This window comes from Muscardinus avellanarius, assembly GCF_963383645.1.
Source record: "Muscardinus avellanarius genome assembly, chromosome: 10".
Lineage (NCBI taxonomy): Eukaryota > Metazoa > Chordata > Mammalia > Rodentia > Gliridae > Muscardinus > Muscardinus avellanarius.
The window spans coordinates 6,730,343-6,874,521 of NC_137796.1; the positions used below are offsets into that span (position 1 = coordinate 6,730,343).

General features: G+C 46.8%; 1 protein-coding gene across 1 annotated transcript; it reads left to right on the forward strand.

The window, feature by feature from the left end:
• Positions 1 to 57,138: 57,138 nt before the first annotated feature.
• CDYL2 (chromodomain Y like 2) lies at positions 57,139 to 117,568 on the forward strand (the record flags this gene model as incomplete). Its single annotated transcript, XM_080703465.1, has 9 exons — positions 57,139 to 57,249; positions 59,371 to 59,509; positions 62,138 to 62,193; positions 64,515 to 65,109; positions 94,938 to 95,155; positions 102,950 to 103,122; positions 110,818 to 111,028; positions 114,737 to 114,880; positions 117,410 to 117,568. 9 exons carry the CDS (start codon positions 57,139 to 57,141, stop codon positions 117,566 to 117,568), a joined length of 1,806 nt encoding a protein of 601 aa, XP_080559591.1.
• Positions 117,569 to 144,179: the final 26,611 nt, after the last annotated feature.

A 144,179-nucleotide genomic window follows, 5' to 3' on the forward strand; every position in this document is an offset into this window, starting at 1 on the left:
CTCTTACATCTTCTATGACCCATTCTTCATTCAGAAGTGTGGTGTTCAGTCTCCACATGTTTATGTTGTTTCTCTGGGTCTTCTTATAGTTGATTTCTAGTTTCATTCCATTATGGTCTGAAATGACACAGGGAAGTATGTAACATTTTTTAAATTTGCTAGTGCTCATTTTGTGTCCCAGGATGTCATCTATTTTGGAGAAGGTTCCATGAGCAGCTGAGAAAAATGTAAACTCTGCTGTAGTTGGGTGAAATATTCTATATGTGTCCAACAGGTCCATTTGGTTAATGGTATTCTTTAGTTCTGAGACATCTTTACTGACCCTTTGTCTGGAAGATCGGTCTAGTATTGTGAGAGGTGTGTTGAAGTCTCCCAGTATTATTGTGTTGGGATTTATGTGTGGCTTCATGTCACAAAGAGTTTGATTTATGAAAGTAGCTGCCCCTATGTTTGGGGCATAGATGTTGATTATTGTTATTTCCTCTTGCTGGACTATTCCTTTTACCAGTAAAATGTGACCTTCTTTGTCTCTTCTAATAAGTTTGGGTTTGAAGTCTAACTTGTCTGATATCATAGTTGCTACTCCTGCTTGTCTTCGAGTAACATTAGCATGATTACCTTGCTCCAGCCCTTTACCTTGAGTTTGTTCCTATCTTTACTTGTGAGGTGTGTTTCTTGTAAGCAGCAGATGGATGGATTCTGGCTTTTAATCCATTTTGCCACTTTATGTCTTTTTATTGGGGAGTTGAGGCCGTTTATATTCAGTGTGATTATAGAGAGATAATTTTTAATTCCCAACATGTTAAGATCTTATTTCTGTTTGAGATACTGTTTATTCTTCTTTGCTTAGTTGTCTGCTGGATGGGAATTCTTGTTTCTTTGGTTCTGGCGTGAATTACCCATTTCCTCTTTGCAGTTAATCTCCTTGAGTATTTTCTCTAGCGCTGGTTTTGAAGACATAAATTCCTTCAGTTGCTGTTTGTCATGGAAGCTTCTTATTTCCCCATCTAATTTGATGGATAGTTTTGCTGGGTAGGAAATTTTTGGCTGGAAGTTGTTTTCTTTCAGAGTTTGGAATATGTTACTCCAAGCCCTTCTGGCTCTCATAACTTGGTTTGGGAAGTCTGGAGTGATTCTAATTGGTTTGCCTCTGAATGTCACTTGGCCCTTTGCTTTTGTTGCCTTTAAGATTCTCTGCTTGGCTTCCATATTAGTCATTTTGACAATTATGTGGCGTGGGGATCCTCTTCCCTGATCCTGTCTAAAGGGAGTTCTATAAGTTTCCTGGACCTGTGTATCGACCTCTTGCTCTATGTTTGGAAAATTTTCTGCTATTACTTCCTTGAAGAGATTGTTGATCCCTTTGGTTTCAGTTTCTTTTCCCTCCTCTATTCCAATTATTCTTAGGTTAGCTCTCTTGAAATGGGCCCATATTTCTTCAATGTCAGATTCCTGCTGTCGGGTTTTTTTTTCTAAATTAGAAACTATGCGTTCATTTTTAGAATGATCATCTTCAAGGAGCGAGATTCTATTCTCCATGTGGTCTAATCTGTTGTTTATACTTTGAATTGAGGCCTTTACTTCATTAATTGCATCCTTTATCTCTTTTTGACTCTCTCTAAATTCTTTTCGAAAGTCCTCTATTATTTCTAAAGTTATTTTCCTAATTTGATCTTCTAGAGATCTTTGGGTTTCTGTGTTATCAGATTCTGATGTTGTGGTGTTGTTGGCATTCACTGCTCCATTGTTATTTCTCTTTCCCATGATTTTGGAAGTTTGTGCCTTCTCTGGGTTCTTCCCTGAGTCACTACGAGTTCACTTAAGATGCTCTGGATCTCTAGTCTATGGTATCTCAGTCACCACTACTCCTTTACTGTGTTGTATCACAAAGTCTCAGACCCAGGGAGTCAATCAAGGCTGCTTAGACCGTGGGGGGTGCCAAGTTGGGCGTTCTCCAGTGGGGAGTTGTGACTATGGTATGATGTCTCTGCCACTGCCACTCCCCCACTGGGCTGCACTGCTAAACTCTCCGACCCAGGGAGACTATCTGCGCAAGTCCCTGGGAGTGCAGTACTGGGATTTCTCCTCTAGGGGCCGCAATTTGACTCACGGTTGTTGAGTGCGCTGATGGAGCTGTAGTGAACTCGGTGGATTCGCTGCTGCCGCCACTGGCAATATGGCACCACTGCCACGCCCTCGGCCGTGATGCGGCGTATTTCTTCTCTGGTTTTGATCTCTGCTCTGAGTCCTTGCCAGTTGTGCTGTGCCCGGCCCTTGGGAGCTTTAGATGTTCCCTGCACCAACAAAACTGCTGACTGCCGCCCGGCTGTTCAGCACCTGCTCACCTCGGCTTGCTGTCCACCCCTCCTCTCAGGCGCCTGGTGGCTGGTTGAGTGGGTTGGTCTAGGGCCGTCCGGTGAACTCGCCGCTGCCGCCAGCAGTAAGATGCTGCTTCTGCATCCTAGGCCGCGAGGCCAGAGTACCTCCTCTCTGGATTTGAGCTCTGTTTTGAGTCTCCCTCCTCTCTGGAGCCTGGTGTTGCTAGGGGAGATGTAGGCCGCGCCGCTCCGGCCGCTCTGCGCCGCGGCTCTGGCTGCTCGGCACCACGGTTCTGGCCGCTCTGGCTGCTCCGGCCGCTCTGCACCGCGGCTCTGGCTGCTCTGCACCGTGGGTCTGGCCACTCCGGCCGCTCCAGCCGTTCCGCGACGCGGCTCTGGCTGCTCCGGCTGTTCTGGCCGCTCCGCTCCGGCTGCTCTGGCCGCTCCGCTCAGCTGTTCTGGCCACTCTGCTCCGGCTGCTCCGGCTGCTCCACTCCGCGGCTCCGGCCACTCCGCGCTGCCCCTCCAGCCAATCCGCGCTGCAGCTCTGACTGCTCCGGCTGTTCTGGCCGCTCCGCTCGGCTGCTCTGGCCGCTCTGCTCAGCTGCTCGGAACCGCGACTCCAGCTGCTCTGTACCGCGGGTCTGGCCACTCTGGCCGTTCCGGCCGTTCCGCGCCGCGGCCCTGGCCGCTCCGGCTGCTCCGGCCGCTCCGCCCCGTGCGGGCGCGGCACTTCGGGCTGGTTTTTTTCCGGTGACTTGTTTTTCCAGCCCTTTTTCTCTGTCCCTTGTATTTACCGTTTTTATTTCTTTGCTGTGGTGTTTTCTGGCTCTGAAAGGCGCTGGTTTTGAGGTAGTAGAGTTGGATTGTTAGCGGGACTTGTAAGTGCCGCTTTCCTCCGTCGCCATCTTCCCGGAAGTCGAGACCCAGATTTTAAGTAAGGATTTTTATAGTGTCTTTTCCTTCCTTTCTGCCTTCTTTCCTTCTCCCTTCCTTTTTTCTTTCTTCGTTTCTTCCTCTATTTTTCCTTTATTCCTCCCCTTCTTTTTTCCTTTCTTCCTTTTTCTTCCCTTCCCTTTTCCCTTTCTTCCTCCCTCACTTCTTTTTGTCTTCCTTCTTTTCTCTCCTCCCCATTCTCCTTCCCCTTCCTATGACTCTCCTCCTCCTCCACCCCCTCCTCCTTTTCTTCCCCCTCCTCCTCCTCCTCCTTCCCCTCCTCCTCCTCCTCCCCTTCCTCCTCCTCTTCCTCCTCCTCCTTCTCTTCCTTGTCATCATCATTGTCTGGTACTGAAGATTAAACTAAAGGGTGTTATACCTCTTAGCTACTCCCCCAATCCTATTTTATTTTTTATTTTGAAACAGGGTCTTGTCAAGTTGCTGAGAGCCTCACTAAATTGTTGAAGCTGGTCTTGAACCCTTCTGTCCTTCTGTCTCAGCCTCCCAGTACTGGAATTATAGGTGTGTGCCACCACGCCTACCTACTTTGTGACTTCTTTTGGATTATCTCTATTTTATGAAACAGAAAGGGCTGTAGAATCTCATTCTGGTCTGAGGTGACCTCACAATGTCTGTGCATTCTACCTAAGGCTCCACTTCTGGGACCAGAGAGCTGGGCATTGCTGTTTATTTGCTTGTTTTACTGAGGGCATATATGGTATCTGGAAGTTTGGCTACTATGAAGTTACTATTCAGTACATGTGAGTGGAAACAGAAATGAGAACATACCCCCGAATCATTGTGATTCCATCTATCCATTTATCCATCCACCCACCCACCCATCATTCATCCATCCATCTGTCATCCACCCATCATCCATCCATCCATCCACCCATCCATCCATCCATCCATCCATTATTCATCCATCCACCTCTCCATCTGTCCATTCATTATCCATCTATCCATTCATCCACATATCTACCTATCCATCCATCATCCATCCATCCATCCATCCATTCATCCATCCACCTACCCATCCATGTATCCAACCTTTCCATCCATCCATCTGTCCATCCGTCCAGCCATCCATTATCCACCCATCCACTCACCTATCTATCCACCCCTCCACCCACTCATCCACTCCTCTGTGAATCCTGTCATGTGCATAGGTCACAGCTTTCCATGTTGGCATTGGTGCTTTCTCGGTGGCATCTCCGTTGTTGTGGGCCAGGCCAGCCAGTCACATGGCCTACATTTGAGTCCTGGCTCCATTATGTGCTAGTTTTGTGAACCTGGATGATTTTCTTGGTCTCTGGGCGCCTCAGTTTGCTCATTTGTGCAAATGGAGCGATCAAGATCATATCTTGAATTTTTTTTAGGGGTTAAATCACACAATCCATTATGTGCTTAACGAAAAGTAAGCGTGCCTAACCCAGGGTGATGATATTGAAACCTTGCGCATAGCTCTGGTTATTTCCTTCGGTTCTTTTCTGAAAGTAGAATTACTGACCAAGAGAGGCGACTGTTCCAAAGGTGTCTCACAGGCATTGCCAAATAGCCCTTCAGGAATGTTGTAAATTGGTCCAGCGCTCACATCTTCCCAGAAGTAGACGAGCGTGCCTGTTGTACCTGAGCATCTGCCAAAGTGGACAGTTATCTTAATTTTTGCAAATGTTATGAAAAGTGCCAATTTATTGCTGTATGTTGCAATGATGCCTTTATTACTGGTGTACTTAAGTATCTTTTATCTGTTGACTGTGCATTTCATGTTTTATATTTTCATCCCCATACTTCTCTTTTCTGACCTTTCCCATGAGGCTCCAGAACATTTTTCATGTTTCTTAATACAACATAAGGTTCATTTTGATATTTTAAAAATAATGTTACCTGCTACTCACACTGAAAGTATTTTTCTTTTTTTTCAAATCCAGATCGGATTTGGTGTCTACAAATTTAAAATACTTACATAAGACAGTGCCTGTTGTACCTGAGCATCTGCCAAAGTAGACAGTTATCTTAATTTTTGCAAATGTTAGGAAAAGCGCCAATTTATTATTGTATGTTGTGATGCCTGTGTTATCCGTGTACTTCAGTATCTTTTATTTGTTGTTGACTGTGTATTTCATGTTTTTTTTTTTATCCCTACTTTTCTGACCTTTCTTATGAGGCTCCAGAACATTTTTCATGTTTTTTTAAAAATACAACATAAGGTTCATTTCGATATTTAAAATATTGTTACCTGCTACTTACACTGAAAGTATTTTTCTCATTTTTTTCAAATCCAGGTCATGATGCTCTTTGATATTTACAAACTTAAAATGCTTATCTAATAGAAGCTTTAAAATTTTTCTGTTTAGAAAGACTTCCTCTGTCTCTCAATCACATATGCATGTGCGCATTTATTTATTTTTATGTTTAATTCTTGAATTCAACTGGATTCATATTCGTAACTGCTGATATTAGGTAGGAATTACACAGTTTTTCTACCTTAATGAATCTGTAATTTAAAATGCCAATTTAGTATATCAAAATGTTTACATATATGTATATATACACACAGAGTATAGTATATATGATATATAGAGAGATTATTTCTCTTTTTTAATTTTGCAGAACTGGGGATAGAACCCAGGGGCATTTTACCTCTGAGCTACACCCCCAGCCCTATTTTTTATTCTTTTTTTAAATTTTGAAACAGGGTCTCACTAATTTGCGGAGAGCTTCCCTAAGTAGCTGAGGCTGGCCATATGCCTCTGATCCTCCTATCTAAGCCTCTGAAGTACTGGGATTACAAACGTAAGCTACCATGCCCGGCTAGAGGTGGGTTTCTGAGCTTTTTATACAATTCCACTTTTGTTTATATCATCAACTACTTTATCGTAGTTTGTGTCTCAATAATAGTTCAAGTCCTGAATTCATTTTCTGTTGTTTAAAAAATTTCTGGGTTATTTCTACTTCTTATTTACTTAAAATAAATTTGTCAAGTTTAAAAAATCCAGATGGGATTTTGATTGAAATTGCTTAAGTTTAAAGTTAATTTTGAGAAAATTAACATGTTTATAGTAAGGAAACTTCCCATCTATAAATATAGAAGTATCTCCATTTGGTATAATGGTTTTTTTTTTTTTCAATGTATCACAGTTTTGCAGATTTCTTCTTTTAATCCTGCCCATTTCTTGTTAAATTTATTTCTAGGCATTTTTTATTTTTGTTGCCTTCTTTTTTTTTTTTTTTAAATTTATTTTTTATTGGTGCAATGTATTCATACATCATAGTGGTATAAATAAGATACTTTTGTAGACATACATGCACACATCGCCCAGTTAGCCCCTACCCGATCCCCACCCCATTCCCTCCCCATCCCTCCTTCCCACGCTTGGCTTAGTGGTTGACATCTAGTATTATAGCAATTTATACAATATTAACATTGATAATCTCACATAACAGTTTCATTTGTCTGGTACCAAACTTTTGATGACTTAAAGATAACATTTCAATATTTCTTTTTGCTTTCTTTCTTACCAGAGAATATTTTTTTTTCTTTTTTTTTTTTAGGTGAAACTATCATACATTTATTTATTTATTTTTCAGAAAAAAAATCTATCCTGATATGGAATATGGGCTCTAGATACCCAAAACAGTCTCAAAGAAGAACAAAGCTAGAAGATGTATATTTTCTGATTTCAAACCATATAAAGCTACAATAATTGAAACAGTGTAGTACTGTTCTAAAGGCAGAAATATAAACCATTGGAGCTAAATAAAAGCCTAGAGATAAATTCTTCCATACATTGTCAAGTTATTTTTGACAAGGTTTCCATGAACTTTTGGTGGAGGAAATACTAGTCTTTTAACTAAATATTGTTGAAAAATAATAATAAATGAAAAATAATAAAATTGGACCCTTACCTAACACATATACAAATATTAACTCAAAATAGATAAAGGACCTAAATATAAATCTTAATACTATCAGCTTTTAGAAGAAAATCTGGGTCATAAAACCTCACAACATTGAAATTGGAAGTGATTTCTTGGATATGATTTCAATGGCACAGGCAACAAAAGGGTAAATAAACTCCCTTAAAAAATAAAAAAATATTGTATATCCAAAGACAATGTAAACAGAGTTAAAAGTTACTGATCCTCTTCCAAGAGTTCCTCCTATGACCCATTTCTCCCTAACTCTCACATATTAGGGAAAGCATCTGATTTCTTATTTTTTGTGCCTGACTAATCTCACTTAGCATAATGTCCTCCAGCTCCATCCATTTCCCTGAAAATGATGTAATTGAGTTTTTTTTGATGGCTGAGTAAAATTCCATTGTGTACATATCCCACAGTTTTGTAATCCATTCATCTGTTGATGGACATCTTGGCTGGTTCCATAGTTTGGCTATGGTGAATTGTGCAGCTATGAACATAGATACACATGCATTAGTTTGATAGTTTGGTTTCTTTTCTTTTGGGTAGATACCCAACAGTGGTATTGCTGGATCAAATGGTAGACTTGTTCCCATTCTTCTGAGGATTCTCCATACTGTTTTCCAAAGTGGTTGCACTAATTTGCAATCCCACCAACAATGTCTTAGAGTTCCCACTTCTCCACATCCTCGCCAGCATCTGTTGTTGTTTGTGTTTTGAATGATGGCCATTCTAGTTGGAGTTAGGTGAAATCTCAGGGTAGTTTTGATTTGCATCTCTCTGATTGCCAGTGATGTTGAGCATTTTTTCATGCATTTATTGGCCATTTGAATTTCTTCTTTTGTGAAGTGTCTATTTAGTTCATTTGCCCATTTTGTTATTGGATGCTTTGTTTTCTTAGTGTTGAGTTTCTTGAGTTCTCTGTATATTCTAGATATTAGTCCTCTATCAGTGGTGTAGGTGGCAAAAATCTTCTCCCATTCTGTTGGCTCTCGATTGAGGTTCTTGGTAGTTTCCTTTGCTGAACAGAAGCTCTTCAGTTTCATGCAATCCCATGTATTGATTCTCCTTTTAATTTGTTGTGCCTTTGGGGTCTTGTTGAGGAAATGTTTGTCTGTGCCTATGTGTTGTAGTGTTGGACCTATGCCCTCTTCAAGGAGCTTCAAGGTCTCTGGTTTAACTTCCAAGTCTTTGATCCATCGTGAGTTGACTTTTGTACAGGGTGAAAAAGTGGGATTAACATCCAATTTTCTGCATATGGTTAACCAGTTTTGCCAACACCATTTGTTGAAGAGGCTATCTTTTTTCCAGTGTATGTTTTTGGCCCCTTTGTCAAAAATCAATTGGCTGAAAGTGTGTGGACTTGTTTCTGGGTCTTCTATTCTGCTCCATTGGTCTATATATCTGTTCTTTTGCCAGTACCATGCTGTTTTTATTACAATGGCTTTGTAGTATAGTTTAAAGTCAGGTATTGTGATTCCTCCTGCGTGGTTTTTGTTGCTGAGAACTACCTTGGCTATTCTGGGCTTTTTGTTATTCCAGATAAATTTAAGGACTGATTTTTCTATGTCTGTGAGGAATGATCTTGGTAGTTTAATGGGCATTGCATTAAATCTGTAGATCAGTTTTGGGAGGATGGCCATTTTAATAATATTTATTCTGCCAATCCATGAACATGGAAGGTCTTTCCATCTTCTAAGATCTTCTTCGATTTCTTTTTTCAGTGTTTTATAATTTTCTTTGTAGAGATCTTTTACCTCCTTGGTCAAGTTTATTCCTAGGTATTTTATTATTTTGTGGGAGATCCTGAGTGGAAGTGTTTTCTGAATTTCTTTTTCAGTGGATTTATGGTTGGTGTACAGGAAAGCTTCTGATTTTTTAAGATTGATTCTGTATCCAGATACCTTGCTGAATTTGTTGATCAGTTCTATACGCCTTTTGGTTGAGTTTGTTGGGTTTTCTAAGTATAGTATCATGTCATCTGCAAATAGTGAAAGCTTGAGTTCTTCTTTTCCTATTTGTACTCCTTTGATTTCCTTTTCTTGCCTTATTGCTCTGGCTAGAGTCTCTAGTACTATATTGAAGAGAAGTGGTGATAGTGGACATCCTTGTCTCGTTCCAGTTTTTAGGGGGAATTCTTGAAGTTTTTCCCCATTTAATATGATGTTGGCAGTGGGCTTATTGTAGATTGCCTTAATAATGTTGAGATATGTTCCTTCTATTCCAATTCTCTGCAGTGTTTTTATCATAAATGGATGTTGAATTTTATCAAATGCTTTTTCAGCATCTATTGAGATGATCATGTGGTTTTTGTCTTTGATTCTGTTTATATGATGAATTACATGGATTGATTTTCGTATATTGAACCAGCCTTGCATCCCTGGGATGAACCCTACCTGGTCATGGTGAATGATTTTCTTGATGTGGTTTTGAATGCGTGTTGCTAGTATTTTGTTTAATAGTTTTGCATCCAAGTTCATCAGAGATATAGGCCTGTAGTTTTCCTTCCTTGAACTGTCTTTATTCGGTTTGGGTATTAGTGTGATGTTGGCTTCATAGAATGTATTTGGGAGAGTCCCGGTTTTTTCTATTTCCCGAAATAGTTTGAGTAGTATTGGGATTAGTTCTCCTATAAAGGTTTTATAGAATTCACTTGGGAAACCATCTGGTCCTGGGCTTTTCTTTGATGGTAAGCTCTTTATTGCTGTTTCAATCTCTTTAATTGTTATTGGTTGGTTTAAGTGTTCTATATCTTCTTGACTCAGTTTAGGAAGGTTGTATTTATCTAGGAAGTTGTCGATTTCCTCCAGGTTTTCCATTTTGTTGGAGTATAGTTTTTCAAAGTAGTTTCTGATAATCCTCTGGATTTCTACGCTGTCAGTAGTAATGTCTCCTTTTTCATCCCTTATCTTCATAATTTGGGTTGATTCTCTCTTTTTTTTAGTTAGGTTGGCTAATGGTTTATCAATCTTGTTAATTTTTTCAAGAAACCAGCTTTTAGTTTTGTTGATTTTCTGTATTGTTTTTTTATTCTCTATTTTGTTAATTTCTGCTCTAATTTTAATAATTTCCCGTCTTCTGCTGGCTTTGGGGTTCAATTGTTCCTGCTTTTCAAGGGCTTTGAGGTGTGTCATAAGGCTATTTATTTGAAGATTTTCTGTTTTTCTTATGTGAGCACTCAGTGCTATAAATTTTCCTCTTAATACTGCCTTCAAAGTGTCCCAGAGGTTTTGATATGTTGTTTCTTTATTTTCATTTGTTTCTAGAAATTTCTTGATTTCACCTCTTACATCTTCTATGACCCATTCTTCATTCAGAAGTGTGGTGTTCAGTCTCCACATGTTTATGTTGTTTCTCTGAGTCTTCTTATAGTTGATTTCTAGTTTCATTCCATTATGGTCTGAAATGACACAGGGAAGTATGTAACATTTTTTAAATTTGCTAGTGCTCATTTTGTGTCCCAGGATGTGATCTATTTTGGAGAAGGTTCCATGAGCAGCTGAGAAAAATGTAAACTCTGCTGTAGTTGGGTGAAATATTCTATATGAGTCCAACAGGTCCATTTGGTTAATGGTGTTCTTTAGTTCTGAGACATCTTTACTGACCCTTTGTCTGGAAGATCGGTCTAGTATTGTGAGAGGTGTGTTGAAGTCTCCCAGTATTATTGTGTTGGGATTTATGTGTGACTTCATATCACAAAGAGTTTGATTTATGAAAGTAGCTGCCCCTATGTTTGGGGCATAGATGTTGATTATTGTTATTTCCTCTTGCTGGACTATTCCTTTTACCAGTAAGATGTGACCTTCTTTGTCTCTTCTAATAAGTTTGGGTTTGAAGTCTAACTTGTCTGATATCATAGTTGCTACTCCTGCTTGTCTTCGAGTACCATTAGCATGGATTACCTTGCTCCAGCCCTTTACCTTGAGTTTGTTCCTATCTTTACTTGTAAGGTGTGTTTCTTGTAAGCAGCAGATGGATGGATTCTGGCTTTTAATCCATTTTGCCACTTTATGTCTTTTTATTGGGGAGTTGAGGCCGTTTACATTAAGTGTGATTATAGAGAGATAATTTTTAATTCCCAACATGTTAAGATCTTATTTCTGTTTAAGATACTGTTTATTCTTCTTTGCTTAGTTGTCTGCTGGATGGGAATTCTTGTTTCTTTGGTTCTGGCGTGTATTACCCATTTCCTCTTTGCAGTTAATCTCCTTGAGTATTTTCTCTAGCGCTGGTTTTGAAGACATAAATTCCTTCAGTTGCTGTTTGTCATGGAAGCTTCTTATTTCCCCATCTAATTTGATGGATAGTTTTGCTGGGTAGGAAATTTTTGACTGGAAGTTGTTTTCTTTCAGAGTTTGGAATATGTTACTCCAAGCCCTTCTGGCTTTCATAACTTGGTTTGGGAAGTCTGGAGTGATTCTAATTGGTTTGCCTCTGTATGTCACGTGGCCTTTTGTTTTTGTTGCCTTTAAGATTCTCTCCTTGGCTTCCACATTAGTCATTTTGACAATTATGTGGCGTGGGGATCCTCTTCTCTGATCCTGTCTAAAGGGAGTTCTATAAGTTTCCTGGATCTGTGTATCGACCTCTTGCTCTATGTTTGGAAAATTTTCTGCTATTACTTCCTTGAAGAGATTGTTGATCCCTTTGGTTTCACCTTCTTTTCCCTCCTCTATTCCAATTATTCTTAGGTTAGCTCTCTTGAAATGGGCCCATATTTCTTCAATGTCAGATTCCTGCTGTCGGGTTTTTTTTTCTAAATTAGAAACTATGCGTTCATTTTTAGAATGATCATCTTCAAGGAGCGAGATTCTATTCTCCATGTGGTCTAATCTGTTGTTTATACTTTGGATTGAGGCCTTTACTTCATTAATTGCATCCTTTATCTCTTTTTGACTCTCTCTAAATTCTTTTCGAAAGTCCTCTATTATTTCTAAAGTTATTTTCCTAATTTGATCTTCTAGAGATCTTTGGATTTCTGTGTTATCAAATTCTGATGTTGTGGGGTTGTTGGCATTCACTGCTCCATTGTTATTTCTCTTTCCCATGATTTTGGAAGTTTGTGCCTTCTCTGGGTTCTTCCCCGAGTCACTACGAGTTCACTTAAGATGCTCTGGGTCTCGTGTCTGTGGTATCTCAGTCACCACTACTCCTTAACTGGTTTGTATCACAAAGTCTCAGACCCAGGGAGTCAATCAAGGCTGCTTAGACCGTGGGGAGTGCCAAGTTGGGCGTTCTCCAGTGGGGAGTTGTGACTATGGTATGATATCTCTGCCACTGCCACTCCCCCCCTGGGCTGCACTGCTAAAATCTCCGACCCAGGGAGACTATCTGCGCAAGTCCCTGGGAGCGCAGTACTGGGATTTCTTCCCTAGGGGTCACAATTTGACTCACGGTTATTGAGTGCGCTGATGGAGCTGTAGTGAACTTGGTGGATTCGCTGCTGCCGCCACTGGCAATATGGCACCACTGCCACGCCCTTGGCCGTGATGCGGCGTATTTCTTCTCTGGTTTTGAACTCCGCTCTGAGTCCCTGCCAGTTGTGCTGTGCTCGGCCCTTGGGAGCTTTAGATGTTCCCTGCACCAACAAAACTGCTGACTGCCGCCCGGCTGTTCAGCACCTGCTCACCTCAGCTCGCTGTCAACCGCTCCTCTCAGGCTCCTGGTGGCTGGTTGAATGGATTGGTCTAGGGCCGTCCGGTGAATTCACCACTGCCGCCAGCAGTAAGACGCTGCTTCTGCGTCCTAGGCCGCGAGGCCAAAGTACCTCCTCTCTGGATTTGAGCTCTGTTTTGAGTCTCCCTCCTCTCTGGAGCCTGGTGCTGCTAGGGGAGATGTAGGCCGCTCCGCTCCGGCCGCTCTGCGCCCGGCTCTGGCTGCTCTGCACCGCGGGTCTGGCCACTCCGGCCGCTCCGGCCGTTCCGCAACGCGGCTCTGGCTGCTCCGACTGTTCTGGCCGCTCCGCTCCGGCTGTTCTGGCCGCTCTGCTCGGCTGCTCTGGCCGCTCCGCTCAGCTGTTCTGGCCGCTCCGCTCCGGCTGCTCCAGCCGCTCCACTCCGCGGCTCTGGCCACTCCGCGCGGCCGCTCCAGGCAATCCGCGCTGCGGCTCTGGCTGCTCCGGCTGTTCTGGCCACTCCGCTTGGCTGTTCTGGCCGCTCTACTCGGCTGCTCTGAACCGCGGCTTCGGCTGCTCTGCACCGCGGGTCTGGCCACTCCGGCCGCTCTGGCGGTTCCGCGACGCGGCAGGCCGCTCCACTCTGCGGCTCCCCCCAATCCGCGCTGCGGCTCTGGCCGCTCAGCGTCGCGCGGGCGCGGCACTTCGGGCTGGTTTTTTTCTGGTGTCTTGTTTTTCCAGCCCTTTTTCTCTGTCCCTTGTAGTTACCGTTTTTATTTCTTTGCTGGTGGTGTTTTCTGGCTCTGAAAGGCGCTGGTTTTGTGGTAGTAGAGTTGGATTGTTAGCGGGACTTGTAAGTGCCGCTTTCCTCCGTCGCCATCTTCCCGGAAGTCTTTTTGTTGCCTTCTAAGCAGGACTGTTTCCTACTATATTTTCTAACTAGTTATTGCTGGTTGTTGATTAGGTCTTTATTCGGTAACTAGACATCCTTTTGATTTTTCTTATTCTAAATTCTTTTTCTTTATTCTTTTGGGCTATTAAGAGACATGCCTATGAATAAAAGTAACACTTTAAATATTCTTTATATAAATTTCTCTTTTTTCTGCATTATTGCATGAGTTAGGAGCATAAGCAATATTAAAAGTAATAGTTTTGAATATCAGGCTTGATTTATTTATTTTTTGATACTGAGGATTGAACGAAGGGGCATTCTGTTTCGAAGCTACATCCCCAGGCCTTTTTATTTTTTGTTTCAAAACAGGGTCTTGTTTCATTACTGAGGGTGCCTTTGAATCTGCGGTCCTCCTATCTCAGCCCCCCAAATACCGGGATTACCATTGTGGGCCACCATGCCAAGCCGGCCTGAATTTTTTATGGTGAAATTTTATGCACGGAAGAACTTGGATGGGCAGGTGGTCCTAATCGTACGTTTGAATGAGACCTGCCAAGCGCTCTGTGGTGCCTTTGTCTAGCCACGCGTCTGGCTGCTTTGGTACCCACTCCTCTGTAGGGTTGTGGTCTCTGGGCATGGTGGCAGGGCACACAAGGTCCACATTCCTGGACCTGTTCCTTCCCGGGGCTGCCCAAAGTTGTCAGGGAAGGACACAACCCAGAGGAGCTTGTCCTGTGGACGTCCATCCTGCCTGATGTCTTTTTTCTGAGTTAGAGCACTACAAGCAGCTCCCTTCTCTCCTGCCACTTCTCCTCTGTACCTCTCCCTGCCCCCTGTACCCAGCTCTACGCAGCCCCAAGGGGAGGCCCTGACACAGGGAGGGAGGCTGTGTCTTTGAGCATCAGGTGCCTCAGTTTCTCTCTCTGGCTCTGGCCAGGGCCACACATCTGCTGATTGGACCACGGGGCCTGTGTGGATGGGGCCCGGGCTGGGGCGCACGAGGCGTGCTTGCTGTGCGCCTGAAGGCAGATCTCCTGTGACTCACTCCGCTCTCACCTCCCACCCCCAGGTCTGAGCTGGCGCTTCCTCCTCGGGGCCAGTGTGGGTGGCCGCGCTCAGCTGAGCAGGTGAAGTAAGTGTGCTCTGGAAGACAGCCGGGCATGGTGCGCTGGTGTGTCCCTGTCCTGCCGCACTGGGGCTCCTGTGATGGCTTCTCCGAGTTTCCCCCTCCTTCCCAGGATGTCCCTCTCTTTAGCTGTCGAATCTCCCAAACTTTCTACTTATCAATTAATTAATTAATTGATTGATTTTTGTGGTACTGAAGATTGAACCCAGAGGCATTCTACCTCTGAGCTATACCCTCAGCCCTATTTTTAAAATTTTTACTTGGAAATAGGGTCTCACCAGGTTGATGAGCATCTTACCACTTGCTAAGACCGTTCTCGAACCTGCGATCCTCCTGTCTCAGCCTCCCAAGTCCTGGGATTACAAGTGTGCGCCACCACACCTGGCTTCAGATTCTCCTTTAACACTGTGGCTGAATGCCTGGAGTGTTGGTACAGGCCTGCCTGTAATCCCAGTACTTGCGAGGCTGAGACAGGAGGGTCACGGGCTCGAGGCCAGCATCAGCAATGTAGTGTGACTCTCAGCAACCCAGGGAGAGACTATTTCAAAACAAAAAACCAAAACAAATAACAAAGAGGTGGGGGTGTATCTTAGAGGTAGAATGCTCTTAGTTACTCCCCCCCACATACATACACTGGTTAAACACACAACTTGGTATTTTAAAGTGGAGAGCTCCGTGGCAGTAAGCAGCTTCACAGTGATGTACACGCATCACCGTCCACCCACACAGCTCTCTGTACCGCGCCCCGCTGAGACTGTCCGCCCCCCCCCCTCCCCTGCTGGCCGCCGTGCTCCTCTCCATCTCTGACCTCGGCTGCTCTGTGTCCTCCCTGTGAGTGAGTCCTGCGGTCTCTTTGAGACCGACTCTGACTCACCACAGTGCCCTCAGGGGTCATTCAGGATACAGCACGGGGCAACATTCCCTTTCTTTTTAAGGCTCAATAATATTTCGCTGTGCTTCCTATACCACATTTTTTTTTAAACATTCTTCCATTGGTAGAGTATTGGGTAGATTCTGCCTTTTGGCTATTGTGAATAACCCTCTAGTCTTTTTTTTTTTTTTTTGTGGCACTAGGGGTTGAACCCAGGGGCTTTTCTTCCTCCAGGCTATACTCCCAGACCTGTTTTTTTTTTATACTTTATTTGGAAACAGGGTCTCACTAAGTTGCTGAGAGCCTCACTCAGTAGCTGAGGCTGGCTTCGAACCCGTGCGATCCTCCTGTCTCAGCCTCCTAAGCGCTGCGATTACAGGCGTGCACCGCCACGCCCAGCTCTAACCCTGTAGTCTTTTACAGCTGATAACAAGAGTGGTCAAAACAGCCAGTACTTTTTGCACAGTTATCCATCTGGATTTTCACAATAATTTAAAATTTGCCAATGTTATCTTCTTCATTTTATAGATGATGAAATGGGCTGGGATAAATTTAGTTTGCCAAAATTAACAGCTTTATTGAGTTAAAACAACCATCCATCATACCATACAGTTCACCCAGTCAATAGTTTTTAGTATATTCACAGATAAACACAACTATCATCATGGTCAATTTTGGAAGGTTTTTATTACCTCCAAAAGAAACCCCGTACCTCTTAGCAATTATCCACATATTTCTATATCTGCCTCTTGATTCAGCCCCAGAGAACCACCAACCCACTTGCTGTCTCTGTGGATTTGCCTGTTCTGGGCTTTCATATAAATGGAGTCATGCGATGTGTGGTCTTCCGTGACGGGCTCCTTTCACTCAGCATAGTGTGTTCAGGTACAACTGGATTGATAACTTGCATCCGTGTTAATTTCCTTTCCTGGCCCACTGTTGCCTCTAAGCCCAAGAAATCTGCACGCGGAGTCCCAGCGTTCAGCCCCAGTGCCTTCCGGCCTCCCTGTCACACCTTGTGGACGAGCTCTTGTGTCCTGACTGCGTCTTCTAGCCCCTCCCTCTTAACAGGACGGAGCCACCTTTGTGTCTCTGCAGCCCAGAGAGTTAGGACTCAGGCAGCTGAAAACTAGCAACTTAAAAGTAAGTGCCCTCTCTGCTGGGCACTGGACAGGGTTGCAAACTAAATTCATGCGAAGAGTTACTCATATTGGTTTTCTGGGGCTGGTGGATCTGTGTGTTTTACCACCAAAAATGAGAAGAGATGAAGGAGGAAATGTCCACGCAAATGGTGCAAATTATAAATGTATGAATGGTGCGGAGCTGCCGCCCTTTGCAGTTGGATTAGGGAGTACAAACCGGCGGGCGCCAGGAGGAGGTTTGTGCACGCTGCCGCGAGCCGTGGCCAGCGCTCACAGCTCCAGATAATACAGTCCCAAGGGCTTTGGCTCGTGTCACAAGGAGCTTGTTACTGAGGGCAAGTGGGCAGGTGGCCCTCTGTCCAGGGCTTGGGGCAGACCCGGGGTGGTTCAGTGACTAACCTGCTGGGGCCCCTGAGCTAGGAAGTGCAGGCCCTGGTCTCCCCAAATCCAAAGTCCTGCTCATTCCCACCCTGACAAGGGACAAAGTCTTATCCAAAAGTTGGAGCTGATTGTAGCTTCCTGATAGGCGAAGGTTCTTTTGGGGCCATTATGCAAAAGGAAGGGGTGGCCTGGAAGTGCCGGGGGCTTCAGGGCCTCCTGTGGGAAGTCCAGGATTGTTTCTGTGAAATCTCCAAGAAAAAAAAAATGTCTACGCACAAAAATTCCAGGTGCTTTTCTCTTCCAGATTGGCTGAGCGCTAGTTAGAGCTTGGGGGACTCTTGGGGTCAGTACTTTCCCCTGAGAATCCCTTCCCTCCCCCAGACAGGTCATCAAGCCCTAGGACAGCAGACATGGGGACAGTCATCACTGTTCTTGGCTGAGTGTCTGTTCAGTGCCAGGCAGGGAGCCATGTGTCTTACAGGAATTTGTTAATTTATTTCCGACAGCGAGGTGGTCATTATTAATCCCGTTTCATGAAAGAGGAAACAGAGGCAGAGCCGGGGCTTGCTAAACTCCCAAACTCTGTAAGGATGTGACTCAGATTGGAGTTCATTTCTTAGAAGGCTTTCTTTCTTTCTTAACCTTTTTTTAAATTTTTGTGCTACTGGGAATGGAACCCAGGGGCATTCTACCTCTGAGCTACCCCTCCCGTCCTATTTTCTACTCTTTTTATTTTACCTTTTTTTTGTGGTACTGATGGTGGAACCCAGGGGCATTCTACTTCCAAGCTATACCCCAGCCCTATTTTCTATTCTTTATTTTACTTTTTTTTTTTTTTGCAGTACTGGTGATGGAACCCAGGGGCATTCTACTTCTGAGCTACACCCCCTGCCCTATTTTCTATTCTTTATTTATTTTATTTTATTTTTTCATTTTATTTTATTTTTTTTATTTTTATTGGTGCACTGTATTCATACATCATAGTGGGATACAAACTTTTGTAGACATACATGCACACATCACCCAGTCAGCCCCCACCCGATCCCCACCCCATTCTCTCCCCATCCCTCCTTCCCATGCTTGGCTTAGTGGTTGACATCTAGTATTATAGCAATTTATCCAAAATTAAAAATGATAATCTCACATAACAGTTTCATTTGTCTGATATCAAGCTTTTGATGACTTAAAGATAACATTTCAATATTTCTTTTTGCTTTCTTTCTTACTAGAGAATATTTTTTTTCTATTTTTTTAGGTGAAACTATCATATATTTATATATTTATTTTTCAGAAAAAAATCTATCCTAATATGGAATATGGATTCTAGATACCCAAAACGATCTTGAAAAGAACAAAGCTAGAAGATATATATTTTCTGATTTCAAACCATATAAAGCTACAATAATTGAAACAGTGTAGTACTGTTCTAAAGGCAGATATATAAACATTGGAGTTAAATACAAGCCTAGAGCTAAATTCTTCCCTATATTGTCAAGTTATTTTTGACAAGGTTTCCATGAACATTTGGTGGTGGAAATAATAATCTTTTAACTAAATATTGTTGAAAAATAATAATTACATGGAAAAGAATAAAATTGGACCCTTACCTAATCCCATATACAAGTATTAACTCAAAATAGATAAAAGACCTAAATATAAATCTTAAGACTATAAACTTTTAGGAGAAAATCTGGGTCATAAAACCTCACAACATTGAAATTGTCAGTGATTTCTTGGATATGATTTCAATGGCACAGGCAACAGAAGAGTATACAAACTCCCTAAAAAATAAAAAAATATTGTATATCCAAAGACAATGTAAACAGAGTTAAGTTACTAATAGAATGGGATAAAATATTTCTAAATGCTATATCTGAAGGTATATTAATATTCCAACTAGAAATCCTAAAAATTAACAACAATAAAGGCAAACAATACAATTTAGAGATAGGTAAAAGACTAACATAAATAATGAATCTCCACAGATAACCAATCTTAGTTGTCCGTTGGATGGAAACTCTTGTTTCTCTGGTTCTGGTGAGTGTTACCTATTTCTTCTTTGTAGTTAATCTCTTTGAGTATTTTCTCTAGTGCTGGTTTTGAAGACATAAATTCCTTCAGTTTCTGTTTGTCATGGAAGCTTCTTATTTCTCCATCTAATTTGATAGAAAGTTTTGCTGGGTAGGAAATTTTTGGCTGGAAGTTGTTTTCTTTCAGAGTTTGGAATATGTTACTCCAAGCCCTTCTGGCTCTCATGACTTGGTTTGGGAAGTCTGGAGTGATTCTAATTGGTTTGCCTCTGAAGGTCACTTGGCCCTTTTTTTTTGTTGCCTTTAAGATTCTCTGCTTGGCTTCCACATTGGTCATTTTGACAATTATGTGGCGTGGGGATCCTCTTCTCCGATCCTGTCTAAAGGGAGTTCTATAAGTTTCCTGGACCTGTGTATCAACCTCTTGCTCTATGTTTGGAAAATTTTCTACTATTACTTCCTTGAAGAGATTGTTGATCCCTTTGGTTTCACTTTCTTTTCCCTCCTCTATTCCAATTATTCTTAGGTTAGCTCTCTTAAAATGGGCCCATATTTCTTCAATGTCATATTCCTGCTGTTGGATATTTTTTTCTAGATTAGAAACTATGCGTTCATTTTTGGAATGATCATCTTCTAAGAGCGAGATTCTGTTCTCCATGTGTTCTAATCGGTTGTTTGTGCTTTGAATTGAGGCCTTTACTTCATTAATTGCATCCTTTATCTCTTTCTGGCTCTCTCTGAGTTCTTTTCGAAGCACCTCTATTATTTGTACAGTTATTTTCCTGATTTGCTCTTCTAGAAATCTCTGATTTTCTGTTTTATCAGGTTCTGATGTTGTGGGGTTGTGGGCATTCATTGCTCCAGTGTTATTCCTCTTTCCCATGATTTCGGAAGTTTGTGCCTTCTCTGGGTTCTTCCCTTGGGTCACTATGACTTCACTTCAGGTGCTCTGGATCTCGAGTCTGTAGTATCTCAGACCCCACTACTCCTTTGCTGGGTTGTATCACAGAGTCTCCGACCCAGGGAGTCGATAGAGGCTGCTTTAAACTATGGAGGGTGCCAGGTTGCACGTTCTCCTATGGTGTGATATCTCTGCCACCACCACTCCCCCACTGGGTCAAGTCCCAGGGAGTACAGTACTGGGATTTCTCCTCTGGGGCCCGCAATTTGACTCACTGTTCTTGAGTTTGCAGATGTAGCTGTACTGGACTCGGTGAATTTGCTGCTGCCGCCGCCGGTGACAATATGGCGCCGCTGCTACGCCCTCGGCCATGAGGCTGGCTTATTTCTTCTTGGTTTTGAGTTCCACTCTGAATCCCTGCAGCGTGTGCTGAGCTCAGCCACTGGGAGCTTTAGATGCTCCCTGCGCTGAAAAATCCTGCCTGGCTGTTCCGCAGCGGCTCACCTCAGCTTGCTGTAGCCGTCCGGTGAACTTGCCGCTGCCGCCGGCAGTATGGCACTGCTGCCGCGTCCTCGGGCGTGAGGCCGGTGTATCTCCTCTGTGGCTCTGAGCTCTGTTCTCAGTCCACTTTCTCTCTGGAGCCTGGTGATTTTTTTGTTTCTCTGGTGATGGTGTTTTCTGGCTATGAAAGGCGCTGATTTTGTGGTAATGGAGATTGGTTGTTAGCGGGGCTCTTAAGCCCCGCTTTTCTCGGTCGCCATCTCTATTCTTTATTTTTCGAAACAGGGTCTCACAGACTTGCAAAGGGCCTCACTAAGTAGCTGAGACTATGCAAACTTCAACCCTCCTATCTCAGCCTCCCGAATGCCGGGATGACAAGCTCGTGCCACCACGCCCGGCTTTCTTAGAAGGCTTTCTATGGTCCGTGCATAGACTCATTTCAGTACAGCGGGCAGCTTGGTGGTGAGTGTGCCGCTCAAGCACGGCATTTGTGGGGCATCTTGGCCTGTTTGCTTACTTTATTATCTCCTGTCTCTTGGAGAATTCTTGCCCCCGATGGTAGACAGAAGGCAAGCTGGTGGCTGGGCTGGAAGAACTAAGCGGGTTCAAGGAAGAGGCATGAGGCAGGTGCTGAGTGCAGGTTTTGGTGGTGATGGCACAGGGCCACCTTTGTGAGCTGGTGAGGGAAACTGAGGAAGCTCGGTGCCCAGGCATCCTGGAGGGCCCTCCGCAGCATCCCCGCAGCCCAAGAGGACCCGTGATTGACAGCACTTGGTCCATGTTGTGTTGGCCGGTCCATCATGATCTCCTGAGGGCTTTATTTCTTTTTACTTTATATGGCATGGGTTTCGAACTCAGAGGCATTCTACCTCTGAGCTCCAGCTCCAGCCCTATTTCACTTTTTATTTTGAAACAGGGCCTCACCAAGTTGCTGAGGGCCTCACCAAGTTGCTGAGGCTGGCCTGGGATCTGCAATCCTCCGTCTCAGCCTCCCGAGTACTAAGATCACAGGTGTGCATCACCATACCTGGCTTTAAGTTGAAGAAACAACCTCACCAGGTTGCAGAACTTGGAAGCCACTCTCCAGGGAATGTGCACTTAGCAGTGGCTCAGCTTAGAACTCTCTTTTCTGGAGTACATTTCTAGCCTTAAGCAGATATGTCTGTTTCCCCAGGGCCCGACACGGTATTGTTCACATAGTCAACTGAATTGTGTTCAGTTCATGCAGTGAACCTGTTGAATGAGAGGGTGAGTCCGAGCCTTTATGCCTTTTATTGCCAGATAGCCAGAGGAGGGCTCCCTGTCATCTGCCATTGCAAGCCTGCTTCTCTTTCTGAAATTTCTGTCCATTTGCTTCCCCCTTAACGCCTCATACTTAACAGCTACTCTGCATCCACAGCGCTTCATGGTTCTGATTCTACCGCTACCCTCAGCGCCTCTGTCTGGAGCATTCTGGTCTCATGGCCCACATCCCCATCATCCCAGCCTCCTCCTGCCCATGTACAAGGCTCCTCACAGACCCTGTGGTACAACCTGGGCATGGCGTGGTGTACTGTGCCTGTGGTCCTAGTACTTTGGAGGCTGACACAGGAGGATCTCAGGTGTGAGACCAGCCCCAGCAATTTAACAAAGAATAAAAGAAGGGCTTAGGGTATAGCTAGGAGGTAGAATCCTCTGGTACTAGGATTCAATCCCTAGTACCACAAAAAAGTAAAAAACCCACTGTGATCAGGCACGGATGTAATTAAGTCCTTCAAGTCCTGTTCCATGAGATCTGGCTATCAGGGTTCTAACCTGAACCCCACCCCATCTATACTTACACCTTGACTGAGGAAAGTCTCAGAGGAACACTATCGAAATCCTGAGGTTTGAATGGTGGAATTTCCTAATATAGTCTGCTGGACATAAGAAGAATAAGCATTGTGAAGTGACCATCCAGGTATCTGAATGAAATCTAGAAGTTTGGAATTATTAAGTCCATTGACTATAACTTTTAGCGTGTTGACTGCCTGGTTTATCTGTTCCTTTGTTCCTGTGAAGAATTATTTAGCAAAGCTGGTCTTCCATTCAGAACAATTCTGGGAGACCTTGAACGTTTTGCCTTTGGACATAGCCTTCGTCCCGATGGGGTGTCATTGCGGAGCTTTGAAAGAAGAATAAGACATTAAAATGTATATCGTATAAGTCCACCTCTGAGTGGAGATATGAGTGTGGGGGGACATATTAGTTTTCTATCACTTGGACAAAATACTGAGAAAAGCAACTTAAAGGAGTAAAGAAGCTGGGCACGGTGGTGCCTACCTATAATCCCAGTATGGGAGGCTGAGTCAGGATAATCACAGGCCAGAGGCCAGCCTCAGCAACTTAGCGAGACCCTGTTTCAAAATAAAATAAATAAATAAGAGGGTTTGGGGTAGAATGACCTTGGGTACAATCCCCTGTCCAAAAAAAAAAAAAAAAATGGTGGTGTGGGGGCAAGATTAATCGATTTTCATGGTTTCAGAGGTTTCAAGCTGTGGCTAGCTGGCTCTATTGCTTTGACACTGTGTTGAGACAGTACATCATGGCTGGGAGAACTGCCCCCCTCATTGTGGTCTGGAAGCCAAGAGAGGGTGGGAGCTGGCTTTGATAACAAAGCCCCTCCCCGGAATCCCATTAACCAATCCTCAGATTAGCTCCCGAATCCCCGCATGAGCTAGTCCATGAGGTCAAAGTCCTCGTGGTCCAGTTACCGCCTGAAGCCCCCATCCCTGGACATCACTGCACGGGACCATGCCTTCACACACGGGCTTTGGGGAGGGGGACATTTCAGATCCAAAACGTAACAGGGAGTGGGGTGGGGAATCCGGTCGGCCTGACCTGCTGTGGTGAAAGGTAATTGCCGTGTCTGTGATCTGATAGGGAGCCACTAATATTCTTGACAGTTTTACCACTGCATGACGTCTTCAGAGCACCGAAGGACAGACACTTTCCTCCATGGGGACGACCGCTGTCCTTGGCCCTTGGTCTTGTATCTTCTTTTGGTATACTGAATGGGCCATGGCACCCTGAGGAAGGCAATACAGTTCAAAAAATGTGTGTGCAGTCCCAGTACTTGGGAGGCTGAGGCGGAGGCAGGAGGATTGCCGGTTCAAGGCCAGCCTCAATATCTTAGCGAAACCTTATATTATTTTTTGTGGGAATTTATTTTATTGACTTCGATCCTTTTGTCTAGTCTCGCTTTTATGAACTTCTGTTACTCAGCGGTTGTACTTTCTGGTCTTCTAAATTTCTCCTGCTTTCTTCCCGATGGTTCTGATTGTGTTCTTGTTGTATATTTCAGAGGATTTTCTCAACTGCATCTTCTAACTCTCCTATTTTTTCGTCTCATGTTTTTAATTCTGAGAACTTTTTTAAATAGGCTCTGCAGATATTCCTTTTTTATTGCATCCTGTTCTTGTTTCGCATGTGAATTTTCTTTATCTTTAATTATCTTTTGGAGGCATGGAAACAGAGTTACTAGCATACAGTTAACATAAAATAAATTGTGCATCTTTAAAGTATAAACTTTGGCAACTTTTAACATATGTTAAAAGTTTTCCAGATGTTTTCTTTTGCCTCCTGTAATCCATTATGTCTTTCCTCCTGCCTCCCCAATCCTGGCAAACATTGCTTTACATTTTGCTGCTATAGATTAGTTTGCATTTACCTAATTGTATTGAAATGCAATAATATAATACTCCTTTTTAAGTGGCTTCTTTCACTCAGGATAACTCTTTTGAGAGTCATCTATGTTCTTAGTTTTATCAGTAGTTAATTTCTTTTTGTTTCTAAGTAACATCTTCTTGCATAAACACACCATGATTTACTTAATTCACTCATTTACTATTGGACATAGAAATCGCTTCCAGTTTGTGGTTATTACAGATGAAGCTGCTATGAGCATTTATGCATGAGTCTTTATAAGACATATTATTTTATTTCTCTTTGGTAAATGTGTAAATATAGAATGGGGGAAATCATATAGAGATTATGCTTAAATTAATAAGAACCAGCAAAACTATTTTCTAAGGGGGGTATACCATTTTATATTCCTACCATCAATGTCTGTAAGTCCAGTTTCTCTACATCTAACATTTGATAAAATCAGTGTTTCTATTTGTAAGCCGTTTTTATATGTGTATGGTTGTATCTCACCATGGATTTAATCTTCATTTTCTTATTGAAAAATGATGTGGAGGATCTTTTCATGTGCTGGCTTGCCCTTTGTATATCTTCTTTGGTGAAGTGTGTGTTCACATCCTTATCTTTAAAACTGGAATGTTTTATTATGGCTTTTTTTGAGCTCTTTACTCTGACACATGCATTTTCTTGTATACATATTTGAAGATATTTTCTCCTGGTCAATGGCTTGATATTTTTTTCTCTTACTAGTTTCAGAATTTTAACTGATGAAGTTTAATTCATCAACTTTCTTTTCTGGATTGTATCTTGTCTAGGAAATCTTTGCTTAGCCCATAGTCACACACATCTCCTCCTTTATTTTCCTCTAGAAGTCTTGTTTTAGGTTTCACACTTAGGCCAATGATCCATTTCTAGTTTATTTCTATATAATGGTGTGAGGTGTAGGCTAGAAGATTTAGTTTTGATTTTGCCTGTAGATACCCAGTTGTTCAATTGTTCCACTGCTACTTGTTAAAAGAAGAAAATAAAAGCTTTTGTATAAATGCCCATCACCGCCTCATTCCTACTAACCACAGACTGTAAACAGTTCATTTTTCCAGAAATAAATGAAAGATAAATAAACTGTGTGTGTGTCTACCCAATTAGATATTAGTGGGAAACGAGAAGGAACGAATTGCTGATATACACTTGGGTGAATCTCAAAATAATTGTACCAAGTAAAAGATGTTAGGTGAAAGGGAGTACATATTATTGTGCGACTGCATTTATTTACGATTATGAAAATGCAGACCTTCTCTACTCAACCGCTTTTGTTCGTTGTTCATATTGCTTATTTTTTACACCAAATCACACTGTTTCAGTTACTTTACGTTATAATAAGCCTTCAAATTATGTAGGGTTAGTAATCAGCTCATTCTTTTTCATAGTTATTTGGCAACTTAAGGGCTTTTATTTCCATATGCATTTTAGAATTGTCTTGTCAGTTTTAACGAGAAAGCCTATTGGAATATTGATGGGAACTGTGTTAATTCTCCAGACCACTTTGGGGAATTGACATCATTAAGTATAGAGCTTATGACCTGTGAACACGGTTCTTATTTATATAGATCTTTTTAAATTTTACTCAGTAATATTTTTTAGTTTTCAGTATAAGTTTTGCTTTTATGAGATCGATCCCTAAATATTTCATGTCGTTTGATGGTAATGTGGACATTATTTTTAAAATTTCAATTTCAGATTTTTCATCTCTGTTGTATAGAAATGTATTGATGTTTGTATATTCATCTATCATGCAGCTTTGATAAACTTACTTATTAGTTCTGGTAGCTTTTTTTAAAAAAAATTGTGGCATTGTAGTTATACATCTTAATGGGGTACAAGATGGTGGAGGCACATATGCACACATCACTCATTTGGCCCTTGCCCAGTCTCACCCATTTCCTCCCTCCTCCTTCCTTCTCATGTTTGCCTTAGTGGTTGACTTTGATGTTTGTGAATGTACATCATGAACATTAGAGAATTTCCTTCTTCCCCCTCCCATCCCCCTCCATTAGGTCGCCTTATTTGCTGATTTTTGATTTCTCTTTCTTCATTAAAAGTTCTTCCTGTGACTCTTTTTTCCCTAGCTTCTGCATATTAGGGAGAGCATCTGTTTTTTTTACTTTTTGTGACTGACTAATCTCACTTAGCATAATGTTTTCGGGTTCCATCTATTTCTCCACAAATGATACAATTTTGGTCTTCTTTATGGCTGAGTAAAATTCCATTGTTAAAATATCCCACAGTTTTGTAATCCATTCATCTGTTGATGGACATCTTGGCTGGTTCCATAGTTTGGCAAGTGTGGATTGTACGGCTATGAACATAGATACACATGCATTAGTTTGGTAGTTTGGGTTCCATTCTTTTGGGTAGATACCCAGAAGTGGTATTGCTGAATCATAAGCTAAGTTTGTTTCCATTCTTCTGAGGATCCTCCATACTGTTTTCCAGAGTGGTCGTACTAATTTGCAATCCCACCAACAATGTAAAAGAGTTCCCACTTCTCCACATCCTTGCCAGCATTTGTTGTTGTTTGTGTTTCGAATGATTACCATTGTTATTAGAGTTAAAATGAAATCTCTGGGTAGTTTTGTTTTACATCTCTCTGATTGCTAATGATGTTGAGCATTTTTCATGCATTTATTGGCCATTTGAATTTCTTCTTTTGTGGCATTTAATTAGTTCACTTGCCCATTTTTTTTGATTGGGTTATCTATTTTCTTAGCAGTGGTTTTCTAGAGTTCTTTATATATTCTAGATACTAATCCTCTCAATATGATCATCTATGTAGACATGTTTTTTGGAAATAAAATCAGTTTTTCTTATTCGTTTTCAATCTGGATGTAATTTATTTATTTTTGTTTCCTAGTTGCATATAGCCTCTAGTAAATATTAAATAGAAATGGTGAAAGAATACATTCTTGTGGTTTTTCCTGATCTGAGTGGGAAAGCATTTGAATTTTCAACATTTTCATGCTACTTATGAATTTTTTAATAGATGCATTCTATCAACTTGAGGAACATTTCTTCTGGTTCTAATTTGCTGATATTTTAAAATCAAGAATAAATATTGGCCGGGCGTGGTGGCGCACGCTTGTAATCCCCGCACTTGGGAGGCAGAGATAGGAGGATCGCGCAGGTTCGAAGCCAGCCGCGTGCGCTGGCTTAGGAGACCCTGTTTCCAAATAAAAATGTAAAAATAGGTCTGGGAGTGTAGCCCGGAGGTAAAAGGGCTTCCAGGAACCCCAGTACCACACACACACACACAAAAAGAATAAATATTGGATTTTAATTAATGCTTTTATTCATCTTTGAGTTGGCTGTATGTTTTTTTCTTTTTTCTTTTATTAACATGGCAAATTACACTGATTTTTAAAAAAATGTCAAGTCAGCCTTGAATCCTAAAATAAATTCTACTTGGCCATGAATTCTAATCCTCTTTATATATTGTTAAATTGTATTTATAAAAATTGTTTGTAGAGTTTTTGTGCTTATATGTGTGATAGATAGTTTGTAACTAATTTTTTTCTGATAATATCTTTGTCCAGTTTGGGGGGCAGGATAACATTTCTCTCATAGAATGTGTTGGGAAATACTACTTTTTCTTCAATTTTCTCAAAGAATTTGTGTAGGTTTTTTTTTGTGTGTGTGTGGTACTGGGGTTCCTGAAAACCCTTTTACCTCTGGGCTACACTCCCAGACCCATTTTATATTTTTTAATTGGAAACAGGGTCTCTTAAGCCAGCAAGGCTGGCGTCGAGCCAGCATGATCCTCCTGTCTCCACCTCCCAAGTGCAGGGATTACAAGCGTGCGCCGGCATGCCCTGCAATTTTTTTAAGTAAGGGATTGGTATAATTCACGAGTGGAGAATTCTTGCAAGAAGATTCTAACTACAAATTCAAATTATTTAATGGATATAGGGCTATTCAGATTATCTATTAGGGCTCTTGAGTGAGCTGTGGCTTTGTGTATCTCTAGGAATTCATTTATTTCATATGAGTTGTCAAATTTTTTGGTAAAAAGTTAAACACAAAACATTCCCTGATTATCATTTTAATATTATAGAGTCTGCAGTGATACCATTTCCCTTGCCCTTGATATCTTCTTGAAATCGTTTTCTTTTCCTAATCAGTATAGGTGATGGTTTATCCATTTTATTGATTTTTTTGCCATTGAACCAGCTTTGGGGTTCATTGGCTTTTCTCTATCATTTTGTTTTAGTTTTTTTAGTTAGTTAATGTAGTTTCTAAGATAATTGACTTGGGCTTAGTTTTTTTTTGTTTGTTACTAATACAGGCAGTAGCTACATCCAAATTTTTTTTTTTTTGGTGGTACTGGGATTCCTGGAAGCCCTTCTACCTTCGGGATACACTCCCAGACCTATTTTACTTTTTTTAGTTTTCGAAACAGGGTCTCTTAAGCCAGTGTGGCTGGCTTTGAACCTGCGCGATCCTCCTGTCTCCGCCTCCCAAGCGCGGGGATTACAAGCGTGCGCGACCATGCCTGGCTACATCCAACGTACTTGATCAGTTGTGTTTCTTTGTCTTTAAGTTAAAATTTCTCTAATTTCCTTTTGACTTATTTTTTCATAGGGATTATTTATAAGTATATTGCCTAATTTCCAAATATCTAGGGATTTTCTAGAGATTATTCTGCTATTAATTTCTAACTTTTTATTTCATTTTGGTCAGAAATTGGTGTGATTTCAGTCCACTTCACCACGGAAACTTGTTTTGTGGCTCAGCTTTTATTGTGTGGAGTTCCAGATTTTCTGTGTATCCTGATTTTCTATGTAGCTGTTTACTTAATTTTTGGGAGAGGTGTACTTATATACATATGATAACAATCATGGATCTATCTACTTTTACTTTTATAAAGTCTTACTTTTTGCATTTTGTAGCTCTATTATTAAGTGCATAAATGTTAACTTTCTGTCCTCTTAAGGAACTGGCCATTTGATCATTAGGAAATGAATTTTCTCCCAAATAATATATACTTTTCTGATATTAAAAGGGTCACTCCAGCTTTCTTTTTATTAGTGCTAACATGACATAATCTTTTCCTATACTCTTACTTTTGAATTATTTATGTCTCAGTATTTAAAATGTTTTCCACGTGACCAGCATATAGTTGATTCTTGCTTTCTTTTAATATCTTTAAAATATCTCTTATTTGTGGTGTTTAGACTCTTTACATTTGCTGTTGTTATTGCCATGGCTAGCTGTAATTCTATCATTTTAGTTCTATCATTTTAGTGTTTGCTTTCTATTTTCCTATCTTTACTTGGTCTTTATCCATTTTTTACCTTCTTTTGTATTAATTGAATTAAAAAACTTTAAAATGTCCTTCGATGGACTGTTAGCCATACATTTTGTTATTATTTTAGTGGTTGTTTTTATAACAAATACTTTCAGTTTTTTAAAAGAAATCTGGCAGTGTCTTTATTTTGCCCTCAATTTTAGAAGTTTTCTTTGTTAAATATCCAACTTCTGGCTGAAGCTTTTTCTTTCCGTGTTTTGAGCATGCTGCCTCTGCTTTCTGCCCAGCATTGTCTCTGAGGACAAGTTAGCTGCTCATCTTCTTACAGTTCCGTCTGTGTGGTGAGTCATTTTTTTTTTTTCTCTTGCAGCTTTAAAGATCTTCTATTTGTTTCTCGACGTTTCACTATGAAGTGTCTGGCTGTGAATATCTATTTTTTTTTTTTGGCATTTGTTCTGGTTGGAGTTTGTTGAGCTTGTGGGGTGTGTCTCATCAACTTTGAGATGTGTTCAGTCATTATTTCTTTGAGTACCTGCTCTTTCCCTTTTCTCTCTCCTCTCCTGGTACTTCCAGTGTGCGTGCATTGATGCCCTTAGTGTTACCTTGTGTTTCCTCTAAGTCTGCTCATTTTCTTCACTCTTTCTTCTCATTTCTTCAGGTGGTGTGATCTCTGTTGACTTACCTTCCAGTTCACTGAGTTTTCTTTATTTCTCAAAGCTCTTGAATACACTGTTAATATCCTGCTGGTATTTTTCATTTGGGTTACTGTACTTTCCAATTCGAAGATATCCCCCAGCCCCGGGGAGCAAGGCACCTGCAACTTGGGGACTTTACGGTTACAGGGTTTATCTTAGATATCTAGCAATAGCAGGTGTTGGTCAGAGTTACAGAGGGCTGACAAAGCAAGCAGGCTGTAAATGGCCCCATGTCTGTTCATTTGGGCTATGTTGAACAGTGGGATGTGTACATTTTTTGACTTTCTTACAGGTGAGCTTCACAGCCTACTCTGAAGCAGTAAACAGCCCAGGGGCTGATGTCTCTGGCTGGGATCCCGCAGGATGATTCACCAGCTTCCCGGTGCCCTGTGCTCCTTGCCTTCTCTGGCTTGGGCTGTGTCTTGGGCTTTCCTTATTTCTATATGCCTGACAGATTTTGTTTGTGGTAGTGGAGACCAAACCCAGGGCCATTCTACCTTGGAGTAGCCCTATTTTATTTTCTTATTTTGAAACAGGGTTTCACTGGGTTGATGAGAGTCCGTTTGCAGAGGCTGCCCTCAAACAAGTGATCCCCCTGTCTCAATCTCCCAAGTAACTGGGATTCTAGGCGTGCACCACCACGCCCAGCTGCCTGCGCGTCTTGAGGAATGCTGGGCAGGTATTTTGTAGACTGCCACTCAGCTTGGGTTCGCACGGTTCACTTGGGTGGTGGGATTTTGGAGGAAGACCTCAGAGGAGAGTGCCATTTACATCACATCGTATCAGGGGTCATTGACCTTGACCACCTGGCTGAGGACCTATCGGTCCAGTTTCTCCTCTGCCAGGTTCCTCCCCTCCCTCTCCTGGCGGGCACAAAGCTCAGTGCTTGCTCAAGGGTGGACAGAGAATCCCCATCCTCTTAGGGTGGAATCTATGCCACTTATTTGGGATTCTTTGGTGTGGGAGATTTGTCTCTTCTCCTGAACATTCAATTGGCTATTTGAATGGTTGCTCTCATGGGTGTATATTTCATACTTTGGGTTATAACCCAGCACGGCATCATCATTATTTACGATTATTGTTCTCGCAATATTTTGGTGTTGGCCATTGTAACTCTTTCAGGTTGGCTCTCTGGTTCTTTGAGACACCTCTGTCCTGTTGTTGTTGTTGTTGTTGTTGTTGTTGTTGTTGTTGTTGTTTGATTTTGGTCACTTCTGTACTTCCTGAGAATATAAGATGTTGTAGGCTCATTTTGTATATTGCATGAGTCATCAGTACAATCAGCCATTTTTTCAAGGATCCCTGGTTCTTTTTATAGGAGAATGATGGAAACAAAATCTGAACATGATGCATTATTAACATATATGTTTATTTTATTAAGCTAAAAAGAGTTGTAGTTTAATTAGGAAAGATGCCTCAGCTGGTCTTTCATTCAGGAAAAATATGTTGATTGCCGATCTCTGGACTTGGGGGGGGTCATGTGTTTGCCACTTAAAACTTCTAAATAGAGCCGGGCGTGGTGGCGCACGCTTGTAATCCCCGGGCTTGGGAGGCAGAGACAGGAGGATCGCGCAGGTTCGAAGCCAGCCGCGCGCGCTGGCTTAGGAGACCCTGTTTCCAAATAAAAATGTAAAAATAGGTCTGGGAGTGTAACCCGGAGGTAGAAGGGCTTCCAGGAACCCCAGTACCACCAAAAAAAAAAAAAAACAACAACAACAAAAAAACTTCTAAATAGAATTTCATTTAAAAAATATGTAGAAATTAGAAATCCATTCTTAATTTAATGCTATTTTAATAAAGTGTGATAGTTCAATCAGACCAGGATCAGGCAGTTGTTTTTTTGTTTTGTTTTGAAACGGGGTCATGGTAGGTTGCTGAGAGTCTAGCTCTGTTGCTGAGGTTGTCCTTGAACCTGCATTCCTCCCGTCTCATCAGTACTGCCCAAGTACTGATGTTACAGGCGCCACCGCAGCCAGCTCAATTAGTTTTGACAATAAATCTATTTAATGAATTCCTTAATTTCATTGATAGTTGTAAAAGCAAAGGCTTTTTGGGGGGAGGAAAAATATGGTAGACATCAACTGAAGTCACTAAATGCTCATTTAGTGACCTTTTCAATGTTTAGGTGGAAAATTTTAGACATCCGCAAAGATGGAGGAAATCTTATACCCAAATTCCACGAACACCTCACCTGACGTCGACAATTTGTACTCAGAGCCAGTCTGATGGCATCTGATCTCAATGTTTTCTTTCTGGATTAGCAGATCATTTTTGAGCTTGAAGTAGACGTCACTGTTCTGTGTGTGTGTGACTCAGGCACACGCAATGGAGGAAGCTCTGATCAGTTCTAAGGAGCGTGTAACACTTGGCCTTTTTAAGAGCAGATGAGTGAGTGCTGGCTGTCTCATTCCAGAAGAGAGGTTCATGTTCCAGCCTATGGAAAGCTTGCAGGTTGAGTGACACCAGGGATATTTGTAACAAAGGAGGATTTGAAGAAGAAAAGCAGGCTGGATTTTACTCATCCAAGTCACAGAATTCAGGTCCCTCTCTTCTAGAATAGCAGGGCGCGTGCTTGTCACCGAAGCATGCCACCGGCGCTGGGGCTGGCTGGCTTTCAGCAGCAAAACATGCCAAGTCTTTTTATTTTTTTTTTCCCAATTCAGCCGGGGTTGAGGTTCCTCAGGTCAGTCTCGCACACTCCTGGCCAGAGTTCCTCTGTTATTTTTATCCTTTTTATTAACGCCCTGTAATTAAGCCTCATCGTGAGGTTCAAAGTGACATTCCTAACGTGCTCGCAGCACGTGGCGTGTTTCCTCCTGAATGCCAGCCTGTTCCTCGTGGGCTGCTGGATGAGGCCGCGGTTACTGAGCGTAGGACGGTGAGCATTTGAAATGTGTACGCTGAGATTTACAGGTTGTAGACTGAGGCTTGGAGGGGGAGGGCTCGGTCACTCCGGGAGGGTTTCCTGAGCAGAATGTGTTGGGGTGTTTTGCTGGGGACAGTACAGGGAACGGGACAGGCACAGCCCCTGCTGTATGGGGCTTGTGCCAGGGTTCAAGTGGACCATCACCGTGAATCACAGAAGTTGCCCATCGTGCCTGTGGTCGACGTGAAGGGATAGAAAGCGGTGCTGTAATATGGGGGAGCTCTCATTATCTAGGGTGCCAGGAAAGATACTCTAAGGAAGTGACTTTAATTAGGACCTAAAGGATGTATAAGGGGAATTGATGAGGAAGAGCAGGTACGTGTGTGTGTGTTTGTGTGCACATGCACAGGGGCGTGTGCTTGTATGTGGGGCTAGGCATGCGGCAGCTGAGAACGCTCTAGCTGACATTTTGGGAGCGATGCTTACAAATCCTCAACAGTGGGAAGGAGCTGACTTGACCTGGGAACCTCAGAAGCGGGGCTGGTTGGAGGTACAGAGGGCCGAGGCAGGGTCCAGACCCTGCCAGCTCCCTAGGCTGGGATAAGAAACCTGGGTCCTCTTAGTGCAGTGAGAAACCACCTGAGTGCTTCAGGATTGGGCCTGCCGGAGTCGGCTGTGCAGCTTCAGAGACTCCCGGGCCGCCACGTGAAGCGTGGCTTTGCTGGTGGAGAGGAAGCAGGAGGACCGCGCGGGAGGCTGCCTCAGAGGTGTGGGCGAGGGGTTTTGTGGCAGAGTGCAGAGAAGGGGGAGATTTGGGATCTAATGCATGGCGTTGCAGAGTGTCCTGATCCTCGACCTATTGAAAGGAGTTTTTTTTGTGTGGCATAATGTGGATGTCTGTGTATGTAACAGAACAACAGCATAACAACATAAAAAATCCCTTTACCACAGGCCAGGCACACGACGATGTATTTCATGGCGTTGTGTGTGCATGTGTATGTGTGAGAGAGAGAGGAGAGGAGTGTGGAGCGTTACGGGACTCCACAAACCATCACAGTGAATCGGGATCTTCATCCTGCGTGAACGGAGCAGCTCAGGGTTAGAGACTTGCTTTTTGAGAGAGAGAGAAACCCAACAGCAGAGAGAAACGAGCTATGTGCCAGAATCACTAAGACATAATTGATATCTCAGGGATTCCTCTTCCTCCTCCTCCTCTTCTCCCTCCTCCTCCTCCTCCTCTTGTCTCTCTTCTTTCACTACGTCGTCCTCCCCCTCCTTTCCTTCTTCAGCTCAGTTGACAAACCTTTTTCAGTAAAGGACCAGAGACCAAGTATTTTCAGCCCTGTGGGCCACTCACTGTCTGTCTCTGCTACTCGGTTCTGCGATTTTGAAGCAAGAGCAGCCATAGGCAGTAGGAGAACAAATAGGCGTGGCTGTGTTGTCAATAGAACTTTATTCACAGGAGCAGCTGTGGGGCTGGTTCGGCCTACAGGCTGCAGCTCACTGACCTGCGCTAGTGAACTGAGGGGACTGTGCCCTGGTGTAGTCAGTGTCTCCTGCTGAGGGTCAGCGTGCTGGGGTCAGGGTCTGGCCTCTGTGCCTCTTGCAGGGTGAGGGCCCCTGGGCTATGGTGGCTGTTGGGCAAGGCTGACTCTCGGGGGAGGTTGGCATTTAGAAGCTGGGCCCCCAGGCGGGTACAGTCGAGGCCCTTAGAAACCTCCTGCCAGAACACACACTGTAAATTGAGAGTTCAGCTCCTTCCTTGGTGCTGCAAGGCTTGACACCTGGCCTGGGATTAATTAATATAGCCCCGAGGGCAGAGCTCCCTGCAGTAGGGCCAAGCTTTGTGAGTGTAGCCTTTGTTTTGGGACAGGCTCCTGAGGGGAGGCAGCCCCTGGAGATGGCTACCTGGGGCTGCTGTCCTGTCTCCCGGATTCCTGGACCTAAATGCACCTGGCAGCAAATGGTTCACTAGGCGGTGCCTGAAGTGGGTACTGTGATATCCCCGGGCTACAGAGAGGAGACAGCAAGTGCTTTTTCTGAGCTTGGTGGTTAACAGGCCTTCACCCTGTAGCGGGATGGACTCAGGGAACTTGGCAAGGCTGCCTACGTGGCTTGTGGAAATCCTCTTTCCTGCAAGCGCTAACCTCAGGTTTTCTCCAAGGAGACTGAATCCTCCTGTCAAGAGTAATTTCCCCCTTGTGAACTTCTTCATCTAGGTTAGAAGCTCAGGGTGACGGGTAGGCTAAGGAGTAGGGTTCCAGCATGCCTGGGGGTACATTATAGAAATCTTAGAGTCCATGGCCTGGCATTTATCCATCCTTGCATTCTGGCTCCCAGCTCTATGCATGTGTTATATCAGAGAGTCAGAATGGTATTTTGGTACTGGGGATTGAACCCAGGGGCATTCTACCTCTGAGCTACACCCCTAGTCCTATTTTTTTTTAATTCTTTATTTTGAAACAGAGTCTCACTAAGTTGCAGAGGCTGGCCAAGAACCTGTGATCCTCCTGTCTCAGCCTCCCAAGTACTAGGATTATAAGCATGCACCACCTTGTTGGGCCAGAATGGTGTTTTGGAAAGGGCATAGGCTTTGAGTGTCCACCAATGAGTTCCTCTGTAAGTCTGGGCAAGTTGTTCTTTGAGCCTCAGGTGCCTCATCTCTAAAATGGCCGGACCAGTTTTAGGTACATTCTGAGGATTATAGATAAAGCTTACACGGAGCTACATATCCATTCTCTTATTGATGATTTTGCCATTGTTGACTTGGTAACGTTTCTCATCAGAAGGAGTTGGAGGGGAGGGTGTTTGGAAGATCTGGCTGAGGTCCCCAGGTAAATTCTCAGCGCCTAGCACTGTGTTTGCTAAAGCTCCACCAATTATAAGATGCTGACTTACTTTATGTACCTCTAAACAGTAGAGTCTCCTGGGGAACCTTCCCAAGTCTCCATGCCCAGACCATGTCCCTGACCAATAAAATTCAGAATTTGGGGCTTGGACATTGGTTTGTTTCATTTATTCATTTCCTTCTTTCTTTATTTTTTTAATCAATACTTAAAAAAACCTCCCTGGCTAATGCTAATATACAGCACGATTAAGAGCCATGATACTAAAAGAAAAACCACTCTAAGTTACCTGGTGACTTAGTACTTCTTTATTGCTGGCGATTTTTATTTTAATTTATTTATAGAGCCCCATTAGAGGTTCCCAACCACTTCTCTCCTGCAAACGTTGTCCCAACAGATACCAGAACTGTGGAGCAGCCGGGATCTCTCCCTTGCCCTGACAGGGGTGAGTTCTCAAGTCTGTAGCCGTGTGGCTCCTGAGCTGGGTTCAGTGGGTGGGGAGAGAGGTGGACAGGGCAAAGGGTCTTTGGGGCCAGGATGGGGCCGAGTTTTCCCTGTGGCTGCTGGTCAGCTTCGGTCCTGAGAAGCAGAAGGGTGGTCAAGCTAGGCCATGGTAGGGATCCGGATCTGGATCTCAGCCCCTGTTGCAGAGATGATAAAAGTGGGAAATAGTACATTTTTAGGTCAGTGGAATGTGGTACACTTGCTTTGAAGGAGGTGGTGGTCACAGGCCAGGCATGGTGACGTACACCTGTAATCCCAAGCCCTTGGGAGGTGGAGACAGGGAGATGGCAGGTTTGAAACCAGTCTCACAAATTTAGTGAGAGCCTCAGCAACTTAGCAAGATTCTGTTGCAAAATAAAAAAAATTAAAGCTAGGCATGGTGGCGCACGCTTGTAATCCCCGCGCTTGGGAGGCTGAGACCGGAGGATCGTGCATTTTTGAATCGTGCATTTTTGAAGCCAGTCTCAGCAACTTAGTGAGACCTTGTTTCCAAATAAAATATAAAAAATAGGTCTGGAAGTATAGCCTAGATGTAGAAAGCCCCTGGGTTGCACCCCCGGTACCACCAAAATAAATAAATAAATAAATAAATAAATAAATAAATAAATAATAAAAATTTAAAAAAGGACTGGGAATATAGCTTAGAGGTGGAAGACTCCTGGGCTCAATCCCCAGTACCAAAAAAAAAAAAAAAAAAAAAAAATGGAGGTGATCACTAGTGGTTCAGCTTGGCAAAAATGATATGATATTGGGGCTGGGGTTTAACTCCTGTGGACAAAGAAGAACTCACAGCCCAAGAAAGAGCAGTTCCTCAAAGAGTGTCAAACTGAAGGACTCCCCGAGGGTCATGGTCTCTCCACCCCGACTGCTTTGGGAGAGGGGTCAGGCTGGGGCGCCCACTCATGCTTTTGAATCTAGGCCCCAGCGTGGAATCGCTATGAACCCCTTAATTTTTGTGAGCCCCAGTTGTTGCCTGTCAGACGGGCCGGGTGACAGTGGGCGCTCAGAGGGCCATCTTAAGGAACAGGCAGGTAGCTCAAGCACAGTGTGTGATGGGTGGCTTGTGAAGTGGCCTTCTTTACTGCTCTTGTCCGGCCGGTGGCCATTCTTAATGGCACTGTGACTTATGTTCCGAGCCTCACTTTGGCAGGGCACTGGGGTCACTGAGAAAGAAGTCCCCCACTGCCAGGCAGGAGGTGCCATCTTCCTGGGGTCTTTGCGGAAACGAGTTCCCTGTGTTTATGGTTCCTGCGGGACGAACACAGTACTTTCTGTCTGTAACCAGTTCCCTATAATGATCAGACGTGGGTTTTCTCTCTGGTTATTTTAGTCTATCTTCTTATTTAAGACGTTACCCCACTTGTGTCTCTAAAGAAAGCCTTTCAGCAACTGCACATGCTCAATTTCTGAAGCGGCTGGGCTCTCAGGGTTTATTTTTAAACCAGAAACAACATTACGAGCGGTGGCTGGGCCCGCAGGTCAGCCCACGGAGGTCTTCCCTCATGGATGTTGCGATAGCCTGGTCAGAGCAGCTCCTCGGCTGCAGCCTGTCCTCTCTACTGCATACTTGGGTCCAAGGAGAACACATCCTGAGTCACAGGAAGAAACACCAGGGACAGCTTTGCCCAGCAGAAACAACCATCAGAAGCCATGCTGAAGGGCTGGATGGGGCAGATACTGCCAGACGAAACACCCTCTGCTTTGAAGAGTGATCAGCAGAGAATGATGTTTGTTCTTGCAGGAGAACTCGCGTTCATTGGCAGAGTTCCTTCCTGTTAGGATCAAATGAACCTGACAGCAGGGTTCATTACGGGTGTTTCTGTGCACAGACTGATTTGCTCTATCTGGCCACTGGACACTGAGTGGTAACCATTGGCGCTCATGGTGGGTATAGGCATCTAACCTGCAGGGGCAAATCCAGTGCCTGGCTCTTGTCTCCTTGCTTCATTGCTGTTTTGGAAGTTAGCATTAGGTGGTTGTCAGTGTTTTCTGGGGCCTGGCGTGGAATCCAGGTGTGTCTGCAGAGAGGGGGATCAGGAGAGAGGAACCGGGAACAAGCTGGAGACTACTCACCACCTTGGTCTCAGTGGATGTTCTACAGTGTCAGGGTCTGGGGAAGGCTCAGATTCCCTCTCCTTCACCTTCCATGCCTGCCTAAATTCTGTCTGCTCTGTTGTTAAAGGCTGGCGCCTTTGCGATGTCAAGCATGGGTAAGAGGGCCTGGCCACCGAGCACATCAATGATGCTTCTGAAACCCTCCCTGAATTCACAGGGCCTAGGTGCAGCATGTCTGCAGAGGCCTGGGTGCCGCAGCACCTGATCCCGGCAGACCCCAGCAGCATCCCTGTGTCCCCTGGGCTGATGCTGTTGCTGTCACCTGGGCACAGGTGCTGTGGTGAGAGCAAGGTGCTGTCTGCTTTCAGCACTGTGTGGTGTGAAGCTCACCTCCTGTCTCTGTGTCAGCGGAATGCAGGGTAGGGTCGCCCATGAGCTCGTTTCCCCATGTGGGCTGAGGAGTAGGCACTTATTTGTCTGGTTGGGAAAGCTGGAACTGGCTGCAGAGCTAAATACAATCCAGGGATCTTCAGGGTGCCCTGCATTCCAGGGCCTGGGATCTAGGAAAGATGAATTCATAAAATGAAGGGCCACTTCAGTGTGGCGGTGGAGAATGGAAGCGATGAAGTCCAAGGCACAAGCCACTGAATGCGGCAACCTTTGAGCCACTCCTGTTGCTAGTCTCCTGTGCACAGGGGAAACAGAGGCTCTGACGCTAGAGGAGGCTCCTAATCTCTTTTAGCAGGTCTGAGGCTGGGCCCAGGAATATGAAAGGTTTTTTTTTTTTTTTTTTTGCGGTGCTAAGGATGGAACCCAGGGTCATTCTACCTCCAAGCTACAACCCCAGCCCTATTGTTTATTCTTTATTTTGAAACAGGGTCTCACTGAGTTGAAAAGGGCCTCACTAAGTAGTAGCTGAGGCTGGCTGTGAATCGCGATCCTCCTGTCTCAGCCTTTCAAATGCTGGGATTACAAGCATGCGCCACCACTCCCGGCAGGAATCTGCAGTTCTGTGGACATCTCAGGGGGCCCCCAGTTTGCGGTTTGAGGAACATCACCTGGACTTGGAGTGCGCTGGGCAGGGACTGTGTCTGTCTTGCCCGGTACTTTCCCTCCAGGGTCTGCCTGGGCCAGGGTCATAACAGGTGCGCAGACAGCACTTGGGTACTTGGTGAAGGGTAAATGAGCCTTGTTCTCTTCAGAGGAGTCTCAGGAGCCCTTGCCCAGTTCCTTGGGAGCATTAAGTCTTCATGCCCGGTGCTCATGCTCCCCTTTTGACAGCTTTGGTCTTGTTGCCAAAAACAGCTCTGTCTGGTTTCCGGGTTCTGCTGCCTGGATCCCGGGTGGCTCCCTGGCTGCAGTCCTTGACTCCTTAGTAGCCTCTGAGCTTCTCTAGATCTCAGGCCCTGCCTTGGTCTTGTTAGTACCTTTCTGAGGGACTGGGGTTCCATTTCCAGCCAGGGTGTGGCTGCTGGGTCACTCTGACCTGAGCAGGCTTTCCTGATGCTGCCCCCGTGGCCTGATGCTCTGGGTTCTCCAAGCAGTGACCCATGTGTGGCTGTGGGGAATCACCTGCCATGTGCTGGCGTAGCCTTGGGTGTCAGGTTACACTTGCTAGACTGGACTTCCAGCTCTTTCCATTGCGTGCTCTCCCTACAGTGGGCAGTTCTAGCTCCTGAGCTTGGCCGCCATCCCAGCCTGCTTTGTCTTGGAGCACTCAGCCAGCCCCGTTCTGGTATGGTCAGGTGGCAGCAATAGCCTTTAAGCTGGCACTTTGGCTCCCCGAGCCCTGGTATTTACATTCGTAAATCAGGTTTGATGGTCCTAACCTCTTGGGCTTTGGGTTGACCCAGGGGTTCAATGGGGTTGTACATATACGGTGCTTAGTATCTTGATGGCTGGAACACTTAAGGGCATGGCTGTTTTCATCCCTGTGTGACAGTTTGCCACATAGCAAATCATGAGTTTCAACTGTGGATTATCTTGACATGAATATTGGACGTGAATGTGTTATTTTAAATGAAGCCTTCATTTTTGTGCTAAGACAAAACAGCACCCACCTCTCACACCTTGTATGACCCCGTGTAGCAGAAAGATCACGGCTTGGGAGATGGTCCTGGGGTTTTGGTCCTGGCTTAGCTGTGGAACCTTAGGAATCTCACCCAATCCCCTGAACCTCAGTTGCTTCATCTATACAGTAGAGATGACGAGCTGAGCGTGGTGGCGTATGGCTGTCATCCCAGGGCTGGGAAGCTGAGACAGGAGGATCGCAGGCCAAAGTCAACTTAGGGAGACTCTCATCAACTTAGTAGAGACTCTGTTTCAGAATTAAAAAAAAAAAATAGGGTTGGAGCCCGGCATGGTGGCGCACGCCTGTAATCCCCGGGCTTGGGACGCTGAGACAGGAGGATCACACAGGTTCGAAGCCAGCCTCAGCTACTTAGTGAGGCTCTTAGCAACTTTGTAAGACTCTTTTTCCAAATAAAATATAAAACAGGTCTGGGAGTATAGCCCAGAGGTAGAAAGCCTCTGAGTTTCACCCCCCAGTACCACCAAAAAAATAGGATTGGGGGTATAACTTAGAGATAGAAAACCCCTGAATTCAATCTCCAGTACCCCTGCCCCCACTGAGATGATAACATCTTCTGGGTTTGTGAGGGTGACTTAGCAGCAGCAGTTGGGACAGCACCTAGTATGAGCCCAGCAGCAGGTGCATATTGAATGTGCCTCATTTCACACTTGGAGGGGAAGACATTGGCTGAATACCCGCCCGGTGCACCCCTCTTCAGCCTCTATAAGCCCTGTGGGAAAGAGGTTCTAGGAACCATGTTGTCTTTTGCACGCCAGAGACTTTCTGATACAGAACGGGGAGCCCTCCTGCCAGCGTTCATGTGCACACTGCGCTTTGCACATTTGCAATTAATTATGTATTTCCTGTCTGCCTTCGGCATATCCTTGCTGACTCCCCAAGGGCAGGCGCTCCAGCTGTCCGCTCTTCCATATCCATAGCAGGTCTTATGGATATTCACGCGTCTACCAGACATTGGCAGGGGCCTGAGAAGGCATCTGGCTCGATCTCTAACTTGCCGCAGGGATTTTCTCTTTATCCTCCTAGGATGTAGAAAAGTCTCCTTGGATGCTTCCCTTGTGGACTCTGGGAAAAAGGCTGACGGGCTCTATCTCTTTCCTCCCAGTAGAGTGTCATAATCCCCCACCATCAGGAAACCCGGCCTCCATCCCAGCACCCATCCATCTCTCCATCCACTCATACAATCATCCATCAATCCATCCATTGAGTGACCTTCCTTCCTTCCTCTCCATTCATTCCAATAATCTGTCCATCCCCCACCCATCCATCCTTCTTCCCGTACACCCATCCATATCTTCATCCATTCATAAATTATTCATTTCTCCATCATCCATTCATCCATCCATCCATTCAGTGACCTTCCTTCCTTCTTTTCTTCCTTCCTTCTTTCTCATCCATTCATCCATCTACCATCCATCCATATTTCCATCCATCCATATAATCATCTATTTTTCTATCATCCATCCATCTATTGACCTTCCTTCTTGATTCCTTCCTTCTTCTCCATCCAGCCATCCAGCCATCCATCCATCCATCCACCATTCAACTATTCATCTGCAGTATATACATTGTCGTTGCTTCCTTCCTTCCTTTCTTCCTTCCTTCCTTCTTTCCTCTCCATCCATTCCCATCCATCCATCCATCCATCCATCCATCCATCCATCCATCCATCCATCTTTCTATACATACGCCCATCTGTATTTCCATTCATCCATCCATACAATCATCCATCTTCCCATCATCCATCCATCCATCCATCCATCTGTCCGTCCAGTTGTCCAGTATGTCAGGAGCTGTGGTAAGAATTGGCATATAATATGAGCAGAACCAGACCCATATCCTCTTCTTGTGACCATTGGTTGAAACACTAATCACACAGTCCCACCAAAAGAGCTACAATTCTGGTGCAGCAAGTGCCTAGAAGGAAGGAACATTTAATGAGGAAATCTTAGTGTAAGGGGCCACAGAGAAGGCTCTTCTCTGCTGAAGAGATATTTCAGCTGAGGTACGCATAAGGAACACGCAGTTACTGTGTACCTTCTGTGAGCCAGAAATGAGGGTTTCATGTGGTTTATGCGTGCTAACTCTTCACCCTCGTAATGACATCACAAGATAGAAGTGATTATCCTCCCCACCAGCGAGTGAAACAGAGATTTCAGTGTCCGCCCAAGGGCATAACTGCAGGCTGGTCGGTGGCAGAGCTGGACTTTGGGCTCAGGAAGGCTGCACGCCATCCGCCTTTCTCAGCCAAGGGCTGTGTAGGGGTAACTAGAGAAGGCAGGGTAGGGAATGAAGGTCCCTCCGGGGTGCCAGGGCTGCTAAGTGAGGGTTGAGGACAAGAATGATAGAGTAAGGAGGAGATGACCAAACTGTGCAGGAGCTCATAGATCCTGTTAAGGATTTTTCACTTTCTCTTTTGAGCAACGGTGACCATTGGAGTTTTATGCAGGGAGAAGCGGTGGGGATGCAACCAGATTTTCAGTGGCAGCTTGAGAATGGAGGCAGAGAGGCCAGAAAGTGCAGGGCTTGTCCTTTGGAGACTACGGGGAGAGACTGCCAGTGGAGAGCAGGAAATGCCCATCGTGTCTTAGAAGGAGATCCAGGAGGTGAACTGGCAGATCTTGAGGATGGGAAGTAAAGACCCGGACTCCATGGTGGTTTAAACAGCGAGCCTCCCGAGGGATGGCTTGGTTGGGGGTGTTGGTGATGGCGAAAGTCTTCAGAGATCTCCACCCAGGGTTGACTATAACTTGGGGTCCTGCAGGATTCTGGTGCCCTCTACCCAGGGTGTGCTAAGCTCCCTCTTTCTTCAGGGCCTGAGCCAGATACATTTCCTCCTTCTTGCTGCTCTGACCTCTGTGAGGTTCATGGCTTGGGCCAGGTCCTGGCTGTGTCTGTGCGCCATGCTGCCTGACCCTTAAGTGGATTTCATCTCAGTTGCTTCTCCTGGTGAGTGACGTCAGGGCTCTGGGAATGGCTACCTTCCACGTGTGCTGGGATGGACTGAAGCACTGTATTGATCCAGCTCTGTGCAATCTGCCTGTGTATGAGAGGAGCTTCATAATGCTTCGTAAATGATATCTAAAAATGGAGCTTTTGGTCAAATGCAATGGGAGCTTATTTTGGGGCTAATTGATCCCTTCCCCAAGCGGCTTCAGCGAGTCTTGGAATTAGTTGGCTTGAGAGTAGGACGTGGAGATGATACTTCTTCTCAGGGTTTCCAGGTTGATATCTACGTGGCATGCTGGATCTTTATAGACAAGACTTTCCGGGGAGACAGAGCTGGGGTCAGGGCTAGTAGAGCTGAGTTTACTGATGTGGCCAGAACTTGTGTGAGGACAAAGACAAGTATATAAATGTTGGATAACAAGCCTGGTGGCCACAGCCTCTTGGTTTATTTAGCTGAATAGGGTATAAGATCTTAAAAGGCATCTAAGGGTGTAGGAGGAAAGGTTCTGGGGCTTAGGCAATACCAGGAGGGAGCCTCAATGTCCAGGCTAAAGCCACGTGGTCCATGATCTGAGACAGTGTCTTAGTTCCGGTGTCTCAGTTACTATTGCTTCAAAACAAACTGCCCTGAAGTTAGTGGTTTAAAAGAATGTTTTTTTAATGCTCATGGGTGCTTCGGGACAGGAATTCAGACAAGGAATGTAGGAACAGCTCGTTTCTTCTCCAGTGTCTGGAGCCTTTGCTGGGAAGACCTAAGAGCTCTTGGTGGATGGAGTCTGGGAGAAGATATACGTGTATGTCTGGTGGTTGATGTGGCTCTCGGCTGGGCCTGAGTGGTGCCGTTCGCTGAGATTCCTACATGTGGAGGCTCCTTTGAGCTTCCGCACAGCATGGCTGCCAGCTTCGAGAGCGAGCATCCCAAGGGAGTGTGGTGGACATTACTGCCTCTCTAATGGTACAGCCATGGAAGTCACAGAGGGTCACCTCCGCAGACTGTTGGTTGAGACAGTCTCTACCTCGGAGGTAGAGCATTCCTGGGTGCAATCCCCAGTAACGGAGAGAGGCTCTCCTTTTCTTTCTTCTTTTGGTAGTGAGGCTTGATCTCAGGGGCATTCTACCTGCATTCTATACCCCCAGCCCTATGTTATATTTTATTTTCAAACAGGGCCTTATTAAGTTGCTGAGGCTAGCCTTGAATCTGTGTTCCTCTTGACCCAGCCTCCCAAGTCCTGGCAGTACAGGCATGCACCACCATGTCCGGTGAATCTTGGTGGCAAAGTGTCATTTTATTATTATTTTTATTATTATTACTTTTTGTGGTTCCTGGAAGCCCTTCTACCGCTGGGCTACACTCCCAGACCTATTTTATACTTTTTTATTTTTGGAAACAGGGTCTCTTAAGCCAGCGCGGGTGGCTTCGAACCTGCGCGATCCTCCTGTCTCCGCCTCCCAAGCGCGGGGATTACAAGCGTGCACTACCACGCCCGGTGCAAAGTGTCATTTTAAATAGGTGGGAGATACTACTGTGGCCATTCTTATGCCCCTGAGGACAGTCTCTCTATTTTTTTTTTTTTTGCCTCATTCATATACACAAGCTTTCAGGTTTTTTTTCCCACCCCTGTGGAGACAAGTCAGCAGGGAGAGGGTTCAGCTAACATGTAGAGAAGCCAGAAACCAGCACTGCCATGACATCAGCAGAGGAACCAGAGAGAGGCTTTCTGGGGCACGTGACTGGTGCCAGTAGTGTCAGGTGCTCAAGCAGTTTACTTTTATGATGGGGATTTTGGACATTATCTTAAAACTTAAATATAATTGCATTCAGTTGGATTACCACGAACAGTGGTTTGGGTCTTCTCTTTTAAGCTTAAAGGAACAACTCTGAACCCTGACCTCCTTCTTAACTCCTAATCGTGTCTACCCCTAGACTTCCAGCATGGGCAGTGGGGGTGGGGGCAATGCTTGGCTTTATCCATTGTTGGTTGGCTAATGGGTAATTCAGGGTCCTGTATAAGTCATTACCCCTGGGTGCCACATTGAATGCGGTCAGACAGAACACTGCTCTTTTTGGGGGACAGCAGGTAAAGGTTCAGGCTTGGGAATACAGGTAGTTGGAGTGTCTCTTGAAGTGCTCAACTTCAAGCCTGCTCTTGAAGCATCTTGGAGGTAGTGTTATCGCTCAGAGGAGCAAGGGGATTTGCTGAGGCTCACACAGCAAACGGTTGAGATTGAATCCCGGAGCTGTCAAGGATGGAAAGCTTGGCTTCCTTCTCTCTCTCTTCCTCCCAGGTGTCTGGAGGAGGACAGCACTTTTTTTTCACGTGGGAAAAGCTAGCTCTGTTATTCACTTGAAACGTTAATTGAAATCAGTGTTTCCTGTTAAGCCCTCACAGGAGCCCCATCTCTGCCTCCTCCCAGGTGAGTGTGCAGGCAAGCCCACCAGCCCCGGGCCCTGCATGCGCGTACTGTTCTCCACGTGGGAGTTTTAGAAAAGGGGGATTCAAGACCCCTGGATGTATCTTTCCTATGAAATCGACCGGGTTGCTCCCTCTGTGTTCACATGAAAATGCTCCTCTTCCTGGAGGCCATCGGGTGTGTCCAGAATGTTGTCCTCCAGGAACAGCCTGGCTGGAAACCGGCCCTCCCGCCTGGTTTCCGCCCCTTCGCACAGCCGGTGGGCGAGCGGTGTCCAGTGCGCCAGTCACTCGGCGAAGCCTCTCCTTCCTGCGTCTTGCCCTGCGTATTTATGTGTTGCTGGGGGACTATTGTTTCCATATTTACAGCAAGCAGCAGGGCTGCAAATTAGTTTTAGTGACAGACTGAAGATAACCAGCTGTAGTTCAGGATTCGGATGGTACTGTTACAAAAATATGTATTCATGAAACTAAAATTTCAAATTACTTCCTTCACATCTCAAAATAAATAGTGTGCTGGGTATGTGATATGCAGTGAAGAACTATTTTTGATTTTTTTAGCAAAACCGAAAATTAGCATATTCAGAACTCTTTCTTGGTGACTTAGCTCTTTACCAGTTTAAAACACAGCTCTGTGTGTGTGTGTGTGTGTGTGTGTGTGTGTGCGCACGTGCGTGTGTGTGTGTAAGCAACATTATTAAGGAAATTTTCCAAGTTAAATCATTTTAATCCTATCCTGCTAATATACCTGATGTGAACATCCTTGCAGTCTTTTTTTTCTTCTTACTATTAATCCGTTTGCACACATTTTTATTTTCTCGAAGCTTAATAATTGGTTGTAGTTACTATTTGGTTATGTAGTCTTTGTGGTGATAATGTTTGGTAGTTTTACACACACACACACACACACACACACACACACACAGCCACATCAGTGCTGCCGTGAACATCTTAAAGCATACACATCATTTCCCTTTCCTTGTTGAATTATATCTTGAGCATGTTTCTTAGACTAGATTACTTGGTCCAAAGACACGGGCATAACGTGGTAAATGTTGCCATATGACTGCAGGCAGGGTTGTATCACTTTATAGTGCTGTGTGTTTCCTTTAAAGACTGACTGGGTTGTGGAAGGCAGTTAGTTAGTTCTATGACGTGGATGTTCTTAAGAATCACTGTGCTGTCCAGATCATGTTCTGAGAAGCCTTGGCTTATGGGAAAAGTAGGTAGGGGTGGGTTACAGCAGACAAAAAAATGTGTCAGCCACACAGGGACAAATGAAGGTAGCATGGTTTTGCATACATTAAGTGGGCTAAAAACATCCATAAATACTGCAACAAATACGGCATTTTACCTTGAAAAGACTGAACCCACCTGTGGAAGTGAGTGTATGAAGGGCTACTGATGGTCAATTATTGACAGGTGGTGGCAGAAGGAGGGTGAGAGCCATGCGTGGCTGTGGGCATGTGCGCTCTGTGTACTGAGACAGCTGGCGGGTGTTTGATGCGTGTGTGCGTGTGTGTGTGTGCATGTGGTGTGTTGTGTATTCCTGAATGGCTTAGCTCAGCTGGTTAGAGCTTTCCACAGGACCTATTGTTTTTCACAGACACAATCTTGCACAACCAAATGCAACTATATATTTTTGTGCACGATCCTCAGATTGTTCCCTAACATAGCCGTCGCATTGGAACACATTTCTGTTTTCAAAACTAGTTAAAGTGGTACTGACTGTACTTTTCTGTTTTTTTTTTTTAATTTTCTTGTGTGATTGGCGCCTTCCACTTCTGTTCAAATAGGAAACAGGAGCTGTGGGTGCCAGAAGAATGTTTTTATTTTTATATTTAGACACAGGAATGTAGATAGGTAATTGCCTCATTTTGCTTTATAATAATTTTTTTTGTATTTTGAAATAATTTTATAAGGATCACACCAACTTTATAAAGTAGAGGTTCTGTCGGTGGTGGATTCCCGTCTGCTCTGTTTCCTTACTTTGGAAATAAGAACAACGTCAACTCCGAAATGAGTGTCTTGTGTTTTTTTACCTATACATTAAGCCTCTGCCTTTTATTTATGTATTCACTTTTTAAAGGAAGTCTGGCTGATGTTGACGGTTTGCCTTCTGGGGCCAGGGGTGCCATGGGCAGCCATTCAGGGAGGAGAATCACCTTTTCTCCTCAGTGGGAATCCTGTCTGAGGGGCACCCTTGGGTTCTCGGATGGCATCGCCTCTCCATAGGCGAGAGGCAAGGCTGTACCAAGATAAGGGATGTGACATCTCCAATTTCTGCTGGACAAAGGTGAGCGTCGTCCTCCTTTCCTTCCCTCCCAGCCCTGGATTTTTCCACTGCCCTGACATCTCCCTCTTCTTCCCACTCGGTGTAAGGGAGAGAAGGGGTTGTTTTTGCCCAGCCATGAAGTGTTTGACTCTTGGAGCCCTTCTGCTGTTGTGAAAACAGTCCTGCTTTACTTCCTGGATAATCTTTTTGTTGTCGTTATTGTGGTACTGGGGATGGAACCCAGGTGGATTCTATAACTATACCCCCAGCCTTATCTTATTTTGAAACAGGGTCTCGCTGAGTTGCGAAGGGCCTCACTAAGTAGCCAAGGCTGTCCATGAACTGCGATCCTCCTGCTTCAGCCTCCCAAGTACTGGGATTACAAGCCTGTGCCACCACGCCCAACATTTTCTAGAAAATCTTAAGGTCATCTAGCCTCAGTTACTCAGCGCCCTACTGGAGCGAAGAAACTTATGGTTTAAGAGACATCAAGGGTCTCCTACTAGCATTCACTCGGTAAATACTGATATGACCCCGTGCCCTTGTACGACAGCCCCCTTGAAGTACCAACACTTGCCCTGCACTAGGGCCTGGAGGTGTTGTTTCCTGAGCCCAATGGGGCTACTGCTTTTCCAGGACCTCTTTCCCAGCCCTTAGGGATGACCCTTCTTGGAGAGGACTACAAAGGCAGAAATGGGGAGGAGGGAGAGAGTGAGCAGCCACCCTGCTACACTTAGCTGATGGCCACCCTCCATCCAGATGTTCTGAGTACCACTCCGCATCCCCAGCGGCTTTCTGACAAACACTTTCATCTAAGAGAGTCAGGCGAGCCAGCCAAGGGTGTACAGGAGTCCTAGACTGGGCCCTGGTGAGCCATTGGGACTTGGGGATGAGAGAGACAGAGGTTCTGGGAGGCTCCTAGCGGGCCACAGGAGCTGTCGGCCCTCCGTCCGCTGCAGCCCTGGGTTTCTTCTGCTCTCAGGATAATTATGACATCAGGGTTCTTGGTGTGCCCGCAGAGGTCCAGCCGGGTCTGGGTTCTGCATCCTCCTTGTCCCGTGTCTTCAGACTCCGCCTCCTGCACTGACCGTGCTCCTTGGTGTATTTTGCCCCTCTGACCACTTCTGGCCCTCCTCATGTCCATTCCACATCATGGCGGCTCTTCCTTCTATCCCAGTGAGAGGTGAGAGGCGGGTCAAAGCCAGAGTCTGTACCGTCAGCGGCCACAGCTTAGTGGGGGAGGTGGATCCATCTTTCAGGTGTCTGTCTTTAAAGCTATTATCTGTGAACAAAAGGACACTTGGTAAATACAAAAGAGAATGAAGAAGATAATTAACTTTAATCCTCCTCTCTGGAGATAGCACTCCTATTAACATCCTTGCCTCACTTTTTGCCCAGGTGTGTGTGTGTGTGTGTGTGTGTGTGTGTGTGTGTGTGTGTGTGTGTGTGTGTTTATATGGTTGAGATAATTTTATAAATATGGTTTTGTATTCCTGTTAACATCTCCTCCTTAACTTATTGTCTCGGGTGTGTGTGTGCACACGCATGCGGGTGTATAGTCAACATGATTGAACTAATTCTGTAATAAAAATTTATGTCGTCTTGCATCAGTGATACACTTAGTGGCTTAAGACCACAGTGGGTGTTTATTTCTTGTGATTCCATGGGTGGGCTGAGTGATTCTTCTGTTGGTTTTTTTTTTTTTTTTTTTTTGGTGGTACTGGGGTTCCTAGAAGCCCTTCTACTCTGGGCTACACTCCCAGACCTATTTTATACTTTTTATTTGGAAACAGGGTCTCTTAAGCCAGCACGGCTGGCTTCAAACCTGCACGATCCTCCTGTCTCCGCCTCCCAAGCGCGGGGATGACAAGCGTGCGCCACCACGCCCGGCCTCTTCTGTTGGTTTGATCTGGGATCACTCATGGAAATTCCAAGGTGCTGGTAGTTGGCCGGAGTCCTCTGTGTCCCTCATCCTTCAATATGCCAGACCAGCTTCTTTAGAGGGAGTTCTCAGGGTAGCAAACCAGGGAGAGGAAAACAGAAGCCACCGCGTATCTTAAGATCTAGCCCTTGAAGAATTGAAGTTGTACAGTCATTTCTGCCATGCTCTCTAAAGCTAAAGCAAGACACAGGACTGGTCTGGATTCAAGATTTGGAAAATACGGTCCACCCCTTGAAGGGAAGAGGGGCAAGGTGGAATTGCCAAGGGCCACAGACACCCAAAGGTGATTGATTAGAGGCCATTACTGACGCAATGAGGATCATAGTTCTTCACGTAATTATTTATCGCTTTTATTCATCGTAAAAGCTGACGTGTAGATGCCATATTTAGAGCATGCAGGTTTCATGGTAATACATTAGAGATGTCGATTTTAATGTATTTCTTTGTAAAGCTACATTAAACCTGCATTATACTTTGCCAGTTGTCTGGAGAGACATTACTAATTCAAAGGCAATAGACGTTTTAACACACTGGATAAAGAGTGTGAAAATTTTTTTTATGTGATGTACAAGAGTGTCCATATCATGCCAGGCGTGGTGGCTCACGCTTGTAACCCCCACGCTTGGGAGGCTGAGACAGGAGGATCGTGCAGGTTCAAAGCCAGCCTCAGCTACTTAGTGAGGCTCTCAGCAACTTAGTGAGACCCTGCTTCCAAATAAAGTATATATTAAAAAAATGGGTCTGGGAGTATAGCCTGGAGGTAGAAAGCCTCTGGGTTCCACCCCCAGTACCACACACACACACACACACACACACACACACACACATATATTTCATACACTGACTTCTGGCCTCCATGGTCTCTGATGATCAGTTCTCTTTCAGTATTTTTGAGAATCACTTGTATGTGACAAGTCTTTTGTCTTGCTGCTCTTAGGACCCCCTTTGTCCTTTGGTTTGATTATATCATCTCTCCCCATGGCTCTAGTTTATCCTACTTGGAATTCGGGTATGTAAACATGCCTTTCATCACATTTGGAAACTGTCAGACCTTACGGTTTTCTTCTCTTCTTCAGAGACTCATTTGTATGCCAGTGTGCATGTGATTTCTCTTGACACATTCTGCTTCTTTATCTAGTTTTTCTACTTGTTGAGAATTTTTCCTTGTGGTTTCCTCTTACTCTGTGTTCATAGTGCCTCCTAGCATTTGGGGCATATTCAAGTCAGTTTAACTTTGTCTAATGAGTCCATTTGCTGATCTTGATCAGAGAAATTTTCTATTCATTTTCTCTGTGAATGGGCCACAGTTTATCTTTTTTTTTTATGTTTCATCATTTTGCCAATGTTTGGCCTGTGTAGTTACTACTTTTCCCTTGCATACTTTATTCATTAGGAGGGAGTCATTAAACCCAGTCACTTAAAGAGGAGGCAAATTAAGATCTTCCTCCTAAAGGGTGGGTTATCAGTCTGTGTATTTTTGGTAAAATCACTACAGTTATTAACTACATTGGAGGAGCTACTTTGAGGCCATGTACATATCCTCTTTCTTTTTGAAGTCTGACCCACTGATTTTAACATCCATCTGTGGGTCTTACATATAGCAATTTTACTGCAGTCTTTTAAGGATGAGTTTTATAGTTCTCTTATTTTTTATATTTATTATTTGTGGTTATTCTGAATATGTGTCCTTTATTTTTATTTGCGTATCTATTTCCAGGTCAGCTAACTTCTTCCGTAGTGGGATAATGGATACATTTTACTTTGCAGGCTATATTGTCTCTGTCACAACAATTCGACTCTACCACTTTATTTTTTATTTTTTTGTGGGTTTGGGGATGGAACCCAGGGGCATTGGACCTCCAAGCGACACCCTCTGCCCTATTCTTTACTCTTTATTTGGAAACAGGGTCTCACTAAGTTGCGGAGGGCCTCACTAAGTAGCTGAGGCTGTCCGCGAACCGCGATCCTCCCGTGTCAGCCTCACGAACGTGGGATTACAAGCCTGTGCCACCACGCCCAGCTCGACTCTACCAACTCTACCATTTTAGCATCAGAGTATCCATCACTTATTGAATGGGTTTGGGTGTGTTCTAATAACACTTTATTTCTAAAAACAGGCCTCGGGCCATGGCCAGGCCATAATTTGCCATGCTGATCAGTTCATCTATTATGTCAGGTGGACTCCTGGACATTCATTTTATTTGGGGAATATAATCAACATGTTGTAATTTAAATTGGTCCACCTTTGGTCAGCAGAAGCTTTTCCCATCAGCTCCTTTGCCACACCTTCATAATTGTGGGTTTATTCATATATTTATCCAGAGCACTTTCTTACTTTCTAGCACCGTGAGATCCTCTGGGCTCATTTTGTATATATTTTATCCTGACTGTAGAAATAGACATTCCTCTAGGGAGCCCTGGTTCCTTTTATCGGAAAATGATCTTTAGAAGCTGGGACCTAAAAGCAGAATATATTCAGTGTTCCTAGGGTCTCGTTGCTTCTTGCTTCTTTCAGAGGAAAAGTGTAGGAAATACTAGATTTGCGCATACTAACCCACGTGTACACGTCAGGATGTCTCTGTGCACGCTTTCCTACCGATGTCTCTGCTCTCAACCTGCATCCTAAGGGTTTTCCAGTCTTCTCTTTAAGCTTATTTATAAATTATTCATCTTCTATTGAGAAGCCTGGTTTCCACTGCCTACAATTTATGTGTGTATTTGCTCAAACCTATTATATATATGTAAGGTCATTGCTTTGTTTATTGTAATTTTATGAGATACAGAATTATTGACTAGAATGTGGTATTTACGTACAGTTTTTTTTTTTTTTTAATTGTGGTGCTGGGGATCGAACCCAGGGGCATTCTACTTCGGAACTCCCTTCCCCACCCAGCCCTATTTTATTTTTTATCTGGAAACAGGGTCTCACTAAGTCTAATTGCTGAGAGCATTGCTTAAGTTGCTTTGAACCTGTGATTCTCCTCTCTCAGCTTCTCAAGTACTAGGATTACGTGTGTGTGCTCCCATGCCTGACTCTGTGGTTCTTTTTGTCTGTTGCCTTTAGAATACCAAATTAAAGAGTTGTTTCCCAGACTTACGTGGGTCATTTCCTTTCCCACCCCTTCATTCAAATTTCTTCATACTTGTGCGATATACAGTAAGATCCAGTTGTCACAGGCAGAGTATCCTGGGGACCTTCAACGTTCTGGATCTCACACACACACACACACACACACACACACACACACACACACAGCTGAGTAGTATATATATACACTTGTGTGTGTCTATCTATATCTCTATATTATATATTTTGGGGGGTACTGAGGAACACAGGGACATTCTTCCTCTGAGCTACACTCCCAGCCCTTATTTATTATTATTATTTTTTGAATTTTTGAAGCAAGGTCTCTATGTGTTGCTGAGAGTCACATTAAGTTTCTGAGGCTGGCCTTGAACCCGAGTTCCTCAGGTCTTAGAGTACTTGGATTTCAGGCATATGCTATCGTGCCCTGCCTGGCTGATTTTTTTTTTTTTTTTTGATGTACACAGAAAAGGTCATTTTAAAATTTTTTGGTTTTTGAGATCTGTGGCTCTGTGGACTTTGACAAACGCACAGAGCCATGTGTCCACCACCCCAACCCCCTGCACGATGGTTTCATCACCTAAACTTGTCCCGTGTGGCCAGTCTGCAGTCCCCTCGCCCCCTGGCCGCTGCTGCCCACTGACCTGCTGTCCATCCTTAGTCTTTCCTTTTCCAGAATATTGTGCAAACAAATCATAAAGTTTCTCTAGCTCTTTGAGCCTGCCTGCTTTCACCTTGCAAAATGAATTTAGGACTCATTTGTATTGCTGTGCAAATCAATAGTTTGTTCCCTTTTATTTCCGAGCACCGTTCTGTTATATGGATGTCCTTTAGCTGGTTTATCTGTTTACTTGTTGAAGGATTTCTGATATTTTCAGTTTGGGGCGATTATGAAGAAAGCCACTGGCAGGCTTCGCACACAGTTTTTGTTTCTTCGTAGCGAATATATTTGGTTTTATTTCTGCTTTCATAATTTAATTCTTTTTTTTGCATTTATGCTTTAATGCTATTTCATCTTTAAAATGTCTATTGCAAAATCGATCTTATTTCCATCTTCTCGTTTGATTTGGAATGTTTATTTCCTCTTTTTTATTTCTGTGGATTCACGAGTGTTTTCAGAACAACTTTGTGGATGCGTAATTTACCTACAACAAATTCATGCCTTTGAAGCGTAAAGGTGCCTTCGACAGGTGCCTGTATCACCACTTCGGTGAAACTCTAGGGCATTCCCCTTCGATAGAAAGTCTCCTTGTGGTTTCTGCAGCCCTCCTTGCCCCACCTCCAGCCACTAATCTGTGGATGAATTTTACTGTGAGTCTCTTCCAAGTTGTATATCATGTGTCTGGTCCTTTCTATCACCAAGAGTAGCCCCCGTTGCATGAATATACCTTTAGTTTATTTACCTCTTACGACATTTGTGTTTTTTATGGTTTCTGTCTATTGTGAATAAAAGTGTTATAATCATTCATATTATTTTGGGGGCAATATTTTTATTTCTTGAAGGCAAGTGACTCTTCATAAAATACACACAAAAGTGTTTCACGGATGATAAAATACAAATGTCTTACAGTTTTCACTTTCCTTCACGGAGGACCATTTTTTATTTGTGCCATCTGAACGTGATGTTGAAAATCACACTCCATTTTTGCTTTCTGTTTCCACATGATGTATAAGTAATCCTTTAAGAATTACTTTATATTTGCTTTTGATTTTAACACAACTCCAGTCTGGACTTAGACTTCACTCTGGTCGGTCATTTGATACGGTTGTTTAGCATTAATCCTAGTGCATAGCTTTACTGCACCTTCTTGAGTTTTAAGTTGTAAAATTTAGGTTTAGAATCAGTTTTTTAAGTATTTATTTGCATTGGGGGGTGTGTGTGTGTGTGTGTGTGTGTGTGTGTGTGTGTTTTGTTTTACTGGGGATTGAACCCAGGGGCATTCTACCTCCAAGCCACATCCCCAGCTCTGTCTTATTTTTTATTTTGAAACAGAGTCTCACTGAGTTGTGGAGGGTGTCAGCAAGTAGCTGAGGCTGGCCTTGAACCTGTGACCCTCCTGTCTCAGCCTCCCAAGTACTAGGATTACAGGCTGTATCACCACGCCTGGCTCGTTCGAGTCCTTTTTTGACTGAGTAGTTTGCACTTTGTTCCCGGTGACGTGAGCTGTCTTCCTCTTTCCCGTCTGGTGGACTGTCCTTCTGCTCATAGCATTCTTGATTTCATAGTAGTATTTACTTCCTCTTTTCATGTTCTGGCCGTTCTTATTCTCTGAAACTGGCCTGACTTTTCTTCCTGCCATTTTTGTTTTGTTTTGTTTTGTTTTCCTTTTTAAAGCCAGATTTTATTTATTACTATTTTTTAAATTTTTTATTGGTGCATTATATTCATACATCATATTGGGGTTCTTCCTGCCATTTTGGATGGAGAAGGGTTGGTGTGCACCGATGGGAAGTTTAATTTTTTTGAAATGAAGATGTTTACCAAGGCTAGAAGTGAAGATGACGTATTCTCAGCCTCCTCATCCCCCATGACTGAGATCTTTTCTTGACTGACAGACTTGGGACATAGAGATGTTTATTATGCCTTACTTTGCATTTCTGTTCTATTTTTACTTTTTTTCTCTTTGTTGTACTTTCATTGGTCGGATCGCTATCACCTCTCCTGGATATCTATTCTCATTTACTTTAATGTTTTCTGTGAAATCTGTGTCCTTTTCTCCTGCACTCTTGGAGAGCTTTGCAAGGATGCTGACTGTCTACATCCCTGATTTGGTGTTCTGCGTGTTGATCCCTGCCTTTCCTGGTTCCAATGGGAATTTAATTCCTTTGCTCACATTTTTCTTTTGGTTTCTTTATGTCCTTTCTTATGGAAATAAATCTTCTTTCATTTTGATTTCCTTCTCAACTTACTGGTTTCTTTTCGTCTTTCTCCTCTTTTAAATTCACAGGTCATATTTTCTTTTTTTAAATTTTTTATTGGTTATTATATTCATACATTATATTGGGGTAAAAAACTTGTGTGTACATACATGTACACGTCACTGATTTAACCCCTACCATATTCCCACCACATCCCCTCCCCGTCCCTCCCTCCCTTGCTTGGCTTAGTGGTTGACCTCCATAGAGAGGAGCAAACAAAACAACCTGAAGGAGGAGAAAGGAGGGGGAAAGAAAGAAAAGCTCTAAAACACACAGGCCATATTTTCTATAGTCGTGGAAAGTACACCTCACAATTACATTCCCAAAGTGTGTAGTTGTTAGGGTGATTTTCCTGAGAACTTTGGGTCCTGTTCATATGTTTTAGAAATTTCTATAACTCTGTGTGTTCCTGATCAAAGCGAGGCCTGTCCGGGTGTGGGGCTCCCCAGCACAGGGATGCAGGCATCCCCCTTGGTTGTCTTCATCACCTGGAGATCCCTGGGTAGACCTCACCTGGAGGCCACCCAGATGTACCTGGCTGGCTCTGAGCCAGGCTTGCTGGTCTGGCAGCCATTCCCCTGTGGAGCTTTGCAGGACTGAACAGAGAAGCCCCTTGCTCCTGCTGCCTCCTTCTCTGATTAGATTATCTAAATGTCCAGTCTTCAGTGGCCTTCAGTACCTGGGCCAGGTCACCTGCAGAGCTCTCCTGGCTTTGTTCTTCTCAAGGTCAAAGTTGACCCTCTTGTGCCCCACACTGTAATGCTGCACCCCCAACAATGCTGAAAGGATTCACAAACAGTGGTCCTCAGTGAGGCAGCCTTTGGGGTCCAGAGGTAGGGGGATGAGCGATAGCTGTGTCCTGGGATGACTACTCTGGCTCACGTCTGGGCAGATTGCAGACATGGATATCTTCCTTTCTCGCTTTGTTGGCCTGCTACTGGTACAGGCCAACACCTGTATTAGTAACCCGAAGCCAACCCCATGCGTTGGGGAGATGTTCCTTCAGAAGTGCGTAAGAGCTTGGATTAGTAATCCTGGGTTCCAGGGCGATTGTAGTTTCATCTGCTGCCCCGGTGTGGTGGGAAACTGGGACAGGAATATCACTGATGACAGTGGAGGGAGCCCACAAGGCATGCTCAGGACCCCAGGAGAGCCAGGCTGGGAACGCTAATCCTAAACTGTGTAGAGACTTTACAGGTGTTCAGCGAACTTGGCAGGAATCCAGGGGAAAACTGACTGCCGGCCTCAGTCAGGCTAGGCCCACTACTTGGTGCATAAAGGCATTCATAGAGAGCATGGGATCTGGAGTTCAGGTGCTGGGGACCTTTCTCAGCTCTAAGATGCTTATCACGAGGTGGGGTCCAGCTGGGCGTGGTGGCGCACGCTTGTAATCCCGTGCTTAGGAGGCTGAGACAGGAGGATCGCGCAGGTTTGAAGCCAGCCTCAGCTGCCTTAAGAGACTCTGCTTCTAAATAAAATATAAAATAGGTCTGGGAGTGTAGCCTGGAGGTAGAAGGCCCCTGGTTTCCATCCCCAGTACCACCAAAAAAAAAAAAAAAAAAAGAGGTGGGGTCCTAGTGGGGCATGGTGTTTCAGGGTTGTAAAAATAGGGCTGGGGGTATAACTTGGAGGTCGAATGCACCTGGGTTTCATCCCCAGTACTGCCGGAAAAAAAAAATCCTGCCTCATTGGGCTATTTTGAAGATTAAGTGGACCATGTGCAACCGTGTCTGGTACTTAGTAAATGCTAAGTAAATGTTAGGTGTTGTTGTTTTTGTCAGCCCATTAGTGGAAGGCTGAGGAGGAAGGGGGTGGTCTCTAAGGGGTGTCTCTCTGATGCAAATTCTCCCGATCGCTTAATACCCAGTTTGGTCTCAGTTTGAGTTGTTCTCGGAGGAGCCTTCCTGCTGTCTCGTTTGGGGAAGCTGCATCTTCTGTCCACTGTCTCTCACAGCCCCTGCCTCTTCTTGACCAGAGCAGCTTCCATATTCCTTGCTACAAGCCTCACTGCGCTTACTCCCAAGGGCAGTGTGCCCCACGGGGCTCTGCGTACCATGATAGTGGCTTCCCGCTGCATACTGGTGCCTTCTATACTGACGCACATTAAAGGCATGTGGACCGGGATCGGAGCCTGCCGAGGGGTTAGGCAGGTGCCGGGGCCAGCGAGGCCGGGATCGGAGCCTGCTGTGAGGCAAGGCCGCTACTGAGGCCTCCAAGGCCAGTATCAGAGCCTGCCTTGAGGCTAGGCCGGTGCTGGGGCCACCAAGGCTGGGATCAGAGCCAGCTGAGGGGTTAGGCCGGTTTCGGGGCCAGCGAGACCAGAATCAGGGCCTCCCATGAGGCAAGGCCGCTGCTTGAGCCAGCGAGCTCTGGATCAGTCCACCAGGTAGCCAGGCCACTACTGGGGCCGTCAAGAGTGGGATCGGTACTTGCAACGTGGCATGCACAGAGAAATATCACAGAAAATAAAAACCAGATACTTCCCCTAATCAGCAATAACTAGGAGGAAAGGGGCAACAGGAAGTGGTCGAGCTATAGAAAGGGCCCTATAGTGAAGCAACTAAGGTGACCAATCAGAGGGTATGGAATAGGGGAGGATGGAGCCTCTTTAAAAAGCAGGAGGTACATAAACACATGTATCAAAGTTAATCACCAAACAAGCATGGGATCGAGGGAGGGGGAGGGGATGGGATGGGGGCTGGATGAGGGCTGATTGGATGAGGTGTGCTTGTATATCCTCTCAAGTCTTGTTCCAATGTGATATATGATTACAATGCACCAATAAAAAAAAGAAAGAAAAAAAAGAAAGGCGTGTGGAATGAACGATTTCCATGAAGCCTTCCACTACCTTCAGTAATGCGCCTGGGCATGGCAGGTCCACACCGCTGGTGCTTGGCTGGGCCTTAGCTTATTCCAGTGGCTTGCCACAGGTGAGGTGTGTCCAGGTGGCTAGGAACTCAATCCATGGCACCAGGCAAATGTGGGTTCAGATCTTGATAAACCACGCATAGAGGGGAAGATATCTACCTCCTTTGAGCCTTAATTCCTTCACCTGTCAAATGCCGAGTCTAACGCCCAGATGGAAGACCATGCACAAAGATAAAATCTAACACCTTCTAAGTGATTAACACAGTTCCTAGAACTTAGTGTGTACCGAGTCAAGGTGACCGTCATTGTTATTATTGCTAACGAGGCAGCCATCCATGTGTCACGGTGGCTCTGTAATCATTGCGTCAGCTCTCCCTGCCCCCAGCTGCAGAGTGAAGCCTCAGGTTGGCTGGGATCACAGAGAGTAAATGTTAATTAACAATTTAGTTGAACACTGAGGAATAGTTCAGTGTCTCTGATCCCTTGTTTTCAAAAGGAGAAGCTGGTGGGGGTGCGGGCACACGGTGTCTTCTCACACTGTTCATGAGTTTGTTTTTTTTTAGCATGTGTTACATCCAAGGAAGGGGACTGATGATTATCTACACTGGCTTCAGGAAGTGACATGGCTTGTGTGGGTAGGTGGGGTGGTGCATCAGGAGACAGAGTCGCCTGGATCTGACGGCCTCTCTGCTTTCAGTGCCAGGAGTTAAGAGCCAGGTAAGAGGTTGGGGCTTCAGGAGAGGAGTGAGCTTTCCAGGTTGAGAATGCTATGCTCACTGTTCAGGACAAGCCCCAGAGGACATTGGCCTTTGTTGCCAGCAGAGCAAATCAGGATTCAGGATCTGCTTGAGACAGTCCTGAGAGAAAGAGGAAGAAAGGGCCAGAAGACCAACATGGGGACAAAAAGAAGACTGGGTCTCCAGAGGTGGCAAGGATCAAAGTATTGCGGGTTATTTGGGGGCAAGCTTTTCTCTGAGTTCTTGTAGGCATTTTGGTCTTTCATACAAGGCAACTGTTTGTCCAAACCTGAAAATAACTTTTATTGCTTTATTTGTTTGTTTGTCTGAAACACTGGCTAAAATATCATATCTATAATGTGTATCAGAGCCTTAAGGTTTTCAAGATCCTTTCCCCATATCTTAATCCTCCTGGTGCTCCTGACAGCCCTGCTAGGAGCAGTGCTGTTGCTGTTGTTATTAAATCTGTTTTATAAACGGAGACACTGAGGCCAGAGAGGTAGAGTCATAGAGATAGAGGTGGCACAGCAAACAGATTTTGTCCTTCCAACAACAGGATATTAGGGGTGATCTTGATAATACTGCTCACCGTTGGTATCGGGTTAAGTATCCAGTGGACTGTGGATGGGACCAGAGATGGAAGTGGTGGCTGTTATCTTCTGGCCCCCAGTAAGCAACTTGGGACTGCAGTAGAAACATCCAGTAACTTGGAGGGAACAAAATTAAGCTCTCCCTCCAGTGTGGCCCCCCAAAGCCACCCAGACCCTTGCCGAGCCCTCAGCAGCTCTACGATGGCCGGCCATCTTCCTTGCTTGGAAAGGCTTGTCTGAGTAGGTCAACTCTCCTCCCCAGGGGACATTGATTGTACTGAGGTCAGTCTGTGCAGGGCAGGGAATCATTCTGTCTTCAGACACCACCAAGGTTTGTGGTCACAGGAGGCTATGCAAGATGAAGTGACCTTTAGTGTGGACTGTGAGAGCTGTGTTTGTATATTCTCCACAGCCGCCCTGCGGAGTGGGCGTACTACTTCCTCCTTGCTGTATGAATCATCCAAGGCCCGAAAAGGCTTAGAAACTTGCTTGAGAACACACGATAAAGCTTAACAGGGGATTTAAGCCAGATAGTCTTTCTCCAAAGCCTGCGTTTCTTAAGTAGTATGTTAGCTCATTTTGATAATTAATATCTTAGCTCATTTTGATAAGTGTCATCCATTCATCTACGCATCCATTCATGAGCCCACCTCTCTCTCCACCCTTTCACCCGTCATCTATCCACCATCTTTTCATCTATTCACCCACTCATTCCACTATCCACCTGTCTGACCATCCATTTTTTACCCATCTACCTTGTCATCTCTCCAATCGTCCATTCATCCATCCATCCATCCATCCATCCATCCATCCATCATCCCTCCAACCATCCACTCTCTCATTCTACCATCCATGCATCCATCCATCCTCCATCCATCCATCCACCCTCTCATCTCACTACTCACCCATCTGCCCATCCATCCATCCATGCATCCATCCATGCATCCATCCTCTTTTTGTCCATCCACCCTATCACCCTACTCTACACTCATCGGTTCATTCATTCTTCATCTACCCACCTACCCATCCATCCACCCAACTAACCACCACTGCCACTCCACCCACCATGTTGGATGTGTTTAACCTGCTCCTCTGCTTCATCTGGGGAAGAAATTCCTTCAAACTGGGAGCCAAGCATCTGTACTCTAGAGCTAGAGGCCTCTGTCCCAGTACACAGCCTTTATGTCCCAAGAAATACCCTGGTTCAAGGCTGACACCGGAGGTTGGTGTCCTTGGGAATACTGCTACGGCAGCTGGTGCCGGCCCTCAACTCACGTTCCTCCTCTGGAAACCTGCAGAGGGTGTCAAGACCCCCTACCACGCCTTCAAAATAAGCAAAGCTGCAAATATTTCCAGAAATTCCCTGAGCTTTCTGAAGCATTATTACGAATACTCAACCAGCCCCATTCCTTGACCCGTCGGTTGGGAGTGGGATGAGTTGGGCACGATTTTACTTTTTAAAAACCATCACAGAGTCCATGTGACCCATCCCAAAATTGCGCAATAAATAAAAAACAGATGTAACAGAGCATTTTATAAGGAAAGAAATTTAATAGGCCTAGTCCAGTTTAAGTGGAGATAAATCAATTAAGGAAACAATTAGAATTGTCTGTGAGAGGCAGTATTATGGAGAGAAAGTATGGCCTAGCTATTTCCATATTTATTAAGTGCAAAACAATAAAAGCTGTTTAATTATTTCTTATAGCCTCTGCTGTACAGAAAGCACTGGTACAGCTCTCCAACTCACAGAAATTCAGCCACGTAAACAGATTGTCATCTATTATCCTAGACAATTATCAACTTATCTGTACCCACTTTCCCCATCCCAGATATACATTTTTTGTACGTCTCAAGAGCATATTCCTCACTTGTTATTTAATTTTTTCTGCATCAAAATTCTATGCTTTAAAAGTATATGGCATGGTCAGCCAGCTTTGGTGGCACATTCCTGTAATCCCAGTACTTGGGAGTCTGAGACAGGATGATTGTGGGTTTGAGGACAGCTTCAGCAACTTAGGGAGAACCTGTTTCAAAATAAAAAATAAAGCCGGGCGTGGTGGTGCACGCTTGTAATCCCTGTGCTTGGGAGGCAGAGACAGGAGGATCGCGCAGGTTCGAAGCCAGCCGCGTGCGCTGGCTTAGGAGACCCTGTTTCCAAATAAAAATGTAAAAATAGGTCTGGGAGTGTAGCCTGGAGGTAGAAGGGCTTCCAGGAACCCCAGTACCACCAATAAATAAATAAAATAAAATAAAATAGGTCCAGGGGTATAACAGCTCAGACATAGAATGCTCCTGGGTCCAATCCCCAGTACCACACACGAATTTAAAAAATGAAGTAAAATGCAGCTGGGGATGAAAATTGAAGGTAGAATGCCCCTGGGTCCAATCCCCAGTACCTCACACATAGAAATTATATGACAAGGTCACTGAAATAGAATATACTTTTGAATACAGCTTACTTTTTGCGTTGAAATTTAGCATTTGAGAGGTAGAGCATTGGAAAATTTCTACCTTTTTTAGTTAAAAAAAATTCCAAATCAGCTGGGTGTGGTGGCACATGCTTATGTAATCCCAGTAGTTTGGAGGCTGAGACAAGAAAATGTCAGGTTTGAGGTCAGCCTCATTAGCCTGTAAGACATTGCTTCAAAAGAAAAATAAAAAGGTCTGGAGTATAGCTCAGAGGTACAACACCCCTACACACACACACACACACACATTCAAATCTACTGCAAAGTTTAAGAATAATAAATGAACTCTCAAATACCCTTGGTTTAGATACATCAGTTATCAGCACCAGAACTGGTAGTTCCCTCAATGTGTTTGTCCTTGGGATTATAGGGGAGGTTTCCTTAGCTTTAAACACACACACACACACACACACACACACACACACACACACACACGGCTTTATAACCAGAAGCGGGTTCAGACCTCACTGCCATCACATCCTGGCTTGGATAGTGGGAAGGGAGACTTAACACTGGGTCTCATCAACTATCAAATAGAATGACAGTGTACACCATGGGTCACGGCAGGCACACAGTAGGCCCTCAGCAAGCGTCCCTGTCTCTCTCCTCCGAGTCGGGCTCCATTATTATTATTATTTTTTTTTTGGTGGCACTGGGATTCCTGGAAGCCCTTCTATCTCCGGGCTACACTCCCAGCCCTTCTATCTCCAGGCTACACTTTTATTTGGAAACAGGGTCTCTTAAGCCAGCACGGCATCATGATCCTCCTGTCTCCACCTCCCAAGCACGGGGATTACAAGCGTGTGCCACCACGCCCGGCCTGTCATGCTCCTTCTTGGAGCCACATTGTTTGGGGGCTGCGTGGGGAGAATCGGACATCGGCAACTCAAGTCCTTTCCCGTCAGTGTGGGAGAATCTTGCAGTGCAGTAGCTGGTGATGTGGCCTAATGATTCAGAGATGAGGTCTGGGGTGGGGGTGGTTCAGACCTTAGCTCTGCCCTTACTGTAAGTTGGCTGAGTTATTGAACCTTAATACACTCACTGTCGAATGGGTACAGAAAACATCCTTACCTCTTTGGGCTGTCTCAGGAGAAAATGAAGAGAGAGGGGGAGAGGAAGAGGGAGAGGGAGAGGGAGAGAGAGAGAGAGAGAGAGAGAGAGAAAGGGAAGGAGAGGGAGAGGGAGAGAGAGACATCAGCATTGTTCCAGCGTCCATAAATGCTACTGATCACCAGTGTTATTATTATAAATAAGGACAGATGAGCGGAGCTTTCAATAAACGTTATTACCATCACGGGCAAGGATGCAAACCCCATGCCAAACTGGGATTGTAAAAATCTCAGACCACCATGCTGCTGTGACCACCTTGCTGGGGGATTTCGAGCCGGAGTGGGTGCGGCTGGGCAGGTGGCCGCTGCCCAGAGCTGTCCCAGGAAGTGGCCTCAGAGCCCCCTGCATTCAGTGGCGTCCTAAGGCGAGCTGGTCTTCCCAAGCACACCTGGGGCTGCCCGCTGAGCCAGTGGCCAGGGCTTGGCGTCCCTCTCTCTGCCTGCGACTGACTTTCTCCTCTCCTTTTTCTTAATTTTTATTTTCTGACTCTCTCTCCTATCCCAGGTTGAAAGGATTGTAGACAAGAGGAAGAATAAGAAGGGAAAATGGGAGTATCTCATCCGTTGGAAAGGCTACGGGAGCACGGAGGACACGTGGGAGCCCGAGCACCACCTCCTGCACTGTGAGGAGTTCATCGACGAGTTCAATGGGCTGCACGTGGCCAAGGACAAGAGGGTCAAGTCCGGGAAGCAGTCGGGGGCCTCAAAGCTTCTGCGCGAGGGGCGCGGCCCTGCCGGGGAGAAGCTCTCACACAGGCCCTCGGAGCCCGGGAAGAGCAAAGGGACTTCCCACAAGCGGAAGCGCATCAACCCTCCCCTGGCCCGGCCCAAGAAAGGGTACTCGGGCAAGCCCCCAGGGGCCGGCGACAGGGCGGCCAAGACCGTGTCTTATAGGACTACCCCCAGCGGCTTGCAGATCATGCCCCTGAAGAAGGCTCAGAATGGCCTGGAGAATGGAGACACGGGCTCCGACAAGGACGAGAGGCACTTTGGAAATGGGTCCCATCAGCCTGATGTGGATTTGAGCGAGTCGGTGGTCGGAGAGCAGGACGCGGGCGAGTGCGACGGGACCCACTCGGTGCTGATGGAGAACGGGCTCGGTCTGTGGCTTCTCTTTCTCTGGGGTTTGGCTCTGGCCCACGGTGGGTGGGGTTTTTTCAGTGGCCTAGGGAGACACAGGAGACACCTCCTGTCCTTGACTTAGATATCCAGCAACTGTCCTAGGGCCTTTTGGTCACAGGTACATGTGAGTGGGTGGCAGACAGCTTTCTGAGTCGGGCGGCCAGGCCTCAGGGATGCTCCAGTTGAGCCTCCATGGGTCGGGGATTCCTGACCGCATGCAGGATGTCCAGGGCTATGGTAACCACTCTAGGTCAGCACAGAGTCCTGACACCCCAGGCCAGGGACTCCTGTTCTCAGAGGGCCAGCAGCTTTCCAAAGAGGCTCGCTTGCAGTCTTGCCAAGCCCCTAGCAGTGCAGGGGCTGCTCTCCCTCCTGGGGTGAGTTTGCCTATGGAATTCACTGAGCCAGTCCACTAGCTGTAGCTTCTTGCCCTGCAGAGTCGCTGGGCAGAGGACCGGCCACATTTCCTTGGTGGGTTTCTGTCTTAGTCCTTTTGGGGTCCTATAACAAAATACCTTAGACTGGATAATTTATAGGCAATAAAAATCTATCATGCACATTTCTGGGGGCTGCAGAGTCTAAGATCCAGCCCCATTGGGTCTGATGAAGGCCTGTTTCTCAGAGGTGGTGGCTTCTAGCTGTGTCCAGTGTGGTCAAGGGGCGAGATGGCTCCTTTCGATCTCTTTTATAAGGGCACTGAGCCCACTCATGCTAACAGAGTCCTCACGACCTAATTACCTCTAAGAAGCCCCTCTTGATGCGATTGTATTGGGGGTGAAGTTTCAACCTAGGAATCGGGGGGATAGGCAGGGACACCAACCTTCAATCCATGGCAGGTCCTAGATGCTGCCCGACACTGACACCATCCTGTGCAAATTCTTTTGGTTTGTACTTTTTACTCTATACTAGACACAAACTAGTCTGTGTGCATTGTGTTAGATTTGGAATCCCCCCATTCTGCTGGGTCTCTACAGGCAAAATTAAAGAAAGAGGAGACAATGACCCAGGTCATTGAAGCTCTGGGACCTGACATTTCCTAAGTGGTCTAGTTGTCCCCTCCCTGAGTCCCAGTGACGGAGGGCTGGCTGTCTGCCAGTTGTGTGCAATCCTTCATTGCTCAGGCACCTGTGTGCTTACCTGCCAACCTACCTACCTGTGTGCCTCCCTGTTTAGCCACCAAGGCCCTAAGGCTTGGGATGTCAGGAGTCCTGTTTGAGTGTGGACAGTCTGTACCTAACAAGGAAGGGCTATCGTATGCCTGGATGGGGCCAGAGTGTGTGGTAATAAGCTCAGTGCAGTGAGAGAATGAGCTTGGAGCGTCTGGAGCCGGCTCCGCTGGGGAGAACGTGCATCCTCAGGGACTCTTGCTGGGGAATCTGAGCAATCACTTTGCACTTCCTCTTTGTCCAGAGAGGAATCTCAACCAAACAGGATTTATTTAGCTGTCTTTGCCCTAGACTGACTCAGGCTTCCGCCTGGGGATCCTGCGCGCCCATGCGCTGGTGCCTGCTAACATATGTAAAAGCTGTTTGTTTTAAGCATTCATCTCTTGGGGAGCAGCGAGCTTGTGTAAATGAGGCTTGGCATAAACATCCGCGTTTGATGTTCCCGTGACAGCTGCCAGCAGTCTCGGAGTACCCTGTTGCAGGAAGGGTGGCCGGGGAGCCATGGCAGGTGTGGGCACAGAAGTCTGGGCATGAGCCCCAGCATCCTGCTCAGAATGCGCTGCCCCAGGAGTAGGGAGAAGCGAGAGGGAGGTGGTGTGCAGGAGCAAGAAGGTGGCTTTGCGTCCTCTGCCTCTTTCTAGGTGGGGTGGAGCTGCAGGCCATTTTCCTGCCATCCTCGGGCCACATTGATGCTGACCTGGTCCGTGATATGATAGCAAAGCAGGGCACCCAGTGAGCAGGAGAATCGGGCGAGGCCCGTCCTGGTGAGATCCCCATACGTCTGGTTAAGTTGAGCATGCTATTCTAAGCCTTTCTCTACTAAACCTACCTCATGTCTTTCTCGTCTTTATCTCATGTTGTGTATTCTCTGTTTTATTGGTTCCAAACCCAGATGGAGAGGAGGCAGCTATGTGCTTCTATTATGTTCACTCAACAGGGCCTTTAAAAAAGTTTTTTTTTTTTGAGGGTGGAGAGGATACTTACTGGTGATAAACCCAGGGGATCAATCACCTTAAGCTACAGCCTCTGCCCTTTGTAGCTTTTATTTTGAAACAGCGTCTAAGTTGCGTTGCTGAGGCTGGCCTTGAACCTGCGCATCGATGCTACTCTGGTCCGTGATCTGGATGTCTCAGCCTCCCACATACTAGGACTTGAGGGTGTACCACCACGCCTGGCTCAAAAGGGCCTTTTGACTTAATGCCCTTCCGTGGTATCGGTGCCCTTGGGATCCTCCCGTTAGGTTAAGGCCGCAGGTCTCAGATGTCTCGTGTGTCAGAGCACCTGACCCTCGTGCGAAGCAGAGACCCTATGGCTCTTGGTGTTCTGCGTCTGGGTGGGGCCTGGGAGATGGGCTTTGACAGGTGCCCCAGTGATGCCTGCATTTTGAGGCAGGCTCTGTGATAAAGTGGGGTGGTGATGATGAGGGCTCACATCAGGCGTCAATGTAATTCAACACAATATTGATATTTCAAGCGCTGCCTTGGGATTAGTGGCCACGCTAGGTGCCAGAGAGATTAAAAGATAAATAAAGCCTTCAACTCTGAAACTGATGGCTGCTCTCTGGGAAGTTGGAGTAGCTACCTCCTACTCCCTGTCGAGATGGCTCGGGAGGCTGACTGCGTCCAGAAGGAGTAACGTGTATGTTACAGACGTAGTCTGCCTTAGCCGTACTTGCGTTAATGTCTTCACTGGTGTGATAAATGTCGCAGCCACTGTGAGCTTTTAACACTCTAGTTAGAATTACCTTATCATCCAGGTCTGAGTGGAATGGGTGGAGAGGAAGAGACTGGGAATCCTTGCCAGAGAGAGAAGGACAGAGAATAGTTCAAAGTTCTCAGATAAGACCCATGGCAGAGGAGGTGTGGTAGTTCCAGAACTTTCTACCAAGGAGTTAGAGGTATAGTCCAAAAACATGGCTTCCTCCTGTCGTCAGCCAGAGGGAAGCTTTGTTGAAGCCAGTGTCCGGGCCTAGGAAGATCTTTAGATGTCCTCCTTCTCCTCTTACCCCTTGTTAGATTCCACCTTCTCTGACCTGGACCCAAGGACCCTGGTTCCCAGCGGCCATGGGTGGTCTGGGGTCTGCATCACTGTCTTAGCCTGGTAGATCGGTATGGCGGCTCCTGGCTGCGCTCCTCTGGCAAGCGCTTTAGGGTGGGCTGTTGCTTTTTGTGCATTTTAACTCCTTTTGGTGAGTTGAGGCTCTGCATACAGAAAAGCAATTTACATAACACAACCCATTGGCCCTTAACTTCCCTGCTCTGTGCTAAGTCAGGGCTCCACCTGTGGTGTTTTGGTTTCAGATTGCGTCTCCCGCCCCAGTGTTTGTGAAGTGTGCGCAGGGGCTCGGTGCTGCTCCTGGTTATGAGGCTTCTCCAGTAATGACAAGTGGCTTTGTGGTCTGGCGGCCATCTGCCTCAGTATCCCTCTGGGAGCTTGTTAAAATGGGCTCCACCCCGATCAAGTGAATCGAATCTCCCGGGGCAGCCTGTGAGTTGTGCATGTTGACTGCCGGATTTGAACAGCCGCGGGTGTAGACAGTAGCTCCTTGCAGAGCTGTGTTCAGGTGTAAGTGAAGGCTTGTGGATCCTTTTGTTGGCAGATCCCAAGTCACTCCGTGGATTTTTATTTTTTAAGTAGGAATGGGATATGTTCCTTCAAAGTTTTGAAACTCTTTCTTTTTTTATACTTTCTTTTTTTTTTTTTTAATAGTACCAGGGATTGAACCCAGGGGCATTCTACCTCCAAGCTGCACCCCCAGTCCTATTTTATTTTAATTGTGAAACAGGATCTCACTAAGTTAGTATTGAGCAGCCTGGGCTAACACCCCGCCTGTGGGCCCAAGTCCGTGCTCCTTGGTTTCTGGGAATCCTTCCCCCAGTGAATGGCCACTTGCCTGTCACCCAGGCCTCAGATCTCAGACATCCCCCATTCATCGTGCTCAGGACCATTCTGACTCTTGGACATGTCATCTCACACAAATGTGCAGCATGAACCTTGTTCTCGCTGTTGGTCTTTTAAAATCATCTCAGCCTTCATTTCTGGAATGTTTGTTGACCTCTCCCTACTCGATCTTTCAGCATGACTATCATCTTCTCCTTATATATTATCATATATTTTAGATCATAGTATAAAACCACGCTTTTATTAAAAGCATGTCAGCACCACTGAGCACTGGCAGGAAACTCCCCAGGACCCTTGAGATTTCGGGGATCCGTCATGTAAAGCCACAGAGCCCCTGGGAGATGGATGAGAACAGCTGGGGTGCTGTGGATCCTGAGCACCTGTGCTTCCAGTAAGTTCTCTGATGCTCTCGTGGGTCCAGGGACCCCACTTTGGAACCATCTTCTTAAACTAATAAGCTTCAAGGCAGAGTGTTGTGGCTGCTGGTTGGGCTCACTGGGAACAGTTGAAACTTATTCTCTGGTCCTTGAGAGTTTGAGCACCAGACTGACGGGTCCAGCCCATCAGCTGTGGGGCTGAGAGGGAAGGTTGAGTGCCGATGGTCCCGAACAAAACCACATGGAGCCGGGAGACGTGTCAAGCAGGATCTCGTTTATTTCTCTTAGGCAACCCAATCTAATTTTTATTTTTATTTATTTTTTTTGCGGGTCTGGGGATGGAACCCAGGGCCATTTGACCTCTGAGCTACACCCCTGCCTTATTTTTTTATTCTTTATTTTGAAACCGGGTCTCACTGAGTTGCAGAGGGCCTCACTAAGTAGCTGAGGCTGTCCGCGAACCGCGATCCTCTGGGTCTCAGCCTCCCGAATGCTGGGATTACAAGCGTGCGCCACCACGCGCGGCCAGGCAACCCAATTTAAAGCAAAAAACTGCAAGGGGGATTTCCAACAGGAAACTATTCTAACCTATCAAGCTAAAGGTCACTCTTGCATGTGCAAAGAACATAACTTGCAGCCAATCATTATCCAATGCACGAGGGGTTCACGAGCACAGAAGCATTATTTGAGCCAATAAGGCTCAACATTACCAAATTGGGCTAGCGGGGGCAAGGAGAGTAGTTAAGCCCTCCATATCCGCTCGGCGCTACACGTTGCAGATTCATTCATCGGAAGTTCAGGCGGTTGTGCAGACCCGCGCCTGACGCTACATGTAGCTGATTCATCGAAGTTCTGTCAGGCAGTTTGAGCAGACCCCAACACTTGAGCCTGAATTAATTTTTTTGGTGGTGGTGGTATTGGTGATTGAATCCAGGGGCCTTCTACTTCTGAGCTATACCCCCAGGCCAGCTCTATTTTTTATTTTGAAACAAGGTCTTGCTAAGTTGCTGAGGCTGACCTCAAACCTGCCATCCTCTGTACTGGGATTACAGGAATGTGCCCTCATGCCTGGCTATAAAACTTTGTAAGTAGAAGAGTTATGAAGCAGAAAGTTGTCAGTTTCAGATGTTTGGAATTTCCCTGAGACTGGCCAGAGCACCCTGGAGTTTCCAGTGCATCTTGTGTTTCTTATGACAGTCCCAGGAGGTGGCTGTTGTTCCATCCAGTTGACAGAGGTAGAGACCGAGGTTCCAAGTGCCTGGGGCAGAGGAGGAGAGACACCTGGGAAGCTGGACTCCATATCTAGCCTGTGTACCACTGCCCTGGTGGCTTCTGGGAAGTAAAAACCAATTTCTGAGCCTCAACTACTGATGTTCTGCCTGGGGAGTGAAGGCTGCTGGTGTGACCAGAGCCACTTCTCTAGCACCTGCCCTGCTCGCTGGTGGAAGAATCTAATCTTTCTAGACCAAGCTCTATGTCATTCAATTTAAGAACCCAGATAAAATGATACATGTCCCAGAGAAATACAACCTCACCAAATTGAATTCCTTGTTAGAAAGCTTTCATAAGGATCCAGAAAGAAGATGCAAGGCCCAGTTGGCTTTATGGAGAAGTCCAGAGATTGTGGAATAGATCATCTTAGCCAAGCCTCAAGGAGCAGGCCACCCCCTCACCCAGTTGGTTGCTGAGAACAGAAAAAGAGAACGCACTCCCGTTCCCGGCTGCTCTTGGTGGAGCCAGTGTAACCTGGATTCTCAAACCAGACAAAGAGAGGAGGAGAAAGGAAAATTGTAGGTCAGTCACACGTAGGAACACAAATCCTAAGTGACCTCCGGGCTTGTTACAGGTCCCTCGGTACTTCCCCAAAACTGTGAGTGTTCCAGAAACTTCTCTGTCCTTGCCCTGAACTTGACTCCGGTTCATGACCTTTAGAGTCACGTTTGCTTCTCAAGGCACCCGGCCTGTTCTGGAAGCAGCTTAGTGGATTCTGAGTGGGGACAGTGCTAAGCATCATGGGCGGCGACCCCAGACCGTCCCATGAGTCCCAGGCCCTGTCTGTCCACCTGCCGGTTCTTGCTAGCATGAACATCCATTTCCCTGCGTGCATCTGTTTCTTTTTACCCACATGGAGCGCCCACTCTCAGGCCAAGGGATGCTGGCTAGCTCTTTTGGTGTTCAGAAGCAGTGATTTCTCAAATCAATAACAACAAAACCCTAAGGGGTTTCTCTCTTTTGTCTTCCACAGTGTGGCCAGTTAGTAACTCACATTGATGAGTGAATTTAAAGCCCTTTTATGTGGCTAATGTTAACACTCCATCCAACTGGGCCACTCCCTCCCATAGAAAGTTCCAGATCCTGATGGAACTGGTGATTCTTCAACCAGGGACCACCTGATGACCCAGCCAACCCAGGGCAGAATCCACTCTCCCCTGGTTTCCGAAGCCTGCGTTTGATTTGGCATCTACAAGAGGCTGATCAAATCTTGACCCCCAGCAAGCTTTGGAAATCAATGGATACCATCTTTCCCTGCCAGCTCAGATACTGTCTTCCTGTCTCCTTCCTCCCTGAAAAGTCCTAGGAGCTGTGTGCCTGCGGCTGTTCATCACGGGCGAGCCCAGACTCATGGGCCAGGGGTGCAAGTGGTGACGGGTGCAGCATCTGCAGAGGGCCCCAAGATGACGATAAAATCTGGTTTCCCACCATCCTTGAGCTGCTGCCCCTTGCAGAGCTGGACGCCCCTGTCCACTGGATCCCTCCCACACCACTCACAGCCACCCTCATCCTGACCGTGGCGGCACGGCTGCTGCTGAGAACCTCCGTGCCTAATGCTCGCCGAGCTCCGACCGCAGCACGCCTGCCTCTTGCTGGTTACGTGTGCGGGATCATTAAGTCTTCTCTGTGGTGCGGACATAGCAGCAGAACAAGGCTGCCTGCCGTCAGCCTGGTGCTGTGCATTGGGGGTGAGCCCCAGCCCTTCCTGTGAGTCCCAGACCCTGTGAGGTATCTGTCCACCTGGCGGTTATGGACGGACAAACGGGGGCTTCGAGAGGTTAAGGCAGAGCGCCAGGGGCAAGTGTTCAGGCGTGATGGCGGGTCTGGTGGTGATGGCGCTAGCAAAGTCTGTGGTCAGTTTCATGGGGGGCAAACGGCAGTCCTGGGACCCGGGTCCAAGCCAGCCTTCGGCCAGTCCCATCGGGGCGCCCTTGACCTTCAGGAGGGTGAGAGTTGCTGGCCCAGCACCCCACGGGTAGGGTCTCTGTTCTTGGCTTTAGATTAGCACCCACACCACACCTGCACCTGTCTGGGAGTCTTAAAGAGAACACCCTTAGTTATCAAACTTGATTTCAGTGCTGGAAGACATGGACTTGGTCCTTATCACACAGTCGCAGAATGAAGGCCACCTCTGACTCCGAAATGGAGTCACGCAGCAAGGGTGTGGCTCATTTTCACAGTCCCTGGTGTCTCAGTCCTGACCTGTCATCTTCTCATCCATCCCCCGACCTCACCCCCAGAGCCTTTCTGGAAGTTTCCTTTGCCTGACCATGCCGGTTGCCTGGGCCCGCCCACTTCCTGTCCCCTGCTGGTGCAGTAAGATATGTTGGCCACTGTTGACTCTTTATTGTGTTGATACCTTGATAAAAAAAAAAATCCCTTTCTGCCCTTTTAGAGTGGCTTTGGAGATGACTGTGTCAGCGTCTTGCAGCTCTGCCAGTCAAGTGTGTTTTTCCTCTTCCTCCTCTTTTTTCTATTTCTTTTCTTTTGTGTTTTAAAGTTTCAAAGGTAATGCCATAAATTAGAGCAAAACTAAAAACAAAAAACAAAACAAAACAAAAAACCCCAAACCCAAATAAAACCCAAAAAACAAAAAACCTAACCGCATGGAAAGTGTAGGCTTCTTAGAAGTTCACATTTGTCTGGCCTTCCTTTCCCAATCCTACTTAGAGGTGACGGTTGCTCATGTTCTATTATGGGTCATTACAGCCTATTTTCCAAGTTTGTTCATATATATAAAATCTTATTATATCTCCTATATGTGCAAGATAGTATATGTAAACGTTTGCTGATTGAAGGATGACTAGGAGTAGCCCATTTCTGTTCACTTTTAACCTCCGTTGTCTCACATCCATGATGTATCTGTCTACCACCAACCTCTCCCCTGTTATCTGCTCTTCCTAGCACTCTCTTATCACAGGGGCCTCCCCAGGTGTGAGAACACCTTGCTCTGCCTCTTGGCTTTGGAACCTGAACCCTGCCTTGGGTGTCTGTGGGTCAGGACATGTCGATCTGCTCCCCTCTTTTTAACCACTTAGGATCTTTAGGCATCCAGGGACTTAACTTTCCCTTCTGGTGATGTCCAGGGGGCCTGGCTGTGGCCGGTCTTTGTAATGCTTTTCCACGCTCTGTCGTTTTTAATTTTAGTCCCTCGACGTGGGAGCATCTTCTCATGCTCCCGTGTCGTGTCTGTCTCTGGGGATCGCCGGACAGGCACGTCCTGACACTGTGTGGGGTGGCCGGAAGTCCACCTGCCTCCTTAGACAAATTTCTCAGCCCCTCTGGGTCCAGTTCTTCATGTTCTTGTTGATAAAATGCGGTTGATCATACCTCATACTGTTGGGGTAGAAAATAAGGGAGTGAAGTTATAGACCCGGGCATGGTGGCAAACTCCTAGAATCCCAGTACTTGGGAGGCTGAGACAGAAGGGTTGCAGGTTTGAAGCAAACTCAATTTAATGGGACCCTGTTTCCAAATAAACAAATAAAATATTTCAGTGGTAGAGTGGTAGAGTTCAATCCCAAGTACCACCCACATACACAAAAGAATTTATAGAAAGCACTTAGAATATTACTCACCATATGGTAGACATTTGATAATTGTCGACTCTTATTTCAAGTCTCCAGTTTTTCTAGCTGTATCTTTGAATTTTCCTAATTGTTTCATAGAGCACTTTACATATTAATCTCTTTTTTTTTGGGGGGGGTACCGTGGGTGGAACCCTGGGGCATTGTACCTTTGAGCTACACTTCCAGCCCTATTTTCTTATTCTTTCTTTATTTTTTGAATTGGGGTCTCTCTAAGTTGCGGAGGGCTTCATTAAGTAGCTGAGGCGTCCGTGAACCACAATCCTCCTGTCTCAGCTCCTGAATGCTGGGATTACAAGCGTGTGCCACCACGCCTGGCTACATATTAATCTCTTGATACTTGTGTTAAACCAACCAGGAACTGCTGTAGACCAAGAAGTGTTCAGACAACTGCAATGCCATGGAGAAATGCAGAAGGTGTTGTGAGAGATATAAACAGGGCCACCGAAGCCGGCTGTGGGGACAGGTTTCTTGGGGGAGACGGTGCAGACGCTGAATCCGGTAGGATGGGCAGAAGGCGTGGGGCGGAGGCAGCCTCCCTGGGATGATGACAGCGTGGATCCCGGGAACCACGCGTAGGTGCCTGTTACCGCATCACAGAGAGCTTGGAGCCTAGCTGCTTCAGACACCCCTCTGAGAGGCCCAGATGACTGCTCTGTGAGGTCAGATCAGCGGAGCGCCCTGCAGGTGTAGTTCCCTGCCAGCCCTCCTGACACAGTTGCCTTTCCTTACCTGAGGACACCTTCCCTGCCTGCCTGCCAGTGGAGACCAGGTTTCATCATTACTGGCATGCGCAGACCACAGTCTCTAAAACTCACAGCCTGGTTATCTGACCAACCTCTCGCTCAGTCTAAAGCTCCTCCAGGGACAGGATGGTCTCTTAAATTTGCTTATAGCTGTATCTCAAACACCTAACAATGCCAGGCACTGAGCAGGTGCCTAAGAAGTACAGCAGAGCTCAGGGTCAGAGAGGCAGCAAGGACTCCTTTCTGCTGTAAGATGTGGTCCCGAGGCCAGTCCTGTCCTCTGTAAACCCTCCTAGAACCCACCCAAGCGGCCGCTCCCTAGACCCAGTGCCCACCCCACTGAGTTGCCTACTTGTATGGCATGGTGCCTCTCGCTCACGGAGAGCTGAGTCTGGTCAGGACTCTCACCAGCCACTAAAGGAGCCCCTCTCCCTGCCTGGTGTACAGCTGTTTCCACCCCTCCATGGCGGCGGCAGCCCACTTGCTCTGCTCCTCGGCCCTGATGCTCACGCAGTCATGGGCGGCTCCTAATTAGCTAAGCGCCGGGCCTCCTTCCCATGCAGGCGCTGTGTGTCTTCTTCCGCAGTGTGTTTCTGCTGGGCTGCTTTCTTTGTCCTTTTTGCATTCCTTTGCTATAAAGAGGGGTCAGAGCTAATGCCAAGATAATCTGTGTCCTACCTGTGAGGGTAAGGCCGGATGTGAAGTGGGAGGGTTAAACACAAGTCCAGGGATAGTCAGGACGTTCCGAGATCTCCGCTAAAATGGTTGTAAACGTCTGAGGCAGCGTGGCGAGCAAGAGGCCAGGAGGTGGAGCCTGGGCTTTGGAGACAGAGGGCCTGGGCCTGTGCATTCAACCTCAGACTCCATCCGTGACTGAGGGACGAGGTCAGTCTTCATGGCTTTTACACTTTGCAGTATGGGAATAAAAATCCTGCCTGGAAGGACTAAGCGGTGGTCCCAGCACCCAGTCAGCTCCTAATGGTGCTTATCGTCCTTCTACCCCTGTGCTAGATGGCACTACTCACAGATCCTGGCTTCTCACGAGGACGGGCTTCCTGCTCCACCTCCACTCTGCCTACAGATAGCAGGGTACTAATTCCTTAAACTCTGTGATGTAAACCAGCAGGTGAGATCAGGGCCCACATCTGAGCAGTGGGCACCTGACTGGTACTCCCGTGCCTTCCCTATGGAAGCCAGTCTCGAGTTTCCCCTGGCTGTCCTGGTGACGGAGCTGGGGTTTCCTGTCTCCGAGTTTGTTCTTGGTTCTTTTATCCTGTGGAGATCTGATAGCTAATCCCACCTTTAACTTGATACTCCTCTTCTTTTTCCTCTCTCTCTCTCTCTCTCTCTCTCTGTAGTGGGGATAGAACTCAGACACATTCTACCTCTGAGCTGCATCCTCAGCCATATTCTTTAATTTTTATTTGAAACAGGGTCTCAGGAGGTTGATGAGAATCTCACTCTTTGCAGAAGCTGTCCTTGAACTTGTGATCCTCCCGTCTCAGCCTCCCAAGTACTGGGATTACAGGTGTGCGCCACCACGCCTAGCTTCTTCTGCTTCTCTGTTGGCAGAGAGGAGACTTGAGCTGAATACTGGGAGTTCGAGTAAGTCGGTCCCCACTGCTGGCTTAGCTTCCCTCCGGTGACTCTACATCAATTAGAGGTGATTAGAGAAAAACCATGACCCCCGAGAGGCACCGAGCACCTGTGTGTGCCAGACTTGATGCTGGGTGCTAAGGATACAGCCCAGCTCTTGTGGGGGAAACCAAGGAAGGAGCTGGACATCATAAGGCACCGTGACGGGAAAACAGAGCACCCAACCTGTACGCGGAAGCCTCTAGATAGAGCAGATGAGAGAAGTGCCTTCTGGGGAGCAGAGATGTGCTATCCAAGACTTGAAGGATGCAGAGAGTTTGGGTATGCACAGATGTGAGGGAAGACTCTTCTGGCCGGTAGGTACTATATTTCATCTAGAAGATTTATGCAGTAGATAACACTTACCTCCAATATATTCAGTGCACACCATTTATGTAGTTTTTATTGGACATTTATTGCATGACCCTTCTGAACCAAGCGCTGTATGCCTTGTTCTGGGAATATAATGATGGCTAAGATGCTCACGGTTTGGGGGGGGGAAACCAAGAAAATAGGGAAATAATGATGAAAGTGACAGTTTCCACGCCATGTCGAAATAGCCAGCACTCAGTGACCCCTGGCTGTGGGCCGGGGTCGTGCCCAGTCTCAGACTCTGTAGACATAGCCGCTCAGTCAGTCCACGCAGGTGGGACCTCCAGCCCGTGGCTCATCAGGCACGAGTGGCTGCCGGAGGCTTCGGCCCTGGGTGGCCTAGCTCCAGACCCACTTACCCACTGCTCTTCAGCCCCTTCGGGGGCCTGAGAGAAAGCCACATTAGATTTAAAAACCCGTTTTTTTTCTTGGCCTTTTGAGGTCACACTTTCCCCCCCGCAATTCAGTTAAAGGAGTTGGAACTGGGGATGCAGAGGTGACCGTCTGCATCTTTCAAAGAACCTCAAGCTGAAGAAGGGCCCGCTGGCCCCGGTGATGGGCTGCTGGCTGAGCGCTTCTCAGCTGGGGAAGGGAGCCTGGGCCGGCTGTTGCTGGGCTTGGGGGAGGAAGGAGCGGCTGCCGGGCAGGGAAGCGTTCCTGTGTGGAGCACTGCTTGTGTGTAGGTGGAGGGGGATGGCTTTGCAGGCCCAGGAGCCGCCGAAGCCACAGCTCAGAGACTGGAAAACACGGAGTTTCTGAGAACCTCAAATAGCCTGCAGAATTTGGGGATCAAGAGACAAGAAATGGAAGCAAAGGCCATAAGATGGGGAGAAGCCAGAAAGTGGGGGCGCGCTAAGTTTTGAGCAGGGTAGTGGCGGGAGGGGATACAGTGAGTTTTAATCGGTCACTTCATACCTTGGATGCTCTACGGTGTCACTTACCACGTACCAGGACTCGGGCGCAGGGGCGCTGCCTCGGAGGGCTGTAGTGCAGGAGGAGGCTGACCCGATTTGACCCGCAGAATCGTCCCCTGTAATCAAGCCGCTTTGCATTTTGAATGCATGTTTTGTGTGGCTGTTTGAGGCACGTAGACGTCCGACAGCAAACATCACAAGATGAATATAGTCATCCGCTCTCAGCAATTCTCAGTAATCCCGGAGCCTCGACTTCCCTGAGATATAAAGTATATGGATTTTATCGGGTGTAATTATAGCACGACGGCTAACATGCCTGAAGTTCTTTTGTACCTGTGAACGTGAGCTCTGTCGTGGCATCTGGAACTTGAAGTCAGCGCTCGGGTGCCTGGGGGCACTGAGGAGCTGGGACAGCAACCAGGAATGACACAACAGTACAGGAGGCATGGGCTGCGGGCGCTGCAGAGCGCTTTGGCCCTGCACCGTGATGCTCGGGGCGTGCCGGGGGATGGATCAGAGGGCTTTTCCAGCTTCATCTCCTCTCCTCCCTCGTTCAAAGTCAATGACCTTGGGCTGCAAACCTACAGAAGGGGTCTTCTGTCCCAAGCTGCTGAACTGATGGCAGCCTGTCATTTTCTTCTGACATGTAGAGGGAACCAGGTCTTGACACGTGGGTTTTGCGCCGTGTCCCTTCTCTGTGCCACATCAGTGCAGCCACCATGATGTTCTTGCAGGTTAGCCCAGGCCAGGAAGCGGCCCCGGCACCTGCTGCTCACTTTCTCTCCTAAGAACCTGGGCCCCCAGATCACGGGGCTCCACGCAGCTGTGCCCCTGAGCGACACGGTTGCTTAGCGTGACTGTTCCCTTCATCCTGCCTGCCGGCACTCAATTGAAGATGCTCCGGTTCAGGCTACCCTGGGACCACCGCCTTCTCCATCTGCCTCCCAAGGCTAACGGTGCAAGAGAGGACTGGTGGGAAGGCACTGGGACCTCACATGTCTTTATGGGGCTGGTAGGGATTCCTCACAACTGTTCCCATATCCTGATTTCTGGCTTCTTGTGCTCTCTTTTGAATAGGAAGTAAGGACTTCTGTGACATCTTCCATTCTGCACCTCACATTTGTTCATTTAGTCATCCAACAAGCCGGGATTTGTACTCTTCTCTCTGCTGGGCTCCACTAGTTCAGAATACAGGAATAAGTACAGTACAAGAGCCCTTGTCTTTAGGAACCCATCTGGGCCAGGTGTTGTGGTGCATGCCTGTAATCCCAGTACTTGGGAGGCTGGGGGCAGGTTTGAGGGCAGCCTCAGCAGCTTAGACCCTCAGCGACTTAACAAGACCCTGTTTCAAAATAAAAATGTTAGGCTGAAGGCATAGCTCAGAGGTAGTATGCCACTGAGTTCAATTCCCAGTACCGAAACAAACAAACAAAACCAAAAAATAAACCCATCAGGGAGTTAAGGAGGGAGCCAGGCATTCCGTCCAAGCCAAGTCAAGAGACACAAGGTGTGCGTGATAATCGTCCTGCAGGGTCACCACCTGCACCGTCCTAGTGGACAGTGGCTAAAGCTAAATTCCACTCCCCGTCTGTTTTTAAGCCTCAGTAGCCATCTGCGGGCTACCACATGGGGCCGCGCAGCTCTCAAACATTCCCCTGACTGCAGAGTATTCTGTCAGGCTATGCCAAGCCAACCGCAAGCTCCAGAGGACAGGCACATATCTATGGCTGCCCATAGGCGCCCCCCAGGACCCAGGCTTATCCCAGGGGCTCACTCAGTGTCCGGTGGATGGAGGGCAATGCCGGCGGGCTGTAAAATCAGGAAGGACAAAGAGTCAGGAGAAGGGAGACTTGCAGAGAAGAGCCAGACCTCTGAGTGGCGGGAAGGGAGGCAGGCCTTGACCCCAGAGGGAGAATGGCTCCGGTCTCCCTGACTTCCGTGTTCTGCCGGCTCCAGCCGCACAAGGTGCTACTATTTTCTTTGCGTGGGAAGGAAATTTCCTAGCACTCAACGCCACATCACGCTGCCTCCCCGGGCGTCTCTGAGCGGTGGGGTGAGATCTCACTCGGCTCTTGTGAGGCAGAGACCAGGTGTGGCATGAGTGTGAATTAGTCATCTGGGTGTGAGCTCAGCCTGATTGCGAGGAAACATGTGTTTCCGTGCACGGGAGGAATTCAGAGCTTTTGGAAGTGTGTGACAGCCCTTGCAGTTGAATCGGAGAGAGAAGGGAACGTGCAATTGGCCCCAGCGTCGGGAGCACAACTTATGGGCCGGGGAGTGATATGCTCTGGTTAGGTTGGTTTCCTCTGTGTGCTGGCTGGCCACTCATCAACCCAGTGAACTCTCCACTGAGTCGCCGTTGTGTTCCAGGCGCTGGGCTCATGCTGCAGATGAGGTGAGTGGGTCTCACAGTCAGGCGGGTCCCCCAAGAGCCCAGTCTGGTGTTAACACAGCAGCCAGATGAGCCCACTTGGTAACAGCATCACGTGACGCGGGGACCAGGTGTCGCACCTGAACTCTCTTGTCTGCTTTGTTGGGATCTTGGGAAGAAGAGCACAGCGCCTCTCTGAGGGAGCATGAAGTGGGCGTGGGCATGGGCGCAGGTGCAGGGTTGGGCTTCAGAGTCTCAAGGATGCTCCGGTCCAGCATGCAGCCTCTTTGCCTCTCAGAAGCCAGCTTTGGTCTTTGTGCGTGCGACTTACACGTTGACAGTGTACCACCGCTCCATGCCCGGTTCCCTCCGGCACCTCTCCCTGTATCCCTCCCTCCTCATTAGCTGGGTTGAGATGCTTTCTTGGGTCTTTCCAAGTTCCCCCCTTGGGGAATCATCCACCTACCTTTAGAAACCAACATGTGGGGTCTAGGGGTACTCATTGCTATGGGGAATTCATTTCTTCTAAGCCCTTTTGGCAGGCAGAGCTGGGAAAAATAATTTTTGAGTCATGAAAATGGACAGAGAGTGTGCTCCCATTCGCACCCCCTAGATCCTTCTGCCCCTCTCCGTTTGGATTTGCGTGCCTCTTCTTCCACGGAGGGAGGGAATTCTGTTTCCCCACAGCATCATACATTTTCTTATTTCTCAACCTGTGCCCTTTGTGAGATCATTTTAAATTTCTCCACCCTTAGTACTACGGAAGCAAGCCCACTGAAAAGTGTTCAAGCTTTGTTTAAGGGTCATAACAAAGTGTCCAGAAGTTATCTGTATTAGTTCTTCTTCCTGCGCCCTTTAGAGTAGGGCTGTTAGTCATTTGAAATAGGATTTTGGGTGCACGCTTGTGATCTCAGTATTTGAGAGGCTGAGACAGGAGGATCATGGTTTGAGGACAGCCTCAGCTACTTAGGGAGGCCCTTTGCAACTTGGTGAAACCCTGTTTCAAATAAAGACTAAAAAATAGGGTTGGGGGTCGAGCTCAGAGGTAGAATGTCCCGGGGTTCAAACCCCAATACCACCACCACCAAAAAAAATAGGATTATGTACATTTCTTTCTATTTGCATTTAATTTATTTTTCCTCCATATTTATCAGTGTTTTGTATCTTAACATGTTTTAACATACTTCCAAAAATTAAAAAGATATACTCAGAAAAGTGCTACTCCTTCTCCATCTCGCCACTCCATTCTCCCTGCCAGCCATGCATGGAAAACCATTGCCATTTTTAAATTTTTCTTCCTTTTTTAGTTTTGCAAAAGTGAGCAGATTTATCTATATCATTTCCCCATCTTTCTTAGAGTAATGATACAATACTTCTTTATCCCACCTTATTTCACTTGAAAATTCATTTTGGAAATCGCTCTGTATTTGTTCATAGATGTAGTTCTCTTCTTTTTGTACGGATGCATAATATTCCATTATGCGGACACTTCATAGTTTATTCTATGAATCTATGCCTTGGCGTTTAGGTAGCTTCCGATATTTGCAATAATAAGTAATGCTGTAAAGATTAATTGGATGCTTGTATGGTTTGTACCATTGGAGGTGTATTTTCGTGTTAAATTTCAAGAAGTAGGATTACTAGGTCGAGAGAATGTGCAGAAACGATTTTGTCAGGTGTTACCAAATCCCCTTCCATAGTAGCTGTGGTTATACCTTTCTGCACCCACCCCGAATTAGGAGAACCCACCTCCTGACATTCCCGCAGAATGCTCAGTGTATTCAATGTAGTTCTAACCTTCATTTCTTTCGGTATCAGTTTTAATCTTCATTATTCTTTTGAGTGAAGTCAAATTATTTTTGTGAATGTTCAAGTCCACTTTGGTATAATGTTGATAGATTGTCTGTTCTCCCACCCCCAGAGGAGTTTTTGGTCTGTCTGTCTTCAGTGTTTAAAAGCTCTTTACGATTTGGGAGATAATAGTTTTTTTTTTTTAATCTGTGATATACAATATTTTTGCCTATTTGCTTCTTAATTAGTTCTTTATCCTACTCAATATTTTTGCTTTTATCCATTTCTGTTTGAAAATTCTGTTTATTTTTTATTTTTTGCAGTACTGGGGATGGAACCCAGGAACCTTTTAACTCCAAGCTACACCCCCGGCCCTAATTTTATTCTTTATTTGGAAACTGGGTCTCACTGAGTTGCAGAGGGCCTCACTAAGTATCTGAGGCTGTCCTTGAACTGCGATCCTCCTGTCTCAGCCTTCGTCCCCAGCTCGGAGCCTCCATCCCCAGCTCAGAGCCTTCGTCCCCAGCTCAGAGCCTCTGTCCCCAGCTCGGAGCCTCCGTCCCCAGCTCGGAGCCTCCGTCCCCAGCTCGGAGCCTCCGTCCCCAGCTCGGAGCCTCCGTCCCCAGCTCAGAGTCTCCACCCCAGCTCAGAGCTTCCGTCACCAGCTCAGAGCCTCCGTCCCCTCTCCCATCTTGCAGGGAGAATGTCAGGTCCCCTTGCCTGGCAGAGTCCCCTCTGTCCCCTCTGCTCCCACCCGGCTGCTCTGTGCACCTGTTCTGCCTCTCACATCCAGAGATGACTATCTTGTCTGCACGCCCAGCTTCGTCTTATTGAATTTCTCCTTTTGTACTCTCCTGTCGCTTCTCCCGTTTGGTGCAGAGGCGCTGCATCGGGTGTGAGCTTGCGGAACCTTCTGGCTGGGAAGTACTCCATTGTACTTCTTTACAGGGCAGCTCGGAAGAACTAGAAGGGGAAGAAAGTAGCACGATGTGTGTGGGGGTCCCATGTTCCAGAAATGCACCAGCCTCATTGTCCCTCGCCGACAGTCCTGCGAGGCAGGAGTGGTGTCTTTCGTTTGGCACTTGGGCAAAATGGTGACTCTCGCCTAGTTCTGCCCACAAGAGAAGTGTGGCTTTGGATGCAGGTCGTGTCCTTCACTGGGCTTTGGGATGCTTCGGGGACTCTAGGGGTCCAGGCTCCTCTACGTCTGTCTTTGCATGGACCTGGACGCACTGGGATAGGGGAAGGGCTTACGTGGTCCTCCATCTTCTCCTGCTTAGCAGGTGCAAGGCTGGGATTCTCGTGGCATCTGACTCAAAGCCCAGCACTTTCTCCCGGTACATTCCCTGTCCCAGGCACCCTCCCGGACCCTTGATGTCCTTTCTCTTGGAGGCACGATGTCTGACACGTGAGTGTCACAGCCCTGTGATGAAAGTCCAGGTGCCCAGGAGGCTCTGGGCTCGCACAGTCACATCTTCCCAAGACGGCAGCAGCCAGGCCAGCCTGACATTCGGACAGAATAACTAGGCTGTTTTCCCTGGATGTTTTGGGGGATTATCTGATCACATGTTCCAGGGCCCTTGTCTGTTTGGGGGCCACTTCCCCTTCCTCCAGTGGGCAGGCCATGGGCTTCGAACTCAGAGAGATCTGTGCGTTATTCTTTTTGAAGCACAGCCTGCTGTTTTCCGATCTGTAGTCGTATTAGGTCTTAGTTCCCTCTTCATCTCCCTCACCCAAAGCTTGCTGCACCCACAGGAGGACAGGGATCTGATTTCTTCCTGTGTGTTGGAACCCCATCACTTAGGAGGACAGGTGGCCCATCGTTGGGTTATGGAGGCGCAGGGAAAGCGAGAGATGGTTCCAGTTCTGTCTCTGCCATTTGCAATCTTGAGGGCACCCGGGAAGTGATTCGCTTACCCCCAGCTGTGAAATGGGTCATGGGGCTGCCGAAGGCAGAGCTCCTCAGGAAAGGGAGCCCAAGCCGCCCCCCCCCTCCTCCCTGTAACATCATCCCAGCATCCCAGTTCTCCCTGGGAGGCGGGACGACGCTGTGCCAACTGGCCATATTCCTGGATGTTATTCCTCCTGGCCGGTGACAGCCAGCCCTCCGTGGCCTGGATCTGCCGAGGCTGAAAGCAGTCACAGCTTCGATCGGGAAGCCCCACTGCGTGCCCAGGGTTCGAGAAACCGCTCCCTCGACAGGAGCCTTTTAATTAAGCGCTCCTGTTCACCCTCCAGCGTTCATTAAATCATTCTGCCAGGTGTCAGGAGCCTGTCTTGATGTTTGACAAAGCCCAGTTGCTTCTAGTAATGGAAAAGTACAAAAAAAGAGGTGGCTTTACAGAATCTTCTGTGCCCTGCGGCTCTGACACCCGCTGCCTCCTGATCCAGAATCTTCCCTGGGTGTGGGCAGCTGGCCTCCTGAGGACCTGGCCTGCGGGGACGGGGGAGCAGAGCATCTCCTGCCTCCAGCCTGGACCCAGTGCCTGAGACTCCAAGACCCAACTGGTGCCTTTTAAGAGTCTGAGCTGAGCCGGACATGGTGGCGCACGCTTGTAATCCCTGCATTCGGGAGGCTGAGACAGGAGCATTGTGGTTTGCAGACAGCCTCAGGTACTTAGTGAGGCCCTTTGCAACGCAGTGAGACCCTGTTTCAAAATAAAAAATAGAGTGTAGCTCAGAGGTAGAATGCCCCTGGGTTCCGTCCCCAGTACCGCAAAAACAAACAGAGTCTGAGCTCTGTTGCTCCTCCACCTTTGGGCTCAGATCAAGTGAAGTGTTTCCCCGCACCCAGAGGTGGGCCTGTGGCTCTGGGTGCTGAGAAGCAATTCCTGTGGGCTTACAGTGCCACAGGCGTTCGGCTGCATGGGCTGTGGTGTGCCAGGGTTCTCCTGCAAGACTTGGAGTTCTTTCCGAGAGAGGAGGCTCATGCCACAACACCTCCAAAATACTCTGGTGCTAAGGTGACTATAACACAAACACTCAGCCCTCTTTATTCACGGTGTGCCCTGTGCTGCTGCTTTGTGTTATCTGATTTAATCCTCCTACCCTGCTCTCCGAGGACCAGAGAATCCGTGCTGTGCCCACACGGTAGCCCACCCGTGGAGGGGTGGGCTGGCCTCCGGGGCTGGCTGCTGGCTGTGCTCTGCATTTGTTCTCTGTGGTGACTTCTCTCCTGTGCCAGCCTGGCAGAGTGCTTAGCACACAGTCAGCACTCCCGTCTCTGCGTGCTTCTGCTCACACCTCCTCCCTGAACCCACTAAGCCCAGTAAGGTCATCTTTGGGGTGCAACTACATCCTGCATGGAGAAGTGCCTCACCCCAGCCTGTCAGAATGGGTGACTGAGAACAGAGGAAGACTGCCACGCCTCCACCCAGAGGGATCCTGGGCCTTCTGGAGCCTGGTCCTCGAGGCCTGGAGTAATGGCCACAGTGCAGGTGGGCCCAGCTGGCCAGCATCCTGAGACCCTGATGCCCACCCTGCACAGGAACCATTGGCCCAAGTTCTCAGAATTTCCTGGGAAATGAAGTTGCTGCTTCATAAACTGACTTTTTTTTTTTCTTTTTTTTTTTTAATTTTATTTTATTGGTGCACTGTATTCATACATCATAGTGGGATACAAACTTTTGTAGACATACATGCATACATTGTCCAATCAGTCCCCACCCGATCCCCACCCCATTCTCTCCCCATCCCTCCCTCCCATGCTTGGCTTAGTGGTTGACATCTAGTATTATAGCAATATCCAAAATTAAAAATGATAATCTCACATAACAGTTTCATTTGTCTGATGCCAAGCTTTTGATGATTTAAAGATAACATTTCAATATTTCTTTTTGCTTTCTTTCTTACCAGAGCATATTTTTTTCTGTTTTTTTGGTGAAACTATCATATATTTATATATTTATTTTTCAGAAAAAAATCTATCCTAATATGGAATATGAATTCTAGATACCCAAAACGATCTTGAAGAAGAACAAAGCTAGCAGATATATATTTTCTGATTTCAAACCATATAAAGCTACAATAATTGAAACAGTGTAGTACTGTTCTAAAGGCAGATATATAAACCATTGGAATTAAATACAAGCCTAGAGCTAAATTCTTCCCTATATTGTCAAGTTATTTTTGACAAAGTTTCCACGAACATTTGGTGGTGGAAATAATATTCTTTTAACTAAATATTGTTGAAAAATAATAATTACATGGAAAAGAATAAAATTGGACCCTTACCTAATCCCACATACAAGTATTAACTCAAAATAGATAAAAGACCTAAATATAAATCTTAAGACTATAAACTTTTAGGAGAAAATCCAGGTCATAAAACCTTACAACATTGAAATTGGCAGTGATTTCTTGGATATGATTTCAATGGCACAGGCAACAGAAGAATATACAAACTCCCTAAAAAAAAAAAAATTGTATATCCAAAGACAATGTAAGCAGAGTTAAAAGTTACTAATAGAATTGGATAAAATATTTCCAAATGCTATATCTGAAGGTATATTAATATCCCAACTAGAAATACTAAAAATTAACAAGAATAAAGGCAAACAATACAATTTAGAGATAGGTAACAGACTAACATAAATAATGAATCTCCACAGATAACCAATCTTAGTTGTCTGTTGGATGGAAAATCTTGTTTCTCTGGTTCTGGTGAGTGTTACCTATTTCTTCTTTGTAGTTAATCTCTTTGAGTATTTTCTCTAGCGCTGGTTTTGAAGACATAAATTCCTTCAGTTTCTGTTTGTCATGGAAGCTTCTTATTTCTCCATCTAATTTGATAGAAAGTTTTGCTGGGTAGGAAATTTTTGGCTGGAAGTTGTTTTCTTTCAGAGTTTGGAATATGTTACTCCAAGCCCTTCTGGCTCTCATGACTTGGTTTGGGAAGTCTGGAGTGATTCTAATTGGTTTGCCTCTGAATGTCACTTGGCCCTTTGTTTTTGTTGCCTTTAAGATTCTCTGCTTGGCTTCCACATTGGTCATTTTGACAATTATGTGGCGTGGGGATCCTCTTCTCCGATCCTGTCTAAAGGGAGTTCTATAAGTTTCCTGGACCTGTGTATCAACCTCTTGCTCTATGTTTGAAAAATTTTCTGCTATTACTTCCTTGAAGAGATTGTTGATCCCTTTGGTTTCACTTTCTTTTCCCTCCTCTATTCCAATTATTCTTAGGTTAGCTCTCTTAAGATGGGCCCATATTTCTTCAATGTCAGATTCCTGCTGTCGGATATTTTTTTCTAGATTAGAAACTATGCGTTCATTTTTGGAATGATCATCTTCTAAGAGCAAGATTCTGTTCTCCATGTGGTCTAATCGGTTGTTCATGCTTTGAATTGAGGCCTTTACTTCATTAATTGCATCCTTTATCTCTTTTTGGCTCTCTCTGAATTCTTTTCGAAACACCTCTATTATTTCTACAGTTATTTTCCTGATTTGATCTTCTAGAAATCTCTGATTTTCTGTTTTATCAGGTTCTGATGTTGTGGGGTTGTGGGCGGTATTCATTGCTCCAGTATTATTCCTCTTTCCCATGATTTCGGATGCTTGTGCCTTCTCTGGGTTCTTCCCTTGGGTCACTATGACTTCACTTAAGGTGTTCTGGATCTCGAGTCTGTATTATCTCAGACCCTACTACTCCTTTACTGGGTTTTATCACAGAGTCTCCGACCCAGGGAGTCGATAGAGGCTGCTTTAAACTATGGGGGGGTGCCAGGTTGCACGTTCTCCTATGGTGTGATATCTCTGCCACCACCACTCCCTCACTGGGTCAAGTCCCAGGAGGCCCAATACTGCGATTTCTCCTCTGTGGCCCACAATTTGACTCACTGTTCTTGAGTACGCAGATGTAGCTGTACTGGATTCGGCGAATTCACTGCTGCCGCCGCCGGTAACAATATGGCGCCGCTGCCACGCCCTCGGCCATGAGGCTGGCGTATTTTTTCTTCTCTGGTTTTGATTTCCACTCTGAATCCCTGCAGCGTGTGCTGAGCTCAGCCACTGGGAGCTTTAAATCCTCTCTGCGCCGAAAGATCCTGCCTGGCTGTTCCGCAGCGGCTCACCTTGGCTTGCTGTAGCCATCCGATGAGTTCGCCGCTGCCGCCGGCAGTATGGCGCTGCTGCCGCGTCCTCGGGCGCGTGTGTCTCCTCTGTGGCCCTGAGCTCTGTTCTCAGTCCGCTTTCTCTCTGGAGCCTGGTGGTTTTTTTTTTTTTTTTTTCTGGTGATGGTGTTTTCTGGCTATGAAAGGCGCTGGTTTTGTGGTAATGGAGATTGGTTGTTAGCAGGGCTCTTAAGCCCCGCTTTTCTCGGTCACCATCTTGGGAAATAACCATAAACTGACTTTTGAAAAAATATATGAAGCCGGGTGTGGTGGCGCACGCTTGTAATCCCCGCATCTGGGAGGCTGAGACAGGAGGATCGTGCTTCACAGACAGCCTCAGCTACTTAGTGAGGCCCTCTGCAACTCAGTGAGAACCTGTTTCAAAATAAAGAATAAAAATAGGGCTGGGGGTGTAGCTCAGAGATAGAATGCCCCTGGGTTCCATCCCTAGTACTGCAAAAAAAAAGATATATATGTATATATATGATTTAAAATAAACTCTACTCTTGAAATACTTTGAGAAGTACAGGAGCATCAGAAAGCCAACACAGAGTTCCTAGGTCTGTTCCCGCCCAGGATTTCCTCTTCTGTTTACTATGGCTCCTTTGTTAAAACTGATGAGCCAACGTTGATACATGTTCATGAACTCAAGTCCGTACTTCTTTCTATGCAGTCATTGGCACAGTATAATCATACATCATAAGGAGGCTCAAAGGGGTGCAGACATCGAGTACGCGGCATTGGTGTGCTTTGCTCCGGGTCCCAGCCGCTACCCCGCCCTCCTCACGCTCGAGACCCCTCATCACTTCATGAGATTACAGTGCTGCCTTCAGAGATGGGCACAGCATTGTTTGAACTGTCTCCTTCATCCATTCTTTTTTTTTTTTTTTTGTGGGTCTGGGGATGGAACCCAGGGGCATTTGACCTCCGAACTATACCCCCAGCCCTATTTTTTATTCTTTACTTTGAAACAGGGTCTCACTGAGTTGCAGAGGGCCTCACTAAGTAGCTGAGGCTGTCCACAAACCGTGATCCTCCGGTCTCGGCCTCCTGAATGCTGGCATTACAAGCGTGCGCCACCGCGCCCGGCTCATTCCTTTTCCCCTTCTACCTCCTTCCCTCAGTGCCTTTCCACTGCTCTTCTGGTCTCTCTCCTCATTTATCTGAAGTCTTTTGTTTTTCTTTCCTACTTTCTCTCTCCAGCATCCACTTATTAGAAAAAAACATATGACCCTTGACTGGCCAATCTCATTTGGCGTAATTCTTTCTCATTCCATCCATTTTCCTGAAAATGACATAATTTGTTTCTTCTTTATGGATTTGTTTGAAAGTTTTCTCACCATGCTGTGATCTTTGCAGGGTGGGGGCCGGAGGGAAGACCCCAGAAGACAGATGTCCTTCTCATTACATCCATCGAGGGTCCACACTGTGGGCAGGACCTATCACTGTTGATGTTGACGGTGGCCACATGGCTGAGGCACGGTTGTGGGGGTCTCCACTGGCCAGCTGCCTTTCTACACTGTCCTTTCTACTCTACTGTCCTGTCTACTCTACCTTTCTACACTGTCCTTGCGGGAGGGGAGCCACAGTGCCTGCCCCCCACCAAGCAAACGAGGAGGGGTTAAGCTCCATTTCCTTGAGTTTGTTGGTGTGGTTACATGAATTCTTTGGAACTCCTCCGCATGGAACATTCGCCTCTTCTCTTGCGATGGCTTATTTATTTATCTAAGCATTTGTTTATGGATGTCAGCATGGCCTCGCTGATGGCTGTTTTATATTTTCGCTTCTAATTCGGTACTTTATTTTGCTGCTCGGGTTGGTCCCGGCTTTGACTGTGAGGAGCCCTTTCGACAGATCCAGCCCTGGTGTTGGAAATGGCTGTCTTGTTTGAGCTCTTCCTTGCATTCAGGGGAAGCAGACCGATCTTGAATCTCTCCTCCTTCGTCCTGGAGCCGGCCGCTTCTCCAGAGTTCCCTGGCGACTTGTACTGAGAACAGTACGATGCTAGAAGCCAAGGTCTGGGGCCCCACGGAGCTCCTTCCTGTTGGGGTGTCATTGACCCCAGTTCCCTCGCAGCTGGCAGGGCCAAGGAATGCACCTGTGGCTGCTGACCAGTGGGTCCAGTTACGGGTGGGCAGCTGCGTTCGTGACCATCTGTCTGTACGTGGATTAAGCTGAACACAAGTTTTCTGGTGACGGCCCTGCCATCCTGTGACACCAAGAGTCATTCTAGTCTCCCCACTTTCTTACCAGCAGTGGGGTAAGCACAGTTAGTTCTTATCTTCAGGGCAGCCGGCTGTATCAACCAGAGGGCAGTCCTTCCCCAGAGTTTAGTTTTCCTTTGGTTTTCCAGTGTACTCATCCCCATGCCACTTACTTTGGTACCTTTGCCCCGACCGTCAGGGAGATTGCTTCCTACATATGTAATACAGTTGGCGTCTTCCTGTCACATTCCACATCCCACCCTGGGATCCCACAGCCCCCTAAATGACATTTTAAAAAATTTGCATACTTAAAGGTTCGCTCTGTGTGCTGCAAAGTTTTGGAGGTTTTGACACGGCCTGATGTTCATTATAACATCACACAGAATTACTTTATTACCCTAAAGAAATCCCCTATGCCTCACTTATTGACCCTTCCCCTCATTCTGAACCCTCAGTCTCTTTACTGCTTTTTATACATTCTTTTTTAGAATGTCAGGTAATTGGAATAATATAATGCATTTATTTTTTTTTTCAGAGTAGATTCTTTTACCCAGGAATACAGATTTAAAGTTCATTTATGTCTTTTTGGGGCTTGACAGCCAATTTATTTTTTAAACACTGAATAATATTCCATTATATGGATGTCTCAGTTTTTTAAATCTGGGTGCCATTAAAGGACATATTGGTTGCTTCCAGTTTGCAGTGATTATATAAATAAAGCTGCATTTTTTGTTTGTTTGTTTCCAACTGTTTTGTAGCTCTAAGATTTCCAGATAGTCTTGGCATATGAATAACTAGAAAGGGTAATCCTGGATCACATGCTAAGACTATTTTTTTTTTTTTTAGGTACTGGGTATAGAACCCAGGTATATTCTGCCTCTGAGTTACACCCCAAGCCCTATTTTATTTTATTTTATTTTATTTTATTTTATTTTATTTTATTTTATTTTTAAACAAAGTCTCACTGAGTTGTAGAAGGCCACATGAAGTTGTTAAGACTTGCCACAAAGCTGTGATCTTCCTGTCTCAGCCTCCTAAGTCCTGGAGTTACAGGTGTGCACTACCATAGCTGGCTACATTTAGCTTTTAAAGAGAAGAGTAGATGACCATGCAAAGTAGCCATTCCACTTTGTATTTCCACTAGCAGTCGAGTGAGAATCCCTGTTGGTTGGTACCTTCAGCAGCGCCTTTTTGGTTGGTATTTTGTTGTTGTTGTTGTTGTTGTTGTTGTTGTTGTTGTTGTTGTAGCTGTTAGTTTGTTTGATGTTTTTTGGGTGCTGTTTGATTCACTAGTATGTGTAGTGCTTTAATTTCTCTGCTTTAATTATCTAAATGAAAAAACGATGGTGAGCATTTTTCAGTAGACTTTTCTATCTGCATGACTTCTTTGGTAAGGTGTCTCATAGATCTTTTGGCCATTTTTAAGTTGGGTTATTTGTTTTCTTGTTGTTGGTTTTAAAGAGTTCTTTGTGGATTTTGGATCCAAAATTCTGTCGGATCTATATGATGCAAAATATTTTCACCCCGTATGCAGCTCACCTTTTGATTCTTTTAACAATGTTCTTCAAGAAACACAATTTTTTATTTTTATAATATTTGACTTATCAATTTTAAAAAATTTCATAGAAGTTGTTTCTGGTGCTGTATCTAAGAACTCATTGCTAAACCCAAGGTCCGTAGGGTTTTTACCTTCTTGAAGTGTTACGGTTTGGCATTTATATTGAAATCTGTGATCATTTTTAGGAAGGTGTGAAGTCTGTCTAGGTTCATTTTCTTTTTTCTTTTGCAAATAGACATCTATTTCTTTCAGCACCATTTGTTGAAAAAGATGGCCCTTATCTATAGAATTCTCTTTATTCTGCCAAAGATCACTGCCCCGTGTTGTGTGGGTCTGTTTCTGGCTCTTCTTCTCCCGCACTGATCTTCGTCCATTCTTTCAGCGTACCAGTCTTGACTGGTATGGCTTTCTATTAAGCCTTGCATTTGGGTAGTGGGTTTTTTTTTTTTAGCTTTGTTCTTGCTTTTTATTCTCTCCATTCCAGGTATTTTTCCTTCATAAATTTTAGAACTGATTTGACAATATTTATAGAATAGTTTGCTGGGTTATTTTTCTTTTTTGCATTAGGGATGGAACCCAGCGGCCTTTCCAAGCCACACCCCCAGCCCGAAATTATTTCTTTTTTGGAAACAGGGTCTTACTAGGTTGCTGAGAGCCTTGCCAAGGTGCCGAGGCTCGCTGCTAACCCGCAATCCTCCCGTCTCAGTCTCTAATGTACTCGGATGACAAGTGTGCGCCACCATGCCTGGGTTGCTAGAATTTTGATTGGGATTCCATTGAAAGTGTGGATCGAGTTGGGAAGAAATAACATCTTTAAAATGTTGACTATTTCAATTCATAAACAAAGAATGCCTCTCTATTTATTTAGTTAGATCTTCAATTTCTTTCATGAGCGTTTGGTGATTTTCCATATATAGATCCTGCACATATATTTTTTAGGTTTGTGCCTAAGTATTTTCTATTTTGTTGTCGTAAATAGGACTGTTTTTTAGATGCCAGCTTCCAGGTGTTCTTGCTGGTATGTGGAACAGTAACCAGCTTGCATGTTAACCTTGTATCTTGTGACCTTGCTGAATTTGCTTATTACTTCTAGAAGTTGTGATTTTTCCCTTCAGTTCTGTGGTGCTTTCTACACCCTTTTGTTGTCTGTAAATGAAAATGATTATATTTCTTTCTTCTCAATACTACAACTTTTTATTTCCCTTTCCTGTCTTTGTGTGCTCACTAGGACTTCCAAGGTGACACTGAGCAGGAAAGAGAGAATGTCTTTAGGTATGATGCTAGCTGTAGATATTTGGTAATATGCTTTATCAAGCTGAGGAAGCTCCTTCTCTTGGAGTTGGCCAAATGTTATAATGTTAGTATAGTGTTATTTTCACATTAATGGATATGATCATATGATTTTTTTTCTTTTTTAGCCTATTGATATAGGGTGGATTATGTTAACTGATTTTCAGATGTTGAACTAGTTTTGCATACCTGTTTGTAGCACAAATCCTCTCTACATTGTTGGCATTGGTTAGCTAATATCTTGTTTGAGTTTTGTTTTCTTGTTTTATCTGTATCTGATTTTGGGGTGATATCAATGATATCATGGAATGAGTTAGGAAGGGTCCCTTGGATTCTGTTTTCTGGAACTGATTATGGAGACTCTGTATTATTTTCTCTATAAATGTTTGATACAATTATTTGGGCCTCATGCATTCTTTTTTGAAGATGATTAATTATTGATTTCCTTTATTTAATACATATAGGGCCATTCATGTGTGTATCTCCCCAAGTGTGTATTTTTGAAGTTTGTATCTTCCAAGGAATTGGACCATTTAATCTAGCCCGTCAAACAGATGCACAGAGAGTAGCCCATAGCATTTCTTTATTGTCCTTTTGATGTCTGCAGGATCAATAGTGATGACCCCTTTTTCATTTCTGATATTGATCATTTGTTGTTCTCTCCCCTCCCACACCCCCCTGTCTCTTTCCTTCTTGGATGGGAGTGTTTTAAAAATACACATTGTGACTCTTCCCAGGCCTGCTTGGATGGAGGTTTGGGGTATAGACATGGGCTTGCTTTCTCCAGGACGCCCCGGAACTCCCGGTGCATCTTATGGGCAGGTCGGGGATTGACAAACATCTTTCCTGACTCAGGCTGTTGATTTCCAAACTTTTTCAGCCAAGGAACTCTGGCCATTTGTGAATGCTAATATGTGAGATATAAAAGTGCAAAGCCACTCTACGTTGACTTGGGAGAAGAGAAGCAAGACAGAGGTCTTTGCCTGCCTGTTCCCCACCTCCTTCAGCTCAGGGAAACACCCAGGGAAGCAGTGGGTTTCAGGGCCCATCTCTGGCTCTCAGAATGCATCGAATGGTGAAATGCTCGTGGTGTGGTTTAGAATGATACTTATACATAGTACAGGTTGAGGGAAGGCTAGCAGCTGGTATTGCTCTTGAAAATACAGTCAGAGATATCCAGCTACAGAAAGGGCTGCCTCCCCAGGGGTCAGTGGCCCCCGTCACTAAGAATCCACATAGAAGCTGCTCACTCACAGGCCAACGTGCTGCAGAGGAGGGGTCAGCACTGCATGGCCAGGCTCTTCACTGAGAACCCTGTCGATTCTCATCTGCATTTGGGAGGTGCATCATTTAAGCAGTAGACTCTTTACTCCCCACATACACAGGGCAGAGAGTATGTGGAGGGTCCCAGCTACATTGGAGCCGTTCCCTCGGAAACCCGTGTGTTCTCTGCTTGCACTCTTGGGGGACCATGGCTGGGGTCTTCTTCTCACTCTGTTTATCTGATTTTGGAAGGCTCCGCTCTGACCAATGGAGGGCTGAACCTACATAGCCCCGTGAAGAGGAAGCTGGAGGCGGAGAAGGACTATGTGTTTGACAAGAGGCTCAGGTACAGCGTCCGCCAGAACGAAAGCAACTGTCGATTTCGAGACATTGTCGTGCGCAAGGAGGAGGGGTTCACGCACATCTTGCTGTCCAGCCAGACCTCGGATAACAACGCGCTGACACCCGAGGTAAAGGGCCGTGGTCGTAGGGGCGGGCGGGCTAGGGAAGTACCCTGTGCCTTCTTTTCCAATAGCAATGGAAACACAGGGGTGTCTGCTACAGGGTGTGTCTGGGGTGGGGGGAGACAGTCCAGGGGTGGCCCTTTACTAAAGTGCAATTGGCAGGATGGTTTAGCACTGTTGACTGGATCCAGCGTGCTCTGGAGGCCCGGGTAGTAGAGTGGGGTGGGTGGCACTGTGTCCCTAACTTGTGGTCACATGTCTTATTCTTATGATTTACATAGAATGGGGTTGTTTTATGGAATTCGGGGCGTGAGAGTCTGGAATGATCAACACTGTGAGTGGGGAGTCATGGCTCACGCCTTCTGGGTTCCTGGGTTGCTCCACCAAGTGTGGAGTTCCTGGGAACTCTCCTCTTCCACCTCCAGGAGAAGCATCCCTGGGTGCTCTGCTCTGTAGACCCCTGTGTGGGAGTCAGGAGTCCAGAGCATGGGTTTCACCCACAGGCATTTCTTAGCCTGCTCGTATACCTGGAAACCATGTTATTTTAAGCTCATCCTGACCAATTCTTCTTGGATTTTTTCTACCTCAGTACTTTTTAAAAGCATGCTTTAAAAGGCACAGCATTTTTTCTTCAATAAATGAGACCAAGGTGAGGTCTCCCTGTTCATTATCCCCATAAGCAGCTTCCTGTGTTGACTGTGGCCCACTCATCCTAGAAATTGCATTGCTCCCCTGATCTGAGGGGTGCAGGTCTTCCCTGCTGAGCCGTGGGTGTGGCTAATTAGGGATTCCATTTCTAATCAGGGCTGGCTCCTTGCAGAAAGGCAAGAAAAGAGAAAAAGCTATCAATGTGCTAATTCCACCTGTCTTTCCCAAAGGGAATTGACTCTGTGGGTGAAATGGCTGACTGGGAAAAGAGAGAAGAGAGAGAGAGAGAGAGAGAGAGAGAGAGAGAGAGAGAGAGAGAATAAAGAGAGAGAGAATAAAGAGAGAGAGAATAAAGAGAGAGAGGAAGGAAGAAAGAAAGAGAGAGGGAGGGAGAGATAGTGAAAGAAAGGAAGAAAGAAAGGAAGTAGAGAAGGAAGGAGAAGAAAAAGAGAAGGAAGGAAAAAGAAGGAAGGATCTTTATTGTCTTGAAATGTCCCCTACCAGATTAATTAGTTCTCTACATTTAAACTCAGCCTCACATAAAGTCTCAGGGCATGAACAGAATGTAGACAAATGGCCTGCAGTCCAGGTCCCAACAGAGTCCTCATTAACACCTGAAACCTGGTGAACACAGACTTCACTGTCTACCTTCCCGTCAGCGTTCTGGCCTTCTGAGCTTCCACCAGAATTTCCCATTAAGTTCTGCTTACCTCATCCTGATATTCCTCTAGTCTGCATCTCCAAACATCTCCAAACTTGTTCTCACAAACCAATCCCAAGGGCTTCTGCACCACATGGTCAGGCATCGTCGCAGTAATGGTTCCATTTCTTGGACCAGTTTTCTTAGTCAGCTTTCTGTTGCTGTCATAAAATACCTGAGAAAAACAACTTAAAAGAGGAAATCATTTATTTTGGCTCCACGTCAGAGGTCTCCCTTCCTGGTCTCTTGGCTCACTGTTCCTGGGCTGAGGCAGAACATCATGGTAAGGGGGTTTGGTTGAAGCTCATGGCAGATGGTAAGCAAGAGAGCAAGAACAAGGAGGAGGCCAGGAACACAGTGCACCTCTCAGAGGCACGCCCTCAGGATCTGCCTTTTCCGGTTAGTTTCCACCATGTCCCAGGAGTGCTACCAGCTGTGGAACAAGCCGTCAACACATGGCCTTTGGGGGCTGGTCCAGATCCAAACTACAGCAAGGGGTAAAAACTGGGCATTCTCTCAATTCCATAAACATTTGTTAAATTCCATTGCATGGAAAGTTCTGAGCCAGGTGCCACAAGGAATATACAGATGAGTGAAGTACTATATTATCTCTTTAGGGTCTGTATTAGTTAACTACGGCTGCGTATAACATATTACCCTAAACTTACCATCTTGAAACAACATGTGGATATTACCTTATATTTCTGTGGGCTGCAGGTCCGGGCTGGCTCAGCTGGAGGACTCTGTCTCAGCCTCTACCACTGGCTGCCGTCAGGGGTTGGCTGGGGCAGCAGTCTTATTGGAGACTTGCAGGGAGGCTCTACTTCCAACTTTACCCCTGTGGTTTTTGGCAAGCCTCAGTCCTCACTGACCAACATCTGTTCCTTGCCATGTGAGCCGTAAGGTTACTCGGGACCTGGGGGCCTGCTTCCTCCAGAGCAAGGGTTCTAGGACAGATGCCAAGAAAAGATGGCCCACATAGAGCTGTAGTCTTTTTGTAAGCTCCTCTCGAAAGTAATCTCCCATCATTTGGGGACAGTCTGTGTGTTAGAAGTGGCTTGTAAAGTCTAGTCCTCACTCAAGAGGTGGGGAGTTACAGAAGAGCATGACTCCTAGAAAAGGGGTCATTGGGCCACGGGCGTCTCGGTACATATGAGGAAGGCAAGACGAGGAAGTGTGCATTATACAGAAGGCTTGTCAGAAGTGTTGCAATAAGGATTTAGGTATTCAAGGTCAGGAGAGGAAGAATACATCTTGCAGGGGATTTTGAGAAATACATCACAGTGGTGGTAGGATGATTGGATCTTGGTGCAGAGAAGGACACTGGTCCTATTCCTTTTATACCCAGGTTGGATGAGCTTGGTTATCTCGTTCCTACAGCCTGTGAGAAGCTGGAAGTCCTGCAGGGGAAGCAGACGCTCCCTGGCAGGCACTAACAGCTGGTGTGAGTGGCAGTGGGAAGTGCTTAACAAGGGCAATAAACATAAAGGACACACCGGGGACTCCGCGATGCAAGGCAGCCGGCGGCCATTTGCTGTAGAGTCATGCAGCAAAGGCTTTGGGGAAGATTGGTCTGTTACAGGCCGGCAGGTGACCATTGAGAATCACATTCCCTGTGGCCAGTATATTCTGTGTAAGGAGGCCAAAGAGTACAGGGTAATTTCTGAACATCTTACTTTAAACACACAAGTTACATTCTAAAACTGGGGGTCCTTCATTCAAGCAGGCGGAACCTCAGCCATTGTCTACACTGAATTCTTGACACCAGAAAGGCAAAGATAAGGTGTGCTGACTAAGTCTCATTTTTTTAAGTGAAGGAAAAATGTAGTCTGTACTTCTGTTGCATCAATAATATACAAATTCACTTTCAATTTAATTCAGAAAGGAGGCGATTTTTTTCTTTTTTGGTTTGGCCTCATTTTTACGAATTGGCCGATAAGTGTGGCCTTAGACAGAGAGAAAGAGAGAGACCCCTTTCGGAGTCATGCATGGAATTATAGCTCATCTCTTTACAGCAGATTTTCCTTTATTTGTCGCTGAGAGAAACGGGGTTCATATATAGGTGAGAGAGCGTGTCTATTTCTGGAGGTAGATGGATTGAAGGAGCTGTAAGGTAGTGACCTGCTTGCCTTTTTGATGTTCAAAATGAACATCTGTAGAGTATACCTTGTTAGGGAGGAGTATTTTCCCCATATCCTTCCAGCAGAGCTTGGGCACGAAGAGTCTTGGTTCAGATCGACACTTGGCCCTCTCCTCTTCACTAATCTGTATCCAAGTCACCCTGCGATAGGAGAAATGAAGGGGTGTGGCTGTTCGTGTGGAATCGTGACCCTGCCTTTACAGCTGGTATGCCTTGGACAGCATTCTTCCCCTCTCTAAGTTTCCATTGCTTCACCTGTGGGATGCCATTCCCCATCAGGCACGATTTTTCTTGGCTGACTATATTATGTGACAGTTATTTGATGCCCTTTCTGGCATTCTAGGTGCTTAATAAACGGGGGTTCTCTTAAAGTATACTTTTAAAAAACAGTGCTCTCAGGCCTTCTGGTCATATATATTGAACGATTAGTAATGATCCCTTGAAAGCCTATTCATATACACTCTCCTCTGTTAGACTCAAATCCCTTCTAAGTTGGTATCATGCCGTGGTTTCTACTGCCATGTGCATTCTGCTTTTATTTCCCTCCTTCCCTAATTTCTGCTGGATTAATGATTGATATTACTTTACGGTATTCCTCTCATTCATTGTAATTCATGCATTTCATAATCCTGCACATACATACGGCACAATCTAGATTGACTTGCCTGCTCCATGCCACTCTTAAACAGATAACCATGACACGCTCTCACTCACTCTCCTCTCTCTAGTCATCCCCCTCCCCTGTCATCCTACACAGTAGGATTGCCCAGAACTACAGTTCTCCCTTGCACAAAATACAACATTCAACAGCCGGGCATGGTGGCTCACGCTTGTAATCCCAGCATTCAGGAGGCTGAGACAGGAGGATCGTGGTTTGACGCTAGTCTCAGCTACTTAGTGAGGCCCTCTGCAACTCAGTGAGACCCTGTTTCAAAATAAAGAATAAGAAATAGGGCTGGGGGTGTAGCTCAGAGGTAGAATGACCCTGGGTTCCATTCCTATTACCACAAAAAAAAATACAAAATTCAAATTAGTCCACATCATATCATAATTGTGTATGTCAGCTTACTGTTTTTCAAAAATACCTGAATAAGACAATTTAAAGTGGGGGGAGATGGCTCATAGTTTCAGTCCGTGGTTGCTTGGCTTTGTTGCTTTTAGGCCTGTGGTAGGAACCATGGTGGAAGAAACTTGTTCACCTTACAGTACCCAGGGGGAAAGGGGGAGAAGGGAAGGGGTGAGGGTCCTAATATCCCCTACAAGAGCACACCCCCAGTGATCTAGTTTTCTCTGCTAGATCCTAAAGGTTTCACCACCCCCAATAGTGCTACAAGCTGGGGACAAAGCCTTTAACACATGAGGCTTTGGGGGACATTCCAGATACAAACTATAGCAATGACTTTTTTTTCTTTTTGCGGTACTGGGGATGGAACCCAGGGGCATTCTAACTCTGAGCTACACCCCCAGCTCTATTTTCTATTCTTTATTTTGAAACAGGGTCTCACTGAGTTGCCAAGGGCCACACTAAGTTGCTGAGGCTGTCCGGCGAACTACGATCCTCCTGTCTCAGCCTCCCAAATGCTGGGATTACAAGTGTGCGCCAACACGCCTGGGTAGTTTTCTTCTTGTTAAAGTACACCCTTATTGGTTACTTTTTTTGAGAGCCCCAAAATTGTTAACTTTTTGAACTGAAAATGCCTCATGTTTTTACCTGTGTCTTTGAATGATAGTTTAGCTGGGTAAAGAATGTGTTTGACAGATATTTTCCTCAGTGCTTTGAAAATTGTATTCTTTCACCTTCTTCTGACATTTATATCTGCCAATCCTCAGAGTTTAAGAATATATTAGGTTTCGTGGCAGGGAATTAAATTTTCAGAAGGAATTAAAGTCACTAATCAGCTATATTAATATGAAGAGATTATCCCAGATTATATGGATGGACCCAGTGTAGTCATAGGGTTCTTAAATAGAGGAGTTAGAAGAGTCAGAGTAATATAAAGTGAGAAGGTCTCAGCTCACCATTGCTGGCTTTTTTTTTTCTTGCTGAAGATTTAAAGAAGTTTATTAAAAAGATAGAAATACTGAAGACAGTTACAGCCCCATGCCATTCAAGAGTGGCATTGGGGGGGGGGTTTCGAACGAATTCACCAACCATTTCTGTCTTGACATTGGAGGGAGGGAGGGGACCATGTCCCAAAGGATGCAGGTGGTCTCTAGAAGGTGGGAAGGCACAGAAATAGATTCTCTTTTACAGCCTCCAGATGGGAAGGCAGCTCTGATACAATATTCTCATCCGTCTCACCCTACATGATGCCTCTCCCTTATCATCGATGACCTCCTGAGAATATTCCTATAGCACTCACGTTAAACCTTCTTGATCTGTCCTGCTTGTCTTTATCCTCTAATTAAGTTTCCTTTCTCTGTTTCTGTCTTCTAGATTCAAGGCAGTTGCTTCAGAGATCTTTCAATTCCCACATTCTCCCTTTAGCTCCTTCTAATGTGTTGTTGATCTCAGCAGACATCCATGACTTTTTATTTTCCATTGGGAGAATTTTTTCCCTAAAATCTTATCTTTTCTGTACCCTCCTATTCATTCTTTTTTATTCATATGCCTCACTTTTTTTTATCATTTTAAATATATGTTATAGTCTCAGATCGGTATTACGTAAAGTTATTATATAATTTCCCCATTTGCCAAGAACACTGACTTGTCTTTCCTCAGGTGTTTTTTATAATTTCTCACTGTGACCTCCTGCTCAGCGGGGATTATTTCCATAATAATCCTCATGCAGTCTAGGTTGCAGTCTCTCTGCAGATTCATTTTGCTGAGATCCCTCAGGGATGTCCCTACCCCATGTCTAATTTCCATGTTAACTTTTTTAAACTTGTAGATTTCTCTCTTGTGTGGGTATGACAACTCGGAAGTGCAAATCTATGTACAGAGTTGGCTTGGAAGTTTTAAGTCCTCTTGGGAGAGTTTTCTTATAGTAAAGATAAGTTATTTGAGCAGCTTCTGACTGGCCTGGAGGAATGGGTGGCAGAGAGGGGCCATGCTCCTTAGTGGTGGAGTGGACTCCAACACAGGCATCCTGTCTCTGTTGCCTGGGCTCTTGCTGCCTGGCCACCCTGCTGCAGGTCATCCTGAATGCCCAGGCTCCCAAGAGGAATTGTGTGTCTAGGTTGGACCATCACAAGAGTACAATTAGAAGGAGCCAGACAGAATGAAGCTTTCGTGAGGCAGGAAGTCAGCTTCAGACCCTGGAGGGGGTTGAGGTCTGCTTTCTCCTGCAATGTAGAAATCATACCCCACCGCTCCCAAAGCCAGACCACTGTTCCAGGGAGGGCTCTAAAGAAAAAGGCCAAAAGGCTTTGAGAGGCAGCCTCCTCTGTGCTGTAGGCCTCTAGATGTGTGAAAGCATCCTGGGTACTTTCTTTCTGAGGTTGAGGGGCAAGGGCTGTGAGAAGGTAGCAACGTAACAAAACAGGAAATTATTGAGCGCCACTGTCTGCCAGGTCCGTGCGAGGCTCTGAGAGCACAGTGAGAATAGAGAGACATCATTTTTGTCATTACTGAAATAGGTCTAGGAGAGGCAAACTCATCAAAGGTCCTCTGTAGCAGAGGAGGAAGATGTTTTCTACTGAGAGTTCACCATCCCTCCTATGCAGGTGGCTAGGACACCCTTTCCTTCCACTTTCTCTCCACTGTAGTCTTTGCAAGGGATGCTATGTTCCTGCACTCACAGTGAGGGACCGGGTGAGCCCAGCATGTCTCCTGTCCCACAGCAGGTCAATGGCCGAGTCGAAACTTGGACCAGGCACTTTTCTCCCTTCGCTCGGACTTGAATCCAGATCCAGCTCCATTGCCAAAGCCCCTTACCATGGGTCACCTACAAGCTGTGTAAAGATCTAGGCTGAATTAAGGGTGGATCAAGTAGGGTTGAGCTGAGCCACCTAGAGAGGGCTTCACCACCTCGCCTGGGCTATTTCCCACACCTCCAAAAGGGCTCAACAAGCAGATACCAGCAGAGATTTGCGGAGGTTCACCAGGATCTTCCAGGCTCCCAGGTCAGAGCCAGTGACCACCGGGGCTTCTTAGTGGGTATACTGCCTGCCTTGGGGCTGGTGCTGACAGGCGCTGGGTTAGAGAAGTGTTGCTTTTCTTGGTGGTGATGTGTTTAGATTCCCTGCACTGGCAGAAGCAGATTTGCTGGTCTCTGTCCTCACGGGGTCAGGAACCTGGCTGGCTTTGGGTGTGAAGCCCCTGGCTTACAGCAGACACACTAACATCCTCCAAATTTATCTCCGCCTGCAGATCATGAAGGAGGTCCGGCGAGCGCTGTGCAATGCAGCCACGGACGACAGCAAGCTGCTGCTGCTCAGCGCGGTGGGGAGTGTGTTCTGCAGCGGCCTGGATTACTCCTACCTAATCGGCCGGTTGTCCAGCGACCGGCGGAAGGAGAGCACGCGGATTGCAGAAGCCATCAGGTGGGTCCTGCTCCTGGTCCATCACCTTGGAGTCCTGCCTAGGACAGTCTGATTTAGTAAGTAAAACTATAGGCTGCTCCGTTGAATTTGAATTTAAAACGATGAAGAATTATAACGTTTGTGTTAAGTGTGTCCCGAGCATTATTGGTGATATATATATTTGACCTTTAAAATGTACGGGCTGTTTATCTGAGATTGGAATTTCAATGGGGCAGTCTGTATTTTGTCTACAACCCTAGTCCTGCCAAAATTAGAAATGCTTTGCTCTCTAAGTTAGATCCCCCTTCCATTCTTTGATGGAAAGGAGATTTTTCCGCCCTCATTTAAGACCTGTGTCTAGCAGTGCCCGGGAATCATCCACATCACTCCCCGCTCTGCCTTGGCACTGCAGTTCTGTGGCTGTCTGGACATTTCTCTGTCCTGGAGCTGAAATGACTCATCAGTGAGGAGGAGGGCGGAGGATGTCCCAGCAGCTGAGCATTTGCTGATCCAGCAGGGTGAGAGTATTTCTCTTTCTCTTCCTGCCTTTGGGGCAGAGGTTAGGGTCCTGAGCGTGACATGCTGGGCCCCTTTTGAGACTCAGAGGGTCATTATCTCCCTCATTATTTGTAGATATCTCCAAAGCCAGGGAGGGGATTCCTAGCCAGGGCCATTAAGCTAGTATCTCAATCAACACTCTTGCTACTATAATCTGAAACAACTGACCACACAACTTAGAGGCGAGTGTGTGCAGAACTCCACGCTCGCACCATGGAGTCTGGAAGCAAAGAGAGCCAGCAAGCATGAGGATTCAAAGACATAAGCCCAGCCCCTAGAGACACATCTCCAGGGACCCAGCTTCCCCAGTCACACCCCACCAGCCTAGGTTACCACCCAGTAAACCCATTACAGTGGATTCATCTGCAAATGAGATTACAACTCTCATGACTTAGCTGTACCAACCCTGAGCTCTGCAGGGGACATTCTATCTCTGACCCTGGCAGCTATTTTGTACTTGTTTTTCTGCATTTATCCCAGAGAGGGCAGGCCCGCTTGCTGCTGTATTCTGCTTAGGGAGAGAGAGCAGAAGCACAGTTCAGTGATGTCCCCGATCTCATGAGAGGCGACACTGATTTCACTTGGTGTCTCAGAGCCTCAGACTGCATAGTAGGGACTTTCTTGGGCTGTCTTACTGCTCTGTGGCTGCGTCACGCAGAGACTGATTCCTACATGGCTGCAGAAGGCTTAGAGGGATGCAGGTCTCTAAGAAGTGATGCTAGGGTACTCTAAGGTGTGGAGTTGTGAGTCCCTCTGCAGGGTAAAACATTCCTTGGTATCCCCACTCCAGAGCACCCATGTGCTTCCTCTTGAAGAAGACTTTCCAGAAAGGACAGGGGAAGCCTGGGCACTTACTGGAAAGGAATCAGGGTTTATGTTGCGTCCTGGGTGCAGCCCAGACCTGCTTGGTCTCTTCGTGTTTTCTTGGTACTGGCTTGTCATAAGTCAAGGGAACAACACTTCCCAGTGTTCTTTTGTTCTTGTTTATGGGGCCACCACCACCCTCCTCAGAGACTAAGTGAGCCTTGCTCAATCTTCATATAGTTTACAATTTCAGTGGAGGCACCTGGGGTTTCGAGAAGCCCAGGTTAACCTGTTTGATGTCACCCCTGATGTCCATACCAGGTGCACACAGCTCATCAGCACGCAGACCTTTCATGGTCACCAAAAGATATGTCCATGCCCCAGTCCCTGGAACCTATGAAAGTGGCTTTATTTGGAAAAAGGGTCTTTGTAGATGTCACTAAGTTATGACTCCTGAGATGGGATGATCCTGGATTAGAGAGGACACCACAGCCAAAGAGAACTGCCTAGGCATGCCTCGGAGCTGGGGAGACCCAGAGCGAGGAAGGCAGAGCATGGAGTGACGGGGCTGCCTGCAAGGGACACCCAGGATGGCCAGCACCAGGAAGCTGGGGCCAAGTGAGGCAGGGCCTCTCCGGAGCCCCAGAAGGAGCTGGCCCCACACCTGCCTGCATTTTATCTTGGAGTCCTGGTCTCCAGTCCATGAGAGAAAAAGTTTCTATTGTTTAGAGCCACCTGTTTGTGTGCTGACTGTGACAGCAACCCTGGGAAACAGCTGCCATCCTGCAGGAAACTGTCGGCACCCTAGAAAGCCCCAGCTGCATTTGGGATTCTCCTTTCAAGCAAGGTCTATCTCGACCTCCAATCTAGTCGGCACTCCCTGCAGTGGGCTCTGCTCCTATCTCCTGTCTGCTGGGTGTGGGGTGTAGGGTCTGCTAATAGACCATCTCTGGACAGCGTCAGGCGAGGTGACACTCTGCTCTGTTGGGGTTGGACATTGGTAGGATTGTCCAGTATGGGGGGTGGGGTTAGTGAGAGAGAGAGGGGGGGGGAGAAAGCAAGCCATCAAGCAAGCAAGCACAGGGGCCTCCTCCCAGTGCTTCAAAGGGAGTTGAAGCTGCTCACTTACGGGCTGACAGAGACCTGATAGTAGGAATGAAGATGTCCCCTGGACCATTGGTTTCCGGCCTGTATATCACATAGAGTCACCCGAGAGCATTCCCCCAACTCAGATGCCTGACAGCTCCCCGGGAGAGTCTGAGCGTGTTCCTATGGGACCCAGCCTCAAACCTGCCATGGCAGTGAGGCTCCCGGAGGCTCTGATGTGCAACCAGGGCAGAGAACACCTGCCAGTGCTACCTGCAGTGGGTCCAGGGTGCTAAAAGAAGCCCTGATTCCCAGATCAGGAGGGAGAAGGCGGCTGTAAGGATGTGGGCGAGGAGGGAGAGGATGGAGACATCTGGAGGGCGAGACCATTGAGGTTGGACAGAGGAGACACAGCCAGCATGGCCGCCACACAGGGATGAACACCCTGCTGTCAGAGGGAGACCAGCAGACCCCACCCTACAGGTGTTTCCAGCCTCCCATGCACAGAGTGCTCCTGACTGAACATCGTTGCAGAGCAGAGTTTGGTCTGCGTTTCAAGTCCGACCTCAGCTCCTGCAGATCCCTTGGGTATATTAATGACCACGGTTATGGTCTGAGCGGTCTCTTCTGCAGGAACTAAAACACCTTTTGGGTGTAGCATCCACCCCGTGTCCATGCAGCCTGTGGACATCCTTTGAGGTTCTCTTGAAGGAGCTCTGGCAGGGCAGACCATAGGGTCTTCCTGACCCCGCCTGCACTCGCATGCATGACCAGGGCACCGGGCTCACTCTGCCTGTGTTTGATGACTGTGCTAACAGAGGTAGGGAGAGCTCAGATGGCTCGTTCCACAGAAGCCAGAGTCTACCCAGGACCTTCCCTGGAGGAGGCTGCCCTCTCCTGAACTTGCCATGGGCGATGGGGCGGCAGTGCAGGAAGGCAGCGCACGCTGGCGGCCGCCACATGGCGTGTGGACCAGCTGCCTCCCACTCGCTAGTGGTGTGGCCCGAGGAATGCCAGTCATCTGGCTCGGCTCATCTGTAGAATGGGCACCGTCAAAAGATGATCCGGGCCTCACGGGTTGCTAGGATGAAGAGTAATCAGATTCCCCATGTGGGCGCTTCCTGGCACACGCCAGGCACTTAGAATAGATGCATCTGTCGTCATTGCTGTTACGACTGCTGTTTTTTCCAGCCACGAGCTGTAGCTAAGCTGAGGAGTGGGCTCCTGGAGACCCTCTGGGGCCCCAGGATGATAGTCACTGTGTGCCCGGGGCGCCCACAGGCCCTGGACTAAGCTGGCTTGCCTCTGAGCCCCGGTAGAGGAAAAGCTGCCCTCCTGGGTTCTGGTTAAAGGGCACCATGGGTAAGTGGCTCATAAAAGAAATGCCAGTTACCCCAGGTGAAACCCAGATAACCCCACGAGCAGAATTGAGCTTTGAGTCTCTTTTAGGCTAAGGAGAACGTATCATAGACTCTGCAAATTGGTGCAAACCGTGCCCACCTCCCTGCAGACGCAAACCCCGTTACGGCAGCAGGCACATCAGGCACCTGGGTTCTGATGCCCTGCTGTGTCTTTTGATTCTTATTTGGTCCTGCGGACAGCCAACGCTGACATTTCCACTTTACAGAGGGAGAAAACGAGCCTCTGGAGCCCGGGCAACTTGTCCAAGGTCTGACCACCGGTAAGGGGCAGAGTTGAGTCTGGGCCCCGAGTCTTTTAGATTCTGAAATTCCTTTCCCTTCTGCCACGTCAGAGAAGCCCAGCAGCTGGGCAGGCGGAAGCCGCAGGGCCTGGGTTGAACAGAAGGAACTGCAGAAGCCAGGGTCGGCCAGTGGCCTTGGATGCTGGGGAAGAAGGCCAGCAATCTTCCAAGCCTGGGCGCTGCTGTCAGATCAGATATCCGAGCTGTGGGTCTGTAATGCAATATCCTGTTTGCTGTTTGGCTCCTGCCTCCCTGGGGCCCTTGTGATAGATATCTGCCCCTGAGGTGAGAGAAAAAGGCTGGGAGGGTTGTCTCTGCATCACATTTTTATATCAAGGAAATTAAATGGGAGCTGCTGGGCCGGAGGGCTGGAGCTGGGTGTGCTCGGCCCTGTTTCCCTCCCTGGGAGGCCCTGTTGCCTTTCTTAGAAACCACAGAGCAAAAGGCTCCAGAGTCCCGAGGGGGAAGGTTCCAGAGGGTGAGGGACGCAGCTGATTTCTCAAGGGCTGTTCTGTAGAAAACAGAGTAAGTTAATAAGAGCATCCACAGGCCCACACAGAGCCTGCCACAGGGACGCTGTCCTGATAATCCTGGACCTTCTGTCTCTGAAAACCTTTACCAAAGGCAGGATGGCACATCTTTGGGATGTTACAGAGGGAATTCTGTACCAATTGGAAGATTTGATTACTTGAGTCTTTGTTGTTGTTGTTGGTGGTGGTTGGTGGTGGTGATTTTGGGGGTTGAACCCAGGAGTGTTATACCTTTGGGTTATACCCCAGCCCTTTTTATTTTTTTTATAACAGTGTCTCACTAGGCTTCTTAAAATCTTGCTATTGCTCAGGCTGGTCTCAAAACTGTGATCCTCCTGTCTCAGGCTCCCACAACCTGGGATTGCAGGCTTGCACCATTACACCTGGCTTCCACGAGTTGGGAAGTCCTTCCCAAGTCTAAGGCCCAGGATTCCAGAACTAGCCATGAGATGGAGCCGGCCTGAGTCTGACTGGAGTGGGCTCCTGGAGAGCCCTCTGGGCCGTCAGGATATGTTCATCATGCATATGCAACAGGAATGGGATATCAGGTGGAAATACCATTACCATAATTTGCAATTACCCTACTAATTTTTTGCCTGCTCACTTGCTTCAGAATCCTTCCTTCCTTCTAGCTCCTTAAGGATGCCCGCAGTTCTGTTGGAACACTGTGAATACACAGGAATGGGATATCTGATGAAAACCACCCAAACCCTGAGGTTCCAGAGATTCTACAAGGAAGCCCCACATCCCTTGCATACTCCAAATTGCACTGTTAAGCTAGATCACAGTGATCTAGCTTAAAATCTTAACTGTGAGCTCAGAAAGTCCAGCCAGAAGGTGGCCACTAGAAACTAAGCATTAGAGGGTCATGGCGCCAAGACTCTGTCTTTGAAGCAGTGTCTTTCTAGCATTGGCTGCAGTGAAGCCAGCAATGACCAAGGTAATGCCATTATTTCAAGCCATGTGATGCTCCAAGCCTGGGACAGAATTGCATCCTTTTATGATGGCTGATATAGGTCCTAAGATTCCGCTAGCCCAATAGAATATGAAGTAGACTACTCCCAGCTGAGTAAATCCCAGCTTATCACTGTAACACCCACATCTTTTGGTATGAGTTGGAGGGGAGGATCAGTATCAATTCAGAAAGGATAACTCAAACATTTGTATTAGTTTTTTTTTTGTGTGTGTGGTACTGGGGTTCCTGGAAGCCCTTCTACCTCTGGGATACACTCCCAGACCTATTTTATATTTTTATTTGGAAACAGGGTCTCTTAAGCCAGTGCAGCTGGCTTCGAACCTGAGCGATCCTCCTGTCTCTGCCTCCCAAGCGTGGGGATTACAAGCGTGCGCCACCACACCCGACTTGTGTTAGTTAAGTATTAGCTGCTGTAACAAATAAGCCCCAAACTTCTAACCAATGGCTCTACTGCTCTAGAAGCTTAAGTTCTTACATCTGTAAAAGCAAAACAGATATCACTGATCAATCTATGGCTATCCTCCAAGAGGGGACTCTGGAGTTCACACGCTCCAATCCTGTGTCAGTGTAAGTGTTCGTTCCAGTCTGCCATGCTCTTCAAGCGACCTGGCTTGGAGCGCTGTACTGTGGAAGGCCGTGTGCGTAGCGCACGTGGATTTTGCTCACATTCTGTCGGCAGACACTCAGTGACTTGGACACAGCCAGTTGCAAGGGAGGCTGGGAGATGTATCCTGCCCAGAGACCCAGGAAGAAGAAGGATGGCCCGTTGTTGCCACACCTCTGTGGCCTCCACTCTCTTTCTGGAAGACATGTGTATTCCTTCAGCAGCTGCTGGTGGAGCACTAATTTTAATATTTATGGGAACCAGGTGGTGCCCCAGGCATACCTGTGAGTGCCCTGAAGGAGCTAGGGGAAAAACAACATGAAAACAAGCAAATAATGAGTAAGATATTTGCAAATTATGATAATGGCTTTCCTAAGAGCTCTCAGGAGCCCGTGTGGCTCGCGCACAGTGAACCAGAGCGAGAGGGACGGGAAGGAGCCCTGGAGAGGGAAGCCAAGGCCAACCAAGGTCGTGGGCAGTGGGTTCTGTTCTCGTGAGTTCTTGGTACTTTTCAGTCTTCTATCTAGGAATAATAAAGGATGCCGGCTTTACTCGACATCTTGGATCTTTCCTCCACATGGAGATGAATATTTACATTTTATAGATCTCATAGTAGCTCTGGGAAAGGCAAAGAGAATTCTAAGGCAAAGAAAATCGAGGTCATTCCTGGTGGCTCTGCTTCGTAGAGAAAGATGCATACCATAACCTCGCTCAGTGCAAAGGTCAGGGAGAGGAAATACTGCCCCATCCCACCCATGCCTGATGCTGTGGGCGAGCCCGGCATCCTCCCCCAGGGCTGCTCCTATGGCCCTCTAGCACCTACACCCTCATCAGCATTGTGGAAGCACCTTTGGCAGCTCTGGCATCCCTATGGGTGATACAGAATCAGACCATCCCAGGATAGGAGGGAATCTGAGATGTCATAGCCACCAGTATCGACTGCTCAGAGCATGAATTCCCTCCTTGACTTTCTTCCCATTGAGTGCTCCAGGGACTAAGAATGTGTAGTTCCCAATGCTGCAGCACCTGCCTCAGGCCAGCGAAGTTAAAAACATTCTCGCTCTCTCAGTGGTAGAATTTGTCTCCCTAGAACATCCTCTTGGTTCTGTTTCTGGTTCGGCACCATGACATCCTGGGTAGGTCTTCCCTCAGTAACTTTGTTGACACCTAGGGTGTCTGTGTAACCCACCACCCAGGCTTTCAGGAGGAGAAAGAGCTACTGGGCCTGGGAGCAGTGGTGATAATCCAGGCATGAATTGTGCCAATAGGGATACATGGCTTTCGTCAGCCTCCTCTTGACAATCTGGCGGCTTAGTGGCTCTGCGTCTGGGCTAGGGAGGCCCCTGCTCACCTCTGATGATCGGAGTGTGCCTCGTAGCACCTGGGAGAGCCAGGGGTGTCCAGGGGGACTTGATGTCTGAGACCACCAGCTAAGAGGGTCTTCTCTCTCCCCCAGGGACTTCGTGAAAGCCTTTATTCAGTTTAAGAAACCGATCGTGGTGGCCATCAACGGGCCAGCCCTGGGCTTGGGTGCTTCCATTCTGCCACTCTGTGACATCGTGTGGGCCAGTGAGAAGGCCTGGTTCCAGACGCCCTATGCCACCATCCGCCTCACGCCTGCCGGATGCTCCTCCTACACCTTTCCCCAGATCCTGGGCGTGGCGCTGGTAAGCCTCCCTTTTCCAGGGCCTCCTTTCCCGAGATGCATGTGTTTAAGTCCCAGCGGAATCCCCCCTCCATCATGGCTTTAGCATAAAAACCCGGCCTGCAGACTCTGTCTCAGCCTGTTTGGCCGCCCCAGAGGAACCAGGATGGAGGCTGGGCAGCTTGATGTGCACCTGTTAAACACCTGCTCCGTGCCAGGTGCTGTGCGCTGTGTCTCATTTATTCCTGACAGCTCAGCAAGGCCGTGCCTTTGGGTTAGCTATGCACTGCTTCCAACAGCCCACAGGCTTAGGTCCAACAGCAAGGCTTTCTTGCTCTTGCCCCAGTCGGGTGCAGGTGCAGGAGCTGTCCATGCCGGCCAGGGGTCTTCCCCCTCGCAGATGCACCTTCCCTTCTAGCCATGGAGGGGGCTCCACCGAGGGATCCTCCAGGAGGTCCTGCAGGGGCCTCTTCAGTGCCTCTCACACATCACCATCCAGCTCTCTGTCCTGGGCCCTCAGTCACTTGCAGGGGAAGCTGGGGAATGTGGTCCAGCTGTATGTCTAGCAAGAAGAGGGAAAGGGTGTCGGTGACCCATCTTCTAGAGCACAGTTAAAGGCAGAGAGGATCAGGAACTGCCAGGTCACCATGTTGGTCTGCAGGCAATGCAGGTGACCCTCGGTGGCCTGGAGTCCACGATGGGCTGCAGCGAATCTGCACCTGAGGTGGTACTGCCAGGAGTGCATAGACAGCACTCAGTGTGTGCCAGGGCTGCGTACAGCCTACTGAGGAGGTGGCTGGTCTACCCACGGCACAGACATGGAGACCGAGGCTCAAGGAGGGCGATGGAGCTGTTTGAAGTCACGCAGTAGAATGGCAGTTGTGGGAGGTGGACGCCAACCGTCCGGTGCTCTTAGCCCTGAGAGTTCTAAAGTAGAGGGGAGTGAGTCTGTGGAATGAGCCTGGGATTGGTGATGCCAGAACCAGGGAAGGGTTCAGAAAGGACACCTGGCCTGGGTAGGTGTTGGCGGGGGCTTTATGCTGTGTCCCGGAGTCCTTTGAGGGCTCAGTGGCCTGCCCCTAGATGCTCAGACCAGCCTCTGCCGACTGGGGCCACCAACCAACCCAGCTCTATGGGTTCATCAAAGCCAGGTCTCAGGAGGTCCCCTCCCCTCCACACACACACACAGAGGATAGCAACCAGGCAGCCCTTGCTGAGAACCCCCCAAGGCCAGGCATCCACACCCCCCCAGGGCTCAGGTGGCCAGGGAGATGGGTCCTGCCTTCTAGGTCTCTGTTCTCTCGCTCTGCTTCCTGAGCGGTGGCTCGGCCTTTCACAGAGACCCTAGAGTGACCTTTGCATAGCCTACCTTCCACGCAGCGGGGACCGCAGGGGCCTGGCTGAGCGGGAAGTGAGCCCTGGGAGCCCGCCGGCCCTGGAACTGCAGGTGCTGGCGGCTGGTGCTGCGGGTCAGGGAAGGCGCCGGGACTTCACTGCCTTGCCGGTCTTGGCGAGGTCTGCCAGGGGTCTGTGGGAGCACCTGCCAGCAAACACTGTGAGCCCCAGAGCTGCCACAGAAGCACAGCTTGAGAGACAGGACCCAGTCCCTGCCCCAGGGAGGCTGCGCCCTCCCGGCATGCTAGCAGGCTGCATATTCCATTCCCTGCTGCACGGGGCTGTGTGAACTCTTCCTCTTTTGGAATGGAGCCCAGGGCATTTCTCTTGCCTTCTCCATTCTACTGGAAGGCAAACAGTATCTTTAAAAGGTCTGTGATTATCTGATGGCATCTCTGCCTCCCTGCACCTTTGACCTGTGATCTCTTGCGTCTGGCCATGTGTCTAGAATCTGTCTGTTATGGTAGAGGCTTGTGCCCTCTGGCTTCCTTCCTCCCCTCCTGGCCTTTCCACCTCTCACCCGTATCAGGGGCCGTGGCCCTGCCAGCACCTTCGTCGCCTCTGAAGTCCTGCTTTGGAGAACACAGTGGCAGAGGCTGAGAAGCCAAGCCCCTTCTGCTTTCTCGGGACCCTTCCTTTTTCCTTTTTATATTTATTTATTTATTTATTTTGCAGTACTGGGTATGGAACCCAAGGTTATTGTACCTCTGAACTACACCCCCAGCCCTACTTTTTTTTTTTTTAGTTTTGTTTTTGAAACAGGGTCTCACTGAGTTGCGAAGGGCCTAAGTAGCTGAGGCTGTCCCAGAACCTCGATCCTCCGGTCTCTACCTCCCGAATGCTGGGATTACAAGAGTGCATCACCATGCCCAGCTCTCCTTGTTCATTTTTTAAAATGGTACCACTGAAAACCATAAAAATAGTGAGCTTCCAAAGCCGGGTGTGGTGGTGCACGCTTGTAACCCCAGCATCCGGGAGGTTGAGACTGGAGAATCACAGTTTGTGGACAGCCTCAGCTACTTAGTGAGTTCCCTCGCAACTCAAGTGAGACCCTGTTTCAAAATAAAGAATAAAACAAATAGGGCTGGGGATGTATCTTGGAGGTAGAATGCCCCTGGGTTCCATTTCCAGGACCACAAAAAAAGAAAATAGTGAGCTTCCTCACCTCTGACTGCATGCCAGGCCTGCCGCATCCAAAGCCAGCCTTATCCTGCCTCTGAGCCGGGAGCTTGGTGGTCCTCAGGGCTCATGGATAGAGAAATTTTCTCTTCTTGGAGAAAAGCAAAGCATTGCTTATGAGGTGAAGCGACCCACCAGAGTCAGGCATGAGGGAGTGGACTCTGTGAGATTCCTGTCTCTGTGCTCTGAGCTGGTCCCTGATAACTGTACTGACCGGTCACTCCTCAACACTGGCCCCTGCCCTCGCCCAGCCAGCCAAGATGTCCTTTCCTGGGCTTCTAGGGAACCTCATGTTCTTCCTTCTCTGTCTAGTGTGGCATTCCAGTATATTAGTCACCAGGGATGGAAACACTTTACTGGCCTAATTTTTCTTAAAAAAAGGAATCTAATAGCTGGGTGTGGTAGTGCATGCTTGTAATTCAAGGACTTGGGAGGCTGAGACAGGAGGATGGCAGGTTTGAGGACAGCCTCAGCTACTTAGTGTTTCAAAATAAAGATTTAAAAAAAATAGGGCTGGGGGTGTAGCTTGGAGGTAAAATGCTCCCGGGTTCCCTCCCCAGTACTACAAAAGAAGGGAGTGGCCCTCCTGAGTGGAAAGCCCAGGAGATTAGCTTCCCTGGAGAAGACAGAGTCCAGGAGTTCTAGCCCCTCCTGTCCTTTCGCCTTCCTGTCTCTCCTCCCCAGGGAGCAGGGATGTAGCCGGTGACCTCTGGGCTGGCTGGCATTCCCCTGTACTCAGAGAGGGCGAGCCCCTCCAGAGTCTGCAGTTGGGAACCTCCCCAAAGAGCTTTATTATACAGGGTGGGTCAGCTCTTCATCCTGGACTGCAGTCATGGCTGGGGTATTGGCCCCAAAATGGACCCACCCCTTGCTGTAGCACCCCCCCCCCCATGGTTCTGTCATTGAAAGCAGGAGAGGTATTGGGTGGACAAAGCCTCCGCCAATACATGGCTCCTTCTGTGAATTTAATGAAAGCTGTGGACCCTCTGCTCAAAAAAAAAAAAAAATGCACAGAGACACAAATGTGTGTGTGTGCAGTGTGCACAGCCTTTCCAAACCCAGGCTGCGAGCCCTGCACAGTGGAGCAGGGCTAGTTGTGTGGGGCCAGCCCAGGACTCCCCAAGGCCCTCAGCCTCCCCTGCCTCCCGTCTTCCAGGCCAACGAGATGCTGTTCTGCGGGCGGAAGCTCACGGCGCAGGAGGCGTGCAGCAGAGGCCTGGTGTCGCAGGTGTTTTGGCCCACCACCTTCAGCCAGGAGGTCATGCTGCGGGTGAAGGAGATGGCCTCCTGCAGCGCCGTGGTGAGTTGCGCAGCTCCCATGTGCCGGTCCTTGGGGTGGAGCAGGTTCACAGGGGAGGTTTGGAGGGGCCCGTGGAGTCCCCCAAGGTTAGGTGGGAAGTTAGCGATAGCCCCTTTGCAATGAGCAGTTGCTGCCCCTTGGTACAAAATTTTGGCATGTTTTTGTCGCCCGCATTTGGAAAGGCCCCGCAGCAGAGATTTGTACTCTGGGGTCGAGGCGCTGTCCTAAGAGACGGCCCTGAACGTACACAAAAGCACCAAATGTTCAGCTTTCAAAGAAACAAGGAGCGCAGGCAAATAAAGGATGGGACCAGACCAGCCCAGATGCGACCAGGCCCAGACACGCCGTCCCCGTATCTCATTTCTTCTGTACACCATATAAACCTCGCTGGTTGGCTCGGAAGACACACTGAAAAAAAGATGGGTAACACCTCGGCAGGGGCGCTGGATTTTAATTAAGTGTCGATGCTACCTCATGACAGTCACCTAAGCACAAGCGGGGACTGTCCAGTGGAAAGGGGCAGATAGGCGGGTCCTGCTGCCAAGGGCCATTCCGGAGCCCAGACAGGGCTGCAGGGGAGACCAGGCTCTTGCTTCAGAAGTGGGCTGGCCTGGGTCTGTAGGGCCAGCCTTTTGACCTTTCTCCATCCACCTGCACGCACATCTGACTGTCAGGATTCTCCTGATGGGCCTCGTAACCTACTCTGTGCACTCTTGCCAATGAGGGGTGCTGCTGGTCTTGGCTGGTGAGGACCCCACACACACACATGCACACTTGCTCACCTGGGCCACGTGTCCTGCCGACTTACACAGACTTAGTGACGAGGGTGACCATTTTGTCCCACTTTGCCTGAGAACTTTTGGGTTTTGCACTGAAATCCCATCTCCCAGGGAACCCCGCAGCCCTGGCCAAGCAGACACGATTGCTCACCCCAGGGCCAGCCTCACAGAGAGGCAGGGAGAAGATGTAAGCCCAGGCAGCCACATGAGCGAGGGGCCGGGGCAGCGCAGGCTGCGGCTGGTGGCCAGGGTGCGTGTGCACAGAGGCTGTGCGGGACAGCGGCCCCAGCGAGGCGGAGCTGGCTTCAGCTGCAGGGGGAGCATGGTCTGTGGGCAGCGGGAGATACGCGGGCTCAGCGGCCCCGGTAAGGATGCCTGTGGGGTTGGACTCTTAGGAGAAGCTTCCCAATGGAAGCTCTCACAAGGAAATCTGCCTGCACTCATTATAGCTCCAGGAGTTTGGGGGTGATTTCCCCAGAGAGGAATCTATGCCCGCAGCCATGTGAAGCCAGGAGAGGGGCAATCAGGGCCTTTCAGCCATCCCCATCATGTGGTATCCCCTCTCCCAGGCCATGCTGGGGGATAAGATCCTCCTGGCATGTCAGCCCCTGGGAGCTGTTCTCTTGCTCTTTTTCTGTTTGAAAGTGTTTGGGGACAACAGGAACCCAAGCCCCGAGCTCAGCAGAGGCCAGTGGAGGCCAGGGGAAGGTGCCCCAAGGCCTCACTCCTGGCCAGGTGTCTGCAGTGCTGCAGTGGAGCTCAGCCAGACCCAGGTCTTCTGCTGCTCAGCCACCCGGGGTCGGGCAACCCCGGCCAGGCTGCCTCATCTGGCTCCCTCCTCTTCAGTGGGGAGGGCAGGACCCACATGCAGAGCCCGCTGGTGCGTGGTGGCCCTGATGACATCGTTCCCGTCACCACCACAGTTCTCTCTGACCGTCGCTTGTGCCTCCAGTTAGTATTAGTGTGACTACTACGACGGTAACTCGTGGCCACGGCTTTTATCATCGTCAGGCTGAGTAGGACCATGGGCTCCGCGTCATGGCTGCCTGTTGCCTGAATCATTCTCAGGAGTGGGGGCTGAAATGGTTCACCGTGAGGATTCTCACTGCTATGATACTGTCATTCACCACTACGATTATGACTCTGTGGCAATGATTACCATTCACCCCATGATCATTATGACTCTGATTGCCGCCGTCAGGATTATTGTAATTATTATTAGATGATTGCTGCCATTATTGATTGTTACACTTATTATGATGATCGCCACCATGACTACTCATTAATACGATGGTATTTGCCATGCGGCTGCTCTTACTGCTGAGCCTGAAAGAGGTGTGGCCATTGGGGTGGGTCCTGTGGGCACTTAGACAACACTAATTCATCCCATTACCTCATTCTGGGTTCCCAGGGACCTTTGACTTAGGTATTGCTACTCCCGACAGATCACGAGAATGAATCCATTCATAGCTTACTCCATTCATGGTCTGTGGAGGTGGAAGCAGTGTTCCATAAACTTTTTTCACGATTCCCATACAAAATGATGCTGTGTTTATGTCGCCCTTGGGTAAAAGTCAGGGCTCTTGTGGCCTGGGTTACGTGGGCCCCAGCCATCCCAGGGATGGAAGGCTCGGCGCCTTGGCTTCTGGGCGAGTCACAGCAGTACTGGGAAACAGCACCAGGAAGCCCAGGCCGAGGGAGGCATCTCACGGCTGGCACTGGCTAACTGGGCTTGTGTACTTCTCTCTAGGTGTTAGAGGAGTCCAAATGCCTGGTTCGGAGCTTCCTGAAATCGGTGCTGGAGGGCGTGAATGAGAAGGAGTGCCTCATGCTCAAGCAGCTCTGGAGCTCCTCCAAAGGCCTGGACTCCCTCTTCAGCTACCTGCAGGACAAAATCTACGAGGTCTGAGGGCCCAGCTCGCCTGCCCCGCACTCCAGGGCACCTGACTTCTGCTCGGCCCTCTGTTCCAGCCATTGGAGCTGAGTGGGCCCTGGCCAAGGACTCCTCCAGCGTCTCTATACCTAGGGTTGTGTCCATTTCCTCGTGTCCTCTGGTTGTTCCTCATTGGTTTGATTTTGTGTTACAGTGGGAAACGCAGCATACTTGGCCTCCCCCTGCCCCGCCCCGCCACAGAGCTCTAGGGGCACTAGCGTCCTGTCCCGAGGCTCCGCAGGTACCTTTCCCCACTTGCTGAAATGCACCACCCTGGTCCAGGAAGGGGAGGACCACTCTCCCTCCTCCTTCCGACTCAGGCTGTGTCTACACAGTGCCTCTGATTTGGAGACAAAGCCATCGCGGCTCTCTCTGGGTAAGTGGAGATCCCGGGCCAGGGAACGATCCGTCTTAGGGAATTCACAGACCAGTTGAGCAAGCGATCCTGTAGACCCGGCTTCCGTCTCCTCTCCGATGCAAATCTGTGTGACTATTAGGGCTTGGTCTTAAAAAACCCCAATGGAGTGATTTACAAACCCAGATATTGTACATTTAGAAATGTTTTGTTAAATATATATTTTTAAAACAATGTAAGTGGAAAATTCTGATAATTTATGTGTATTATATGTAAAGCTAGTTTTGCAAAAACATGAACTACTAGGAAAATGTTTTTTTTCCTTTAATTGGACTTATTTTATTTATTTATTTTTGTTTATATATTATGATGTCTGTTGTTCACACAGAGCTTATTTTCATACTGCCCTGGACCAAAAACCATTCGAGGTTCACGCCATTTGGTGCATTCTAGCAAAGAACTGCATAGAAATAAAATTCAGAAAGATGAGAACAGAAGGACTTCTGTGGATAAAAGGAATCATTCTCTATCAGATCCTCTGCCTGTAGCTGTAATAACATAATACTTGTTCTTTAGTCTTGTCCTTAGGAGAAATCATGGTGGGGTTTGCACTTCATCCACTGTCTTTAAGGAGATAAAAGATTCTCAGCCCCAGTGGTTCCAAAACACACTCAGCTCCTACTTGTGTACTATTGGGAAGGGGTTGGCAAAAGACCCTTCCTGTGGATGGCTTATAGCCCAAAGTGAGACTTTTTTCTTTGGGAAAAATTAATGAAATTGGGTTTCAGAGATCATTTTTTCCACATATGCAGGTGTTCTGGTTTGGGCCTTCTAGGGAGGTGGGGAAGGTTCCCAGTCTACTGAGCTCTCTATAGAGTCTTAATTCTTTTTGCCTTCAGAAGACTGAAGAGTCCATCTTTTTTCTAACTTTTGACCCAAGCAAGGGAGCAGTAACTAGGGAGGAGATCTTGCCTCAGTCCCCTGGGCTGCAGGGCACTCAGCTGCTATATTCAGACCATCAGACTAAAGAACTTGCATCCTCCTCAGGAAGGGATGTGGGGTGGGGTGGTGGCGAGAAAGATGTAAACATCACGGTCGGAGCAGAGGAAACAGAAGGGGCTTATTCTGCACAAGGCTTGTAGCTGTTATGGGTCAGGTACCCAGAAAATGTTCACTTCTCACGGTGGCGGGAGTGCCCTGTTCCCATCACAATCTTGGGTGTCCCTCTTTTCTCTCCCCTCCTGTTTTTCCATGAGAAATCGCCAACTTCTCTCCGTCCTTCCTGGAAGATAGTTGAGAGAAGGAGTTGGGCACAGAAGGGATGTGGGAAGATAAAAGGAAGAGCCAGGACTAATTAAGGCCTCTTGGTTTCCTACAGGTGGCCTGCTGCTGCAGGAAGGGCAGATGGAGGGGATGCATGGTCCTGAGCTTGAGTTCAACCAACAACTTAATAACTAAAGATAATGGAGCTAGAGATGTGGTTCTTTAAACAATGACTCTTGTGTGTCTGGGTCTTTACTGATAGTCCTGGTCCCCTCCATACAAAGGCTTCTCCTAAAAGTGCTTGAGGGTTTTCCTCCAGCTTATGCCCTCTTGGCCATGGGGGGTGGACAGCAGAGGCAGCTGGCTTGGCTTTGAAGTCCTGTGCACCTCCCCTTCTTCCACTTAGGATCCAGTAACATCTGTACACTTGGACTACAGGGAATTCTTTTGCCCAAATGCCCTCGTCACTTCTTCATTGGGTTAGTCTCACATATGCCTTCCCAAAGCCCATAGATCAATCCATTCTTAAATATTGTGGCTTACAGTCTTGCTCCATCCTCTAGAGAAAGGGATTTTTGCTTTCTTTTTAGCTTCTGATTAGGGCAGTCACCTTCAACATCTACCAAAACGGCTTCAAGATTCTCATTGGAAATGGAAGGGGGCGTTTAGAAACTCCTTTTGGTCAATGCCCATCTTTGGTTCCTGCTCAAAGAACCAGAAATGGTTTACCTTTGAACATGGTACCAACTCCAGACTTCTGAGCATCACAGGGACCATTGCTAAGGTGGATCACAAGCTGTTGGCTTTGTAGGTTGTGGGTACAAGGAGGGCTGTTTTGAAAGAGACGGCGTGTGTCTTGGTTGTTAGCCTAAGGTCAGTTCAGTATGAGAACCTTGCCAAACTGGGCAAAGGTTAGTCAAAGCCTCTGCTCAGGATCTGCTGAAACTCTTGATTTCTACTTCCAAGATAGGGTTTTGACACTGCGTAGGTGAAATCAGGTCACTGAGAGCAGATTGATTTGGAATCAATAATATCAGACTCAGGATCTGGCAAGGTCCATCCTGATAGCTTTCTTGAGGTAGGGTTCAGACTTTGATTATTTTTAATCTGGTACCCCAATTCCCTCTCTCTATCCAGGAGATACTTCCTCCCCTTTCCCTCCCTGGATTTTCTTTCCTCCCTACCCCCACCTCCTATCTGTCCATCTCAAAACCTGATCAGGTCTTTGGGCATTTGTCTCTGTTCTTGGAAGCCCCATCCCAGAATTCCTTTGGGGTTTGGAGTATAGCTACAGGTGGGAAGGTTAAGGATACTTTTCTTTTTCATTAAAGACTCTTTTAGCAATCCCCTTTTCTCTGTTCATTAGCAATGTAGTAGAACTCTACTTCCTTCTCCACACCCCCACCCCAGAGGATGAAGAACTCTCTGCATCTTGTTAGAGGAGCCATTAGAGTGGACAGCCCTGTGCCCAGAGGACTTTTGGCAGAATTTCTCTTGAAATGGTCAGACTTCCTCATCATTTGTAAGACACAGCCTGATGTGGATATTGCAGTCATGGGTCTCTTCCAGCTTAGGCATTATGTCTGTGGGAAAAACCCACTCTACTTTCTCACGAAGAATGAAATTGGATAAGAGAAGGAACCAGAGAATGGATTTAAAATACTCTTCTTGTTTGGTATAGATTAAACTAGGAAATGTTCTCTCAGAAGCATGAAAATACAGTTTTCTCCGTATGAAATTTAGTATGAGGATGGAAAAAATAATAGTCGCAATAGACTGGTAACAATGCAACTATATCTCTGAATAGCCACATTTTAAAATAGCCTTGACAAATGCTCAATTGCATTTCCCATTATTAATGGTTGGGTTTAAAAAAAACTTTAAAACCTTGAAAAAAACTTTTAAAAAGTTTGTATACTTTTTTATTTTGGAATTTTAGTCACATTCATTCAATTTTCCAATCTAGTTTCTGTAGGATTTTTTTTAACCAAGAGAAACAAATACAAACATCTGCAAATCTTCCTAAGTGAATATTTAAAATGCAGAATTGCTTCTCTTCTGGGTTTCTGTATTCGGATACTTAGATCTGTTGTATATATTAGTCTAGACACTCTCACTAATATACACAGTATTTAAGACTCAAAATGAGATTTCTTAAGTATTTTATTTTATTCTCTGTAAATGGTTTTGTAAAATCTTTAAAAATCTACACTTTGCCTTTGTAGATACATCTTTGGGGATTGTCTTGCATGTATATTTTTGTTGTAGATAAGTGTTGCTTAGTTCTTTTTGCAGATTTTGGTTGAAATGCTTACAGACTTTAATACAGTATATATTTTCAGAATATAAACTTTTATATTTCTGTGGTAAATTAGGATATGCGTTTTAGGCAATCTTTTCCATTAATATCACTTGTTCTTTCAGAGAAAGAACAACAGCATACTGGTTTGGTGCCAATGGTTTTTTTGTGTTTTTTTCTTTGTGTTTGTGTGTGTGTGTGTTTTGTTTTTGTTTTAATACAATGCTCTTATATTGTTAGAGAATGGGTTACCTTTCTTTTTCTAGAAGTAATTGAGTTCAAAGTATAATTTGAAAATGTATTGAATTTGTGAATAAGCCTCACCATTAGATCAGTAAACTTTCCAATCTTTGCAACGACATTTAAAGTAGTTTAAAATCTCCCCATAAAAATTCTCACTGTGTGGCAGTTGACAGAGTTTGTGAACAGAGCCTTAAGCTTGTTGCAAATAAATAAATAAATAAAGGGTAATACGGGTTGTTTCCTCCACGTAAGCCATGTTGAGGGGCTCGGTGCAGCCTGTAATTCATGGCTGATCTGAAGAGTTGGGTTAAGTTGATGGCGGCAGGGACCAAGTAGATTCCTTGGGGATTGTCTTTGGCCATAAGATTGGACCAAGGACAAGCTTTCCGGAATCACATAGTTTAGACACGGTCACCAGGAGGGAGGGCTGCTGGTTCATCATTTTGTTTTTTTTCTTTTCTGAACAAAGAACATTTCCTGCCCCCAACCCTGGTGGTGGACCCCGGGTTCTTGTGGGTGTTCTGGACATGTCCAGTCTGGCTGAGGCTAGTACTCCTTGAGAGATTTTTAACAAAGTTTACATGAAAGTCTTATTGTATAGACAATCTGAAGTCGGTTTTCATTACATCATCAGCATTCCTGTGTATCCCCGGTACCCCTTCCGTGAACTCTGTGTCAAGCCATAAGAAACTGGAGTTTAGCACGACAGAGCCAACGAATCACAACATACGCTTTGACCCAGTCGATCTATCCAGGGTTGAAATGGAGCAGAGTGATGGAGCTTAACGGCGGTGGGTCTGCCTTGTAATAAAGCCAGCTAGAATTTGGACTTCGTTCTCCAAAAGAACATCCCCTTTGGTTGGCCACACTTCAGTAGCCTTGGGGTCTTGAGTTCAGGGCTGTAGTACAGCTAAGGTCATTGGGTCCATCTCTGCACGTGCTTATAATACCACTTTATCGGCCACTAGCATGGAGAATTTCTGATTTGCTTCCTATTTTTGCAGTGTACGCGGCAGTCAAAAAGGCCGGTAACTACCATTAAGCTCCAGCTCTGACGTTTCTATGGATCGAGCTCACCTCATTGGCCCAACCTCTGGGCTGATGCTGGCGCTCATGAAATTGACTCTGGGAAGTTCAGAAAGGGTGTCAAGTTTTCCAACTCATATTTAATTTGTCCCTGTGCCATTAGTCCCAGCTTGAAGTCATTTGCCAATGTCTGCGTTGACAGGATTGTGAAAATATTGCCTTTCATAAAACCAAGGACCAAAGAATCCCATTATTCCAGCAGAGCATGAGTTTCGTACACTGTAGGCACGTCTAGACAAAGATGTGTGAACTTGATGGCACAGAGAAACCGCTCAGCATCCCCTGCTCATGCTCCCCCTGGCGGGCCATACAAAGGGGTCAGTTGTTACCTTGAGAAGGCTCTGAAAGAGGAGTTTCTAAGACTGAAACTCACCGTCTCAGGTGGCTGTTTCTGCTGTGTAGTCCTAAGCCTTTATCCATATCATGCAAAGCAGAGGTCTGGCATTTCCCCGGGGGGCTACCTGACATTGTAGACTCCTGCATTTGAAGTGAGCTTCCAGCACCAGGATTGCAAATGGTTCTACACTGAGCCACTGTACGGTGGAATCCTGGGGCTGCCAGACAGCCAGGCTTTGTATTGTACATCAACCCATTCCAGTTCCTCTTTGACAGGGGAAGACCTTTCCTCAGTCCTCATCCCAGTCTCATGCATGACCAAATCATTGACCTATTGACCAGTTGAGAGACAATTGATGGTGAAGAAGTGCGATTCTATTGGTAAGGCTTATTACCAAACTTCTGATAATGAAGCAGGCTACCAAAAAAGGACCCAGCCCACCCTTGGAGCTTTGGGGTTTGATCATGGATGTAGCACACACACCAAAATCCACGGAGACCTTTGCAAATTAGGCTACTCGGTTTTTTTTTTCCCCCACCAGATTATCATGGGAGAGTCTTTAACTAGTTCTGAATATTTGTAAGTATGACTACTTCATAGAGTTATAAAGCAGGTACCGATGACCCATCCTTGCCACGTTGTAAATATTTCCCGAAACTGGGTGCAGTACTGAGGGATAATAATCTTCTGACTTATCAAACGCTGACTGTCTAGAGCAAATTGTACACTCTCTTTGTGAATGGTCCTGTAACGTGTATGAACACATTTCTGGGTGCCTTAGAAGTTGTATTTTTCATGTGTGCTAATATGCAGTATTTATACATTGTGAGAAGCTGCTTTGAATAAAAAGGTTGAAACTTCGTCTCCATTTATGGGTGTGCCCTGTTTTGCAGTATGTACCTAAAAATGCAAGCAGATTCTGTGGCTCCTGAGCAGCCAAGCTTCAGGAGCCTATTGAGGGGTTGAGAGATGATGTGTTTAGGTTATATGTGGGCTTCCGAGAGTCCAAGCACCTGCTACTCCTAACTCTGGCCTAGCCTGAGACTTTAGATATTCAGGAAGGTGGTCACTGGGAGTAACACTTGAGGCCAGCGGCCCCTGAAACTGATGGGCATAGCAGTGGACTTTCAAGGACCTGATATCAGCATATACTCCTTCCCTGGCACACCCAGAAATTTCCCTTGTACCTGGGCTCCCTCCTCTCTAGAGATAAACCTCCAAAGAGCTTGATCTTGTACAGTCCCAGCTGCTGCGCATAATATTTAACACTAGGGGCAAGGCACTTTCACATATGTAATCTCACTGCGTTTGCTTTGATCACTGTGACTTTTAGGAGAGACTCACACTAAAGAGGTCCCCTGGCTGCCAGAGTCCAGCCTCAAACGCACTGTGAGACTTGAGGAGGGAGGAAGGGGAAGTCTCTCGGGTTTTGTGGTAACGGGGAATTCTGGGAAAGGGATTTGCATAAGAGCATCCATCTGTCCAAGCATCCACCCACCCATCCATCTGTCCATCCAGCAGCCATCATTGGGCCCCTTGTTTTCTCTCAGGAGCTTCACAGGTGCTGGGATATGGAGATCACCCAGTCCTCACTGAAAGGGGCTTGGAATATAGTACTGTGGAAAAGTACAGTACTGGAATCAGCTATGATTCCAGAAACATCTGCAGTATGGGGCTGGAGAGCACATCACACATTCCCAAACACCTCAGGGTGGAGAAGATGGCGCAATGTACCTTGTTCACGGTCCATGGAGCCTCCTTTTAGACTGGTCATCCAGGTTGGGGTGGAGCACACGGCCTCAGCCAACTGCCCCTCCTTGGTGTTTTCTGTTACTGGTGGCCCAGTTGTCATCATTGTCGTCGTTCTGAGGGTCTTTTTGACCTTTCTTAGAGGTTCTGCTTCCTCCAATCCTTGGCAAGGAATCAAGGACGACCTGAGAGTCCTTCCTTCTGGATTCTCATGATCCTTCCAGCCAATCAGATGGGGTCCCCTGGGTGCTCAGAAGATAACATCTATAAGACAAAACCTAGGTACTGAGTCTGTCTCTCAGGCTATTCTGATGCGGTATTATGTGAAAAAGCCTATCTCAGTTGATATAGTGATATTCTCACTGCTATGATGCAAAATGTCTGACCATACAACTTAGAGAAAGGAAAATTTATTTGCTCACAGTTTTTTGGAGATTTGGGGTTTAGTCCATGTGAGGCTGGGTCTGTGGAGCTCAGAGCATGGTGGTAGGAAGAGAAAGGGAGAGAAAAAGGGCTATGATCTCACATCATGGAGGCCAGAAGCAGAGAGAACAAGCAAGGGGATTCAAAGACACAAGCACTCTCCCTAAGGCCACATGCCCAGGGACCCACCTTCTCCAGCCACACTCCACCTGCCCAAGTTGCCACCCAGTACATCCATTGCAAAGGATTTGCACACTGATGGAATTACAACCTTCATCATATATATATATATATATATATATATATATATATATATATATCTCTGAACACTAGTATATGAGCTCTTCGGGCGACATTCTATAACCATAACAGAGCCCTTCAGAAGAAACAAGGAAGAGACATTTGGGACTCCCTGTCCAGTTAAAAGGATCATTACATGATTGCTTGTATATTGAGTAAGCAGTGATGGAGTGTCATCACAAAAACAACTTTATTTGCTTCTCAGAATCCCTTTGTGTCTACTTAGTGGGGGCAGTCCTCCCCAGCCCTGGACGATGTCCTGGTGGACGTCAGATCTTGTCTTTCCCTCATAGTCAGTTCCTAACAGTCACACACAGACTCAGCTCAGTCATCAGGAGTTATCCAGTGCATTTAAGAATCATGGCTCCCAATCTCAATCAATAAGACTTTTTATCCTTGCTGACTCTTCACCCCCTTTTCCAGTTGGGCGAGGAGAGCAGGAAAGATCATGTACGGTGCTCTTGTCAGGGTTTTGCGTTCGCTGTTCATATTAGATGCTTATAACTGACTCTCTAGTAGAGAATGTTACGGGCTCCTTGGGAGCTCTTGCAGTTAATGGTGGCGGTCACCTGTAATTGCCAGATGACCTCTGTATAATAATCAGCCTTCTTCTAAGAGTCTGGTAGTCCACTGTCACCTTTTCTAATTGGGATCTGTTGGCCTCTTTAGGGGCAGACAATCCCCTTGCGACACCTGTACAGCATGTACCTCCTGGGAGACGCTCGCACCCTCTGCCCTGAGCAGCAGCAGTTGCCTTGCAAGGGGTCATCAACGTTCATCCTTCCATAAAATTTCTCATGCCTGCTCCCGACACCAAGCTGTTATGCCTCCCAAGTTTTAGGGGGTACATACAAGGTACTATTATCCTTCAAATTGAGAAAAAAAGGCCTCTTCGTTTAGTTTCTGAGTGTGCCACATGGAGAGCACAGTTCTCTGTAAAGAAATCCTCCTTATGCACCTACCTTCTTAAGTACTAGACACACAGATTACACCTAGAATCCATTCAGGCTCTAAGCAATGTTTTGATGTGTGGGCGAGTTGCCTGTGAGAGACTTGCTGGGGGACTTTGGGGGCTGTAATAACCTAGTCGGGATCCCTGCAGGGAGCAGGAGGAGTGGCCTGGGCTGGCTTGTGCTTTTTACAGACTTTTTTTTTTGTATGACCACAGAATAAAAACCCAGGGAGAGCAGAATGGAGGCACCAACAGGAAAGATGAGATTGTTCATTTGCACCTCTTTGGAGGCTTGAATTAGGGACTGGCACTTTTGGGGTGGGGGAGTGAAACTCCAAGTCTATTGTGAAGGAGGAACAGGATTTGCCTTCAAGGTGGGTTGTTTGTGGAGTCAGAGAGAGGCAGGTGTCAGGGTGAACTTGGAGTTTGAGTCGAGCAGCTGGGAAGCTGGAACTGCCCCCTCACTGAGGCAGGAGCTCTGGGACTTGGGGAGGAGGTCTGGGTGGGATTGCAGGAGCCCAGCTGAGACCTGCTGCCACAGGCACCAGGTGTGTGGCCTTGCTTAGCCTGGATGGGTGCCTGTGCCTGCCCCAGGGGACACGTCGAATGATTAGAGAGGTTCACACACACACACAGGTATATGTGTGCTTGTGAATATATGTGGGACTTCATATTTATAAGATTTGATAGCTATAATTAGATTATAAATAGTACATAAATCTATTACTGACTTATAGTCATTTTTAATGAGTCAATGAAATTTACTTAGGAGATTTATCTGTAAATAAGTATAATCTTATTTAGCATAATTGCTAACATCTAGTCACTATTCAATCATTAAATGAGATTTTCACATATATGAATATATATTTAAGTTCTTATATGTATGATTCATATAAATTAGATTATGTCATTCTACATAATTGTATAACAGTTATTGGCACATACGTGCTATGTAAAGATTTAATATGATTTACATAGATATGAGATTTTATGTCTATGAGACTTATGCAAATATAGGAAAAATACATATTTAAATGAGATTATATGCATATATACATGAAATTTTGTCTATTTATAAAATGTTTAGAACAGTTGTTGGTGCATAATCACTCTAGAGATTATATGAGATTATGTGTATATTAGATTTCGTTAAAATATAAGATTAGGTAGCTAGGTTGATACAGACACAAGCACACACATCCATCAGGGCAGTTCTGGGCAGCTGTTGATACTTAATCAATAGAAGCCATATTAGTACTTCTGCTGGCAAAATGCAGGGCCTAGGTGCACGAGTGAAGAACTCGGCACAGGTGTTTTGGTGGTGCACACACAGGCCCGGGCACAGCTGATGGGGCTCAGGAGAGCTGAGTGGGGCGTGGTAGAGCCCCTCTGGCCTCCCATGAGGCCTTGCTGGCAGGGTCTTTGTGGCTGCCAGCAGAGCACTAATCCCAGGAGGAGCTCCCTGTCCGTGTGGCCCTCCTGCCTCCTCTCTGGGCCTCTAGTGCCTGGGATTGTCACGAGGATTGAGAGGTGTGTGTACCCCGTGCGCTTTCCCCAGGAATCCTAAATGCGCTCCTCCAGAAGCTCTTGGACCATGAGCTCTCCAGGGAGCAGTGAGTTTTGTTTTTTCATCATTCAAACTCTTCCTGGGGACACAGAGGCAGTGGCAGTGCACCAGGACGGGACCAGGAGCATTCCTAACCTGGGAATGGAGCCCGGGCCAGAAGTTGGCAACCGGGAATCAGCAGTCTGCCCATGGCACCAGTTCTGAGCAAGTGGTTGAAAGTACAACCCCGGGAGCCCAGCGATAGGACGGACGGTAAGAACGAGAGCTGCCATGGGGACGTTTGGGCTGGAGACTGCAAGGAGGAGAGTCCTGGGCACTTGTGTAGGGCGACCGCCATATTGCCCAGGGATGGGGAGGGGACCCCAGGAACCAGGTGAGTGGGAGGTGCCAGGGTGCGAATGGATTAACAATAATTCCCCCTGTGGGGCTGCCAATTTGCAACAAAGGGAGGCTTTGCTGCCAAGAAGCTAGAGAGCAAATCATGGCCATTGGAGGTTTCTAGGACTTCATGGAAAGGGTGCTGTTCGGAGTAAGACACCATGCATTTAAAATCTCTAATTTGGCTTTGATGGGTAAATACCTCCTTGATTATGTCTCTTAACTTTTTAATCTGCAGAATAGGTACAATAATACCTACTGCAGATTATTCTGAAGCTACTTCGACCTAATTTCAGAAGATGCCCAGCCAAGGGGTTTGCTCAGAGCCCTAAACATTAATGCCCTGACATCTGCCGCCTCCTCTTCCTCCTTCTCCTCCTCCTTCTTTTAAAAGCAATGCACACCTGGCTGAAGAATAGGGAAAGGAGGGCAGGAGTGAGCTGGGAGGCAGAATTGTTGAAATTCTGCCACCAGGAACTGACATCCAAGCTGATGTAACTCAAGAGAGTCAGGGGATCCCACCCACTCGGAAAATCCCCCTGCCAGATGGAGTGTAACTTAATAGCCTCCTGGATTAAGGGCCTTAAAAATGACTGTGGCTACAGGATGGTCGAGTCCGCAGGTTTAGCTGCTGGGTACAAAGAAACACGTACACGCTCACCAACACAACACTCGGGGATGTGCCTGCTGGGCAAGGGGAGGGCAGGCCAGTCCGTGCAGTTGTCTTGCTGGTGTGGAACACAGAGTCCTAAGCTCTGTCAGGACAGATGGCAAGTGTGTGACTCAGGGTGACAGGGTGGCAGATGGGTTCTATCTTCATGGCGCATAGGTGGCGTACCAGGCAGTTATTGACAAGGAGGAGGTAATTCAGATGTGGTGAGCCAATTTCTGGTAGAATAGACCTGAAGGTCTTTGAGATTGTGTCTACTCTCGGCCACAGTTCCTGTTGATTGTGGAAACTTTCTGTCCTATTGCTCATTTAAGTATCTTCCGTCCTTTATCAAGTTAGCGCCAGAGAGAAAGCATATCAGGAAGATCTTGGCATTTGGAATCAAATAGACTTGGGTTCAAATCTTACCTCTACCACCATGTGAGGGCTCAGCTCCTGTTGGGTTCAAGTTCCTTGTCTAGGCATTTTGTTTATTTTTTTGTTGTTCTTTAAGGACTAAGAATATATCAGGCAAAATTATTAAATAATATGCACTTGTTTCAGGATAGTTCCTTGTTGATAAGGTATATTTATACCCAACCTTTCTTTTTTCTTCCTCCCCTCTGTCTCCCTTCTTGATTTCTGTTGAACTCAGGGACATTTTATCTCTGCACTATACCCCTAGCCCTCTTTATTTTTTGTCTTTAAAATGCCTTGTTTAAGTAGCTGAGAGTCTTGCTAAATTGCTGGGGCTGGTCTAGAACCTGAGCTCCTCCTGTCTCAGTTTCCCAAGTACTGGGATCACAGCTGTGGGCCGCCATGCCTGGCTTGCCCAATCTTTTTTAATGCCTCTGTTTAAATGGAGCAAACACTGGGAATCAGAGAAGTCAAGTGACTTTGAAAAGGACTCACAATGGCAAGCAGTGGAGTAGGAATTTCAGTTTATGTTTAATCATTTAAAACCTTTTTGTTCTAAAATAATTTCAGAGCCGGGCATGGTGGTGCATGCTTGTAATCCCAGCATTCGGGAGGCTGAGACTGGAGGATCGAGGTTCGTGGACAGCTACTCACTGAGGCCCTCTGTAACTTAGTGAGACCTGGTTTCAAGATAAAAATAAAAAATAGGGCAGGGGGTGTAGCTCAGAGGTCAAATGCTCCATCTTCAGACCTACAAAAAAAAAAAAAGAAAAGAATTTTAGACTTAAGTTGCAAAAATGATACCTCCACCCCAAATCCCACATACCCTTTATCCAAATCCCCCAAACATTAACATTTTTCATAAGCTTGACATGGGATGGGGCACCAGCTGTTTTACTTGGGCATCCTTCTACCTGGGCATCACAGAAAAGAAGATCCAGGTACAGATCCTTGGGGTGGTGGCACGGCAGCCTCCAAGGGAAACCGAGTCCTCTGGGGCTCAGTGCTCTCAGGGGACACTAGCGATTTCTCTGTTGAGAAAGGCAGCATCCGCAGCAGAAGCCAGGAGAATTAATTGGGCAGAGGAGTGTGATCAGGCTAGTGGGCTTCCTTTAGCAACTTTGCCAGGGCCTGAGGCACAGACAAAACCCCTGGCAATCATGGATCTTTAGTTTTGACTTTTGAATGTCACATATTTGAAATCAAACAGAATGTCACACAGTTGGAATCAAATAGTACGTAGCAGATTGGCTTCTTTCACTGAGCAATATATATTTAAGTTTAAGTTTCTCTATGTCTTCTTTATAGTTTAGTAAGTGATTTCTTTTTATTGATGAATAATATTCATTCTATGGACTTACCCTGGAATATTTTTTTGTCTAAACCCACTCACCAATTGGAGGATATCTTCATGGTCATTTCCCAGGTTGGGCAATTAAAAATAAAGCCCATAAACTCGCATGAGCGGTTTTTTTTTTTGTGTGTGTGTGTGTGGACCTAAGTTTTCCCAACTAATTAATAAGTACTTATGAGTACAGGCGCCAGGTATTATGGTAAGTGTTTAGCTTCATAAGATACTGTGAATTTGTCTTCCAAAGTGGCCATTCCATTTTGCATTTTCATATGCAATTAATGAGCCTTCCTGCTGCTCTGCATCCTTACCAACATTTGTTATTGTCAGTTTTTGTGGATTTTAGCCATAGAAAGAGCTTTGAAATGTTTATTGGTAGAATTTTTTTATATTGGTAGAATATAATTTTTTATATTGGTAGAATAATTTTTGTCATCTCTCATGTATACCAGTCACCTCAGCATATGTGTTTCTTTACATTAACTATTACATAGCTTTTGATATTCCTGCTATAACTCATTAATCAACACTCACCTCATGGGTGGTTAGCATCCACTGTCCTTTCCCATAGTCCCAATCCTGCTCCTAATATAGGAATCCCCACCAATGGCTCAGAGGTACAGGGGTGACAGTGTTCCTTTCCCTATCCCTATTGTTTCAATTTCTACTGGAGGATGAGGCTGTTCCCCTGATCACTGAAAGCCCAGAACGTTCTGAGTCTGTTGACTGCGTCTTGCAGACCATGTGTCTTGCCCTGCGTTGGGCGTGTGCCCTCGAGGGAAGGGCTGCCAGCTTTCATTTCTCTTCCCAAATAAAGGTGGTGGGGATGTCTTAGGAGTCAGCAGGTAGACAAGAGGTCCTGCTGGGCTGTCTCATCATGCTACACTATGGGGGTCAAAATCAGTGAGTGGTTGTATTCCCATTAACCAATCCTGAGGTCTCACTTTCTACCCTTTGTCTTTCACCTGAGGAACTGAGAACAGTTGGGTTGTCCCAAATCCTCAGTAATGCCCACATCGAGACCACCAATAGCAACAGCAGTGATTGCTCCTCCTCTGGTTCCTATAACACTGTGCGAACAACCAGTGCCTCTGTTGTCTATGATACATCAGAGGCTTTAGTTATTGTCCATCTGTGTGGTCATGAATCCTCCACTGACCCTGGGAACTGTATATTACTGTCCCCCTCAAGAGTCACACAAACAGATGATAGAGGAATCGTTCTGGGAGCCCTGATCTGTATGAGTCCCAAGCTATACTTGTTCTGAGGTCACCACATTAAGTTAGGGTTACCATTCCTGTTAGTTTCGCCTAAAGGGAGACCAGCAGATGTGCTGTGATCCCTCATGTAGAGCACACCGCCACCCAGAAAGCATCTTTAAGATGTCATCCAACCTGGATATGATTGTGCCTCTCAATTCCAAAGTCCAGGAAATAGAGGACAGAGAAATATGCTAAACAAAACTTCATATATACAATTAGTCAAACTTACAATGTGGTAAACCACACCACAAGGTTAAGTATTTCAGCCTTTGGTTCCTTGGCCAAATGGATTTCAAAGGAAAAATATCAGTGGGATGAAGAAATCTAGGAGACACATGTCTCATTTGTAGGTAGACTACTTCAGAACCTCATTTGAACAAATAACTCTGTGTGTGTAGGGGGGAGGGCACGTGTGCAAGCGAGCCAGCCAGTCTGAAACAATATCCAGAAACAGATCCATGGCAGGAAAGGAAATGCCAAAACCAGCTTGATTAAGACCGAAACTTCAGATGTCACCGGATTTCCAAACACATGCAATTTCATGGTGAGTAACAGGCAGTAGCCAGGGCTATTGACTCGTCCAGCCGAGAGCCAAGCAGCCTGGGTCGTTTCCCACCAGAACACATCATCAGCCCCCTGCCATCTTGGCTCTGCTGTGCAGGTCCTTCACAATCTACCATGGCTGGTCCACACTGAGGGACCCTTCTTCATGTAAACGAGCAGTGTGTAAGCACATCTGGCTTTAGAGTTCCCAGTTGGCAGCTTGGAACCTCATCCTTCTTTTCATGTACTCAGAGGCTGAGATGTAAAATTGAAGGAGTGACATCACCAGTCTGACCTCACATGAAATTGGTACCTTCTTGTTGTTACCATATTTGAAATTATACTGAAAAGTTAAAGTTCATAGATTTTTAAATCCTGCCCTTGAAACCCCACATTCAAGAAGCAGCCAAGCCATCTAAAATGTGTTTTCTCAGATTTTTCTCTTTTCTATTTCTTCTTCTTGTTCCCATCATGAGACCTCCTCCTCCTCCTCTTCCTCCTCCTCTTCCTCCTCCTCTTCCTCCTCCTCTTCCTCCTCCTCTTCCTCCTCCTCCTTCTCCTCCTCCTCCTCTTATCATTTTTCTTTTTCTCTTCCACCTCTTCTTCCTCTTCCTCCTCCTCCTCCTCCTCCTCCTCCTCCTCTTATCATTTTTCTTTTTCTCTTCCACCTCTTCTTCCTCTTCCTCCTCCTCATTATCCTTCTACTTCTCCTCCTCCTCTTCCTCCTCTTCCTCCTCCTCCTCTTCTACCTCTGATATACATCCCCAACTTTTTAAATTCTATCTTTTATTTTGAAACAGGGCCTTGCTAATTTGCTAAGGGTCTCACTAAGTTGCTGTGGCTAGCCCCAAACCTGCAATCTTCCTGTCTCAGCCTCCCAAATGCTGGGGTTACAGGGATGCCTCAATGTGCCTGGCTTATCCATGAGCTATTCTTTTGTCTTCTTTCTCCTGTATCCTATCCCCTATTATTTCCTAAATTTTACCTTTTAATTTTTGTCATCTCTTATGTATACCAGTCATCTCAGCATATGTGTTTGTTTACATTAACTATTACATAGGTTTTGATATTCCTGCTATAACTCATTAATCAACACTCACCTCCACTGTTCAACGTGCATCCACTGTTCAACGTGCAAGTAGTTAAAAGGCACAGACCCCAGTGGATCCTACAGTGCCTTACACCTTAGCCAATGGGGAAGCCTTAGAAATACCTATAAAATACATACCCAAGCCAGGCATACTGACACATCATGCCAGTAATTTCAGTATTTGGGAGGCTGAGATAGAAGGATTGCAGGTTTGAGGCCAGTCCCAACAACTTACCCAGATCCACTGCAACTTAGGGAGATCCTGTTTCAAACTGAAAAATAAAATGGGGCTGGGTAGATAGATGCCCTGGGTTCAATTCCCAGCGATTAAATATACTTACACATACAATTTTTATTTTCGGTACTGGTAATCGAACCCAGAAGCATTCTACCTTCAAGATATATCCCCAGTCTAATTTTATTTCTTATTTAAAATCAGGGTCTCACTAAGTTGCAGAGGGCCTCGCTAAGTTCTCAAGGCTGGCTTTGAACCTGTCATTTTCCTGTCTCAACTTCTCAAGTACTGGGATTACAAGCATGTATCACCATGCCCATCTCCACATATACTTTTTCTTATACAACATAAAATACTTTCAGTTAGACATTGGTGAGTATAGCACTCTTCATGAAACCTTAAACTGTCTTTACTATGCAGCAGGTATGCCCTTCTTAAAAATGCAGAGAACTCAAGAAACTCAGCACTAATAAAACAAATAACCCAATTAAAAAATGGAAAAGTGAGCTACATAGGCACTTAACAAAAGGTCAATAAATATATAAACATATTCAACATCATTAACCATCACAGAGATGCAAATCAAAACTACCCTGAGATTTCACCTAACTCCAACTAGAATGGCCATCATTCAAAACACAAACAACAAGTGCTGGCGAGAGTGTGGAGAAGCAAGAACTCTAATACATTGTTGGTGGGATTGCAAATCAGTACAACCACTTTGAAAAACAGTACGGAGGACCCTCAGAAGAATGGGACTAAACCTATCATATGATCCAGCAATACCACTTCTGGGTATCTACCCAAAAGAATGGAAAGCAAAATATCATAGATAACGCATGCGTATCTATGTTCATAGCCATACAGTCCACAATTGCCAGACGAGGAACCAGCCAAGATGTCCATCGTCGGATGGAGTACAAAAGTATGGGAAATATACACAATGGAATTTTACTCAGTCATAAAGAAGAACAAAATTATGTCATTTACAGGGAAATGGATGGAACTGGAGACCATTATGCTAAGTGAGATTAGTCAGTCACAAAATAAGAAATCGGATGCTCTCCCTAATATGCAGAAGCTAGGGAGAAAATGGATCATAGGAGGAGCTCTAGATGAAGAAGGAAAAAGCATAGATGAGCAAATACGGAGACCTAACTGGGGTGATGGGAGGGGGAAGAGGGAAATTCCCTAATGTGCGTGATGTAGATTCACAGACATATCAAAGTCAATCACTAGGCTGAGCATGGAGAGGAGGAACGGGAAGGGCTAAATGAATAATGTGTATATGTATGCCTCTACCATCTTGTATCCCGTTAAGATATATAACTACGATGCACCAATAAAAAATAAACAGGACGCCCTGGATAAAAATCTTTTCAAAGCCTTGCCCTAGCCCCTGGGTCTGGGCATGGGTCTTGCTATCCAGCCAGGACACATACGGCAATGTCTTGTACTATTTCCCCAGTTTTGTCACCAGACCATTGTTATCTATGCAGCTGCTCTACATCACAGTTCCCGAGAGGCACATCCTGATGGTACCCGGCTGCCTTGAGCCTTCATGGCCCACCTCCCCCTGCCCAGTGCTTCCTGGCTGGCTCAGGGGCAAGACACAGTAGGATCTACCCCCCTATGTCTATGCCTGCCCACTGTCTGCAAGTCCGAGAGGGGAGCTGACCGCCCGTGAGGTTGGCGTTGATCAATGACTCACACAGCCGTGTCCTTCCCCCAGACGCAGGTCTTAGGTAGTCCTTCACACAGCAGCTGCAGAGATGCCAGGGGGAAGCCAGGAACTGATCACCCAGCTGCTGTGTGCAGAGGACTTTCCCTCTTTGCTCTCTGTCCTTCCCCACATGGGACCAATCAGTCTTTGTTCTTGCTCCAAAGTTCTCTGGTCATGGCCGCAATGCTGCTTTATTGCAAGGGAAACACACGTCTTTCAAGTGTAAGCTTCACAAGGGTGGGGATTCTTTGGTCTCTCCTTGTGCCTGATTTTTTGTTTTGTTTTTTCCTTTGATTTTTGCTGTGGTGGGGATTGAACCCAGAAAGATTCTCCCTCCGCGCTACAACCCCCAGCCCTATTTTTTTATTATTTATTTTGAAATAGAGTCTAAGTTGCAAAGGGCCTCATTAAATAGTAGTTGAGGCTGCCCACGAATTGTGACCCTCCTGTCTCAGCCTCCCAAATGCTGGGAATACGAGCGTGTGCCACCCCGCCCGGCAACTTGTGCCAGATTTTGAAGGAATGAGTACCTGAGCCCCTCACCTGCCCTGAGCGCTAGCATCGCCTGAGGGCAGGGCGACCTATGGCTCATCCTGATGTCCTAACTAGCCATGCTAGGACCCATCTGTGCCGAGCAGAAGCTCCGTCTGTATTTGATATATGCATGAATGCATGTGTGAGGTTTCCTTTGAATCGCTGAGCATTTACTTAACAATCATTATAAGCACCTAACACTCACAGTGTACAGGGTTTCACACATACACATGTAAGCACACACACACACACACACACACACACACACACGAGTACATGAGTCATTTCAAAACCAACTCAGCACAAAGAAGGCAACAGGAAGATTCGAGTCTCCACTTGGCTGAGTTTGTTCTTTTTTTTTTTCTTTTCGGTACTGAGGATGAAACCCAGGGGCATTTTATCTCTGAGCTGCACCCCCAGCCCTATATTTTAGTCCTTTTATTTTTGAAACAGGGTCTCACTGAGTTGCAAACAGAGCCTCAGTAAGTAGCCGAGGCTGTCCAAGGAACTGCGATCCTCCGGTTTCCGCCTCCCCAAACGCTGAGCTTGTTCTTCTGAGTGAAAGTTCCCACTAGGCAGTGCCAACTGCGGGGTTCACCCAGAGTCAGATGGGTGCGGGCGAGCCTGCAGAGGGTTAGCTGCTAGGGCCTCCTGCGGAGGGAGCATTCAAAGAGAGGACTGAATCCAGGCCAAAAGCTTGGACCCAGTGAACTCCACCAGGGCGAGGCAGCTACTGTCAAACCCAAGCAAAGCATCAAAGAGGTCTTCGTGTGGAAACCTGGCCAGGCGTTATAGAGCTGAGGTCTTCTGTAACCAGGGAAACGGGATGTAGCTGAGTGGGAAGAGGTGCTTCCTCAGTTGAGGTGGCTGTGGAGCGGAGAATGGGTCCCAGCTGGAGGACCTGGGGCAGGCAGTGGGGTTTGGGGCAGGACCGTGGACCTTCCCATGCAGAGAAGGTGCTAGAGCTGGTGAGGAGGGACACATGGCGGGCTCAGGACGCTCCCAATAGGAACACACTCTTGAGTTCATGCAGGCTAGTCCTATGGACTCAACTAAAAAGACAGGTGAGCCTCTCTGAGCTAATGTGGAGATTCAGGCAGAATCCCAAAGCATTGCTATTTGCAGTGGTGCTTTATGTATTTTATTGTTAGGTTAAATAAACCACAGTCCTGATCTGCATGACTGTTGATAACTGAACCAAATTATATAGGGTAATTCTCGTAAAGCTCTTAGCCCATAGTAAACGTTCAGTAGCTGCTAGCTAATATTACTATGCTTATCATTATGAAATGTGGTGGTGGTGCTGGTGACAGTGGGAGGAGTTAGAACTGGACTAGATGCCACTCCATGGTATATGGCTGTCTTAGTCTGTTCCAGCTGCTATGACAAAATGCCAGACACCAGGGAACCTATGGACAACAGGAGCCTGTTTCTTACAGTCCTGGAGTCTGGGAAGGTCAAGGTCAGGGTGCTGCAGCCGGTCTCATGTCTGATGATAGCCCATCTTCTGATACACAAATGGCAACTTCTTCTTGAGTTCTCCATGGTAGAGGGGTGACCAAGCTCTCGGGGGTTGCTTTTATAAGGGTGCTAATCCCATTCTCAAGGGATTTGCCTTCCTGACTTAACACCCTCCCACAGCCCCACTTCTTAATACTATCCTTCCTGATAAGGCTTCCACATGTGAGTTCTGGGGTGTGTGTGTGTGTGGGGGGCAGGTCACAGCAACCGGAATCAGGGCTAGAGCGATACCTCTTGATTACAATGACCGTGATGCCTGTTTTTGTCCCTGGACTGATAACAGGGCACGGAAACAAAAGGGTAATATTTCAATGAATGTTACACTTAGTAAAAGAGAAAACTCAGCGTGGGGACTTCCAGATTCGAATACCCACCTCCTGTCAGTCCATGTGGACTGAGTACTGGCCACAGGATGCTGTGCTTGGCTCTGCTCACCTTATAGATGGAGGATACAGGACGCTTAAATCACCTAGTCTGAGATCTTAGGTTGATGAGAGCCAGCAGTCAGCTCAGCAGTTGAACTTCAAACCCAGTGATGCTCGGTTAGGTGAAAGGACTCTTGAGGTGCGGTGGGAACAAAAATGGAGATAAAGCAGGTCTGGACCTGAATTCCACCCGTGTCCCTAGCTCTCAGAGGCACATCCTGGTCCAGTTAAAAAGAGAGATGCCTGCTGGGTGAGCCGGAGAACTGGTTTGGCGGAACGCTCTAAATTTAGAAGGGCACTTGGATGCACCCTTGCTGGCTTTTGACTCGCGCCCAAAGTCAGAGCGCGCTGGTGTTTTTTCTCGTTGGCCTCCCTGCGGGGCAGGAACGCTGCTGCCTCTCGGGTTCCTGAGGGCTCAGGCACCGGCGCCAGGTTTATAAATACCCTCTCCCTCGGCCCGGACAGCTCCTGTCATGCTGCCAGCAGCCATTCCAGGGGTTCCCCTGGAGTCTCTGCGCTTGGACTCAGCAGGGGGATCCTGAAGGATGACATGTCCCCACTATTTGAGGAAGGTCTGCAGCAGCAGAGGCTCCATATGGGAACCTTAAAGAGTACAGTTGCCAGGAGCTACGGCCACCCTCACGGTGGCCTTGCCAGGCAGTCAAGAGCCATGTGTGGAAGACATGCGCTTCGAGTGTTCTCCGTGGGCACAGTGAGACAATGGCAGCACCTTCTAGAATAGCCCCGTCCAACAGAACTTCCTGCTGCTGCCTTCTAGCCCGTGCTCTCCAATACGGTGGCCCTTGTGGCTTATACGCCTTTGAACTGAGTCTTCAATTTCTATCTCATTTCAATTAATTGGAACGAGAGAATGTCTTCTGGCTGAGGCCTCACCCAGCCAGGGGAGATTGGAGGTCCATGCTGCACACCATTAGAGGGGGCGACAGCTGGTGTCCACTGGGTACCAACGCCACATGGTGACTTTTCCTTGGACTCTTATTCATGGACGCACCAGATTTTATACACCCAGTAGTGTGACTTAGGGACTGACACGATCCTAATTTACGGGGTTTACCAGGATCTCCAAACCACAGTGGGACTCACCCAAATAGCATTTGGCACCCCAATTTTCTCTCTTTCCATCGTGTCGTACCAAGAGCCCTGCCTCTAATGTGTCTCACACTGGGTGATGAAATGCCGTACGAGGTTCTGAAGTCTTGGCCACTGGGGTTCAATTCGCAGGGCTGCCGCTTGGCTGTGAACATGGCCCACTGCCCTGGACTGGTCAAGCCTCAGTTTTATCATCTCAGAGGAATGAGAGGAGGGTCAATGTGAAGACAAATGGAAATTGAGTAAGATGTTAACTCTGGAAATAGTACAGCCTGATAAAATAGAAACGGAGTAAATAATAAAGGTTAAAAGTCATTCAATTCTTCCCAGTGCCAGTCCATGCTACACACATTATATGTTCTATTGGGCATTTGTGATCATTCAGGAGGCATGCTTTCATTAGACTTATTATTACGTGTGTGTGTGTGTGTGTGTGTGTGTGTGTGTGTGTGACACTGGGGATTGAACCCAGGAGCATTCCACCTCTGAGCTACACTCCCAGCCCTTCCTATTTTTTATTTTGAAACAGGGTTTCTCTAAATTGCTTAGGGTTTTGCTAAGTTGCTGAGGCCGCCCTTGAACCTGAGATCCTCCTGTCTCAGCCTCCCCAGTACTGGGATTAAAAGCACGTGTTATAATGCCCAGATGAACCTTACTTTTTTAAGAAGAGAAATGTGACGGTCAGAGAAACTAGGTGAATTATGTAGGGTCGCAGAGCTAGTAGTGGTGGAGAGCGGATTTGAATCTGCAGAGAGAGCGATTCTAAGACCATGTTCTGATCTCATTCACACTGCTTTTATCATCAATATCCACATCATCACCATCATCATCGCTGATATTATTATACCATGATTATTGCAATCCTCTAACTTCCTCTGTTAGCTCAGGCACCCATGCCTGGCTTAGATTTGGCACACAGTAAGGAGTCTGTGGACTGACCAACCTCTTATTGACCGGAAGCATGCGCAGAGCCAAAGGCAGCAGCGGGAAGTTCTGTTGGACAGGGAAGTCCAGGAGGCTGATCTGGGGCTCGGGATAAAAGCTCTCTGTGGCCAAAGGACACTGGGGTGATGTGGAGAGAAGCTCCCAGTGCTCAACCATCTTCTGGGATGGCAAAGTGGTTAACGACGCCTACACTGAGCCAGGTGCGGTGGTGCGCACCCGTGAGCCCAGTGCTTATGAGGTTGAGACAGGAGGATCACAGGTTCAATGCCAGCTTCATCCACTTAGCAAGATCCTGTCTCAAAATAAAAAAATAAAAAGGGTTGGTTATAGCTCAGAAGTAGGATGTCTCTGGGTTCAATACCCATTATAAAAAAAAAAAGATAAAGAAAAGATACCTGCATTGAAGTCAGGGCTTACAGAGCTGCCATTTCCCAGATGGGTAACTACAGGCAGATTCATAAACCTTCATGGGCCTCGGTTTCCCCAGTGGTGAGATGGACGTACCATGACTTCACAGGGATTTCTGGGAATAATTGTATGTGCTAGATTGGAAGCACCTCCTCAGGACAGGTGCGGGAGACATGCTAATTCTCCTCCCTTCCTGCAGCTCTCGCAGCCTCTGCCCCCGGCACAGCGGACTCAAAGCTAGGGTGGCTCTGTGGGATTCTCTGCCTCCACTTGACCCTCTCCCGCAGACCTTGGTTTTTACAGTCTTGATCGTTTCAGCGAGACGGAGAGTCCTGGACGTTCACCCGCCAACACGCCAACGAAACAAAAACACTTTCCCAAAGCGAAAAGGTGAAAGGAGCAGTCTCTGCAGGGTCGGCCCTCCTTCCCCTCCTGCTCTCTTTTTGTTCTCCGCCCTCGGTTCCCTCTGCCCTGGATTCTGCTTCCTACTGAAAATCAGCCTTTCTGTGTCTCTGAATCCCAAATCAGCGGTAGCAATCGCAACCCCAGCTACCATCCATGAAAGTCCCCATGTGCTAGACACCAACCTTATTTACAAACCACATCCTGGAAGGTGTGTGTGTGTGTGTGTGTGGGTCACATTATTGACCCCATTTTACAGGTGAGAAAATTGAGGCCCCTAGAGTTTCACTGCTATACCCCAGCCTTTGTGGCAGATAAAAAAAGCAAAAAGCGGGTGACTCCAATCCATGGGAAGCCAAAAGTGGTATTTCCCCTAATTCCACATTTCCCTTCGGGTCTAGAAGGTGATATAGGAGGATTTTGAACTGTGGGTGAAGGTCTAGCTTAGGGCTCAAAGCTCTGGACCAGTTCAGCTTTGAACGTGGGCTCTGTGCTGGCTAGCAGTAGGCTCTGGCACAAGCGACTTAAAATATTGTAAAAAACAGGTTTCAGTCTGGGGGGCTTCCTGTCAGTCCAGGATGGTAACTGGACCACATAGGGATGTGATGGGGGGTAAAACCGCCCCTTGAGACCTTGTCCCCCGATGTGCCCACGGTGATGTGCACACGGTTCAGCTCCTAGTGTCCTCCCCACTGGCAAGACACAGCAAAGGCTGCGGGCTGCGTGGGACAGCAGGCCACGGTCCCCTGGGGTGGCGGGTGGGCGGGCAGCGGGGCACTGGCGTCTTCTAAGGATTGGTACCCAGCTCGCCACACATTCAGCGGCGATTATCTGAACAGAAGTGCTGTAATTGCCCGAGGATCGGGTTTCCTCTGGGGGGTCATTTCTTTCAAGGCTCCTGTTGCTGTTTATTTATACCCATCCCCATAAAGAGCGTGTGCCCAGCTGCACGGCGGTGTATTAATGAGGGGAGGGTCATGCCATCCAGACGGCGCCCGGAGAGGCGCCTGGAAATCCACCTCAGAGGCTCCTCATCTGCTGATGGGCCGGGCAGCAGGGTGCAAGTGTGTGTGTGTGTGTGTGCGCACACGTGCGCACGTATGTACTTGTTGTCTCAGTTTGGCCTTTGTAATAACACAAACAGCTTCACCAAGGAAGTTTCTCTGGAAACCACCAGAACCCTCTGTGCAGCCCAGACTTCCTGTGGCTTCTACTGGACACCTGGAGGGGAGCTGAGGCCCAGCAGGGTCCCGGGGGCCCTGCCTCTAGAGCTGGTGAAGTTAATAAGGGTGCCCACCCGGGGGTAGGGCTTTGCGGCTGGCCATGTACTTTCTCAATGGCGATGTTCGGGATTGTAAGTAAACAGCCCAAATTGAGCGCTGTGTCCTAACCACTGCACCTCCACTCCTTGGTCCATCCGTCCGTCCGTCCGTCCATCCATCCATCCATTCATTCTTTGTATACTCAAATGCGTACAGATTGAGTATTGCCATGGTACAGCTGTGGACTTTGGCTGGGGTCGTTGGACTCAGATAAATAATTAGGCAGCCCCCTAAAGAGCAGACAATTTAGGGGACACCAGAGGGAGGCAAAAATAGCCCCTTCCACCTGCCCTACACAAGTTTCTAAGGAAAAAAAAAAAGATTGTTTCAGTTACTGGCAAATACTAGGCAGAGAAAAAAGCAGGGGTTTGTGTTGCGACACAGTCTACCAGGGAGAGAGGCTTCACATGTGGCTCTTAAGAGGGGACCGCAGGCTGGGCGTGGTGGCGCACACCTGTAACTCTAGTGTTTGGGAGGCTGAGACAGGAGGACTGCAGGTTTGAGACCAACTTCAGCAACTTAGCAAGATGCTGTTTCAAAACAAAACAAAAAATAAATAAGTAAAAAGCACTGGGGGTGTAGCTAATCCCCAGTACTAAAAAAAAAAAAAAAAAAAAAAAAAAAAAAGGAAAACTCAGGCCAAGGCCTTATTGCCTTATTGGAAAATGACAAGAAAGTTTCTGGCAGAGAGACAGGACAGCACACATCTGGAGGGCCAGCATGTGTCAAAGAATAGAAAAGCTTTTAGGGTGGCCAGAGCTGGGAGAGAGGGGAAACCAGAGGCTGTCCCCGGAGGCAGAAGGCAGGAGCTCAAGGACCTCGCAGACCAAGGTGAAGAGTTGAAATTGTATTCTAAGGGCAGTTGAAACTGTTGGAAGGTTTTAAGTACCAGAGTGCTGGGATCTGATAGGAGCCTTTATAAGGCCCACATTGTCTTCTGAGCAGATAACGTGTGGAGGGGCCGAGAGGGAAGCTGGGGAGGCCAGTTAAGAGGTGCAGATGGTGAGGAGGTGGATGTGTTTCTTATCCCCGCTGTAACCAGCTCACCACAAGCTGCGTGTGGCTTAAGACACAAACAAACGGATTGTCCTCAGGGGTCAGGAGTCAGAAGTCTGAAGCGGGTCTCGCTGGGCCATGCTCTCCTGGGGAGCGTGTTCACTTGTTCTCCTGAGCTCTCCCAAGCCACCTGCGTTCATTGGCTCATGGCCCCTTGCTCGCCGTGTATGTGTGAACTGGTGATTTGGTGTTGAAACAAAATAGCCGAGAAAACCAGCTTAAAAGAGGAAAGATGTGTTTGGGCCCAAGGTGGCAGTCCATGGTGGGCTGGCTCGGGGGCTGCAGGCCTGAGGGGAGGCTAAGACCTGGAGGGAGGGCGTGGTAGAGGAGAACTGCTCAGCTCATGGTGGCGGGAAGGAGAGAGAAAGGAAGGGGCTGGGGAAAAGACGTGGCTTCCCTAGTTACACCCCAGTGACCTGTGGCCTCCCGTCAGGCCCCGCCTCCTGGGGTTTCCATCACCTTCCAGTAATGCCTTCCAGTTATGAACCTGCCAAGGGAGTGATCCACTGAGGTTAGAGCCTCTTGGTCCAGTCCTCCCACAGAGGCCCGCTGCTGAGCATTGCTGCACTTTGTAAACTGTGAGGGACATTCTAGACCCAATCTTGAAAGCCAGGGATACAGCATCCCCCCCCTCTCTCT